This window comes from Oncorhynchus gorbuscha, linkage group LG07 (genome assembly GCF_021184085.1).
Source record: "Oncorhynchus gorbuscha isolate QuinsamMale2020 ecotype Even-year linkage group LG07, OgorEven_v1.0, whole genome shotgun sequence".
Taxonomy (NCBI): domain Eukaryota; kingdom Metazoa; phylum Chordata; class Actinopteri; order Salmoniformes; family Salmonidae; genus Oncorhynchus; species Oncorhynchus gorbuscha.
The window spans coordinates 23,063,380-23,207,558 of record NC_060179.1 but is presented as its reverse complement, the minus strand read 5'-3'; the positions used below and the strand labels follow the sequence as shown (position 1 = coordinate 23,207,558).

At 42.1% G+C, this 144,179-nt stretch overlaps 3 protein-coding genes and 3 pseudogenes across 12 annotated transcripts in view; 1 reads left to right on the top strand and 5 right to left on the bottom strand.

Annotated features, from left to right (window-relative positions):
- Nucleotides 1–42,196, top strand: part of LOC124039665 (microtubule-associated protein 4) — an 87,236-nt gene extending 45,040 nt beyond the window's left edge. For 2 of the 9 annotated variants that reach the window (XM_046355870.1, XM_046355866.1), the window contains 11 exons: nt 24,988–25,928; nt 26,323–26,580; nt 29,156–29,330; nt 29,518–29,580; nt 30,361–30,650; nt 31,908–31,970; nt 33,731–33,823; nt 34,747–34,828; nt 35,090–35,202; nt 37,965–38,142; nt 38,438–42,196. In XM_046355870.1, coding sequence (XP_046211826.1) covers nt 24,988–25,928; nt 26,323–26,580; nt 29,156–29,330; nt 29,518–29,580; nt 30,361–30,650; nt 31,908–31,970; nt 33,731–33,823; nt 34,747–34,828; nt 35,090–35,202; nt 37,965–38,142; nt 38,438–38,445 — 2,264 coding nt within the window. In that variant the 3' untranslated portion in view covers nt 38,446–42,196. Of the gene's footprint in view, nt 1–14,911; nt 16,284–24,987; nt 25,929–26,322; nt 26,581–29,155; nt 29,331–29,517; nt 29,581–30,360; nt 30,651–31,907; nt 31,971–33,730; nt 33,824–34,746; nt 34,829–35,089; nt 35,203–37,964; nt 38,143–38,437 lie in introns of those variants that run through there. The other 7 variants (XM_046355869.1, XM_046355874.1, XM_046355867.1 and 4 more) reach the window with 7 other exon arrangements.
- Nucleotides 42,197–48,261: 6,065 nt separating this feature from the next.
- LOC124038975 (myosin-7-like) lies at nt 48,262–48,951 on the bottom strand. Its single transcript, XM_046354882.1, has 4 exons — nt 48,881–48,951; nt 48,666–48,696; nt 48,441–48,579; nt 48,262–48,347 (listed from the first exon to the last, which is right to left on the bottom strand). The coding sequence occupies exons 1-4, from the start codon at nt 48,949–48,951 to the stop codon at nt 48,262–48,264; spliced, it is 327 nt and encodes a 108-aa protein (XP_046210838.1).
- A 3,659-nt stretch (nt 48,952–52,610) lies between these two features.
- LOC124039662 lies at nt 52,611–73,511 on the bottom strand (annotated as a pseudogene). The gene is made up of 40 exons (XR_006839622.1): nt 73,477–73,511; nt 73,302–73,349; nt 71,440–71,648; nt 70,980–71,123; nt 70,732–70,888; nt 70,622–70,649; nt 70,425–70,530; nt 69,877–69,969; nt 69,417–69,480; nt 69,229–69,326; nt 68,689–68,792; nt 68,464–68,602; nt 68,231–68,349; nt 67,662–67,811; nt 67,393–67,563; nt 66,909–67,218; nt 66,725–66,798; nt 66,357–66,562; nt 66,133–66,256; nt 65,125–65,261; nt 64,775–65,030; nt 64,294–64,536; nt 64,031–64,207; nt 63,774–63,919; nt 63,607–63,697; nt 63,137–63,526; nt 62,931–63,057; nt 62,713–62,831; nt 62,427–62,623; nt 62,079–62,262; nt 55,753–55,918; nt 55,530–55,654; nt 55,136–55,444; nt 54,819–55,022; nt 54,180–54,476; nt 53,946–54,050; nt 53,741–53,836; nt 53,513–53,647; nt 53,177–53,225; nt 52,611–52,740 (listed from the first exon to the last, which is right to left on the bottom strand). The product of XR_006839622.1 is annotated as a myosin-7-like (transcript).
- Nucleotides 73,512–83,520: 10,009 nt separating this feature from the next.
- On the bottom strand, nt 83,521–93,547 carry LOC124038974 (annotated as a pseudogene).
- An 8,759-nt stretch (nt 93,548–102,306) lies between these two features.
- Nucleotides 102,307–115,135, bottom strand: LOC124039664 (myosin-7-like). The gene is made up of 37 exons (XM_046355865.1): nt 114,903–115,135; nt 114,450–114,593; nt 114,202–114,358; nt 114,089–114,116; nt 113,891–113,996; nt 113,652–113,744; nt 113,247–113,310; nt 113,058–113,156; nt 112,525–112,628; nt 112,293–112,431; nt 112,069–112,187; nt 111,786–111,935; nt 111,519–111,689; nt 111,036–111,345; nt 110,852–110,925; nt 110,452–110,657; nt 110,216–110,339; nt 108,329–108,465; nt 107,992–108,247; nt 107,515–107,757; nt 107,251–107,427; nt 106,995–107,140; nt 106,834–106,924; nt 106,352–106,741; nt 106,085–106,211; nt 105,868–105,986; nt 105,583–105,779; nt 105,224–105,407; nt 104,676–104,841; nt 104,410–104,534; nt 104,022–104,330; nt 103,709–103,912; nt 103,313–103,609; nt 103,073–103,177; nt 102,856–102,951; nt 102,625–102,759; nt 102,307–102,342 (listed from the first exon to the last, which is right to left on the bottom strand). The coding sequence occupies exons 1-37, from the start codon at nt 115,101–115,103 to the stop codon at nt 102,322–102,324; spliced, it is 5,814 nt and encodes a 1,937-aa protein (XP_046211821.1). The 5' UTR covers nt 115,104–115,135; the 3' UTR covers nt 102,307–102,321.
- Nucleotides 115,136–126,853: 11,718 nt separating this feature from the next.
- LOC124039663 lies at nt 126,854–140,845 on the bottom strand (annotated as a pseudogene).
- Nucleotides 140,846–144,179: the final 3,334 nt, after the last annotated feature.

The following is a 144,179-nucleotide window of genomic DNA, read 5'->3' as shown; positions in this document are numbered from 1 at the left end:
TGAGACGTTGCTGAACAAAAGTGTCTTGGGGCTGAATCCAAGCAGCTGGGGACACTGGGACAGGAGAGTGGAATATAGAACAGAACTGAGAGAGGGGTTGTGTTAGGAGACGGGCACACTTGTTTGAGAGCTCCAGATGTTGGCTAGCACCCCTTGGGTCTCCCCTGGTGCCCTGTGTGCTCTCTCCGAAGGCCAGGAGGGCTGAGTGAAGGTCAGCCGAACCCCCCGTAGAGTCGCCTACATAAGCTGCCATGTTCAGGCCGAGCGAAACCCCACTGGCACCTTGACTCACTGAGCTGAGAGGGGTGAGCGCCTCAAACCCCCTCTAACCCCTCCCTCCCAGGCAACTCGCCCAGAATGCACTGCAGCCAGAAGAGTATTGTCCAGTAAGAGACCACATTCAGCACACTCTCTACTCTCGCTGCTGTTTCACAGTATTTCTCCCATTTCCGCCTTACATAATAAAGATACTGGGATATACACACCTCTTCCGTTCTAGTGCAGTCATCCGGGGACGACGACTGACTCTTTAACTCCACAGTAGTTGCTCAAAGGAGCAAGTGGTTAACGAGCGTCAGAATCAGTTTTTTTATCACAGCTTTATTTTAAGCCATGTGTACTGAATGTGCCCCTCAAGATACAGCTGCCACAGCCAATTAGATGCCGCCTTCACCATCGGGCAGCTTTAAGTGAGCACACAATGCCCAAACTACACACATTTCTATATATTTATTCACTTTGGCAATCTGGGTTCCTCTGTAATGAAGAGTTATGACAGTCGCCAACTCCCCCGGATTCACTTTGGAGAAATTGTCCGCCGAATAGCGCGTGAAGTATTTGTTTATTTATGAGCGCCCCGGCGAGATGCCAGTATATAAATAGACTATGTTGACACGCAGCGTTAAAGCGCAGCTCAGCAGGCACCACTCTGATTAATTGAAGAAGCGGACGAGTAGATACAGTTTACCGTTTCATCCCGCATCACTTCCTGTCCGTGGCTTCCTCGTCAGCTCGGTGCAGCTAAAGATTCGTTCTAATGAGACGTGAGCCCATTATGCACCTGTGGCGATAGATAGAGAAAGTGAAGTGTATAAAAATAGCTTTATTTGGTCTGGCACCTTGAGTCAGCCATCGCAGCAGGGCCCATTGTTCATCTAAAAGTGTATGGCTTTTAACAGTTGCACTCTGTTCCTTGAGATGAATAGCTTGATGTGTGGGTGGGTTTTGGGAGAGACACAGCTGCCTCTGTTGCCCCTCTGTAATTTGCTCTCTTTGTCAGTGTTCAAGGGGTGGAGCTGTGTCACTGGGGGTGCTATTTAGGCCTCGTAGGAGACAGGAGATAAGGCTGCTGTGTCCCAGCCCATCCTTCACCCAGCATGCTCTTTCCTGGGGATGAAGGACAAGATTAGCCCAACAGCAGTGTGTGTGCGTGTGTGCGTGCGTGCGTGCGCGTGCGCGTGCGTGTGCGTGTGTGTGTGTGTGTGTGTGTGTGTGTGTGTGTGTGTGTGTGTGTGTGTGTGTGTGTGTGTGTGTGTGTGTGTGTGTGTGTGTGTTCTGTTTCTCATGTTTTTTTTCAGTGTGTGAAGTTCAGTAGACCATTCTTGTTGTTACCCATATGAGTGGAAAAGTGCACCGTTAGCTCAGGGCAAAATCCTTTGACAGCTCAGCCACTGCCACTCAGTATCTGTGTGTTTGTGGGACAAGGGGTCATCCATGTGCTTTTCATTTGGACACAGGCCAGAGATTAAGCACCTCTCAGCTTCAGTGAAGATTCTGTTTAAACAGCGTTTTAGTATATCTCCAAGGGCTCAACACAAACTAGTATTTCCTCTACACATATGATAGCATTTCAGAGTGTTATCATGTTGACTTGGTCTTGGTGGGGTGTGTGTGTGTGGTGTTAGATAAAGTTAGTCTGGCCTTGCTCCCCCTCATTAGACCAACCAATACGGGACATATCCTTGCCTTCACTAAGCCTCTCTACCATTCACAACCCCCCTGTGACCCAATGTAATATTGATGGGATTTGTGTGGTTTCGATAAGTCGAGCATTCCTGGCCTTTTGAGGTGAGGCAGTCAGACTGTTAACTTGCCTCTGTGAATGACAACACCCCTTGGCCATTTGGGGGTCAGTGGGAGGAGTACAACGCCTTAACAGAGGTGCCAACGTGCCACCGATGTGCCCCCACAGTGTCCCCATGTCACTGTGACTGCACACAGCAACAAAACGAGTCATTGGTGTTATTTTAGGGCCACGGCCCAGAACAACGAAGCTTCATAAATATTCCAGCCACCTATTTCTATCTATGGCGTTTTTCACTGTTCCTGGGGGGCGGATTTCTTTAATAGGCCGTTGACGGATGGGATCCTAGAAGGGACAAGAGGACAGTATTAGCAGTACTGTGTATTAGCAGTACTGTGAATTGATGGGTTGTGGCGTGAAGGGGTAACCTATGTGATTTCACCATTGTGAAAGGCAGGACTCCCGCGGGTGCTGTTTTAGAAAGGGGTTATTGTCAGGTAGTGGGGACTATCTCTGTAAAGGAGTGTTACAGTCTGAGCCAGTGGGGTTTGTTTTAGAAAGGGGTTATTGTCAGGTAGTGGGGACTATCTCTGTAAAGGAGTGTTACAGTCCGAGCCAGTGGGGTTTGTTTTAGAAAGGGGTTATTGTCAGGTAGTGGGGACTATCTCTGTAAAGGAGTGTTACAGTCCGAGCCAGTGGGGTTTGTTTTAGAAAGGGGTTATTGTCAGGTAGTGGGGACTATCTCTGTAAAGGAGTGTTACAGTCCGAACCAGTGGGGTTTGGATCGAGTTTTGTTCTATCTCAGTCGTATCCCTATGAGAATATGCTGGAAGCCAGACCGCAACATTACACTTCTGTTATCACTGATGGGAAGAACACATTGGATCAGAGGGGCGAGGGCAATACGGAATAACCCCAGGCCCTAGTCGTGTAGCAATACCACGATCTCTATTCCGTAACACACTTTCTGATTCTCAAAAAATATATATATAATACTCCATCCGTTTGGCTTTAAATGCCTTAGTATCTTAATTTCCTTAGTTGTAAAGGCAGCAACAGAGCAGGTTTTCCTTTGAAACCACCCGTTATAACAGTGCCAAGGTCGGGTTGGTGCCATCCACTGCTCTCTGTTGCGTCAGCCACTCTAGAACAGCTGTAATTCCATTGTAAGTGCTATTTGATTTCCAGTTACGCTGCGTCACATCACTGTCAGTCGCTTGCGTATAACCATCCATCAAGAAGCCAGTCATCCGACCTATAAGGCGTGTGGGGTTTCTGTGTCGCTTCCATTCCATTCTTCTCCACCAATAATAGGGAGGGCGTGGCTATTCTTCAAAATACCATGTTTTCATTGGAGAAGATTTTTATCTGAGACCACGGTCTCCTTCACAGATGAGCCCTGATGAGCATTTGAACGTGGAGTCATCCGTGACAGTGTTGTCCCCTTGATGTGGTGAGACAGAAGCACCCAGGTGTGAGCTCCAGAAGTATTGGCACAGTGACAAATGTTTTGGTTCTGTACTCCAGCACTTTGGATTTGAAACGACACATATTCCCCCCATTTTAGGGTAACAAAAATATTGGGACGAATTCACTTGTGTGTATTAAAGTAGTAAAAAGTTGAGTATTTGGTCCCATATTCAATGTCTACATCAAGCTTGTGACTCTACAAACTTGTTGGATGCATTTGCTGTTTGTTTTGGTTGTTTTTTAGATTATTTTGTGCCCAAAAGAAATGAATGGTAAATAATGTATTGTGTCATTTTGGAGTCACTTTTAGTGTAAATAGGAAAAAATGCTAATCTTCCCTGTTATTGTATTGGTGAGAAGGTAGCATGTCTTGGGGGTACGGAGCCAAAACAACACAAAATGTGTCACTGTCCCAATACTTTTGGAGCCTCACTGTAAATACATCTTGTGACACAGCCCCCTTGGAGACAGACAAACCTATCCACAGCAGGGCTGCTCTGCTGTCCACTGGCCCTCAGCAACATTGCAAAGTACAGAGCGGAAAGAGTTAAAGGCTTTGATTCCTCTGCTGTTCCTCTGAGAGTGATTGTGTGTGTGTGGGGTGGGTTGGGGGGGGGGGGGGGGTTCTGTCTGGGTGATGTCTTTTTGATCTAAAGGGAACAGTGTGACAGACAGTTGTTTGTTCATGTGAACGAGACGATGTGTGTGAATAGTGAAAATCCTTGTGGGCTTACATAGCCTTACTAATGCTTCAGAAAGCTACACGAAAAGGTGTTTATGATTTGAAGACTACTAGAGACATTGCAGACTTGAATGAAATGGAGTGTAAAATGTTGTAGAAATGTTGCACAAATGTGAATGTTGTGAAAAGGGTAGGAAAGGTCAGATTGTTGATTTGATTTTTCCAGTGGTAGACAGTTATAGATGTGCCTTTGGGGAGGGTGGGGTCTGGCTAGTTGCCATCGTAACTGAGGAGCAGTTAATGTTGCCATGGGGATGGCAACTGATGCTGAGAACGTAGGCTGAGGCTAAAATATCTTTATCAGTGACGCACACACAGCAACAGTCATGTACACACACACACACACACACACACACACACACACACACACACACACACACACACACACACACACACACACACACACACACACACACACACACACTCACACACAGTAACATGACACTCACAAACAGATCGCATGTACAGTTGAAGTTGGAAGTTTACATACACCTTAGGCAAATACATTTAAACTCAGTTTTTCACAATTCCTGACATTTAATCCTAGTAAAAATCCCCATCTTAGTTCATTTAGGATCACCACTTTATTTTAAGAATGTGAAATGTCAGAATAATAGTAGAGAGAATTATTTATTTCAGATTTAATTTCTTTCATCACATTCCCAGTGGGTCAGAAGTTTACATACACTCAATTAGTATTTGGTAGCATGGCTTTAAATGGTTTAACTTGGGTCAAACGTTTCGGTTAGCCTTCCACAAGCTTCCCACAATAAGTTGGGTGAATTTTGTCCCATTCCTCCTGACAGAGCTGGTGTAACTGAGTTGGCTTTTTCAGTTCTGCCCACAAATTTTCTACAGGATTGAGGTCAGGGCTTTGTGATGGCCACTCCAATATCTTGAATTTGTTGTCCTTAAGCCATTTTGCCACAACTTTGGATGTATGCTTGGGGTCATTGTCCATTTGGAAGACCCATTTGTGACCAAGCTTTAACTTCCTGACTGACGTCTTGAGATGTGTCTTCGATATATCCACATAATTTTCCTCCCTCATGATGCCATCTATTTTGTGAAGTGCACCAGTCCCTCCTGCAGCAAAGTACCCCCACATGATGACGCTGCCACCCTCATGCTCCATGGTTGGGATGGTGTTCTTCAGCATGCAAGCCTCCCCCTTTTTCATCCAAACATGACAATAGTCATTATGGCCAAATAGTTGTATTTTTGTTTCATCAGACCAGAGAACATTTCTCCAATAAGTACGATCTTTGTTCCCATGTGCAGTTTCAAACCGGAGTCTGGCTTTTTTATGGCGGTTTTGGAGCAGTGGCTTCTTCCTTGCTGAGTGGCCTTTCAGGTTATGTCGATATAGGACTCGTTTTACTGTGGATATAGATACTTTTGTACCTGTTTCCATCAAGATCTTCAAAAGGTCTTTTGCCATTGTTCTGGGATTGATTTGCACTTTTCGCACCAAAGTACGTTCATCTCTAGGAGACAGAACGTGTCACCTTCCTGTGCGGTATGACGACTGCTTGGTCCCATGGTGTTTATACTGGCGTACTATTGTTTGTACAGATGAACATGGTACCTTCAGGCATTTGGAAATTGCTCCCAAGGATGAACCAGACTTGTGGAGGTCTACAATTTTTTTCTGAGGTCTTGGCTGATTTATTTTGATTTTCCCATGATATCAAGCAAAGAGGCACTGAGTTTGAAGGTAGGCCTTAAAATACATCCACAGGTACACCTCCAATTGACTCAAATGATGTCAATTTGCCTGTCATTTATGTACACTTCTGACCCACTGGGAATTGTGATACAGTGAGTTATAAGTGAAATAATCTGTCTGTAAACAATGGTTGGAAAAATGAGTTGTCATGCACAAATTAGATGTCCTAACCGATTTGCCAAAACTATAGTTTGTTAACAATACATTTGTGGAGTGGTTAAAAAACTAGTTTTAATGACTCCAACCTAACTGTATGTAAACTTCCGACTTCAACTGTATGTTTAAATACAATTTCCTTTTTTCTCATGCAACCTCATTAGTGTGAAACTGATCATGTACACGGAAACAACAAAGCATTACGCTGGACGGTGCAGTACATCACAGCACCAGCCACTCGATCACGGTCTTAAAGGTGCAATGTGCAGAAATCGCTCTGCCATTTCCTGGTTGCAAAAATTTGAATAGCTCGCCTAATTTCAATTAATGTGACAAAACAAGCAATGTATAGTGTAGATAATCATTGTACCATCTAAACCGCTGTGAAATATTTTCAGTAACCAAAAATATAGTATTTTCAACTGTTTGACGCTAGTGTACAAAACGGAAAGTAAAAGATGCAAAAACAAATTGTAAGAACTGGAAGCTCAAAATAGTGCATATAGAACAGATCTACCGCTTCTTAGACTTGTTTTCAATGCTTATGATAGATCTATAACTCACATTTCTATGTGAATTTGGTTGGGTCGCCCAAAAAGTTTTTAAAAACGCTGCTTTAATTATACAAAACATGTTAATGAAGCAGCCCTGGGCTTGTTTCTGTTTCTATAATGGGCTCTGGAATCGGGTGATTTCTAAAACCGGTGGGCGACTGCCTGCATGTGGAAGGAGGAAGGGAGCAGTCTGCTGTCAAAGAATAATATAATATTCCTGGCAGAGCAGAGCAGCATAGCAGAGGGACTGTTTCACCTCCCCTTCCATTCACTCCCCTGACACAGCTGGCATAATCCATAATCCAAACTTGACATGATGGAATTCAAATGAAATGTCTACATTGTAGCATCCAAACCTGGGGCTGACACTGTTTTATTTACAGCAGACATGCTAGGATTATTTTTAGATTCCATAAACTGTAATAATCCAGCAGTGTTTTACTCTGAGCTGTGCTGGTACCAATTTCTTCTCATTGCAAGAAATTGCTGGTTCTCGCCCTCTCTGTACAAGAATGTTTTCCTTCTCGCCCTTGTTTTTGAAAGTTGATGTAATGCTGGTTAAAGGAGAAGTGAGTGGACTTCCTTCTCTGGATTTCTTCTCGTTGCGATGTTTCACACTTTATATATGCACCTTCTTTCTCGTCCGCTGTATTTGAATGGCGGTGGTCTTACGGTGCTGGATAAAGGAGAAATGACTGAGAAATTTCTTGTCACTTTAGAGTGAAAGGCTTGACAGCCACATGCTGGCAGTACATGTCACACCAAATTGAATTCCAAATCAATCTGCTCAAAAACCTAAGCCCAAAATGCAGCCATCTCTAATATTTCATATCAATTGGACATGTCATGAATACATATATCCACTCTTAAGTCCCCCCCCCCCCCCCCCCCCAAAATCATCCCATTTGATTGAGCGTCCGTCGTTTATACAATTTAGGGAATTTGGGGAGCTGAGCTGATCTGAACTCATTGGGCATTAATCAGGGATCAGTTGTGTCCAGAGTGGGAACGGCTGTGAATCTGGCAGAGCGAATTGGCCACAGGCGCCACATCCATAATCAATAGCAATGGATGAGGGATCCGAGCACATCTGCTATAATAGAACTAAAATGGTGTGGCGGTTTATGGACGTATCGATTTTACCGCACAAGATTGAACAGCTATTTCATGTTGATAGATGGTTACGCGGATCTCAGGCCAATTGTTAGTCGTCTGCAGCACTTTAATAGGGCTCTGTTGTTGTTCCAGGACAATTATAATGGCAATCTGCCCAATACATCAGGCAATAGTCAGCTTCTCATCAGAAGATAGCTATTAGATAGGTGAAAGTAATATGTCACAGGCTAGGTGCAGCTTATGTCAGTGTTCAGAAGTAGACCCAGTTTCAACCTGTAGAATAGATTCCATTGAATACAAGGGAGTAACTACTGAAGCATCAACTCAATAAACCCTTTCAGTCATAGTGAGCAATCAAAGCACATTGTCATGTTATTTTTAACACCGTACTATTTTATGAAATATGACCTAGAATGAATTTCAATATGAGTGCAGCTTTTCTGTGTTGGAATGGGGTGGGTATACCCCAACAACAGAATGGGGTGGGTATACCCCAACAACAGAATGGGGTGGGTATACCCCAACAACAGAACGGGGTGGATATACCCCAACAACAGAATGGGGTGGGTATACCCCAACAACAGAACGGGGTGGGTATACCCCAACAACAGAATGGGGTGGGTATACCCCAACAACAGAACGGGGTGGGTATACCCCAACAACAGAACGGGGTGGGTATACCCCAACAACAGAATGGGGTGGGTATACCCCAACAACAGAATGGGGTGGGTATACCCCAACAACAGAATGGGGTGGGTATACCCCAACAACAGAATGGGGTGGGTATACCCCAACAACGGAATGAGGTGGGTATACCCAAACAACAGAACGGGGTGGGTATACCCCAACAACAGAACGGGGTGGGTATACCCCAACAACAGAACGGGGTGGGTATACCCTAACAACAGAATGGGGTGGGTATACCCCAACAACAGAATGAGGTGGGTATACCCCAACAACAGAATGGGGTGGGTATACCCCAACAACAGAATGGGGTGGGTATACCCCAACAACAGAATGGGGTGGGTATACCCCAACAACAGAATGGGGTGGGTATACCCCAACAACAGAATGAGGTGGGTATACCCCAACAACAGAATGAGGTGGGTATACCCCAACAACAGAATGGGGTGGGTATACCCCAACAACAGAATGGGGTGGGTATACCCCAACAACAGAAAGAGGTGGGTATACCCCAACAACAGAATGGGGTGGGTATACCCCAACAACAGAATGGGGTGGGTATACCCCAACAACAGAATGAGGTGGGTATACCCCAACAACAGAATGGGGTGGGTATACCCCAACAACAGAATGGGGTGGGTATACCCCAACAACAGAATGGGGTGGGTATACCCCAACAACAGCATGGGGTGGGTATACCCCAACAACGGAATGAGGTGGGTATACCCCAACAACGGAATGGGGTGGGTATACCCCAACAACGGAATGGGGTGGGTATACCCCAACAACGGAATGGGGTGGGTATACCCCAACAACGGAATGGGGTGGGTATACCCCAACAACGGAATGGGGTGGGTATACCCCAACAACGGAATGGGGTGGGTATACCCCAATAACGGAATGGGGTGGGTATACCCCAACAACGGAATGGGGTGGGTATACCCCAACAACGGAATGGGGTGGGTATACCCCAACAACGGAATGGTGTGGACGTATACCCCAACAACGGAATGGTGTAGGTGTATATGGTCACAAAATATGCAAGTAGACTGCTGATTGGCCAGATCATCCTCTATGAAGAAATTGCAAGTATTTTAGAAACGGTCTGTTTGAGGTGGGATTTTTGAAGTGTTTTTTTTTCTCCACCAATTTATGCTTTGGCCACAGATAAGAGTATAGGATGAGTCTTTTAAAAGTTAGATTTTCACTGGACAGTTATCTGTCTGGTAATGTGGGCCATCGTGTCTGGAAAAGGAGGATTCTCAAACACAAAGTACACAAAGCCAGGCTCCCTCCCTCTGATTTTGAGGCTGATGTGATGTAGTGCCCTGATCCGAGGGAGGCAAGGAGTTCATCGTGAAAGTAGAAGATCTGTGGCTTGGACGATAACGGCCACAGCATGTGACTTTCACATTTTTATGTTGATCAAACCTAATCTCCCCCCTCCCAAGTTATTTGCAGCTGAAATGATCTGTCTGGAGGCCAGTCTATCAGCATGACACAGACATTGCTGGATTAACAGACTTGCATAGGCATTAGCAGCTGACCGTAGCAGAATGATGACTGTGATTAATTGAAAGATACCATTAACTCAAGAGCAGTGTGAGAGCAGCTCATTGGTTCGTAGATCTGCACATAATAATATACGAAAATGCCCCCAGTTGATTTTGGCCTCTCCCTCTCCTCCTCTCACCTCTCTCTCCCCCTCCTCCTCTCACCTCTCTCCCCTTCCTCCGTTCATATATTCCTCTGGCTCCACTTGGTTGCCGTGGCAAGGATCCTGTTGCCATGGAAATGGGAGGCAGTTGCTTTTGGAGACGTTTGGTAGAGGGGGCTACCAAGGAAACAATGGGTGTGTGACAGCAGGGGGAGGGGGGACTGATTTGAGCTAAAAATAGAACCACTAAAGACTCTGTCTCGCTTTCTCTCTTTTCCGCCCCACTCCTTCTCTCTCTGTGTCTTCTCATCTCTCCATCCACACCGTTCTTCCCTTTCTCGTTCTCTCTCAGAGAAGTGAAGGCACTAATTTGAGCACTGACTTCTTTTTCACTTTTAGATTTAGCCTCACTGTTCAACGCTGCTGTGCCTCTCCTCAATTGTAAAGCTTACATTTGGAGTACTGCACCTCCTGAATAATGTACCTCTGAGTATGTGCTTGTTTAATGGCTTGACTGATTGGCCTATTTACATATTCTGTAGGGCGCCGGGTTAAATAAAGCCCCCTTTACTCTCATCAGTGTTCTTAGTTAATGGCCACCTATCTAACCTATTTGCAGCATACTCTGTAGATAGTTCACCGATGACAGGCTCCAGTGCAAGGATGGAACGTTTTTGGATGGAACGTTGCAGAAATATGTTATTCATTTGATGGATCGGAAAAATAACTCACATTTCTTGCTGCTGTTTTTACCTCCCAGTTGCTTCCATTGTTGCTTCCATTGTTAGAGATGATTTGATTTAACTTGATTTAACTTGATTACTTGATTCCTTTTATCCAAATATCCACAGCTAAATTAAGTTATGGAACGGTTTGCAACTTTCTGCTTCCTTTCTGCGTTCTTATTGTTGTTTGTCTATTAGAAACGGTGCCTTAGTAGCACTGTGGGATTATGTAACAGAGCCTCTGTGTGTGTTTGTGTGTTCGCGTGCATGTGTGTGTGTTTACGTCCAGCCACCCAGCCAGCCGGGCCAGGCAGAGTGAGGTCATCACTGGAGAGGGGGCGCTCTGTGTCCCTGTCCTTGAGGGGCTTGGGTGTCACTCATTTGGGATTGAGAGAGGGCTGTGATGTGACAGTGACAGAGGCCTCCAGCCTGCCTGTGTGTCGGCAGGGTCAGCATGGCCCAAATATACACATTATTATTCCACTGTGTCTGCCTAGCACTACCCTACCCTACACTACCCTACCCTCCACTATCCTACCCTACACTACCCTACCCTTCACTACCCTACTCTACACTACCCTACACTACACTACCCTACTCTACACTACCCTACTTTACACTACCCTACTCTACACTACCCTACCCTCCACTTCCCTAGTCCACACTACCCTACTCTACACTACCCTACACTACACTACCCTACACTACACTACCCTACTCTACACTACCCTACTTTACACTACCCTACTCTACCCTACCCTCCACTTCCCTAGTCCACACTACCCTACTCTACACTACCCTACACTACACTACCCTACTCTACACTACCCTACTCTACACTACACTACCCTACTCTACACTACCCTACTCTACCCTACCCTCCACTTCCCTAGTCCACACTACCCTACCCTACTCTACACTACCCTACTCTACACTACCCTACCCTGCACTACCCTACTCTACATTACCCTACTCTGCACTACCCTACTCTACACTACCCTAGCCTGCACTACCCTACTCTAAACTACCCTTCACTACCCTACCCTGCACTACCCTACTCTACCCTACACTACAATACCCTACTCTGCACTACCCTACACTACAATACCCTACTCTGCACTACACTACCCCACACTACCCTTCTCTACACTACAATACCCTACTCTGCACTACACTACCCCACACTACCCTTCTCTACACGACACTACCAGGTTCGACTCTTACATTTACATTTAAGTCATTTAGCAGACGCTCTTATCCAGAGCGACTTACAAATTGACTCTTGATGTACGCAGGTACAGGACACCACTACAAAATACACTACGCAATTCTGACGTGATCATGAATGGTTGACAATGTTGTCTAAACACATTGAAGAATTCTGCAAAGTACTATTTCTAAAAACAGTCATGTTTTTCCACATTACAAATCTATGGTTTGCTTCATTCACCACACATCCGTGTGTATGCGGCCACCTTTTTATAGTAGCTACTCAGCTTGTGATTAGCATCTGAAGTGATTGTGTCTGATCTGATCTGTCTCATTGTGTTTGTCCTGGCCTGGTGTCTATTGTCAGAGCTTCATACTCTGAGCTGCAGAAGCAGACTCAACTGGAGCTTATGTAATGTGGCCCCAGTGCTGGGGGCCTGGATGACTGGTAAAGGCGTGTGTTTCTGTGTGTCGGTGTGTGTTTCTGTGTGTCGGTGTGTGTTTCTGTGTGTCGGTGTGTGTTTCTGTGTGTCGGTGTGTGTTTCTGTGGACAATACATCTATTTTTGTTTCCGAAGCCACAGAAACTTCACACAGACCAGAGATGTAAATTTGTCAGAGCCTGTTGCCCATCACATTTTTCCCCCCATTACTAAACTGAGCGGAACATGCTTGGGTCAATCTAACTAATGTTACGCAGTGCCTTCTTAAGGGTTATGCTGGGCTTAACATTAAAGAATGTTCTCTGTCTTGTCCTGTCCTGGTTCACATTGACGGTTCACTCTGGCTGAGACGGGTGGTAATTGATTTTGACTACTCAGCTGACACTTAAAGCTTAGAAGGGGATGTTTTGGGGAGGGAATGGCCGGGTCCTGGGGCCTGGTGTTTGACTGTGCTCAGGAAGGAGATGCATTCTGTCTCCTAGAGATGAACGTACTTTGATGCAAAAAAATGCACTTCAATCCCAGAGCAACAGCAAAGGACCTTGTGAAGATGCTGGAGGAAACAGGTACAAAAGTATCTATATCCACAGTAAAATGAGTCCTATATCGACATAACCTGAAAGACCGCTCAGCAAGGAAGAAGCCACTGCTTAGAAACCGCCATAAAAAAAGCCAGACTCCGGTTTGAGGAGGAAAATGATGTGGATATATTGAAGCAACATCTCAAGACATCAGTCAGGAAGTTAAAGCTTGGTCACAAATGGGTCTTCCAAATGGACAATGACCCCAAGCATACTTCCAAAGTTGTGGCAAAATGGCTTAAGGACAACAAAGTCAAGGTATTGGAGTGGCCATCACAAATCCTATAGAAAATGTGTGGGCAGAACTGAAAAAGCATGTGCGAGCAAGGAGGCCTACAAACCTGACTCAGTTACACCAGCTCTGTCAGGAGGAATGGGACAAAATTCACCCAACTTATTGTGGGAAGCTTGTGGAAGGCTAACCGAAAAGTTTGACCCAAGTTAAACAATTTAAAGGCAATGCTACCAAATATTAATTGAGTGTATGTAAACTTCTGACCCACTGGGAATGTGATGAAAGAAATAAAAGCTGAAATAATCTACTATTATTCTGACATTTCACATTCTCAAAATAAATTGGTGATAATAACTGACCTAAGACAGGGACTTTTACTAGGATTAAATTTCAGGAATTGTGAAAAACTGAGTTTAAATGTATTTGGATAAGGTGTATGCAAACTTCCGACTTCAACTGTACACATTCAACCGGGATGTGGACTGAGAATGTTTCCACTGTACTCCAGTTTAAAAATATGCCTTTAGTAATGCAGCAGAGTCTGGGTGAGACTGAAACAGAATGGACCTCATGGTGATTCAGGGTTGAGAGAGTGAAGTCAGGTCAGAGTGTGTGCCTTCTCGTTGCAGTTAAAGTCTTGAGGGCTCGCCCGTGCAGAGTTGAGGCCAGGCAAATGCTTCACACAGACGATGTGTTTGCGTTTGTGTCAGAAGTTAATCTCTTCTTGAGCGTGGTTTTTCTCTCCACTGCTCAGCTCCGTTTTCTTTGCGTGACGAGATCAGGGATGACAGGCATCTACGGTGCTTTTGGGAGGCGGTGGTTTTCATATATCTGACACCCCTCTTTCATTACCGCTCTCCTTCCTAACCCCCCTTCTCTGTTTCTGTGACTGGGCTGACTGTGAGTCTGTGTTATCTTTACACACAAACAATCCCCTTCTCACACACAGACAGATACATCCACCATCTCTCTCTCTCTCTCTCTCTCTCTCTCAAATTCGAAATGTTTCTCTCCCACACACATCCTGCAGAGTAAGGGTAAGCACAGTGTCCACAACAAAGTCATTAACACAATTAACAAAGGGGCCAGGCTCTAGACCTTGGCTCTGCTCGACAGAGGCCTATGCCAGGGTACACTACTGGATGTCTGGCTCAGAGACACACAGTGTGTGAGAGCTTCAGAGAGAGGTACACAGATTGAATGTGTGAAGTGAGGTGAGGTCAAATGGAGATATGTTACCAAGAAATGGATCACTTTGCTGTGAGAGAGAGCGAGAGAGATGCCCTAGCTACAAACATGCTCCCCTAAAGCAGCTGCCCCAAAACCTCCCTCTCATCTCCCTGGGGTTGTGTGTTGCCTGGGGAGAAGGATGAGCGAGAGGGTGGGACTGGGGTAGAAAGAGAAAGCTTGGAGAGAAAGAAAAAAAACTGAGAGGAGGGGGATGTACACTCCACCACAGGGGGAGGGAGTTGTGATTTGGCAGCAGCGAATGAGCAGCCACTCGAGTCACATGACCAAAAGCCATGCAAAAGGCTGTCGGTGAGTGAGAGGGAGGAGAGAGGGAGGGAGAGAGAGAGCGATAGAGAAAGAGGAGCCCAGTTCACAGTGCTTCTTGGTCAATTGAGAGCGAAGAGGCACAGAGAGAGAGACAGGCTACACCACACACACACACACACACGCTCGCCTTCCTCACTGGCCCTACCGCAGCCGTGACAGACCCCACCTGTGCATCCTAACCAGAAGAAACAACATAACACACAGGGGAACGAGAACAACCGGAGGACAGAGAAACGTAGCCTGAGGAGAAAAGAGAGAGTGAGAAAGGAGGGAAAGCATGTCTTCTCTCTCCAACCAGCCGCCTGGCTCTCCGTTCTCAGAGTACAGTGAGCTGTGTAAGGTCCCCTCCATGGCCCCCGCCACAGCCCCCCAGGCTTGGGACTGGCATCATGGAGACATGGGGCCTCCCAGGAGCCTCGGTGGGGCCCCGGGACTCACCGACGAGGACAAGCTGTGCTTCTTCGACCCGTCAGCCGGTGTTGGCTTGGATGCGGATCTCAAGGTACCTGGCAGGGGGGGCTGTCAGGGGTTAGGCAGCGCTGGGGAGAGCCCCGAAAGCCAAGTGTCTTCCTCCCCCTCCCCTCTGAGCTGTGGGAACAATGGGGTCCTACATCCCCCCGTACCTGGTTCCCCAGCTCGACGCATGGAGCTACCCTTACCCTCTAGCCCGCCCATACCAGCCCCAGCCAGCACCGGTGTGTGGAACCCTGGATTCTCAGAGTCCAGCCCCAAGATCCTTCCACCCCAGAATATTGCCAGCCCTAATTACTGTGTCATCGGTGTTGTCAATGACAACTACCTGGAGAGGGGCGACGAGGACAGCGCGTCAGCACTAGGTGGCCTCCAAATGACAGAGGGATCCTCGGAGGAGAGCGAGGACGAGGAGGAGGAAGAGGTGGAGCTTGAGCCGTGTTTCATGGGGCGTGCTAACCAGCAGCGGAAGGCTCTGCGGCGGGCCATGTCCGAATGCTCCCACCTCTCGGTACCCTCTAGCCTGGAGCTGCCCGACCATTACCCTGGAGCTGGGCTGGATGAGCTAACAACGCCCATGGGCGGTCCGCGCCGCTCCTGCCACTCCACCATGAAGCGTTCACTGACTGTTTCGGACGACCAGCTGCCCCCCACTCTGTTTGCTGCAGGCGCCACCCGCTCCGACCTGAGGCAGGACCAGGAGCCCACCCTACACTTCTCACCCTTCCCCCCAATGAGAGACTGTGGGGGCAGCTCTCCGCTCTCACCTCTAGAGGGCATCGTGGAAGGGCCCGGGGCAGACAAGAACGAGGACGTGCTGCTGCCTGTACCCCTCAGCAGCCAGGCCATCAGCGGGATGGGCACTGGCCTGGGCATTGTCACAAACCCAGGAACCGGCATTGGCACGGGTATGGGTACCAACATCTGCACAGGTATGGATACCAACCTTGGCACTGATGTTGGAGCAGACGTGGGTACCAACTCAGACACCAGCTTTGGCGCTGGTATGGGTAGCAACCCAGACAACAGCTTTAGAGCAGGCATGGGCACCGGCTTTGGAGCAGGTATGAGTACCAATCTTGGCACCGGCTTTGGAGCAGGTATGAGTACCAACCTTTGCACCGGCTTTGGTGAAGGCATAGTTACTACCAGTCCTTTCACCAGGGTAGGTAATGGTGATGCTATCTGGCTGCTACTAGCGCTGCTCTCTGGCAATGGCCTCCTCAAATGGCCTGCAGACTGCAGACAGCCCAGATTGTGTGTAGGGGGAAGATGTGGCATCACACTGTATGATTTACAACTGAGCTGCTTCCACCAGTCTGAGGTCCCAGTCAAGTAGTGTGAAGAGAAAGGGAAGGAGGAGGGAGTGAGAGAGAGAGAGAGAGAGAGGGGGAGTTTCTGAAGGATGGTATAGTGATTGATGGCATAGTACAGTATATGCCCAGTGCAGCCTTGTGTGTGTTTTGATTGCTGGTGTATGTGCAGCAGGAGTGTACTTGTCACTTTGCATGTGATTCACTAAGCGTGTTGCATGTGGATGTACTATATCTAGGTGACCGTCAGCGGACCGGGAATGTGGGACTGGGTCATGCTGCCGACACAGCTCATTACCACAGACCAGAGTCCAGAGCTAGACTTGGCCTCTCTCGCTCTCTCTGGCCACCGACACAGTCATTAGTCCCCTGGGAGGAGTGGGGGAGAGGCAGAGCCAAGCTGGCCTTGGTCACATCCGATAACTCTTGCCCCTTAGCCGAACAGGGTCACTGGAGATGTAAACCCAGCAACAAAATCCGTCTGTTTCTTCACTCGTCGCTTTTAATGACCGCCGCTCTCTCTCTCTCTCTCTGTCATTAAAGTGTGCCAGCAATCTGCCTCGTGGACGCTGGAGCATTAAAGGGCCAGCGTCCCGGAGAGCTCAGAATGAGAGTGAGTGAGCTGGTCAGAGGAAGAGTGCGTGTGCGCGACTGTGTGTGAGCATGCACTGGCTTGACAAGGTCATTCAAAGGCAGTTTGCACTTGTAAAAAGTGTTCATGTGGAGCGTGCACATTAATGAATCCACACACACATCGGCCGGCTGGCTCTGTTCAGGCATTCGCCTTGGCTCCCCAATCGGGGTGTGGGAAATATTGATAAACAGATTTGCCATCTCTGGCTCCAGAGGGGAGAGAGAGATAAACAGAGTCATATAGAGAGAGAAAAAATAGTTTGTCCCAGTATAAGAATCTGCCTGAATGTATTTTTACTAACTCACCCAGTTCCATCCAGCCCCCTCTTTTTATTTCTCTCTCTCTCTCTCTCTCTCTCTCTCTCTCTCTCTCTCTCTCTCTCTCTCTCTCTCTCTCTCTCTCTCTCTCTCTCTCTCTCTCTCTCTCTCTCTCTCTCTCTCTCTCTCTCTCCCGTTTGGAGAGAGGGATTAGGAGACGATACTGGAGGAGAGATGCAATGTGGAGAGACAAAGGAACTCGTACTCAAACAGGCTTTGAATCATTTGAGTGTCTTTCTTCGTGGTTTGGAGTCATAGTGGGATGTTTCTCCCTGGAACGAAACAGATAATTGTCACCCAATGTCGCTCTCCTTATCTCCTACTAAGCAGAAGGATGAATGTGGCCCGTAATGAGTGCTCTGTAGTAAAGACTCTGGGCTTTGTTGGTCTGTTTCTGTACACGCTTCTGTTTGTGTTTCTCCTTGTGTGCGCAAATGTGTGGTACTGTGTGTGTGAGTGTTTTTCTTTGCGTCCATTTGTCTCAGATTAATTTAGCCTTACGTCAATACAATGAAAAAAAGAATTACCCATGTTTGTGTTTGACCTCAACATCCATAAAAATACCAGAAAAAAAGTTTGTTTCGATTATTAACACACTTGCAATTTGGGCAAGCTTTTAAAATAGGAGTTAAATGTGTAAAGGTGATTCGTATGCATGAATCATTTTCTATTTATGCCATGATGCTTCAAATATTTTGACACGTTCAAACGTTTGTCTCAGCGTTCCTATGTGGCTCGCACTTTGTGCGCACGCATATGTCTCTGTGAGTAAGTGATCGATGTGGGTACGCTTGTGCGTAAGAAGCCTGTTACCCAGGGGGACAGAGAGCTGTAGAACCCTCCAGATCTCATCAGCACAGCTCAAGTGTCTGTTTTTTTTGTCCTCTCCGCGCTTAAGTCGGATCCACTCTACTGTATATGATCATGCAGTTACCAAGGACACAATGCACTACTGTCTGAAAGGGGGAGTGGAGGAAGGTTCAGGTCTGGATGTGGTGGATACTTTAGGCTCATATATTAGCAACACTTTCCTGACCTCCGTCACATACAGAGTAGATTAGATAAATCCCTCTGCAACGACCTGTCTTGCAGTCAAGGCTGCGGTGCAGTGATAGCGCTGTGTGTGTGTGTGTGTGTGTGTGTGTGTGTGTGTGTGTGTGTGTGTGTGTGTGTGTGTGTGTGTGTGTGTGTGTGTGTGTGTGTGTGTGTGTGTGTGTGTGTGTGTGTGTGTGTGTGTGTGTGTGTGTGTGTGTGTGTGTGTGTGTGTGTGTGTGTGTGTCAGAGAGAGAAATACATCCAATCCAGAGAGGACCCCGTGAGTGTTTCCATGGTCAATGTGGATCATCCTTGAGTGTTTCCATGGTCAATGTGGATCATCCTTGAGTGTTTCCATGGTCAATGTGGATCATCCTTGAGTGTTTCCATGGTCAATGTGGATCATCCTTGTGTGTTCATGTCAGGTGTCACGCCAGTCTACAGTAGGTAATGCCTAAGTCCTTCCAAAAGCTGCCTGTCCAACCTGACACCATATGGAATCACTTTGATTAATAGCCTGGGTTTTGTCGTTTATTTCTGCCTTTTGAAGTTGCCTTGTTGGATACAAGCCGTTGTGGTGACTAGATCCGCTCCTGAGCCACACACCAAGTGAGCAGCTTAACATGAACAAAGAAAGGCTCCGTTTTCTGACAGTTAAATACAGTGAAACGCAATGGCATCCACTTTCACTAAATCACTCCGAACATTCTATAGGCGGCCAGCAGCTTCTTTGACGTGTGGAGAATAGTGACTAAGGGGGATCGTTCCTTTGGAAGGCACAAATACGTTGTCAACGATTCTGCCTCGTAGCGGCTTCTGGGTGAGGCTGGAGGTAATGACTGTCTTTTAATAAGGCTACGTTCGCCTCGAGAATTGATTTTGTCATCTGAGGAACCAGAGGGAAATACCCAAGAAAATGGTCAGGTTATGCCTGTTTTAAAGTAACTGTCCAGTGTTTCCAGATATCTATGAAATATGACTTATAATTAATTGCAATATGAGTGAAATAATTGTCCTTCCAAAAAAATGTTAATTATGTATGTTAAAAAGCAGCTTTGTGTATGTGTTGCTATGGTGTGGGCGTACACCAACAACAGAAAGGTGTGGGCAAATACCAGTCATTCAAAATATTCATGTGACTAGACTGCTGATTGGCCAGCTGGACAGCTCATCCTCTTCTGGAGGATAACATCATCCTCTATGAGGAAATGGCAAGCATTTTTTAAACGTCTGTTTGAGAAACAAGTTTGTGGTGTTTTTGAAGTGTTTTTTTTCCTTCTCCAATTTATGCTTTGGCCACAAATATGAGTATAGGATAAGTCAACAACATTATTTGGTTATGAGTTAACAGAATATTAACTTTTAAAATTAGATTTTCACTGGACAGTTACTTGAAACTTCTTCGGGAGGAGTTTCATTGGTAGTTTTGAGTGTTAGTGTTGGAGTAGTGAGGGTTTTTCCTTATCTGATGCGACTCTGAAAATGTAAGAAGCAATCCGATGGTCTCAACATCCATGTGGAGATGGTGTCTTATCGCTGTCATGTTTTTCTCCCATAAAAAAAAAAACTCTTAATTAAAAAGACCATACAAGTGGTCTAAAGGCTGTTTAGCCACCTTAACAGAGCTTGAATTGTGTCTATGCTAATGTGTGGTCTAATGAACTGACCCAGCATAGAAAAGACAAGAGTTGTCTCCCACTGTGTTAGTTGGCGAACTGAAATGAGAGATGAGGGTGCCAGGCGGCTGTCTGTGAGATTTATTGAGATAGATATAATGGATTCACGGGTGACCGCCACAATGTCATCATATCTCCAGAAAATGTCTTCCCTCCCAATGATATCAGTGTCATAGGCCCTAAGAGTGATGAATGCTTCTAATCAGATGCTCCATTCATGATGCATTAATTCCCTTCTACTGGAGGGTTCAAAATGGCTGCTTGTTTACATTTAGCCCTGCTGCTCAGTGGTGGGGAGTCTGAGACGCAAAGCTGGCTGTTGAGGTTGTTTGAGTATGTTGGCTTCAGCGGCTTTATAGGTCCCAGCGCTCTCGGAGTACTCTGCATATCACCTTTGTTGGTATTTACCGGCTAATCCATAATTACCTTGTGAATGTAGCTTGAAAATCGACCGTGCTAAAGCTTCTCACAGGCTTTCTCAGGCTGGGAAGGAGAGAAGGGTGGGAGTTGATGAGGTTGTTTTGAGGGTGGCTCTTCATACTGCTTCATAAATCAACCAAATACTGGGTTTGGGGTCAGTAGAAGTCTATTGGATCTCCAATGTCTTAGCTAATTAAGATATCCAGTTGATATATGATTGATTAAGACAAGTCTGTTAAAGCTGTGGACTACAGAGACGAAGCCTCGTGTTGTTGTGCCTTGCCTCCTTCCATTCCCTTTGTCTTGTCCTGAAGCCTGACTGGATTTGGGTGAGCACTTTGTTTTGTGCCTTCGTTATATTAGTCCACCTATTGGGTTCTCTGGTTGTCCACTGTTCTCCTCCCTTCTGGAGTTTGTGGAGCACTGTACCCAGTTATGTATGGCATCTACGCCCCCCCCACACACACCCACGATCCCCCACTTCAGGCAGCCCTTTGCCCTCTCCAATCTCTCATTTGGGTGCTTAGACAAAACACTTGATAATGTATTATACAAAGGTAGGGATTTAGGTCTGAAGTAATTGAAGCAGGGTCAGTGGTAAATGGGTATCCTGCTTCCTCTGACTGATTATGCTGATGTGAGGGAGGCGTTGTTAGCTGAATCGCTAACACTGCTAAAGAGCCTTTTCACCATTTGTCATCACAGTGTAGCTAATAGACTTTTAAGCTAATGGGAGGATACAGGATTCCTCAGTTTCTAGATATTAAGGGTTGAATGTGGCCATAGTGATAGCTCTATGGTATTTGTCCTTTCTTTTGAATAGACTCCCACAGGCTGTACAGTCACTACTTTCAGTGGACTTCTCCCAGCAATATTATCCAAAGGTCAAATAATGCAGATGCTTAATAGCGGGGAAATATGAAAGTCTATGATATCTAATCCTCATTTTGGGTTGTTTATACTAGTGGATTAACAGTTTAACTGGGTTGATGCTGACACACTGCAGAGCTGAGATATTTATGCATGGGTGTATAACTCCACAAATCTCTGGAACAATATTGATTTAGTTGGTTATTTAGCCAGGAAGATACCGCTCTATTTAAAAAGGACTGAGCTATTTGCGCTTAGCCAATGAGCATTTTCTATTTTGCAATCTTGTGGTGTAGTGGTTTCATTAGGCCGTCCTCTTCTCCAGCTGTTTAATGTGATAATCCCTGTAGCTCCGTATCATTATATCAATATAGTCCAAATAAATCTAATAATGACTATTGACATTCCTTATAACTGGACTGAAAGCCGGGGGCACTATCAGTCTCGTCATTGTCATGGCTTTACCAATCAATCCATTGACATTTACACTATATATACACAAAAGTATATGGACACCACTTGAAATGACTGGATTCGGCTATTTCAGCCACACCCATTGCTGACAGGTGTATAAAATCGAGCACGCAGCCATGCAATCTCCATAGACAAAACATTGGCAGTAGAATGGCCTTACTGAAGGGCTCAGTGACTTTCAACGTGGCACCGTCATAGGATGCCACCTTTCCAACAAGTCAGTAAGTCAAATTTCTGCCCTGCTAGAGCTGCCCCGGTCAACTGTAAGTGCTGTTATTGGAAACCTCTAGGAGCAACAATGGCTCAACCGCGTACTGGTAGGCCACACAAGCTCACAGAATGGGACCGCCGAGTGCTGAAGCTTATAACGCTTAAAAATTGTCTGTCCCTGGTTGCAACACGCCCTACTGACTTCCAAACTGCCTCTGGAAGCAACGTCAGCACAATAACTGTTCGTCAGGAGCTTAATGAAATGGGTTTCCACGGCCGAGCAGCCGCACACAAGCCTAAGATCCCCATGCGCAATGCCAAGTGTCGGCTGGAGTGGTGTAAAGCTCACCGCCATTGACCAACTAATCTGGGTTTGGTGGATGGCAGGGGAACACTACTTGCCCGAATGCCAACTGTAAAGTTTGGCGGAGGAGTAATAATGGTCTGGGGCGGTTTTTCTGGCTAGGCCCCTTAGTTCGAGTGAAGGGATATCTTAACGCTACAGCATACAAGGACATGCTAGACAATTCTGTGCTTCCAACTTTGTGGCAACAGTTTGGGGAAGCCTTTCCTGTTTCAGCATGATAATGCCCCCATGTACAAAGCGAGGTCCATACAGAAATGGTTTGTCGAGATTGGTGTGGAAGAACTTGATTGGCCTACACATAGCCCTGACCTCAACCCCATCGAACACCTTTGGGATGAATAGGACTGCGAGCCAGGTCTAATCGCCCCACATCAGTGTCCTCACTAATGTTTTTGTGGCTGAATGGAAGCAAGTCCCTGCAGCAATGTTCCAACATCTAGTGGAAATCCTTCCCAGAAGAGTAGTGGCTGTTATAGCAGCAAAGGGGGGACCAACTCCATATTAAAGCCCATTATTTTGGAATGAGATGTTCGACAAGCAGGTGTCCACATACTTTTAGTCCTTTCCATGTCATCTAATGTCAGTTACTACTTTGGGTCTGAGCATCATTCCTACAGTGTGAGCTTGAGGCGTTGTGGGAACATTAGGGTTAAGGGCCCGTGGCCCTCTGGTGTGGAGCGGGCCAGTGCCCCAGATGGCCTGCCCTCTAATGAGGCACCCAGGAGTGAGAGAGGAGGTGAACGATGAGCTGCCTCTGGAGAGGGGGCGGCGCTGCCAGCTAGAGGGATGGGAGGGGGCAGAGCTTCAGGGATATGTCCGGGAGAAAAGAGTGAATTAGGTGGGGTTTTGTGTTTCACATACTGCACTTTGCTAGAACACTGTGTCACTATTGTCCTCTTGATGATGATGATTATTATACTCAGTGAAAGTATCAAGTCCGCAGAGCTTGTGTCTAGGCTAATAGGCTGCCTCTCATCTCTATCTCCGGGTGCCTGTGCTATGGTGAATTAGCTGTGTCCACCCCTCAGGCTGCCATGTCTGTGTGTCCAGCCCACAGCTGCTCAGTGTCTAATGTGGCAGGACAGGCAGGCTGGCCTTCCACACTCTCACGGCCATATTTTACTAGACAACCATACTTTACTAGGCAAGCAAAGCACCATCACACATTTGCGGTGACCAAAGGGTCTTTATAAACTACTGCCACTTTCTGTCTGTGGAGTCTGTTCTGGCCTTACTCAAAACACTTCAAGATACAGTAGGGTTGGTGGAATGAGTTCAAAGCGGCACTGTGTAGTAATGCAATATGTATTCCAAATGAAATTGAAGTGAGTGTGTGTGTTCATCTTGTGTGCCGGTGTATGTGTATCTGCGTAGATATGTTGGTGTATGCATACATGTCTCTGGAATGCAAAGGAGATTGTGTGTGTGTGTGCATTTGTCTGCCTGACTGTCGATATGTCTGCCTGACTGAAATTCAGTCTGTCTGACTGTCGGTCTGCCTGACTGAATGTCGGTCTGCCTGACTGTCGGTCTGTCTGCCTGACTGCCGGTCTGTCTGCCTGACTGCCGGTCTGTCTGCCTGTCTGCCTGACTGTCGGTCTGTGTAGTCCGTATTGAGAGATGGTCATGGTCATTGGTTATGGTTTTTCCTCAGCTCTGCTGGTTGGTTGATTGCCAGGGTCAATGGCCATCTCTAAATCAGGCTTCGCCCACAGGATAATTCCACTCCAGCCTTCCCTGTGTGTCCCAAAATGTAATCAGCCTGAGCTACAGTTGATTCATTCCATTATCAAAGGTGATTCACTTGTTCAAACTTCAGCAGAGATTGATCTTTGCATGCCTTTGAGCATGACTTTGGGACTATAGGATATCGTATGTGTGTGTGTGTATAGTGGTTAATCACTTCAAATGACATGAATGTCATCCGGTTTGTTCGCTGGCCTGTCTGTGGAGGTCCCTGAGGTCAGCAAGGCATTTACATTTACATTTACATTTAAGTCATTTAGCAGACGCTCTTATCCAGAGCGACTTACAAATTGGTGCATTCACCTTATGACATCCAGTGGGACAGTCACTTAACAATAGTGCATCTAAAACTTAGGGGGGGTGGGGTGAGAGGGATTACTTAACCTATCATTTGGTTCTTTGTATTAATGATCATGTCATTCACATGATTGGTGTGGTATTGCTAAAATATGTTCTTTTCTCTCTCTCTCTCTCTCTCTCTCTCTCTCTCTCTCTCTCTCTCTCTCTCTCTCTCTCTCTCTCTCTCTCTCTCTCTCTCTCTCTCTCTCTCTCTCTCTCTCTGTCTCTCTCTCAGTCAAATCAGAGAAGATGGACAAACCAGAGAAAGAGGAGGCGATGGACCACTTTGAGAAGTTGGACCAATTTGACATGTTGGATAAGCTCGATAAAGTGGAGAAGAAGGATTCGACTGGGAAGACTGAGGCGTCAGTGAAGGTGGCGTATGCAGGACCACTGGACAAAGGAGAGAAGATGGGTCAAATGGACAAGGCAGAGAAAACGGAGAAGCTGGAGCCGGCAGAAAAGGTAGACAAAGAAGAAAAACCAGAGAAGGTGGATCAAATGGATAAGGGTGACAACACAGACCAGGTAGAGAAAACTGACAAAGTAGAGAAGATGGACAAGGTTGAAAAGCCTGAGGAGACACAGCCTGGCAAGATGGAAACACAGCCTGGCAAGATGGAAACACAGCCTGGCAAGATGGAAACACAGCCTGGCAAGATGGAAACACAGCCTGGCAAGATGGAAACACAGCCTGGCAAGATGGAAGCACAGCCTGGCAAGATGGAAACACAGCCTGACAAGATGGAAACACAGCCTGACAAGATGGAAACACAGCCTGACAAGATGGAAACACAGCCTGACAAGATGGAAACACAGCCTGACAAGATGGAAACACAGCCTGGCAAGATGGAAACACAGCCTGACAAGGAGAGGACAGATCATGTTGGAAAGGTAACAGTAACAGGTGAGAAAGAAACAGAAAATGTTGAGAAGCCCAAAGACAACGTTGAGAAGGAGGATAAGAAGCCAGAGAAAACAGAGCTGGCTCAGAAATTAAACAAACCGGTTAAGGTGGAGAAATCGGAGAAAAAAGAGCTGAAAAGTCCTGAGAAAAAGACAGACAAGAAATCAGAGACTGCTGATAAGGCCAAAAAACCTGCAAGTAAACCCTCGACCAATGGGAGCAGTGCCGCACCAAGCAAGGACCTGCCCAGTCCAGACAAGAAGACCAAGGTAGGTCACAGTCTAGATTTAAAGAGGAACATTATCAAATCATACATCACTCATGCTGCTAACGCTTTTCCTACTGCTACTTTTAAATCCACGTATAGTTGTGAGATAAGACTATTGAAGTTAACAGAATGAAGTAATATCTGTCATAATCAACAATATGAAGAACAAGGAAAGGATGTTGGTCTTCGTTGTTATAGTGCTGATTTGAACTTGATGTAACTGAATAGAGTTGTTGTTTTTGTTCAGCTGGCAGTTCCATTTGTTGCTATTCTTATGATTAAAGCTGCTTCTGCTGCTTTCTCCTGCTGCTACTATCTTGTGTTTTGTTGTTTTCTTTCTCGCCTTTGTTCTTTGTTTTGCTCTTCATTTGTCTGGTGTGCGTTCCATCTCGCAGCCTGTCGCCGGGGCAACCAAACTGAGCGCCGCTAAGCCGCGGCCGAGCTCGGCAGCATCCGCTGGTGCTGCCGCCCCCAAACGCCCCACCCCTTCCTCCACTTCCACCACCACCTCAGCCACCCTCCTCAACAAAAAAACGCCCGTGCCCAAGGCCCCTACCCCCACTGCTGGCCCCAAGCGGCCTTCGTCCACAGTCAGCCGACCCACATCCGCAGCCACCGCCTCCACCACTGCGCCACGTGAGGTCAAGCCCAAGGTGAGTGGCCCTGTCCTGCTTTAGGGACAGCCGCAGTCCCCTCCACCTCCATAGCCACCCCTGTGTGGTGTCTCTGTGTCGGGAGAAGTACCTACCACTTTCTTCTTCTCCCATGGCATTTCTTTCAACCTCCTATACATCATCTTGCTGATCAGAAGAAGGAGCCGGTTCAGTTCTGTTTAGCATAAGTGTTAGTTCAGCTACTATGTTAATTTCCACAGGAGCTATAGACAAAGGCTCTGTCTGACTGCAGTGGTGTTGCTCGGAGCCTAATCTGCCTGTAATGTATCCACCTTCTAAACATGTCTCCTAGTAAGCCCTAGTGTGTCCCAGGTGCTGAGTGGCAGGATTACTCAGTGCAGGGTTCATAGAGGGTTCAATCATGCCCCAGGGCAGTGATTGGGGACATCGCCCTGTGTAGGGTGCCGTCTTTCGGATGGGACGTTAAACGGCTGTCCTGACTCTCTGAGGTCATTAAAGATCCCAAGGCACTTATCGTAAGAGTAGAGGTGTTAACCCCGGTGTCCTGGCTAAATTCCCACTCTGGCCCTCAAACCATCACGGACACCTAATAATCCCCAGTTTACAATTGGCTCATTCATCCCCCCTCCTCTCCCCTATAACTATTCCCCAGGTCGTTGCTGCAAATAACATTTTTTTTTTTTTATTAATCACAGAGCCTTACCCCATATCTATCTTAGTGCTAAGCAGTGATGGATCAGGTCCCATTTTTACAGTCCCTTGATATGTCTCGGCCCAGGATGGCACTCCCAACCTTCCAATCTCAGGGCTGACATTCTAGCCAATAACTACATATTACACTGCTGTTTAATATTGGAGTACAGTAATACAGTCTAGGTCAAAAGAGCGGGCGACTCGAGAGATCGCAAGACACGTTTGAATGAGAGAGGGAATGAGGAGACGGCGCGGAAATCCAAGCTGTTTTCCATGCAAAGCCTCCCTCGGGCGGTGTATCTATGCATGGGGAAATCAGGCACACAGTGCATTGGCATTCTCCTTATATCCCTGGTTCCTAGTACAATCCTTACATCAGTGCCAAGGCAACACACACCATGTTGAGACCTATCAACAGTGTACCTGCTTGAGGATTCTGGCGCGTGCTCGTTGTTGCCTTCAAGTTCCGACGCAACACATGCTTCCTGGACAAGATTGGCTGGAGCCTTCGTTTGATAATGCAAATCTGAACTCTGAGGTTATATCTGGTGTTGATTCAGAGCCAGATCTTGCCATACACTGTATATAAGTGGGCCTGTGAAGTAACATTAGTTGACTTTGGTTAGTTCAATTAATCAGGTGTGTTACTGGTTGGTTGGAAAAATGTCTGGACTATCACCAGCCCCGTATGTATGATAATGGCCAGCCCTGTTGTACACTGAGTATACAAAAAATTAAGAACACCTGCTCTTTCCATAACATAGACTAACCAGGTGAAGGCTATGATCCCTTATTGATGTCATTTGTTAAATCCACTTCAATCAGTTTAGATGAATGGGAGGTAACGGGTGAAATAAGGATTTTTAAGCCTTGAGCCAATTGAGACATGGGTGATTCAAAAGGGTGAATGGGCAACACAAAATATTGAAGTGCCTTTGACCGGGGTATGGGTAGTAGGTGCCAGGCGCACCGGTTTGTGTCAAGAACTGTAACGCTGCTGGGTTTAGCATGCTCAACAGTTTCCCGTGTGCACCATGAGTGGTCCACCACCCAAAGGGCATCCAACCAACTTGACACAACTATGGGAAGCATTGGTGTCAACATGGGCCGGCATCCCTGTGGAACGCTTTCGGCACTTTCTGGAGTCCAAGCCCCAATGAATGGAGGCATGAATGTTCTGAGGGCAAAATAGGGGATGCAACTCAATATTAGAATGGTGTTCCTAATGTGATCTATACTCAGTGTGTGTGATGGCCCATAGTTGTTAGCGTGAACTTGGAGTTCCATACACACTCCAGGCAGGAATGATCTGCCATTGCCCTCTAGTGGTTGCCTGTTTTACTACAGGCAGTGACATTATCGCTTGTAAATTAAATTACTCCTCTTTTTTTGGCTAAACAACAGACGAGGGGTGAGGCAATCAGGCTAGCCAGATGGCAATGAGAGAGATATGATAGCAGAGGATTCAGTACAGGCTAGCCAGATGGCAATGAGAGAGATATGATAGCAGAGGATTCGGTACAGGCTAGCCAGATGGCAATGAGAGAGATATGATAGCAGAAGATTCAGTACAGGCTAGCCAGATGGCAATGAGAGAGATATGATAGCAATTACTCTGAGGATTTGCTGATGTTTTTGTTGTACATCGAATACTAGATAGGCAAGTGGTTTTATAAATATAACATTATCCAATGTTCCTTTTTAGTAAGGAATGTAACATTACGCAACAAAGAGGTTCTTTGCCACAGCTTCAGTTTATGAGAGCGCTATGGTGTACATTCAACCTTTTATTTGTTATTAAACTTCATTATTTGTAACTGAATAGTGCAGCTCCATCCTTCCCTCCCTTATGTATCTGTTTACCAAACATCTCCCATTCCCTGTCTGTCTCTCCCTCCAGACGACCACAGAGAGGCGTCCTCTAGTGCCAAAGGCCACTGCCGCCTCCACGGCTCGAATTGCTGCCCCCAAAAACGGCACTGCCACCACGGCAACCAGTAAACCAGCCACGGCGACCCGCACGCCTCTCGCATCCCGCACTTCCGTCAGCGCACCTGCAACCAGACGCCCTCAGGGTGAGTCGCTATGCTACACACTTACACATTTTTGAACACGCGTACACACAAACACACACACACCATGACTTATTGTTTTGGGGATTCAAGGTGTCTGACGTCTAGCCAGCAGAGTACCAAACTGTTTCTCAAGACAATAACGGGGAGCAACAGGTTGAACTCTGATCTCTTCTGTTCTGCCTCTCAGCATCAAAGACTGACAGCAAGCCAGGAGAGGACAAGAAGCCCAGCACTCTGAAGTCAACAACAGGTACAGAAACACTCCTCCTCTCTCCTCTTCGCCCCCCTTCCCCCCTCTCTCTTATCTCCTCCAGCGCTAGTCCTTCAGCCAGACAGCCACAGTACTGTAACACCAGTTGAGGGATTGGGGGCAGAGAGAGACAGGAAATGAAGAGTGACAGTGTCATGCAGGAACACACAGATGAAGCATGTAGACCGGGACAAAGAGGTGGTGAAGTTGTCGAGAGAGAAGAAAACAGCAGAGTGTAAAAAGCTCAACACAGCACACTCTGAGGATTACACTCCCCTACTGTTGACATGAGCTGCTGACACTGCCACTACGTCTCAACGTTGCATAACCAGCAACGCAGGCAGAAGCTCGTTACTATACGCATAAAGAGGGGATGATTTTCTGATCCGAGCATGTCTTTCTGCTCAGAAATAAGACTCTTTCAGGACGGATTGGACGGATCTAAGACTTAAGTCCTCGGCAGGGTACATTTAGTTCATCACGTGATGTCCGTTAGACATTTGGGAAGTGGGATAATAAACGTTGCCGTGCATACTGGGGTTTATGTTGCTACAGAGCAGAAAGGATACCTGCCTGATGTATGTTCCCAAAAAGGTTTTTCAAATTGTTGCTAATAGCATATTAACCATCACCTGATCTTAATCACAGAATAGTAAGAGTAGCGAAGAGAGCAGGTCTATATAATTTCTCTGAACTGAGTTGAAGTATTTTAGCATCTAAACGGCTTCATTACCTGGTTGTTGATTGTCCTCTTTTCTCCTCCTCCTCCCTCCGTTCTAGCAGACTCCACCCGGCCCCGGACCAGCACCACCCGCAGCTCTATAGCTAGCACCACCAGCGCCACCCCCCGTGTCCGCCCCTCCACCACCAAACCTGCCCCCTCCTCCACAGTATCAGAGAAGAAGCCGGCTGTGCCCCGCGTCCCCCGTCCCACCCCCACCACCACGGGCAGTGCCAACGCCACGCGTACCACCTCCCGCCCAGGCACAGCCCCCACACCAGACATTCGCAATGTGCGCTCCAAGATCGGCTCCACGGACAACATGAAGTACCAGCCCGGAGGGGGGAAGGTAAGGGGTCGTGCATCAGTGGTAGATGCAGATACCCGTATCATTTATGCGGCTACACGCTTTAATATTTCCAAGGCTTATTGGTCAGGTTGTGTTTTATACATTAGTCATTATATTAGTCAAATATATATTGTTTCACAGATGGGCTTGTTTTACAGACATTGCCAAAACGATTTTGTGTAGGGCTCTGTAGTGTTCACAGTCTAATGCAGGCGTGTCAAACATATGTCCCGGGGGTCCTATCCGGTCCTTGGGTGGTTTGAGTAAAACATCAATTAACAGAACAAATTCTTTTGGGGGGGGGGATGAACTTGAATACTTTAAAATGATTAAATATACTTTAAAATGCAATGGAAACTGTGTAGAAATAAGAATGGACCTACATTCATACAGTTTCTTGACTGTAACTAGCTAATAATCACCCAAATGACTGTCAGGGAGCATCGGAAAATCAAAAACGATGGATAGAGGACTATTTTTTGCAAATTCTGGCGGCAAGGAAATACAACCAATTTTCAGTGCGGGACTCCAGATCTCATTGAAGACTGAATGTTGCCCCCGGGGCAAAATGAGTTTGACACCCCTGGTCTAATAATGGTTTTGCCTCCCTCAGACAGGTTATGTTCAGTAGTTGAAGCCCCAGCTAAGACGGAATTTTCCATAGTGCACTTCTCCTAATGCCACATCCCGTAGCAGAGCTTTCCCTGTTAACAACCCCTCCTAGTTCCTTCTCCCAGACAACTGGTCCCAGCTTGTCTCATATTTTACCCTTTGCGATCCAAAATAGTTCCCAGTTAACTTCAGTTAACTCAGTGACTTCCTCCATAAATCTCCATTTGATTCAATTCACCATCTTGCACTCATGCAGACATCTCACCCCATTCTCTACATCCACCTATACACTACTTTACCTCTCACATCCTTTTCCCTGGCCGAGATCCCTGATACATTAGAAGTCCTCCTAACACGCTTTTTAGCCAGATACACTATGCCTTCACTTCTACTGTCAAGTGTCAACATGGTGGAATAACCAAGTCCAACGTCGGAATGACCTATAACAACGTTGAAAGACATATGGTGCCACATGTTGAGCGATGGACCCCAAACTGCATGTCAAAGAAAATGCAGATTCTCTTTGTTCTCTGAAATAAACGGAGCCCTGCTGCTTTGGATACAGCATCAGAATAGAGGAGGTAGTTCTGCGGACTCCTGTGTCCTGTGTGTTGTATTGACCCAGGGTGGGGCTTGTCTCCCCAGGTCTCTGGCAGGAGCGACGCCCTGGCCAAAGGCTCCTCCTCCAAAGAGGCCAGCGAGGCCAAAGTGAGTTCACCCCCCCCCCCCCCCCCCCCCCCATATCTACCCCTTATCTCTTCAAATATCTCTCTCTTCCTCACCCTCTGTTTACTTACTACTCTCACTTTCTGTCTCTCTCTTTGTATATGTCTCATTGTGTTGTCTCTCACCCGCTCTTTCTCTGTCAACCTCTCTCTTTCGTCTCTTCCCCTTTCTCTCTCATTCTTTGTCTCTCGATCCTCTTGTAATTTTCTTCTTAAGTGAGATACATTTCCTCCAAGCTGTTCATCTCTCCGACCTCTGTTTTGTAGGTTAAAATATTGTGGTTTTTGCAGTTTTTTTTTTTATTGCCATATTTCATTGTTCACTCACTCATCTCTGGTTATCTGGTTATCTGGTTATCTGGTTATCTGGTTATCTGGTTATCCCTCATTCACTGCATGGACTGACTGACGGACAGCTGTCTAAAGCAGATGTTTAGGTGACTGACTCACCGACCAACCGACACCATACTGGTGCGCACCGGTGACTATGTCTTTACAGCCAGACAGTTCTGGAGTTACCAACATCAACGTGAGGTTTTGTGGAGGCGGACCACTCCCGAAGAAGAATCATGCCTTTGAAATACAATCCTTCTGATTCATGTTGCGTCTTCGGTTTCACCTCAAAAACATTTGGTTAGGTTATTGTTTACAGTAGACATGGAAGAACGGTCAATGAGATGCCAGATCAGGTGGCATACCCTCGGAGGGAAGGCACGCGTCCGTGGTAGAGCGCTAAGCATACTAACACACTGCCTTGCTACAATCTCTCTCCTCACAAGACTTCATACAGTAACGCAAGGCTACAATGTTGCTTGACAGCAATACGAATACTGTATATCCCTGGTTTTAAAATGGTCCTGAACCTAAAGCAAAGTATTAAAGTTGGCCTACCCTGTGGCAAAGTAGGGGCTGGAGAGCTGTGATAAGTCATTGTACAGAAGTGTATGTCTGCACTGTAGACGGAGGATCCGGACGGAGAGACTTTCCGAGTTCTGCTCCGTCAAACCCTCCACTAAAGCTCTCCATCCCCCTAATTGCCACAACATAATGATACCCAGAGGACTCCTATGGCTGTCAAGGATCTGAGCTTAAGCCTGCTACAGCCTAGTATCTGTTTATCTGTGTGGTTGTGTGTGGTTCCTTTGCTTAACTGTCAGCAGTGATTTCTAACTAAGATGTCTGTATGAAATGTAGTAATTCTCCTGTCTAAATCTAACTACTGGGTTTATGGGTTCATGGTACCAATGTCATGTTGTCACTGTGCGATTGTCCGTCTATGTGCCAACAAGTATGAATGTGTCAATATGGCAGGATATCACCAAAGTGAATTTTAAACGGAGACAATCACTTCAGCCATTCACTTAAGCCCATTAAAAGGGCATACAGTATGCATAGCAATATCACAATTCAGGCAGTCAGACACAGTTATAGTAATGATCACTGTAACAACACACGTTAGCACCAACATGCAATACATTACAGGTGAAACAATCACCGTGATAATACATTCACATGCCTGTTTCAATAATCTGTTTTAACACCGTAGCAATTGAGCATCTTCAAAGGGCAGGTGTGGATGTGGGACCCCGCATGCGTGTGTCAATAGACGTCTGTGTGTGTGTGGCCTCTAGATGCTTCTGCGCTCCTCTCATCCTTCCTCGTCACAGCTCGCCCCCACCAGACCCTCCCTCTAACCCCCACAGTGAATCTACTCTTCCTCTCTGCCTGCTCTATGCTTTGTAGGTTCAGATAGTCTCCAAAAAGCTGGACTTCAGCCACGTCACCTCACGCTTGGGTTCCAAGGACAATATCAAGCATGTTCCTGGTGGAGGGAAGGTTAGTACCGGACTGCGGCTTAGCTTGAATGGCCCCCAACCCTACACGGCCGACCGCACGTCATGACCACTAAAGAGCTCGTGGCGGGGGGGGGGGTTTATCTTCTGAAGACTCCACTGGAACAGGCTGAACATCACTCATACAAAAAAAAAAAACTTCTGCAGACCTCAAAATGTCTGAGTGACGGTTCTATCATTGACAAATTTGGTTTTAGTCTAGGAAATGCTAGAGTGCTGCCCCCCTTTTGGCACTGGCACAGTCATTGCCTGAAAGCATCGCTCCTGCCGAATGACACCACCGAACGCTTTTAAGACGTCACTCTTAATTCAGCGTTTTTTTTTGGGGGGGGGGGCTTGGCAATAAGAGGCTGTTGAATGATGTTGTTTTTGGACAGCATGGTGTCTCTAGCTAACCCTCCTCCGGAGTACCTGCTACTGTCCATGGCTTAGACCAGTGTTTCCCAACTCCAGTCCCTCCAACATCACACATTTTTGTTGTAGCCCCAGATAATACTCACCTGATTTAACTCATTGAGGGCTTGATGATTAGTTGACAAGCTTTTCCGGGGCTACAGTTGGGAAACACTGGAGTTGTAAAACACTGGCTTCGACTCTACCTGCCGCTGTTTCTAACTCACTCAACACCAATCAAACACCACCCTTACCTGTCTAACCACTGACCTGCCCAGACACTCAACTCTGATTGGCTCTCTATGCAGACTTCCTCCGTTGATTGGTTGTGCTCGTGCTGCTACTGTATGCGGTGGACACATGAGTACATGAGTTTTCCCAAGAACAGATGGCTAATGATAAAGCTGAATAGGTTCAACTGCATGGCGAAGAAGATGGCCGTCATGGATCTTTGACGGGTGGTCATTAATTTCCTCTTCTGTGTGTGTAACTGGGTCTAATGTATATTTGCAGGTACAGATACTCAACAAGAAGGTGGATCTAAGCAAAGTGACATCGAAGTGTGGCTCCAAGGTCAACATCAAACACAAGCCTGGTAAAGGCCCTCTTGGTAGACCTGTTGAGTTGCCATACTGAATGTACACTGTAATGCATGTGTTGTGTATGTTTCTGTGTGTTTTATTGACCAGAGCACGTTACTGTCATTATATGCTCAAGATGTTATTAAGGACCATTCAAATGTGACTACCAAAGATGATTATAATGATTAAGCAGAACAACAACTGATCTCTGTTCTGCGGACCTGTGCAGTGTGTATTGTCTGTGCTGTCCCATTGACTGTGTGTGTGTCCTGTAGGGGGCGGCGATGTGAAGATCGAGTCCCAGAAAGTGAACAACAAGGATCAGGCTAAGTCCAAAGTGGGCTCAATGGACAACCTCTGTCACGAGCCCGGTGGGGGCAACATCAAGGTGAGGTCACTGGACAAAGGACCCTCACACCGAGTGACTGCTTTATACACCTACTTTCACACTGACAGTTTACTGTCAGACACCTGTCCCCAGTATAGTCTATTACATCTGGTGCATCAGATCAGATGTTCAGCCTGTGTCAAATGGTATAGTCCAGAAAACAACTTGGAAATGTGATCTCCACAGTGATAGCATTCGGAAAACATTTTAGTGAAGATAGCCATTGAGCATGGCACAGGTACGGTAAGTTATTACAATACATGGTGGACAATACTGTCTGGAAAGTGTTGCTCCTCACAGGAGGGAGGGAGATACTTTCTTTAATGATACATCCTCATTTCATTAAATCCTCACCACCACCACCACCCCCTTCAAAAAGACAAATATCCCCTGTGCTGCTGACTCACCTTGTCCTTTACCCCACGATACAAAACAACATCACACACCAGAATAGTCTCAAGTCTTTAACTTTGAGTTTCGAGTCCTAAACAAGTCATAATGTGCTCTTCACCAAATGTAATAGAATTTAATATTTTTAACCAGAGTAATAGTTATTAGTATATTACATTTACGCAAATCATGAATGCTTTTAAAAATATCTATATATTTATTACTTTCCATGGAAACAATAGTGATCGACTATCGAGAATCGCTATGGGGCGATGTAGGCTTGTACACAATCGCCCAACCTTGTTTTAGGAACATCAGGCAAGATTTAGGCTACCAACTGCCTAGCCAGTTGTAGCTCAATCTGGGGTGCAATGATCACATTCCTGCACTGACTGGCTGTGTGGAGGCTCATTGGTTTAACGTTACGTTAGCCTACATGATACACGAAGCTTCAAATGTCAAACAGTTGGAAATTGTTGCGCCTCCGTCTGTAATTATCTTCCTGCATGTTTTGCAAGTTACAATCTGTTTTTTTGTTGATACAGCATCGTCTTTATATCCGAAAATAATAATTTGTGGTATCATCTTTCCAAGGGTTCCATCTGAATTCACCCGCCGACGTTCATCTGCACTGCCACGCACAGCTTTTTCTCAGCTGGCACAATTTGATTGGCTGCTGTCCGATTCAAACTGTAATCCGTTAAATGAAAAGTTGATGCGCTGCACACTTTTTTTAATAGCGTCATTTTTAAAATTTGGGCTTGGGGAGGTTATCAAGTCAGGTCGAGTCATAAGGCTCAAGTCCAAGTCAAGTCACGAGTCATTGGTGTTGAAGTCAAAGTCGAGTTGCAAATCATCATATTTGTCCAAGTCATATGACTCGAGTCCACACCTCTGGCGTGTTGTACTGATCTTACAAACTTTACCGGATCACAAAAAAAGCTTCAGCCTTTTTCCCTTCAGTATCATTCAGGAACCTTGACAGTTCCCTAACCTTGTACTTTGACCCCTCTGCCTGACTGACTGTCAGCTCTGGACCCATTGAGTCTGAAAAGAAAGCGACCTCCTCGTCCTTAGACTCACCCTCCGCATCCCCATCTCCCATCCTGACCACCTGCCCTTTCTCTCTAGCTGGCCCTCCCCCCAACACCAGGCAAAGGTACCTTAGTGCCTCTCCCCTCCCACCTCCTTTCTTCTCCCCCCTTTTCATTTTCCGCTTGACACCCTCCTCCACCACCCCTAGTCGCTTGCCCTTCCCCACTATGCTCTCCTCATCCACTAGCATAACCTGAATAGGCCCAGCCTCATCTACACCACCCTCCATTACATGACTAGACCCAGCCTTATCTACACCACCATCCATAGCCTGACTAGACCCAGCCTCATCCACACCACCATCTATAGCCTGACTAGACCCAGCCTCATCTACACCACCATCTATAACCTGAATAGGCCCAGCCTCATCTACACCACCCTCCATTACATGACTAGACCCAGCCTCATCTACACCACCATCTATAACCTGACTAGACCCAGCCTCATCTACACCACCCTCCATAACCTGCCTAGACCCAGCCTCATCTACACCACCATCCATTACATGACTAGACCACATAGAACACATACACATATTGACATGTTCTCAGTTGGTCCTCAATCACATTCTTTGGACACATACTATATGACTATTTCAGAGATGTTATAATATACCTGCACATACAGTACCTTTCAGCTTGCACCAGCAGTATACGCAACACTTACACAATCCATGATAACATGTTTCATTTGGTGCTCTCTGTGGTTTAGGTATGCACATTTCTTTTGAATGAAAATGGTGACAAAACCCAGGGTTTAATGGTGCGGGTGATGTGTAGTGTTGTGTTGAAACACACACGTTTACCAAACCATCTAGCTTCCAATGGATGTTGTTATTTATCCCTTCCCTTGTGGTCTTTTTGTGAAATAGAGACACGTGTTTTATGTACCCAGAGCTACAGGACACATAAGCCCCTGTCTAAAGATAATTATAACTATAATTATAATTATTCTAAAGAAATTTCAGATTAAATATAGCTGAAGAATATATTCCACATCCAAAGCTAGCTCTCATCTAATATGTTTGAGTAAATATAGCTTTTTATTTTCCACAATATTTGATTACCGTCAGACCACTGGACCTGTTTTAGCTTTTATGATTTTCTACCATTTTTACTTCCAGCATTGAAGACATCCTCAGCGCCTACCATGTTTTAATTGAGTACGCTTGTAGTTAATATCTCATCTGTCCTACTGTACACACACTGCAACCCCTTTTTCCATTCCATTGCAACCCCCCCACCCAATTGACACCCTGCTACTGTATGCATTTTTAGGCTGAGGGAGCCGAGGAGACGGCAGAGGAAAATGGGGCTCCCTCCAGTGATGCCTCAGCCAAGGTGCCAGGGCAGGCAAGCAGCCCCGCCCAGGAGAATGGGGTGAAGGAGGGTGCCCCCTGCGGAAGCCAGGGCATCCATGACCCCCAGGGCTTTGACTCGCGCATCCCTGAGACAAGTAAGTGTGCCGTCCAAACCGAACAGTCCCCTGTCTGTCCTCTCTCCACTAGGGCTGCGTCCAACTCCTTCCTCCTCATTGTCTCAGACTCCTATCCTTTGATGTGAGCTAATATGAGGCCTCCCAAATATGCTTTATGCTTGTCTGGTCTGGAGAGGGGCCTTATGAAGGGGCAAGTTGGGATACAAAAGAAGCAGAGATGGTCTCTTATCTAAATGACTTGGAGACTTTCATATTTATTTTGTGATTTACATGTCCCTGACCACCCCATTACCTTTGACTTCTTATTTTACAGGCTTCTAATTCTTCTTTGTGCTATCCATCTACCCTCTTCATCTTAACCCCCTCAACATCTCCTATGTCCCCACTCCTCTCTCCTTCTCTCCTCTTTCCCATTCTTTCTGTCCCATTTACACACTTCCTGCTGCAGATTGAGTCTTTCAAGCTCAACTTCCGCGAGAACGCCCGCTCTCGCACGGACCACGGCGTCGACATCATAACCTGGCCAGCCCCGGGAGACAGCCGCTCACACCCACAACGCAGCGTCTCTCTCAACGACTCCCTGACTTCTGCTGGCTACCCCCGCTGCCCCCTCCCCCCGCTGGGACAGGGGGGCAACGGCACACTAGCAGGACCCAGGTCATGACCCTCAATCCCACATCCAAACACCTCACCCATGTATCATTCTCTTACTACGCCTAAACCTGCGCTTACCTACCTACCGCTGTCCTGTGTTCCCTTTGGATGAGCTGACATTGTACATACAGTAGAGCAAGCTTCAAGCAGGTTGGGATAACATTGGGAGGGGAACGGAGGCTTGCCATGTTAACTGTGAAGTCTAATTCATGTTTCCTTACCTCTCCAAGAGCATAACATGGCAGTTGCAGCGTACAGTAGCAAAAATCAGTCTTATCCAGTATTACAGTACATCCTAGTGCCGTTTTAGTGAGAGTAATCTACCAGGCATCGCCAGCCCTGGACACACCTGTTTGGTTCACATAGACACCCCCAATGGGAAACCTTCCTAGACTCACCTGTGCGTTATGTACGCAGACTAATATGTGTGTAGTGCCCTTTTACTTGTGAGCATGTAGGGCTGTGGTGTGTTCCCAATAACCATTGATTCATTTACTCACTATTCACCAAACATCGACTCATTCACTCACTGCCTCACCTCCCTCCTCTCTCATATCCATGTACCCAGACCCCTCTTTTTCACTGTCCACGGGTTAAATACATTTTGTTTTTAAAGAGCACTCACAAAATATTAGTAAACTAGTAGACTGTACTTGAACAGTAGGCTATTTAACTCTCTTTAAACGGTGTGTTTGTGATGGTGTGTTTGATTGAATAATACTGTAACAATGAGCTGTGGCGTTCTGTTCTGTTTACGTTGACATTAGTTCATTTTCCTCATCAGCTTTAGTTGTAAGGTTTGTTTCATTGTTTTCTTCTCTTTCTCTCGCATATATTTTTCTGGAAACACAGGCATGAAGATGCGACTCCGTTTAGGGCGTTGAGACTGAGAAAAGCATGTCAGGGGTGTGACGAGGGAGACAGCGAACACTGAGGCGTAGTGACGTAAAGACGTGTCCTCTTCAGTGTGTTAAGACAACAATGTGATGTGTCAGAATAGTGCTGTCTCGGAAAACTCCAGAGGGTAATAGAATGTTAAGATGAATTACGTGAAGGAAAGTGTCTTGGAGGTTGGTGGAGCGATGTGTCTTGTACTGTACGTGCCTCCTGTCCTGCTTACCTGAAACTGGGATGGGACTCGGGCTGGAAGCTCAAGCTGATGGACCCTTGTCCCTGGAGTGACACAGACAGACAGAATGTCATAGTTGAAAATGAAACCGCATGGTGGCACTGTAGTTTGGTGCATGGTGGCACTGTAGTTTGATTAGGATTTAGAATAATCGTATTTTGTGACCAGTCCTGCTTGTTGTCCCGTTTCAGCTGTTTTCTGAGGGTTCTGGTAAAGTGTTATTGACAGTTATAAGAGGACTTGCTGAAGGACTTGTTGGAACATTATTAGAGGTTCTGCTGAAGGACTTGTTTTTGTCAGGCTGTTGGCAGTGGAACATTCAATGTGGCTTATTTTACTTGTAGTAATGTATCCAACAATTGCCTCCAATTGCCTTTTTAGTGCATGGCCAGGTAATATCATGCCCAGAGCAGAAAGCCTATGTGCATTATGACTTGCAGTGTTGTGGTTCAGTATATTTGTCCTTGGGGGCAAATAGTCGGTGTTGTATCTTCTTCTTCTTTTACAGTGGGCAGGAAGAAAATTGGGGGCTGTCAATTTGATTGTAAATTCTATTGCAGTTTGGTATATTATATAATTCAGCTATAAGTTCGTCATGTTTTTTAAATGTGTTGAGCTCAAAATAAGGACAGTACACCAGGTAACTCTTTTTGAGGAATGATCCCCCCCCCCCCCCTAATTTGAATCAAGATGTAGACCTACTTTAATATCCTCTTAAATCAGAGATATGGAAACTATTAAAATGACCTTAAATTCTTGAATATATTAAAGAGGGTGTGTGATGGTAATGTGTATTTCATGAAAGGTAAAGCTGTTTCTCCACACACTGATTTACTCCCATATTGTTCCTAGGATATCCATGAAATAGTGTTTAAAAGACATTGTAAAAATGTTTTCAAATGAAATGAATCACAATCTATTGAGATGTGTGGAATAGGCCTAATACCCAGAGCCAAAAAAAAGTCCATTTAAATGTTTTAAGAAAATGGTCAATACATTTTATTGTTATCAACAAGATGTTATTTCAAAATTGGAGAGGTTTGTTGATTTTGTAGTACAGCAGTGATTGTTGTAAGAGGAACGGCTGCTGAGGTGGATCGTAGTATCGCCTCTGGTGACACGATCCTCATCTGATAAGAGACATGTCAATATTCCCCCTGATCCTGACTTACCACACTCACCGGTATGTTCTCTCTGAGATTGCACACGGTTGTATATAAATAGATATTTGACTGTTTTATACACTATCGCCACAGGAAGAAAAAAACAATATGAAAACAACAATGATGGTAATAAGGATGTTACGTACAGCTTTTATGTTAATATGTCTTTAACAGTTTTAATGCTAAGGGGTATCATTATTGTTATTGAGCAAGTCTGCCTTTTTTCCAAGAAAAGGGCTGCTGAAGTGAAAGAATGTTATAGAGATATAATGTTCTATAGATGCAACACTTTTGTATTTATCTTGTGTTCCCATACCGACATGGTGGTTGGGTCAGTGGGGTGTGTTTGAGAGGTTATACGCTTGGGAGGCATAATGAGGTCTGGTCCAGTTTGTGGATTGCTGTCTATTGAACAGTGTTTATTTCACAAATTGTAAGAGTTTTGTTAACTTTCACATAACCTTTGTCCATCCCCACAACCCCAGTCTTAAGAAATGAAAATACTCTTATTTACAGGTAGACCTTCAGATGTGATTTTGACATTGTAGGATACAGTGACCTTCTTACGTTGATTTGAAAACAAGATACGTGCAACATGAAAGGGATTGAAACTGTGTAGAATTGCACTGTATAACATGCCATTGTGGCGCAGGGCTTCCTGTTAAAGCAGGAAGTGGGATTAGAAGTCAGGTCATATCTGTCATTTAGGAATATTGTTGCCCTTGCCCTACACGCACACACACACAGAAACACACACACACACTCTGTCCTGGAGTGTCATGGAGACGTCCGCGCCCTAACACACCCTTATGTAAGGCTAACAGTAGCTGTGTTACTTAGAGCTCTCCAGTAATGCTACAATGAGCTCCATAGATCTGCTTCTTCCGCTAGCGCACACCCAATGTGCAAGTGTACTCATAGAAAACACCTATTTAAGAGCATGCAGAAACAAATGGAATGTGTTCAGTAGACTTATGTCATTCGCAGAATTTGTCATTTGCAGAATTTGTTTTTTTTGTTTTTCATTCATTTTGAATTGACATTTTTGGTTTGAAAGAAGTGTTTATTGTGATTAATTGTTAATTAGTGATGTGATTATTAAACATTAAAAAAACTAAATGTTTAAGATATTGTGCTTGTCTTTTGATCAGTTACGTTATCCTCTCTGTCCTCTTTTAGGCATAATATAAGCCACATGGCCTATAAGCCAGGTCACTGCTAAAACAACTGAAACACTTGAGTAAATGTGGTACACAAAGTATACTGAACAAAAATATAAACACAACATGTAAAGTGTTGGTCCCATGTTTCATGAGCTGAAATAAAAGATCCCAGAAATGTTCCATATGAACAAAAAGCTTATTTCTCTCGTTTTGTGCACAAATGTGTTTACATTCCTGTTAGTGAGCATTTAACACTCTGCCAAGATAATCCATTCACCTGACAGGTGCGGCATATCAAGAAGCTGATTAAACAGCATGATCATTACACAGTTGCACATTGTGCTGGGGACAAAATGTCACTAAAATGTGCGCTTTTGTCACACAACACAATGCCACAGATGTCTCAAGTTTTGAGGGAGTGTGCAATTGGCATGCTGACTATATGAATGTTCACCAGAGCTGTTGCCAGATAATTGAATATTAATTTCTCTACAATAAGCCGCCTCCAATGTCGTTTTAGAGAATTTGGCAGTATGTCCAACCGGCCTCACAACTGCAGACCACGTGTAACTACGCCAGCCCAGAACCTCCACTTCCAGTTGCTTAACCTGCGGGACCGTCTGAGACCAAGCCACCCGGACAGTTAATTATATTTATGTCTGTAATAAAGCCCTTTTGTGGGGAAAACTCATTCTGATTGGCTGGGCCTTGCTCCCCAGTGGGTGGGCCTATGCCCTGCCAGGCCAACCCATGGCTGTGCCCCTGCCCAGTGATGTGAAATCCATAGATTAGGGCATAATTAATGTATTTCAATTAACTGATTTCCTTATACTGTATGAGCTGTAACTCAGTCAAATAATTGAAATTGTTGCATTTTGCATTTAAATTTTTGTTCAGTATATATTGAAAGCAGGTGCTTCCACACATGCGTGGTTCCTGAATAGTGGCGATTTTAGCATGTACATCTTGGTGGGGAAAACTCAACCAATTTTTTTAAATGCATGCCAGCAAAGCCACTACGCAACATTTGATTATTTTATTCGACTTACAGTGCATTCAGAAAGTATTCAGACCCCTTGACTTTTTCCACATTTTGTTACGGTACAGCCTTATTCTAAAATGTATTAAATAATTTTTTCCCCTCATAAATCTACACATTGCTTTTGCAACAGCCAATGGGGATCCTAATAAAATACCAAATACCCCATAATGACAAAGCGAAAACAGGTTTCTAGAATTTTTAAAAATTCAGCTCAGATGCATCCTGTTTCCATTGATCATCCTTGAGATGTTTCTACAACTTGATTGGATTCCACCAGTGTTAAAATTATTTGATTGGACATGATTTGGAAAAGCACACACCTGTCTATATAAGGTCCCAGAGTTGACAGTGCATGTCAGAGCAAAAACCAAGCCATAAAGTCGAAGGAATTGTCCGTAATTTTGGAACTACCAAGACTTACTTGAGCTGGCGGCCCGATCAAACTGGGCAATCGGGGGAGAAGGACCTTGGTCAGGGAGGTGACCAAGGTCACTCTGACAGAGCTCTAGAGTTTCTCTTTGGAGATGGGAGAATCTTCCAGAAGGACAACGGTCTGTGCAGCACTCCACCAATCAGGCCTTTATGGTAGAGTGGCAAGTCGGAAGCCACTCCTCAGTAAAAGGTACATGACAGCCCACTTGGAGTTTGCCAAAAGGCAAGGACTCTTAGACCATGAGAAACAAGATTATCTGGTCTGATGAAACCAAGATTGAACTTTTTGGCCTGAATGCCAAGCGTCATGTCTAGAGGAAACCTGGCACCATCCCTACGGTGAAGCATGGTGGTGGCAGGATCATGCTGTGGGGATGTTTTCCAGCGTCAGGGACTGGGAGACTAATCAGGATCAAGGGAAAGATGAATGGAGCAAAGTACAGAGAGATCCTTAATGAAAACCTGCTACAGAGCGCTCAGGATTTCAGACTGGGGTAAAGGTTCGCCTTCCAACAGGACAATGACTATGCACACAGACAAGACAACGTAGGTGTGGCTTCAGGACAAGTCTCTGAATGTCTTTGAGTGGCCCAGCCAGGGCCCAGACTTGAACCCGATTGCACATCTCTGGAGAGACCTGGAAATAGCTGTGCAGCGACGCTCCCCATCCATCCTGACAGAGCTTGAGAGGATCTGCATAGAAGAATGGGAGAAACTCTGCAAATACAGGTGTACCAAGCTTGTAGTGTCATACCCAAGAAGACTCAAGGCTGTAATCGCTGCCAAAGGTGCTTCAACAAAGTACTGAGTAAAGGGTCTGAATACTCACAGTACCAGTCAAGATTTGGACACACCTACTCATTCAACGGTTTTTCTTTATTTGGACTATTTTCTACATTGTAGAATAATAGTGAATACAAATAACACATATGGAATCATGTAGTAACCAAAAAAAGTGTTTCTTCATAGTAGCCACTCTTTGCTTTGACAGCTTTGCACACTCTTGGTATTCTCTCAACCAGCTCCATAACCTGGAATGCATTTCAATTAACAGGTGTGCCTTGTTCAAAGTTAATTTGTGGAATTTCTGTCCTTAATGCATTTGAGACAATCAGTTGTGTTGTGACAAGGAAGGGGTGGTATACAGACGACAGCTCTATTTGGTAAAAGACCAACTCCATATTATGGCAAGAACAGTTCAAACAGGCAAAGATAAATGACAATCCATCATTACCTTAAGACACGAAGGTCAGTCAATCTGGAACATTTTAAGAACTTTGAAAGTTTCTTCAAGTGCAGTCGCAAAAATCATCATGTGCTATGATGAAACTGGCTCTCATGAGGACCGCCAAAGGAAAGGAAGACCCAGAGTTACTTCTGCTGCAGAGGATAAGTTCATTAGAGTTACAGTACCAGCCTCAGAAATTGCAGCCCAAATAAATGCTTCACAGAGTTCAAGTAACAGACACATCTCAACATCAACTGTTCAGAGGAGACTGCGTGAATCAGGCCTTCATTGCCACAAAAACACTACTTAAAGACACCAATAAGAAGAAGAGATTTGCTTAGGCCAAGAAACACGAGCAATTGACATTAGACCGGTGGAAATCTGTCCTTTGGTCTGACTAGTCCAAATATGAGATTTTTGGTTCCAACCGCCGTCTCTTTGTGAGACGCAGAATAGGTGAACGGATGATCTCTGCATGTGTGCTTCCCACCGTGAAGCATGGAGGAGGTGTGATGGTGTGGGTGTGCTTTGCTGTTGACACTATCTGTGATTTATTTAGAATTCAAGGCACATTTAACCAGCATGGCTACCAAAGCATTCTGCAGGGATACGCCATCCCACCTGGTTTGTGCTTAGTGGGTCTATCATTTGCTTTTCAACAGGACAATGAACCAAAACACACCTCCAGGCTGTGTAAGGGCTATTTGACCAAGAAGGAGAGTGATGGTGCGGCATCAGATGACTTGGCCTCCACAATCACCCAACCTCAACCCAATTGAGATGTAAGGGTCGACGTTTTTACGTCTTCACTATTATTCTACAATGTAGAAAATAAAGAAAAATCCTTGAATGAGTAGGTGTGTCCAAACTTTTGACTGGTACTGTAAATGTGATATTTCAGTTTTATTTTTAGAAATTAGCAAACATTTCTAAAAAACAGTTTTTGCTTTGTCATCTTGGGGTATTGTGTGTAGGTTGATGAGGAAAAAAACGATTTAATGAATTATAGAATAAGGCTATAAGGTCACAAAATGTGGAAAGGTCAAGGGGTCTGAATACTTTCCGATTGCACTGTATGTGGTCTGAAAAGGAAGGAAAATACAATCATGAGGATCCACTTTTATAGACAATGTACCAGCGCACAGAAAGCGCATTTCTCAAACAAACAAAAAATGCGCAATATCAACTGGAATTATATTACAGTATATTACTGAACTTTTTGTTGGCAAAAAATATTTCAATGGGAAGAGACTGTCACTGACAAACATGGTTACAGACCCAACATCATGATAAATAACGGGGGAATATAAGCAGACAATGAAAGCTCTTACAATATTCGATCATGCCATTTGTCTAAAACACCAAAAACAGTAGGCTACATTCTGAGGAGAGGGACCACATTTTTAGTGTGAGACAGGCTACTAACAGGTACACAATATACACTTAGTATTACTTTCTTAGCTACTGTATACTAAACATATCTTCCTGCCATATTATATCATTTATGCAGCAGACATATTGTTGGGACTCACCGTTGTTGTGCTGTACTCACTTGAACGTGGCGTGGCGGTCCTTCTTGTGGGTAAAGTTGTCATCAAATCGTGTCATCAAAGTCTGGCATTCTCTGGATTTATGGTACTTTCAAAACAACTGGGAACTCGGGGAAAAAAACAAGGTGGAATCATGACTTCAGTGATCTTCAGACACAATGATCAAGTGATTCCTCTCATCAACACAAATTCGACAATGGAGTATCTATTAGCTACATGGTGAAATTCAACCACACATGTTTATTTTGTTGTATATATTTTTATTCAAGTTTTACAAAAATGTTCATCAATGTAAGTACAAAGATGTTACCATATCCCAACTGCCCTCCCTCCACACAACACATTCACCAAACTTGCTTGGACTGGATAGCATTATATTGATGACTGTATTATGTACCTATTATGTAATGACTACTGGAAATACCTACTGGGAAACATTAAAGCATCTCATCAGAGGGGAGCCTCTGCAAGCCATTGAAGCATGATATAAATGGTTGCCATTTTTTAACAAATGTATCATTGGAACCCCTAAGAGAATACTTACATCGTTAAGCTATTGAGAAATAGAGTGGGGCTGAACAGACTTCCACTGGAAAATAATTCTATGCCGAGCTGATAGGGATGTAAAAGCAACCATATCGGCGTGTTTTGGGTCCAAGGAGAACAAGCCTTCTGGAATACCAAAAACAGCTATCGGGACATGGCTGCAGGTTCATTTCAAGCACCTCATATACATTTTTAAAATAGAATCCCATTCATTTTGTAGTTTAGAGCATTGAATAAACACGTGACAAAGGTCACATGCTGAGACATGACATTATCACACATCATTTACATATATTTCAGAGAATCTGGATTTGGAAAAATACACTATGTAAAACCTTAAATTGTATGAGACCAAGACAAATCGCCTCATCCCACCACTATAGTGTAAATTCAACACCCATTTCTCGTTCCCAAGCAGATTTAGTTTTGTTGGTGGAGTGTTTGTCATATGACATAATACACAGATAGATCTGAGAAATGACTGCTTTCTGTTGAGGTAATATAGAGTCAATATGCCATCCCAGGGTTGGCAAGGGGGCGGAGAAGGGTAGCCAGAAAATTGGGAGGAGACACAATGCCTGAATCTGAAGGTAACGGAAAAAGTGAGATGGAGGCAAATAGTATTTAGAGGCCAGGTTGGGAAAACTAGAAGAAATTCAATTTACATGTCTTGGAAGGACTTAATAACTTTCCTTGTCCAGTAAGAGAAAACATTATCTATTGGGGAAGCGGGGAATAAGTCATTCTTATCAATAGGACCTATAGTAGATGCAGAGGAGAAAATGCTGTCGAAACTGGTACCAAATCTTAACTGTGGAAAGCACTACAGGATTGCCAGTATAGTGAGAGTGGGGCGCTGGGAGAGAGATGCAGAAATACAAGAATGTGCCTCTAGGTGGCACCATAGGGTATCTGGAGCATGTAACCAGAATGGCAAGTTCTGAAAGTTTGCTGCCCAGTAATAGCATAAAAAGTGCAAGCCCTCGACTAAACTTGCATCTCTGAAGTAAAGAACTACTGACTCTGGGTACCTTTCCCCCCAAGAATATTTGGTAACAGCCTGATTGAAAAACGTTGGTAAAAACAATGGGATAGATTGAAACAGATAAAGGGATTTGGGTAAACTGTTCATTTTTACAGTATAGTATAGTATAGTATAGTATAGTATAGTATAGTATAGTATAGTATAGTATAGTATAGTGGTAAGCTACTGTAACCCATCTCTGAAAATCAGATTTCATTTGTGTAAGGATGACACAGCCCCTTGACCAGGTCAGCAGAGTTCAGACCCATCAGATATGCAGCTTTGTCAATATCTGGAAAGGCAAAGTTTTACGACTGAAAGATTTTTAGATTTTTCAGACACTACTGCATAATGAAGTGAGAGGTTTTAAATCCTCAGCACTCACCCTCAGTGCCATCTGCCTCTGCTTGCTCCTCCCGCTGCTTATTCTTGAACTTCGTGTTGCCGTAGTGCATGATGCCACCAGTCAGCTTATAAATGCCATTAATCTCTTCTTGGGCAAATCCAAGCACATTAAAGGCATCCTACTTCCAAATGAAAGGTCATTGTTTAGCATTGGAGAAGGGGTTGGAATATTATTGCATATACAGAGTATAGATATATTATTCACATCAGTAGCCATTAGCTCATCTGCATCATTGGGGAGGCAGGTTGGACTAGTAACCGAAAGGTTGCAAGATTGAATCCCCGATCTGACAAGGTAAAAATCTGTTGTTCTGCCCCTGAACAAGGCAGTTAACCCACTATTCCTAGGACGTCATTGAAAATAAGAATTTGTTCTTAACTGACTTTTTTTAGTTAAATACGTTTTTTTAAAATTAATTAATCGGAGTTACAGCAGTCTCTCCTTGGGAGATGAAGGCATAGTCATAGGGATTGCTGGTGATGAGTAGCATTTCTTAAAAGAATTGAATAGCTCAGTTTAATTTGTGTTCATGCTGTGGTATAGGTCATAACATAATATACTCAGTATTTGGATAGGTGTGAATTAGAAAATTGCTATTGTGTTATATTATAAATAGATGACAAATTAGCCATAATCAAGTTTCGAAAAACTGCACTACATTTTGGGGGTTTAGAACAGAGCAGAAGACATATGTAAATGATTTGCTGTAACAGACAATAAAGTTGTTTTCTATTCTAACCGACCCAAAACAATGCCCCAAGTGGTCATCTAGTCAGACTTTGGAGGCGCGCCGCCGCAATAAGTGGGGTGTGGCTGTTGCTGTCTCTCAAGTTGTTGGCTTGTGGGGTCTAACCTTAACTCTGTCTTGGTTATGCCACATTGTTTCCCTCCCTTTGTCCTTCAGTACAACTATATCCCAGTGAAATTCCTGCTGAGTGCCAGCCTCTGATTGAGATGGACAGCTTGTGAGGTTCATTGATATCTGAGATTAGCTAGCAGTCTATAAAAATGTCTATTCACGGAAATTCGGTCACACATAAACAAAGCAATTTAAGATCATTACTATAATAATTAGGACAATGATCGTCCTCGTATTCTCGCGGGACAGATATCTCAGAGACCAAGAATGCAAAGGTAACTGAACTAAATGACTATAGCCCCATAGCACTAATTTCTGTCATCATGAAGTGCTTTGAGAGACTAGTCAAGGATCATATCACCTCCACCTTACCTGTCACCCTTGACCCACTTCAATTTGCTTACCACCCCAATAGGTCCACAGACGATGCAATCACTATCACACTGCATACTGTCCTATCCCATCTGGACAAGAGGAATATGTAAGAATGCTGTTCATTGACTACAGCTCAGCATTCAACACCATAGTACCCTCCAAGCTCATCATTAAGCGTAAGGCCCTGGGTCTCAACCCCGCCCTGTGCAATTGGGTCCTGGACTTCCTGACGGGCCGCCCCCAGGTGATGAAGGTAGGAAACAACATCTCCAGTTCGCTGATCCTCAACACTGGGTCCCCACAAGGGTGCGTGCCCAGCCCCCTCCCGTACTCCCTGTTCACTCATGAATGCGTGGTCATGTACGCCTCCAACTCAATCATCAAGTTTGCAGACGACACAACTGTAGTAGATTGATTGATTATCAACAACAACGAGACAGCCTACAGGGAGGAGGTGAGGCCTCTCGGAGTGTGGTGTCAGGAAAATAACCTCTCATTCAACGTAAACAAAACAAAGAAGATGATCGTGGACTTCAAGAAAGAGCAGAGGGAGCACCGTTCTATTCACATCGACGGGACAGCAGTGGAGAAGGTAGAAAGTTTTAGCGTAAATATCACTGACAAACTACAATCGTCCACCCACACAGTTGGTGTGGTAAAGAAAACGCAACAGCGGCTCTTCAACCTCAGGAGGTTGAAGAAATTTGGATGGTCACCTAAAACCCTGACAAACTTTTGCAGATGCACAATTGAGAGCATCCTGTCGGGCTGTATCACCGCCTGGTACAGCAACTGTTAGATATTACCTGTTAAATATTGCTGTCGGAACTAGAAGCACAAGAATTTCGCTACACTTGCAATAACATCTGCTAACCATGTGTAGGTGACCAATAAAATGTTATTTGATTTGAACATGGAACTTTTTTGACTTTGTAACGCTAATGCTTAAAATAATCATAAAAATCTTCTCATGGACTAAAAGTCAGATTCCCTCAGAATGTGGTCTTTGGTCTCATCACAATAGTTTGATTAAATAACATTGATATATTCAAAGATGGCAACAATATACCAGTAGATGAATATATTTCAAAAATCTTCTTCTCATGAACCATAGGACCAATTGACACCAAATGTGGAATAAAGGTCCATGGTACTTGTCTTAAATTAGTTTCAGTGGATATATATTCACTGGAAACCTTAGATGGCTGCACCAGACCAGGTGGTGGCACTACAGATGTCATTGACACCAGTGGCACCATAGGATACTAGAGCAATAACTATTGATCAAGTAGACCATGTCTCGTGTAAATTAATGATAGATTATGCAATGAAAATAATGCTGAACCTTTTTCACAAATCTTAACATGAACTATTAGTCAAATTGACCCCATAATTGGTTTAAAATCAATAAGTGGCCTAGTGGTTAGAGTGTTTGGCCAGTAACAGGAAGGTTGCTGGATCAAATCCCTGAGCTGACAAGGTAAAGATCTGCTGTTCTGCCCCTGAGCAAGGCAGTTAACTCACTATTCCCTGGGTGCTGTGGATGTCGATTAAGGCAGCCCCCTGCACCTCTCCGATTCAGAGGGGTTTGGTTAAATGCGGAAGACACATTACAGTTTAATACATTCAGTTGGACAACTGACTAGCTATCCCCCTTACCTAATGAAGTAAAGAATGGTTACCTGCAGCACTCAAAGATATCCAACTTCCTGCAGTAGACTAAACTTCCCTTTCGTCATCCTTGTGGGATTGACAAATAAACATGGTAATGCTTTCACTGATTGCACATAAAGAAATCTAGTTCCTACATAAGAGTGCTTTCTTGTTATCCAACTAATCTTGTGTCCTTTCTGTTATCCTGTGAACCCGATTCATTGCTGCTCAAAGCTATATGTTATTTGTGTGTTTCCTAGGCTCCTGACTTGATTGTGTAACTGCTTGGTCTTGTAATGCAGGGATCCTTAGAAAAAGTGCATGTGGTCTCAATGGGACCCTCCTGCTTAAGCGGCACTCGTCTCCTTTTCACCTCATTTAAAACCTGATAAATTAAAGAAAAAATATTAACCGAGACTCACATTTTACATATACATGGGGCCCTTCAGGGTGTGTACTTAGTCCCCTCCTGTACTCCCTGTTCACGCATGACTGCACGGCCAAGCAGGACTCCAACACCATCATTAAGTTTGCTGACGACACAACAGTGTCTGATCACCGACAACGATGAGACGGCCTATAAGGGAGGTCAGAGAACTGGCAGTGTGGTGCCAGGACAACGACCTCTCCCTAAATGTGAGCAAGAAAGGAGCTGATCGTAGACTACAGGAAAAGGCAGGCCAAACAGGCCCCTATTAATATCGACGGGGATGTAGTTGAGCGGGTCGAGAGTTTCAAATGCCTTGGTGTCCACGTCACCTACGAACTATCATGGTCCCCCAACACTGTCTGAATTCCAATAATTATTTGGCTTCACATCACACAATAGTCCAGGGTAGGTTTGTTAGCTGATAATAAATAAATTCTACAATAGTTTATTTGCTAATATCACATTTTTGATTGAATATTGTCTTTAATGTTGGTTCACCTGCATATTTGATTTAATAATAATCCATTTCTAATTAAACCACACAAATCCTTAGTTTTATGCCAACAAAATATGATTTGCTCATTGGTATTGGCAGGTGTTTCACTTCGTCTAATTAGTTGTTGTTGTTTTCTTTACAATATTTCTGTTCATTTAGGGGACCCAATTTGTCTCAGAAGCACCCCAGACACAAAAGTGAGAGATGTTTGTCTGTCTTCATGATGCCTTGTGAGGTAAGTTACCAGTATATTATGAAAACCAGTGTTAACTTAATTTTGTTGAATAATAGTGGATTCCATACCTGTTCATAATAGAATCAAGCAATACACAGAGGGGCTGTTTAACTTGACTTTATTCTTTATTCTGCTCATGTTACATGGAGAATAGAGAAACAACTAAAGCACTACAGTCAGGAGATTTTCAGAAAGGTCCATCCGAGAGCTTCACTCTTCATCATGTCCTTTCTGTGACAGAAGATCGATGAAGGTTCAAATGTAATAAACACTAAAAACAGTCTTACAATATTCTGTGCGTTGTCAACTATATATTAAACGATGGGTCTCCTTGTTTGAGTGTATAGAATACAATATAAATATCATGAATTACACCAACTCTGTCTACTAGTAAATGAAAGATTCCAGAAAAATATTTAAATAAGCAAAGATGTCCGGCATTTATCACAATAAATATATCATCACACAATAACTCACCAACTGAAACTAAAATTTGTCATGCTTTTGAAGATGTTTTTTAACCCATGACAGGGCACAATAATATGAATGATAGTATGTTTATTGGAGATCAAATACTTGAAAAGCAATTAAGGTTGGGGCTGTCGTCATACATGATTTGAGTTTGCAAATTATAACCAATATAATTCATCTGATTGAAAGAACTGACCTGGGAGCCAGCATCACAACTCTTGGCCTCACTCCTCATCCTTTCCTTTCTGTGACAGAGAAGATAGATTGATTACCAGAACATTTAAATTTGACTGTGTACCGAAAAACATTTTACTACCAAATATTGTGTACTCTGGTTGAAATTGTACCATGTGGAACTTCAACAGGTATGTATAGTTACTTGGTAACAATGTAACAGATGATCCATGTATTACTTATTTTCTTCAGGAATCAATGAGTTAATATCGAGCATCCAAATGACCATTAAACAGTCCAAGATACCACAAAGTTTAGGCATTCCCATACATTAAATTGAAACAGCAACTTCACGGACCTTGGAACTGGCATCACGACTCTTGGCTCTCATCTTGTTGACCTGAGACTCAGCAATATCAGCCCTCTCTTCTGCCTCATCCAGTTCATGCTGAATCTTACGGAACTTGCCCAAATTGGTATTGGCTTGTTCCTCCTGTGAAAAATGTTAAATATGATCTAAATTTCTAGCAAACAAAACAATTAGAAAATTCCAGATGCATCAGTTGGATGATAGAAGGTTACTTACAGCCTCCTCTGAAGTTCTCTTGTAGGATTTGACCTTCAGCTGCAGTTTGTCCACCAGGTCCTGCAGGCGGCTCAAATTCTTACGGTCTTCCTCAGTCTGCACACAAAAAGAAGGGAAGAAATAGTAATGCAGTAGATATATCTTACATTTCATTCTGAGCATGTTAATGTAATTGTGCATTGTCAAGTTAAAGTATATCATGTACCTGGTATGTGAGCTCCTTGATGCGTCTCTCATATTTACGGACTCCTTTCACAGAATCACTGCTCCTCCTTTGCTCCAGTTCCACTTCAGTCTCCAGCTCTCTCACCTAGAAAGATATGATCGATGTTAACACACCATTTACATTTATTTTCTTAGTTACCACTACTTTCAATATTGGAGCAAGAAACATTTGTGACATTGAATTAATAGAAGAGAATATAGCTTAGACACTTACTCTGGCCTCCAGCTTCTGGATCTGCTTCTTGCCCCCCTTCATGGCGATTTGTTCAGCTTCATCCAGGCGGTGCTGCAGGTCCTTGATGGTCTGCTCCATGTTCTTTTTCATGCGCTCCAGGTGAGCACTGGTGTCCTGCTCCTTCTTCAGCTCTTCTGCCATCATGGCAGCATCAGTAATGGCCTTCTTGGCCTTTTCCTCTGCATTTCTACACTCCTGCACGGCCTCCTCCACTTCATTCTGAAGCTGGGATGTGTCACCCTCTAGCTTCTTCTTCTGGCTCAGTAGGCTGGTGTTCTACACATATATATATGACAAATGATGTTTATATTACCTATACGTACCTCAAGAAGCAGACATTTAAAGATGGAATCCGTACTGGGGGAAACAGTGACACTGTCCTTCCAAACACCATTGTTATTGTTTTGTTTTGTTGACAAAGCAGAGGTGAGGAGCGTTGCACAACATGGTACAGTACATTTTCTGCTGTTTTATTGTGCTTTCAATGACGTCCAAATGGAAAAAACAGTGTTTGTTGTTTGCAGTAACTACTTTGTTGTTGTAATATTGCAAACAGATGTGTCAGTTTCACCATTAATCTTTAAGGAGAATACAAATTGTTATGTATCACCGACTTACCTGTGAGTGGAGCAGCTGAACTCTCTCACTAACATCCAGCAGTTCCTGCTCAGCTAGTTTGCGGCCTCTCTCAGTCTGCTCCACCAGGGCTCTCAGCTCATCCAGTTCAGCCTGCATCAGGTTGTTACGTCTCTCCACAATGGCAATGTTCTCCTTCAGGTCATCATTGCTACGAAGAGCATCATCCAGCTGCAGTTGAGAATCCTGTAGAAAGAATCAATGATTTGACTATATTTATTTGTATTGTTTCACAGTGTGGTTTTTCTTTTTCTGAATGCACACGCAATGTTTTTAATTCAGTGGTGTGGAAGTAATACCTTCAGATGGGAATGGAGACCCTTAAGTTGCTTCTGGGCCTCAGATGCCTGCCTGTTGGCCTGGCTGAGCTGGATCTCCATCTCATTGAGATCTCCCTCCATCTTCTTCTTCAGCCTGAGAGCTTCATTCCTGCTGCGAGTCTCTGACTCCAGGGAGCTTTGCAGGGTATCCACAACTCTCTGCTGGTTCCTCTTATTCATCTCCATTTCCTCATCCTTCTCCACCAGCTTCCGTTCAATGTCAGCTTTCACCTGATTGAACTCCAGCTGAGCTCTCAGGATCTTCCCTTCCTCATGCTCTAGGGAGGCCTATGAGAACACAGCCACCCATTGTTTGTAAAATCTTAATTAAATGTTGGCACTTTCACTATCTGTAAATGTTTTCTATTCTCACCTCAGCTTCCTCTAGAGCAGACTGTATCTCAGCCTTCTCCTGCTCCAGCTGTTTACGGATCTTCTCCAGTTCATGGATGCTCTTTCCTCCTTCACCAAGCTGCTCAGTCAGGTCAGAAATTTCCTCTGTGGAAAAATATAGTTGTACATCAGAATCTTTTCTCTATAACATATCGATATTTTATTGACTAAGTTTTATAGGCTATTCATTCTTATGCTCTGACCTTGGAGGTTCTTGTTCTCCCTCTTCATGGTCTCAAGATGATCCAGAGACTCCTCATAAGAGTTCTTGAGTTTGAAGAGCTCAGTGCTGAGAGATCTGGCCTCTTTCTGGGAGCTCTCCAGCTCAGTCTGAGACTCCTCAAACTTCTGCTTCCACTCAGCTAGGACCTGAAAGTCATACAGGTGTTTTAAGTGGTTTGAATACAGTGTATGATTAAGATAAAATATATGTGGAAGGACCACGAGAGGGCAGGCTCGGCTCACGGATAGTAGCCCAACATGGCATGGGAGACAAGGTAACCAGAGGCAATTAAGCACAGCTGACGGTACTAATGACATATTCTCCTTCCCCTATAAGAGAGTATGTAACCAGCAGAGAGGGGGGATAAACTATCTCTGGAAGGTTGTCAGCCGACGACATAGCCCAATGATTTAATTTGATTGCTTTTCTGATTTTCGTGACCAGGTTGCCTGCTGCTAGCTTGGCATAATGCTATGCTAGGCTATCGATAAACTTACACAAATGCTTGTCTTGCTTTGGCTGTTAAGTATAATTTCAAAATCTGAGATGACAGGGTGATTAACAAAAGGCTAAGCTGTGTTTCACTATATTTCATGATTATGAATATTTTGTAGAACATATTTTTTGTCCGTTGCGTTATGCTAATTACTGTAGTTGATGACAACGCTCCCGGATCCGGGATAGGTAGTTACAAGAATTGAGCTAAGAGCGGCTGCTCACGCCATCTTACCTCGTCTCTCCAAGGAGGATGATATTGAGGCCTTTCTCATGACCTTCGAAAGGACGGCCACCTTGGAAGAGTGGCCGCCCACAGAATGGGCGAGCGCATTAGCCCCTCTTTTTACCAGGGTGGCTCAGGAAGCCTATTTTGACCTGGATTCCCGCGAAGCTGCGGACTATGGGTGACTAAAAACCGAGATCCTGTCCCGGTACCAGTTGACTGCCAGAGGTAGGGCCGTAAAGTTCCATCAATGGACCTATACAGCTGATCAACCCGTCCGTGCCCAGATCTTTGCATTAATACGACTGACGAAACAGTGGCTAGAACCTGGAAAGGGAGGAGGACATTTAATAGAGACCCTCGTAGTGGACAAGATATTGAGGGAATTACCCAGTGACTTAAAAAGGGTTGTGGGGCAAGCCAACCCGTTGTCAGCCGACGACATAGCCCAGGCGGTGGAAACATATCGGTCTACAGGGGAGTTGTTAAAAAGTGACAAGGAAGAATGGAAGGATTCTTCCAATCCCGTACCACGACTCACCCCGGCACGTCCGCCACCGAAACGTCCAAACCCCCTCCGGAGGTGGGAGAAGTCAGCCACCACACAGCTGGGTCGGTGTTATAAATGTCAGTGTCCCGACCATTATGCCCCACAATGTCCTAGCAAGGACGAGACCATGGTCACGGAGTCATCACTGCCTACCCCCACACATCCTGTTTTGAGGGGGTAGGATCAACACGGTTGGTTAGCAGAAATAGCCCCAGAGATTCCGGTTTGAGACGAAGGACAAGATGTGGTAGCCATTTTCGACTCGGGAAGTATAGTTACATTAGTAGAGGAGCGGATGGTGACCTCCGCAACACTGCTACCAGACAAAGTAGCCGTATGTATCCATGGAGACACCCACTATTATCCCACTGTGAATCTGCCTATTCTCACTCCAAAAGGAAGGTGTACAGGGAAAGTGCCCCAGCTGAAGGTGCCATTATTGATCGGGGGAGACTGTCACCTATATAAGGAGCTTCGGCAGATGACATTATGCACGGGAAGAAGGGGGACAGGAAAGAAGAGAAAATCCAAGCCAGAGGTAGTAGTCCTAGAAGGAGACATAGCCGCGTCCTCGACCTCTGCAGCAGAGGACGAAATAGCGACCCAACGTTTACGACAGATATTCCAGGAAACCACCGATGAAGACACCTGTGAAGGGTTATACACAACGCAGGAAGGAAGGAGCAACCAGGCACTAAGGGATATATTTGAAGCTCCATCCGAGGAGGGAACCTGGAAGGGATTCTCCTCGGTCACCCCTGATGGGAATGGGCAACAACCTCCACATCCCTCTACTGAGGTCGACCTGCCCCAGGAATTAAAGGGACAGTTCGGCACCTCGCAGCATAGAAACCCAGACCTAAGGGAGGCCATGAGGAAGGTGAAGGTGATCGACAGGAGGAACGTCGACGGATCAGGTGAGCCCCCTCTTCCTTACTATGCACTCAGGCGGGGTCTCTTATACTGGGTCGTACGATGAAGGGGGGGAAACCAGGAATTACTAATGGTGCCTAGACCATACAGGGATACAGTTCTACAGTTAGCCCATTCCCACGTCCTAGGAGGACACCTGGCACGAGACAAGACTATTGACAGAATCATGCAGAGATTCTATTGGTCCCGGGTCACCCGGGATGTGGCCATGTATTGTAGGACGTGTGATCAATGTCAACGTACAGCTTCCATGGCCACACCTACGTAACCCTTTGATTCCTCTCCCCCTTTGAACACATAGCTATGGACCTCGTAGGACCCCTTCCAAAATCCGGCAGAGGACACGAGTACATCCTAGTGGTTATAGATTACCCTACCAAGTTCCCGGAGGCCATACCCCTGCGTAACATGTCGTCAAAGGGAATTGCCAAGGAGTTATTCATGATGTTCTCTCGTGTGGGCCTCCCCAAGACGATCTTAACCGATCAGGGAACCCCGTTTGATGAAGGACTTGTGTCGGTTATATCAGGTTCAACAGATATGTACAAGCATATTCCACCCTCAAACAGACGGGTTGTGTGAACGCTTGAACAAATCGATTAATTGCATGTTGAGAAGAGTGGTGTCCCGAGACAGGAAAAACTGGGACATGCTTCTCCCACACTTAATGTTTGCCCTGCGAGAAGTACCCCAGGCATCCACTGGATTCTCTCCGTTTGAAATGCTCTATGGCATTCCCTGTCGAGGGATCCTCGACTTAGCCAAGGAGACCTAGGAGACCCAACCATGCCCCTTTCGATCCACAATAGAACACGTTACCCTGATGAGAGACCGCCTGTCAGCAGTGTGGCCCATAGTCCAAGGCCGGGCCTATGATAAGTCCGCGACCCCCCGTGAGTTCACCGTGGGAGAGAAAGTGATGGTGCTCATGCCTACGTCCGAACATCATTTGCTAGCGCAGTGGAGGGGGCCCTACGAGGTAATGAAAAGGGTCTCACCGGTCAATTACCTCATCAAGCAACCTGACAGGAGGAAGAAGGTCCAACTCTATCACATAAACCTGTTGAAGACGTACCATGGACGAGAGGAGGAGGTGGCTTTGATGGCCCTGGCTTCCAGGTTAAGAGAGCAGGTGTTAAGAAGTGTTGTTTGGCGGGTTATGTTTCAGAGGATGCATGACTCTACCATCGCCTCTCCTGAGCCCATTGGGGAGTTGCAGCCATGAGACAAGATCGCAATTGGATAACACAAAATTGGGGAGAAAAAGGGGGTAAAAATATAAATATGCAGTACATCAAATCTGCATCACAACAAAAATGTCCTTATTAATGACCTCCATCTCATCTGATCCATACTACTAATCATCTATTTTCTGTGACAAAGGTTTTTATAGATTAAATAATATTTATTGAATATATTTTCATAGTCCCTTATTCATTATGATTAATTTGCATGTACCCCTTTAAGAGCTTCAAGCGAATCCATACTATAAATATTTTGTTTCTCTCTGTAAATTAGGTATTTAGATTACAATTGGATTGGGTGAGAGTAGAACGGTTTTTCTGCATTGTAAAGGTGCAACCACAGATACAAAACTATACACTGCCTGTTTCTATGGCAGAGGCTATGATACACAGCTAAGCATAATCAAACTTGCCTGTGCTAATGGTTTCTCACAAGGAAAAGTAAAATGATACAAATGACTTTGAAATTCAAATGGATTCAATTGCGATTTTGGGGGGGGGGGGGTTGTAATTGGCCTAAACACAACACCCGTACTGTCAAAGTGGAATTATGTTTCACAAAATTTGTACAAATTCATTAAAAATTAAAAGCTGTCTTGGGTCAATAAGTATTCAACCCTTTGTTATGGAGTAAAAATGTGCATAACAAGTCACATAATAAGTTGCATGTGTGCAATAATAGTGTTTAACAGGATTTTTTATCACTACCTCATCTTTTTACCCCACACATACAATTATATGTAAGGTTCCCTCAGTGCAGCAGTCAATTTCAAACCGATTCAACCACAAAGACTAGGGAAGTTTTCCAATGCCTCGCAAAGAAGGGCACCCATTGGTAGATGGTTACAAATACAAAAAGCAGACATCGAATATCTCTTTGAGCATGATGAAGTTATTCACGTGTATCAATACACCCAGTCACTACAAAGATACAAACATCCTTCCTAACGCAGTTGCCTGAGAGGAAGGAAACCGCCAAGGGATTTCACCGTGAGGCCAATGGTGACTTTAAAACAGTTAGAGTTTAACGCCTGTGATAGGAGAAAACTGACAATGGATCAACAACATTGTACTTACTCCACAATACTAACTCATTTGGCAGAGTGAAAAGAAGGAAGCCTGTACAGAATAACACTCCAAAACATGCATCCTGTTTGCAACAAGTCAGTAAAGTAATACTGTAATAAATGTGGCAAAGCACTTAACTTTTTTTCCTGAAGTGTTATGTTTGGAGCAAATACAATAGAACACATTACTGAGTACCACTCTCCATATCTTCAAGCAAAGTGGTGGCTGCATCATGTTATGGATATGGTTGTAATCATTAAGGACTGGGGGTTTTTGGGGGATAAAAATGAAACGGATTGGAACTAAGCACAGACAAAATCCTAGAGGAAGATGAAATCACCTTTCAGCAGGCCAATAAAACACAAAGCCAAATCTACAGTGGAGTTGCTTACCAAGAAGACAGTGAATGTTCCAGAGTGGCCGAGTTACAGTTTTTACTTAAATCAACTTGAAAATCTATAGCAAGACCTGAAAATGGTTGTCTCACAATGATCAACAACGAATTGACAGCGCTTGAAGAATTTTAAAACACTAATGGGCAAATGTTGCACAATCCAGGTGTGGAAAGCTCTTAGACTTACCCAGAAAGACTCACAGCGGTAATCCCTGCCAAAGGTACTTCCACAAGGTATTGACTCAAGGGTCTAAATACTTATTTGAAGGAGATATTTCTGTATTTCATTTTCAATACATTTGCAAAGATTTCTGGAAACATGTTTTCACTTTGTTATTAGACCGCGTGGTGAAGAAGGCACAAGAACACCTCTTCAACCTTATGACCAATTTTTGTTACAGATGCACAATTGAGAGCATCCTGTCAGTCTGTTTCACTGCCTGGTATGGCAACTGCACCTCTCGCAGGGCTTTCAAGAAGGTGGTGCGGTCTGCCCAACGCATAACCTGGGGCACACTACCTGACCAGGACACCTACAGCACCCGATGTCATAGGAAGGCCAAACAGATAATCCAGGATATCAACCACCCGAGCCACGGCCTGTTCACCCCGCTATCATCCAGAAGGCGAGGTCAGTACAGGTGCATCATAGCTGGGACAGAGAGACTGAAAAGCTGCTTCTATCTCAAGGCCATCAGATTATTAAATAGCCATCACTAACCGGCTACCACCTGGTTACTCAACCCTGCACCTTAGAGGCTGCTGCCCTAAAGTATATACATACACATTGAATCACAGGTCACTTTAATGATGGAACACTAGTCAATTTAATAATGTTTACATACTGCTTTACTCATCTCATATGTATATACTGTATTCTATTCTACTGTATTTTAGTCAATGCCACTCCTACATTGCTCGTCCTAATATTTATATATTTCTTAATTCCATAATTTTACTTTTAGATTTGTATGTATTATTGTGAATTGTTAGATACTTCTGCACTATTGGAGCTAGGAACACGAGGATGTCGCTATACCTGCAATAACATCTGCTAAATATGTGTATGAGACCAATGAAATTTGATTTGATTTGACATTTTCACTTTGTTATTATGGGGTATTGTGTGTAGATGGGTGATTTTTAAAATATGTTTTATTCATTCCTTTTGAATTCAGGCTGTAACACAACTAAATGTGGAATACATCAAGTGGTATGAATACTTTCTGGAAGCACCACCAAGTCAAAATTCCATGTGCATTCCAAAGGACACGTTTATAAGTGAGTGTTCCAAAAATGTACCATTTGAAAACCACTGAACCAGTCTAACTGCCGCCCCTCATGTACTATAATGAAGGCTAATAGGACTTGTGTATTCCGTACGTGTTTTTCTTACCTTGTCAAAGTTCCTTTGCTTCTTGTCCAGAGAGGCAGCAGCTGCATTAGATCTCTCCACATCCACCATGAGATCTTCAATCTCATTCTGGAGTCTGTGTTTAGTCTTCTCTAGGGATGAACATTTAGCATTTACAGCTTCCACAGCTTCCTCTGCATCCTGCAGTCGCTGAGCCAGCTTTTTCCTAGATTGACATAGATGAGAAACACTTTTCTAAACAGCTGTCTATTATATAATGGTTGTGTAACAGGTAATCAATGTATTCTTCATCATGTACATTTGTGTATCGCTCTTTCAGCCAAGGTTCAATAGCCTGAAAAGTAAGAGAAAGTAATAAAACATCCTTACTTTGCGTCCTCAAGCTCCTCAGTCTTCTGGATGGCATCAGTTTCATACTTGGTTCTCCACTGAGCCACCTCAGCATTAGCCTTGGACATGCCACGCTGCAGCTCCGACTTGGCCTCCTGCTCCTCCTCATACTGCTCCCTCAACAGATCGGAGTCATGGCGAGCAGACTGCACTGCATGGGCAAGTGCGTTCTTGGCCTGGTAAGGACATTTTTAAAAAGGATATGTGATTATGCCTGAAGATGAATGTAGTTAGATAAGAGACACTGCATGCTTTGTATCAATACCTTGACTTCCTCCTCTAGTTGTCTCTTGAGGTCTTCAATCTGCTGAACATTGGACTGCTTACCTCTGGTCAGTTGAGAGACCAGAGAGTCCTTCTCCTCCAACTGTCTGGCAAATTCACCTGTTTTCATGCAATTCAAATTATTTTAAATTATATTACTTAATCAGGTTATTTATTGTGGCTGTTAATGTGAATGTTCAGATTTTTTTGTAAATATACCATTCTCAGTTTGAAGCTTTGCTTTCTGCATAGTGAAATCATTGATGGATCGCTGTCCTTCCTCAGCTTTCGTCCTGTATTCACTCATCTGGTCCTCCAGAGTGCGACACATTTTCTCGAAGTTTGTCTAAAACAGATTTGTTTTTGAAATACAGAACAGCGACAAGAAGCATATATTTTATAGATTGATCAATGGTAACACATACTTTGGACTTCACCATCTGCTCCATGTTGGAGACCACATCATCCAGCTCCAGCCTGAGCTCACTCTTCTCTTTCTCCAGCTTCTGCTTCACTCTCTGAAGGTTGTCAATCTGTTCTCCCAGGTCAGCTACACTGTCAGCATTTTTCTTCCTCAGAGTGGCAGCTGTAGCCTCATGCTGCAGGGTAGCCTCTTCAAGGTCTCTGCGCACCTTCTGGAACTCAGCCTCCCTCTTCTTGTTCATCTCAATCTGGGCAGCAGTGGCTCCACCAGCCTCCTCCAGCCTCTCACTGATCTCTTCTAGCTCTCTGGACAAGTCTGCCCTCTGTTTCTCCACCTTGGCACGGGCAGCTCTTTCAGCCTCCAGCTCTTCCTCTAATTCCTCAATGCGGGCCTGAAGTGGTAGGAATTCAAATTATCTAGTAAAAATTTAAATTTAACAAGTGAAGCGTTTCAACAATTTTCTTGAATTACCTGCAGCTCCTTCAGTTTTTTCTGAAGCTGGGCACCCATGGCCTGCTCATCCTCAATCTTGCTGTTGAGTTGGCTCATCTCAAAGTCCTTCCTGTTGAGAAGAATATGATTGTTTTGTTTTTGCTATTGAATAACACTTGTAAGCACTTTTTGACCTGTGATCCTACTTCTTCATTCTCTCCTCCATCTGCTGCTTGTCATTCTCCAGGTCCATTAGGCTCTCCTGGGTCAACTTCAAGTCTCCTTCCAGCTTTCTCTTGACTCTCTCAAGGTCCATTCTCACCTTCTTCTCTTGCTCCAGAGACCCTTCAAGCTGATAAAATATATATTGAACAATATTCAGAGTAACCAATTTACTGTATCATATTTTTTAGGATATAACACATTTTGTTTTAATTTTTATGAATTCCTATTTGACACTCACATCATCAACTTGCTGTTCCAGTTTGGCTTTGGCTTTGGTCAGCATGTTGACTTTGTCCTCCTCACTTTGCAAGTCATCCAGCGTTTGCTGATGAGCTTCCTGCAGAGCCTTCTTCTCCTTGGTCAGCTTGGCAATGATTTCATCCAGAGCTGCCATCTCCTCAGTCAGGTTTTTAACCTAAGGAAACAGAACATTGCCATTACAATTCCTCCAAACGTATTAATTTGAGTTTTAACAACACAAGAATAAAGAAAAGCACTTACCTTGTTCTCTGTGGCATGCTTTTCCTTCTCCACTTTAGCCAGAGTGAGCTCCAGATCATCAATGTCCTTCTTGAGTTCTGAGCACTCATCCTCCAGCTTCCTCTTCTTAGCAGTTAGCTCTGAATTCATCTCCTCCTCATCCTCCAGTCTTTCTGTCAGCTCTTTTGCTTTGGCCTCAAGCTGGATTTTGCTTTTGATCAGACCCTCACATCTCTCTTCAGCATCAACAATAGTGTCTTCTTGCTGTCAAGAAGTATATCAAATTCTTCAATGCTCAGAAGTTTGGAGGCAAAATATTTGGACACTACAAATGATTGACGAATTCTCCACTGATTGTCTGTATAAATTTAGAAAATAATGTCTCTTTCTCTCTGTTTCCCATTTCTCTTGTTAGTTCTTAGCTTAAAGCTAACTAGAAAGGCCATTTTGACCCAATATGTGACTGCAGCAAAGTAACTGTAGTGCAATTAATATTACTCACAGTTTGGACAGCGAGCTGCAGGTCATTCTTCTCTTGGAGAAGGGAGACCATCTTCTCTTCCAGTTCCTTTCTACGAGCTTCAGATTTAGCATAAGCCTCTTTAAGCTTCAGGAATTCTTCCTTCATGTTGGCCATCTCCTTCTCAGTCTCTGCTGACTTCAGCAGAGGTTTGATCTTGAAGTACAGCTTCATCCAGGGCCAATTCTTGACACCCATGAAGGCACGAATGTTCCATTGGATCACAAGCAAGGCATCCCTGCAACATTTTTTAAAAATAAAATATGGTTAATACAACTGTTCCTCACCCCTAACATATCCTCTGCAAAAGTTGAAGCTAATATAATTTCTACCTGCGGTCAACCATTTTCTGGAACTCAATTCTAGCAAGTAGACCACGTGATCTGGCCTGGAATGCAGTGATGATAAGAGCGAGACGATCGTCTCTCATCTCCTCAAGTAGACCCAGGAGACCAGCCTTGAAGAACACCTAAAGACACAAAGGCCGTAATGTGATGCTTAGATCTTCTTGTATTTGGTAGGATTGTATTTTTCTAAATCATCTGAATGTGGTGTACCCCAGATTTACAAAACGTGGCAGTCATGTTTAGATTGCTGATTTCTTGCTTCTGTAAGGAAATGGCACAAGTTGACCACCATTTTTCCTGTTATCAGCGTAAGTTTCTATAACTTCAGACCCAGCATGTTGACCAAGAGTTACTACATTTTAAGGTCTTTAAAAATAGAAAGTCCATCTCAAACGGTTTGGCCACAATTGCTTTCTGTAGATCTGAATCTACTACATTTTGGACCTATACCAAGTATAAATGTGTATTTCTTGACTTGAACCATTTTCCCTACAGACAGATGACATGAGGTAAGCATGAACAGTTATATACTAGCAGTTATTTCAAGAGACATTGTTCAGGTTGGCTGGATGGTGGTGCATTGGTAGTATACTGCTTAGACCCCGTAATTACTGCTACTTTTCCATTTGCAATTTATGCAGCTTTCATTAACAAGTGGGAGGTGTGAATTTACCAGTTGTGAAGTCATAAATACCAGCAGGTGGATGCATTCACGTGATTTGAACTCGATGAGAAACAGCGAGTGGTTAATGCCAACAAGCTGTGTAATCCATAAACTAAAAGTAAAGCTATCATGCTCGTTTAAAAAGAATATAGTTTTCAACATATTAATAGATTTATTTTTATAAATAATGTTTTGTCTGCTAGTGCTGTTTGAGGTCATTTCCCAGTTGGATGGGCATTCAAGTGGACATTTCTGGGTCGTATTTCTGAGTCGTATGTGGTAAATTCCCACTTCCTACTTGGTTACGAACGCACCATTAGATAATTTACCTTTGTGTGTCCTAATCTGTACTGGGTGTGGTCAATGTCCAAAGAGCCCAACAGTTTTTCTGATGCCTTCATGTTGTCCATGAACTGACCCTCAGGGATAGCATTTGGATTGAGGATGCGGTATCTGAATTTAAATCAGAAAGCAATTATCTTTAAAAATGGAACATCTGAATAGGTAAACAGTTGAATTTATTTAGGAAAGGAAATTAATCATTATTTTTTACCTTTGTTTGAAGTCAGCATACAGGATTCTGTTGGGGAAGCCCTTTCTGCAGATCCTGATGCCTTCCAGCACACCGTTACAGCGCAGCTGGTGCATGACCAGAGGATTCTCCATGGCCCCAGGAGTCTTGGTCTCATTGGGGATGATGCAACGCACAAAGTGGGGGTGAGTAGACCTCAAGTTGGTCATGAGTTTACCCAAGTTCTCCTGTCAGTATGACAAATGTAGAATTTTCCATCAGTGAATGAGTCTCCAAGTACCTCACGAGTCACAATGGCATTTAATGCTAACATGCCAATCCATCTCAAGAATAGTGCAAACATAATACATTTGTTAGTTAGAAATATATTGATTTAAGCTCAGATTTACCCTGTGCAATGCAGACACAGTCTGGAAGGAAGAGCCTTTCTTCTTTTTTCCTCCAGCCGCTTTTTCTTCAGGTGCTGTATAACAATGAAATAACTATTCAAATATACTTTTATTACTACTATCATATACTGTGGATTATTTATTTGAGTGTGTTGTAGTCTTTGCAGATATGAACACATAGTACCTCCTTCTGCACCAGCATAGTTTGCAAAGAGGTTGGCCAGGAACTTAAGACTTGACTTCTGGAACAGTCCAACCACAGTCTCATTCAGGGGGTCCTTGTTCTTCACCAGCCAGTTACCAATGTTGTAGTCAACAATGCCAGCATAGTGAACCATGGAGAAATGGGCCTCTGGTTTACCCTTAACAATTCTAGGCTTCTGGAAACATGCATTTTTGCCCAGATGCGTATCATACAGCTTAGCTTTGAATGTAGAATCACTGGCCTTTGGGAACATGCACTCCTCTTCAAGGATGGACATGATACCCATGGGCTAGTGGAAGGAATGAATGAAAATTAATTCATGTTAAGAGCAAAGCATTGTGAATAAATATCAGAATAATTTGTCATTGAAGCACATTTATGAAGACCGTCCTTGTAATATTTGAAATCTCAAAGATTACTTAGGATACATCATATAAACTACTGCACAACTGAAGATACCAACCCTTTCAATGAGGTCAATGCAGGCAGCCAAGTCCATGCCAAAGTCAATGAACTCCCAGACGATGCCCTCTTTCTTATACTCTTCCTGCTCCAGCACAAACATGTGGTGGTTGAAGAACTGCTGCAGCTTCTCATTAGTGAAGTTGATGCACAGCTGCTCAAAGGTGTTGAACTGAAATAGAAGTTCACAGTTAATTTATTTTGTCAGCTGTAATGTTATAGATGAATTGCTTTGTGTCCTTTTTTATCAAATGTACATCAAACACTCACCTCAAAGATCTCAAAGCCAGCAATGTCCAGCACACCAATGTAGTGCTGACGAGCGTTCTTAGTGTCCAGAGTAAGGTTGATTCTTATCACCATCCAAAGGAACATGTTCTCATAAATCTTCTTTGCCAGTGCACCAATAGAGTAGTACACCTACAAAATATTGAGAAAATAAAATACCGAAACATCGCCTCAACATAAACACATAGGGACAGTTTCCTAGACATAGATTAGATTAAATATGATTTTTTTTGTAAAACATTTATTTTCCTTTATTTAACTAGGTAAGTCAGTTAAGAACACATTATTATTTACAATGATGGTCTTCACCGGGAAGACGCTGTGCCAATTGTACGCCTCACTATGGGACTCCCAATCATGGCCGGTTGTGATACAGCCTGGATTTGAACCAGGGTGTCAGTAGTGACACCTCAAGCACTGAGATACAGTGCCTTAGACCGCTGCGCCACTCGGCCTCATTCTGGACTAAAAATCATGCTCAATGGGGAATTACAGGTATGAACATAGACAAGATTTATTTGGAATATTATTTCATTTTTTGGGAGACTCACCTGGTTGACATTCTGACCTTTGGTGACCCACTCATTTCCTACTTTGACCCTTGGGTTACACAGCCCCTTGACCAGGTCAGCAGAGTTCAGACACATCAGATATGCAGCTTTGTCAAGATCTAAAAAGGCAATGTTTTATGATTGGTAGAGGCAATCTAACTGATTTTAGATGTTCAGATTTTTCAGATACTACTGCGTAATGAAGTGAGAGGTTTTAAATCCTCAGCACTCACCCTCAGTGCCATCTGCCTCTGCTTGCTCCTCCCGCTGCTTATTCTTGAACTTCATGTTGCCGTAGTGCATGATTGCACCAACCAGCTTATACATGCCATTCTTCTCCTCTTGGGAGAAGCCCAGCACATCAAAGGCATCCTAGTCCCAAATGAAAGGTAATTGTTTTGCGTTGCAGAAGGGGTTGGAATATTATTGCATATACAGTATATAGATATGTTACTCACATCAGTAGCCATTAGCTCATCTGAATCATTAATGGAAGTTACAGCAATCTCTCCTTGGGAGATGAAGGCATAGTCATAGGGATTGCTGGTGATGAGTAGCATTTCTGAAAAGAATTGAACAGCTCAGTTTAATGTGTGTTCATGCTGTGGTATAGGTCATAACATAATATACTCAGTATTTGGATAGGTGTGAATTAGAAAATTGGCATTGTTTAAAAACAAGTAATATTATAAATAGCCAGGACTACAAATTTGGCGTCATCAAGTTTGGAAAAAATTCAGCTGGAAATTGTTTTGTGTGCATTGAATATTTGTGTTTTGTGCTTAATAAGCATTTAAATAATTGTACCTTTCTCGTTGACAAAGACAATGTTAAAAATCCCATTCTGTTATGAGTTTTGCAGTGGGGAGAAAAGGGGTAACACACTGCCTGAGCTGGCTGTGCTGCGTCATAAGAATTTAATTGGATTTCATCTCGAAATGTTCAGTTTAATCCAGAATTGACCTCAACCCTATTCAGTTTGATGTTTCAATACTCACCCAGAAGTTCTGGTTTCTTTGGGACAGGATCTGGTAGAAGATGTGATAGTCTCTCTCAGCCTTGAGCTGGAAAGTGACACGTGACTTCTCCAGAAGATCTGATCAGTATGGAAAAGTGCTTTTGGTATTAATGTGTCTCCTGTCAAAGAGATCTGTTCAAGCCTGGGCAAATTGAGTGTTGTACTCACAAGTCTCAATGTCAGCAGACGAAAGCTTCCCAGTGACTCCAAAATGAATGCGGATGAATTTACCCTGTAAGTTATTTTCAAAACATAAATTAATCATCACATTAGATCAGAGTTCAAGTAGTATTTGTTTTCTTTTTGAATACCTTCAGTGCACATGATTGAGTTTGCATGGTGTAATGGAACTGATGGAATAGTCCTACAAGTTTAAATTCCACCTATCTGGTTCTCTAGGCAAACTCAATCAAACACTGAAAGTATTTTTAAAAAAAAACAAATACTGTGTCACACATACAGTCCCAAAAGATTAGCTGATGGACCTGAGGAAGTTTAGCTGACGTCATGACATCTACTAATTATATCCTAATAGAATTCAGATTATAATCAAATTCAAACACAGATAAGATGACCATGTATGATAAGATTTTAATGATATTTGACAAACAAACAAGACCAAACTTACGAATCGGGAGGAGTTGTCATTCCTGATGGTCTTGGCATTACCAAAAGCCTCCAGGGCAGGATTGGCCTGGATGATTTGATCCTCCAGGGTCCCCTACAACCCAACAACCACACAGTGTTAAAATGCTGCGATAAAGATCTTTATGAACTAAAACATTTTTTTCATCAACATATGCTCATTCAACCATGAAGAATGTTGCTGGTTTGGAAAATTATGCAGATTTAGAGTTTCAAAGTAAATATTCTGCAATTCTATACATTTTGCCATGACAATCAATGTGGGCCACATGCCATGACAATTTGGGAATTTTAGGTTCTTCCTGACTGTAGTTTTTATTTGAGTGACTGTTAGTTCTCAAAGATGATCATATTGAAAAATATTATGCTCCATTATCTTTTCTCCATACTTTATATCTAGTTTTAGTCATTTAAGTCTACACTGAAAACGATCCCCAATTATTATTATTAAAAATGAATATAAAATAAAAATTGTTTTGTGTGGGACATGATTTAGCAGTAGCGGTATTCCACATTTGCATTCTATTTGACCTTTTTTTCTTCTGATACACTTTTCTTTCCACTAACAGCAGCAATGCTGGCAAAATACTGGATGACTCTCTTGGTGTTAACAGTCTTTCCAGCACCGGATTCTCCACTGGAATTGAAAATACAAATGTTAATGTCTCAGGATTTATCTGAATTTTAAATAGCCTCAAATCAAATCAGCATTGGGTTGATGTACTTACGTGATAAGGACAGACTGATTTTCCCTGTCTGTTGAAAGAAAACAGACAGTACATTTGTCATTTTCCAAATGTAATTTCTCATGTTAATGTAAATGAAAGTTATATTTTACCTGACAACATGTACTGGTAAGCATTGTCAGAAATGGAGAAGATGTGAGGTGGAGCTTCACTCCTCTTCTTGCCTCTATATGCATTGACAACAGACTGATCGTACACTGGCAGCCATTTGTATGGGTTGACAGTGACACAGAATAGCCCTGAGTAGGTCTGTGGAAGACAAGGGGATGCATATTTAGTTTAATTCATTTGAATGAATGATTGATTTAATGGAGATATTAGCAGACAGGTCATTACTTACGTAGATCATCCAGGCTGCATAACGCTCTTTGAGGTTAAACAGCACAGCGGGCTCGTGCAGGAAGGTGAACATCGCCATGTCCTCAATTTTATCAAACTTTGGCGGGTTCTGGGGGTGGACATCATCCTCCTTCACAGTAACAGTCTGAAAGAATAGCAAATTCAACTGTTTTGTTACATTTTAAGGTCTAGAGACAAATCCTAACTTGAGATTGATTACACACAGTGTTGACTTTTTGCAAATTATACATTTACATGTAATGCCTGATTTGCATGAAAGTTAAAGATCTCATGTTAGGATTCGGCTTTTTCATTTTCTCTTGTGAGAAAAAAATGTAATTTTAAAAAGCACATAACTCAATTCAGTTAATAACTAATAGTTCATCAATCATGGAGTTATCGTAGTAGAAAAATGTATTATTTTGTGATTTTCCAGAAATGTTCTTCACCAAAATATTTACCTTTCCAAACTCCGTATCAGCGGTGACTTTAGCCCCATCTCTGCTGGTGATTGTGGCCTTGACGTATTCTACCTCAGGGTCAGGCACATAGCACTCTCTCTTTATGTCAAAGGGTCTAGTCTGGCATTCCATACGCTCCTTGTCTGATTTACGCAGATAGGGCGCTGCGATGCCAAACTCTGCCATCAAACTGTCCCCCATTCTTAAACCTGTGAAGGCAGGAACAGAGCATTGAATACATACAGTATGTACATATTACATACATTACAGTAAAAGGTTTGAGTTAATGAAGTCCCAGACTCTGTCATCAAACTGTCCCCCATTCTTAAACCTGTGAAGGCAGGAACAGAGCATTGAATACATACAGTATGTACATATTACATACATTACAGTAAAAGGTTTGAGTTAATGAAGTCCCAGACTCTGTCATCAAACTGTCCCCCATTCTTAAACCTGTGAAGGCAGGAACAGAGCATTGAATACATACAGTATGTACATATTACATACATTACAGTAAAAGGTTTGAGTTAATGAAGTCCCAGACTCTGTCATCAACGCATCCCCCATTCTTAAATCTATACAGGTATGTGTGTATCTATAATTGTTAAGTTCAATTATCAGTCACATTTATTTATAAAGCCCTTTTACAAAGTGCTATACAGAAACCCAGCCAAAAACCCCAAACAGCAAGCAATGCAGATGTAGAAGCAGATGTAGCATAACTTCCCGATTTACATGTAGCTGTCCTCTCACTGTTGCCCTGTTGTGTTGTATGCCAGGATTCTCATGATAAATGTTTCTCAAACTTAAGAAAGAACAACCATTTAGATCTTCATACTTTACATTATTTTTTACAATATCAACCATATTTTGATAGTTTGACATTTTATTCTGTTAATGACAAAGGGAACCGTGCATATTGTGGTAATAACCTAATATCAGTGTAAAGCACTAATATTAAAGAATATTAAATACATCAACACCTTTAGGGCACCAGGGCTGTATTTCACTTCTCTCTGGTACCATTTTTGGAATGCATAATGTAAATCAAACATTTGATCCCAAACATTTTCCACCAAAGTTAAGTGGAAAATGGTATACTAGTATCACTACTGTATGTATACAGGTGTACTGTTTATGAGTAATATATTGTATCATAGCATAAAGGTCATGGCAGAACAATAGAACTTTAAAATATAAGCCTAAAATAGACACAAGGGTCAAGGCAGAACAGCAGTAGGCTACCAGATTTAGAGTCATAGATTAATAAGAGTTTATCTGAACAATGTCAAGGTTAGCCAACCAATAGCACATTGTAAATAAACAAAATCATGTGACTTTCACAGCAGGCCAAAAGTAGCTACGTCCACTGTAGCTGATATTTACCGCTTGTGTTAGTGTTGAAACCAATTACTTTACAGGAGAGATATATTATACAGTATATACAGATGTAGGATCTTAATTTCACCTCTATTGTCACAGACAGCAAAATAATCCTGTAGCAACAGGAGTTTTAACGGTTAGTCCATAATGTTGCTTGTGCAGTGGTTAGGCTGTTAGCAGGCCAAATGTAGGCTACATGAAAGTACTGTGTATATAACCGTCTGTTAGTGTGAGTTTTCAGTGAAATTATATAAATCACAGAGATCATCTGCATTTTGTGCATTGAAGGAAAACTCATCAACTAAAGTGTGTACATCTGTGAAGGTTGACTAGATTGATGTGTTCAGACACCAACATGTTTGCATTACAAATGTGGCAAGCTGTTGTACTTTTCACGAAACACATTTGAAGACTTCACTCAAACCATTAGGAGGCATCTTGTAGAACCTATTTTTGTTTTACAAGATTATGATTCTTACCTGTTGTTGGTTACCACTTTGGATACGTTTTGATGGAAATAATTTCTACTGAAAAGGAAATAGACATACAAATACAAATATCAGTCAACTGACCAGCTATGTGTGGTTATGACTATTGTTAGGTCCTGTAATGATTATCTTTGCCCTCCTCAGCAGACTGCCTCTATATGCTTACCTTCAGGATGTCCTGTGTCCTTGTGTCTCCCCCTGGTCTGTCTCCCCCTGGTCTCCATCTCTCTTTATAAAGAGTGTTACTCAGCCATATATGGAGATGGGCTATGTCATGACAATAATTAGACGGCTTATTTCAAAAGATCTGTATTTGGGGCTAGAGGTGTATACCTCTTTGACCTATCAGGCTCGTTGTAACAGGCTATTCCAGGGTGGACAGAGGATGCATTGAAAGCATTTTACTTCTGAGTTACTTATTGTGAGGTAGTTTGGATCGACAATAGCAAGCAGCAGGTCTTTACAGTACCATTAGTCCCAAAATGAGGAAAAATAAGATAAGTTAAAATATCCTAATTTAACTTCATAACCTGTATTCAGCTGGTCATTTACATTTTTATGGATTTTAATGGTGTGTAATTGGATGTACAGCATAATGCAGTTAGATGATCATTGACCTACTTAATCACATATTATTTATTCATCAGAGATGTTTGGAATAAGTTTGACTCCTCTAATGTTCACTGAAGGTGAGCATAGAGAATCTCAAGGACATTCGCACAGTCATAGAGACGTGATTACATTTCCTGAGCACTTTCCTCGTGAAAAAGTTATAAGAACCTGTGTAATCTAATGGGTTAAGAGTAGCCTGTGTAGGATACTTAATAAGGAGTTGAGCCAAGGGGCATGCGGGCTTTGATTTGTAGTAACACTCTCTTAAAGGTCGAGATAGCTGTCAATGCATTAGTGTAAAGCTGTCTACAAGCCGTCAACAAGGTGATAATAAGTAGTTGTCATCGCCAGAGAGAGTTCCCCTCCTTAAAGACCTCTGCAGGGGACATAGAGGTGCCTTACAACTTAACACCTTGGGTCTCCTTTCAGCAGTGATGTTAACTAATCAGCTTCCAGAGCTGAAAATATCACATGCTACTCAATGACACTGTTAAGGGTCGAATTCCCAGCTGTCGTGGGTGTGTGTTAATATGTGAGTGGAGGGGAAACATTTGTAGATTTCAATTTTTAAAAACACCTGCATGAACCAACACTTCAGTGAAGCGAAAACTTTTCATTTTTGGATTTGAGATAAAATCATTAAAATGATGCGACAGTACAGAATGTCAACTTTTATTTAAGGGTATTTTCATACATATCTATTTTACCGTTTAGAAATTAAATCACTTCATGTATCTAGTCCCCGCATTGGTCATAAGTATTTGGACAAATTCACTTATATGTTTATTATAGTAGTCAAGATTTTGTATTTGGTCCCATATTCGATCCCATATTCCTAGCACGCAATGACTACATCAAGCTTGTAAATACAAACTTATTGTATGCATTTTCTGTTTGTTTTGGTTGTGTTTCAGATTACAGTGCATTCGGAAAGTATTCAGACCCCTTGAACTTTATACATTTTGTTACGTTACAGCTTTATTCTAAAATTGATTGTTTTCTTCCCCCCTCATTAATCTACATACAATAACTCATTGCAAAAACAGCTTTTTAGACATTTTTGCAAATTAAATTTAATCAGTACTTTGTTGAAGCACCTTTGGCAGCGATTACAGCCTCAAGTCTTCTTGGGTATGACGCTACAAGCTTGGCACACCTCCCATTTGTCCCTTCTCTGCAGATCCTCTCAAGCTCTGTCAGCGTAGCCTATTGGTTAGAGCGTTGGACTAGTAACCGGAAGGTTGTGAGTTCAAAACCCCCGAGCTGACAAGGTACAAATCTGTCATTCTGCCCCTGAACAGGCAGTTAACCCAATGTTCCCAGGCCGTCATTGAAAATAAGAATATGTTCTTAACTGACTTGCCTGGTTAAATAAAGGTTAAAAAAAAAGAAATAAAAAAAAGGTTGGATGGGGAGCGTCGCTGCACAGTTATTTTCAGGTCTCTCCAGAGATGTTCGATTGGGTTCAAGTCCGGGCTCTGGCTGGGGCATTCAAGGACATTCAGAGGCTTGTCTCGAAGCCACTCCTGCGTTGTCTTGGCTGTATGGTTAGGGACATTGTCCTGTTGGAAGGTGAGCAGGTTTTCATCAAGGATCTCTCTGTACTTTGCTCCGTTCATCTTTCCCTCGATCCTGACTAGTCTCCCAGTCCTGCCGCTGAAAAACATCCCCACAGCATGATGCTGCCACCACCATGTTTCACCGTAGGAATGGTGACAGGTTTTCTCCAGACGTGACACTTGGCATTCAGGCCAAATAGTTCAATCTTGGTTTCATCAGGCCAAAGGAGCTTGTTTCTCATGGTCTGAGAGTCCTTTAGATGCCTTTTGGCAAACTCCAAGCGGGCTGTCATGTGCCTTTTACTGAGGATTGACTTCCGCTGGCCACTCTAACATAAAGGCCTGATTGGTGGAGTGCTGCAGAGATGGTTATCCTTCTGGAAGGTTCTCCCATCTCCACAGAGGAACTCTGGAGCTCTGTCAGAGTGACCATAAGGTTCTTTGTCACCTCCCTGATCAAAGCCCTTCTCCCCGATTGCTCAGTTTGGCCGGGCAGCCAGCTCTAGGAAGAGTCCTGGTGTTTCCAAATTTCTTCCATTTAAGAATGATGGAGGCCACTGTGTTCTTGGGGACCTTCAATGCTGCAGAAATGTTTTGGTACCCTTCCCCAAATCTGTGCCTTGACACAATCCTTTCTCAGAGCTCTACGGAGAGCTCCTGGCTTGGTCTTTGCTCTGACATGCACTGTCAACTGTGGGACTTCATATGGAGTGTGCCTTTCCAAATCATGCTCAATCAATTGCATTTACCACAGGTAGACTCCAGTCAAGTTATAGAACCATCTCAAGGATGATCAATGGAAACAGGTGCACCTGAGCTCAATTTCGAGTCTCTTAGCAAAGAGTCGGAAATTTTCCAAATCTAAAAACTTGTTTTCACTTTGTCATTATGGATTATTGTGTGTAGATTGATGAGGAAAACATTTAATTTAATCAATTTAAGAATAAGGCTGTAACATCACAAAATGTGGAAAAAGTCAAGGGGTCTGAATATTTTTCGAATGCACTGTATTTTATGCCCAATAGAAATTAATGGAAAATAATGTATTTTGTAATTTTGAAATCACTTTTATTGTAAATAAGAATATAATATGTTTCTGAACACTTCTACATTAATGTGGATGCTACTATGATTGCAGACAATCATGAATTAATCATGAATAATGATGAGTGAGAAAGTTACACAAGCACAAGACAATAACAGGGGAGGTTAGAATGTTTTGGGGAGGTTATTCTATTTATGTCTCTAACTTTCTCAATCTTCATTATTCAAGATTCATTCACGATTATCCGTGATCATGGTAGCATCAAAGTATTTAAACATATTATAATCTTATTTGCCATAAGTGACTCTAAAATTTCACAATACATGTTTAACCATTAATTTCTGAAACACAAACAAATCAAACTGCAAATGCATCCAACAAGTTTGTAGAGTAAAAGCTTGGTATAGTCATTGCATACCAGGAATACAGGACCAAATACAAGACTTTTGACTACTTTAATACACATATAAGTGTATTTTCCATATACTAATGACACCTTCATATGGGGGGACTAGATACATAAAGTGCTTTCATTTGTAAACGGTAAAATAGATATATATGAAAATACCCTAAAATAAAAGGTGAAATTCTGTCCCCTTTGCCTCATATGAAACATTTGATCTCAAATCTAAAATGTTGGAGTATAGAACCAAAAAGTATAGAAAGCTTCACTTTCCAAATACCTGTTTAGAGGAGGGTATGTAGCTTAGTCTCAGATCAAATTAAGTGTTGAAAGATGACGCATTCATGGCTTTCATATAGAACCAGACTTAGTATAGTATATTTAAGCAATAAGGCACGGGGGTTGTGGTATATGGCTAATATACCCCGGCTAAGGGCTGTTCTTACGCATGGCGTAAAGTGGAGTGCCGGTATACAGCCCTTAGCCGTGGTATATTGGCCATATACCACAAACAACCGAGGTGCCTTATTGCAATTATAAACTGGTTACCGACGGAATTAGAGCAGTAAAAATAAATGTTTTGTCATGCCCGTGATATACCGCGACTGTCAGCCAATCAGCATTCAGGGCTCAAACCACCCAATTTATAATATATCGTATACCACGAGTATAAGAAAACAATTACTTTTACTGCTCTAATTACATTGGTAACCAGTTTATAATACCAATAAGGCACCTCGTGGGTTTGTAGTATATGGCCAATATACAGTACCATGGCTAAGGTCTGTATCCAGGCACTCCGCATTGCGTCGTGCTTAAGAACGTCCCTTAGCCATGGTATATTGTACCAAATACCACACCCCCTCGGGCCTTATTGCTTAATTAGACAGCATTTCATGTTGGTTATTCTGGTAATGAATGTCCATTTTGTTGAGAAGAATGCATGGGTAAATTTACTAACTTAAAAATACTACTGATTGTGTCAAAAAAATAGTGTAGTCATTAGCCTGAAGCAATATCAGTACATGGTTAAAATATTGTCTCTCTTAAAGATGAATTTCAAAAGAATCAACACCCAAGATGTTATTGATTAATTCCTAATTACCAGCATAATACATTTCACACCATTGTTATGAATGTTCTCTTGATATCCGTCTGTCGCCCACCGACTATGCAAACCTACAATCTGTCTAGTGATTTTTCCCTTTTACAGATGCAGTAAAATATACTGGCATACTTGTATGACTACATATTTTTGGTGTTGACATGTTTTGTTTGTTTGATTAATAACTGCACAGGACCAAGTAAAAAATGACCTGTAATAAATTATCTAAAATTAAAATGAATTTGCTTGTAGGCAATGCTTCTCGTTTACTGTGTAATTTCTCACCTGTGGCAAGTAGCAGGTGCCTACAGGGTAAAAATAGCTATTCAACCAGTTTTGAAAAAAACAGAATGTTCTTCTCCATTGCACTCCTTTATACAGGGCAAGGGTGCCAATATATCTGACCGCATCTGTAGCTAGTTAGCTGCTGTTATTCTACATCTAAACGTATGAATACTTCTATTCACTTCTACAACATTCTATTTTAGGCTTGACCTTTGTTTATAGGTCCTCAGTGTGCTTCTGTTATGAGCACTGTCTGTCAGACTGAAGGAATGGCTGGGCACCTTTCCACTGTCCTGCTGTTGAAATGTGTAACCTGACCCTCCGATGTGATTTAAAGACTGAACTATCATTAGAATATCCATGCAACTGTTCTGACTGGAAGGTCATAGAGAACTCAACTCATGTCAGCTGATGACAATTCCGAATTCATAAGCATGACGTGATTAAGGACACAGAGAGCAAGTCATAGTGTCCCCTGCTATTATGCTGACATTTTGTGCTCCTAAGTAAAACATGTAGGAGCACACAAAGACATTTAGGAGCACAATGAAAAGTATTTGAGGTAGTATTTTAATGATAAGAATTGTCAGCAATTACAAAATACAGGGTTAAGCACCAGAAATAAATATTTTAAGATTGAGAATATAGCCTACAGTAGGCCTTTATGAATCCTAGCTACTTTTGAAGCAAAAGTCCCGATGAATGAAGTAGTTTTAGAACTGCCCATGACATTGTGAATGAATGTATGAATGTAAAATGCAGTCCGCCAACAGAAAAAAAATGTTCTGCCTCCTAACTTTGGAACGGTTTGAGCTGCAAACAAGCTGTTTTCTCTGTAGTAATTGTGCAACCACAACTCTCACGAATATGCTCAATTTATTCTCTATACTACTCAAAGGCTGAGGTACAGCCAAGCCTAATCATTATCTGTGTGTGGTTTTTGTCTAGGCGCACTCGTGCTCCCAAATAGAAATTCCAGGTCAGGGAGTAACTATTTAGGAACATACAGTTGACGTCGGAAGTTTACGTACAACTTAGCCAAATTCATTTAAAGTCAGTTTTTCACAATTCCTGACATTTAATCCTCATAAAAATTCCCTGTCTTAGGTCAGTTAGGATCACCACTTTATTTTAAGAATGTGAAATGTCAGAATAATTGTAGAGAGAATTATTTATTTCAGGTTTTACTTCTTTCATCACATTCCCAGTGGGTCAGTAGTTTACATACACTCAATTAATATTTGGTAGCATTGCCTTTAAATTGTTTACCTTGGGTCAAACATTTCAGGTAGCCTTCCACAAGCTTCCCACAATAAGTTGGGTGCATTTTTGCCCATTCCTCCTGCCAGAGCTGGTGTAACTGAGTCAGATCTGCAGGCCTCCTTGCTCGCAAACACTTTTTCAGTTCTGCCCACAAATGTTCTGTAGAATTGAGGTCAGTGCTTTGTGATGGCCACTCCAATAACTTGACTTTGTTGTCCTTAAGCCATTTTGCCACAACTTTAGAAGTATGCTTGGAGTCATTGTCCATTTGGAAAACCCATTTGTGACCGAGCATTAACATTCTGACTGATGTCTTGAAATGTTGCTTCAATATATCCACACAATTTTCCTCCCTCATGATGCCATCTATTTTGTGAAGTGCACCAACCCCTCCTGCAGCAAAGCACCCCCACAACATGATGTTGCCACCCCCATGCTTCACTGTTGGGATGGTGTTCTTCGGCTTGCAAGCCTCCTCCTTTTTCCTCCAAACATAACGATGGTCATTATGGCCAAACAGTTATATTTTTGTTTCATCAGACAAGAGGACATTTCTTCAAAAAGTACAACTTTTGTCCCCATGTGCAGTTGCAACCTGTAGTCTGGCTTTTTTATGATGGTTTTGGAGCAGTGGCTTCTTCCTTGCTGAGCGGCCTTCCAGGTTATGTCGATATAGGACTCGTATTTATATCGTAATATATTTTATTTGGAATGCTAAGCCAGACAAAATTAAACTAAAATATACTGATTAATAAATTAAATAAAACATTCTTTATGGATAATTCTTTTAAAAAATTATATTCATTTTTATATAATTTTCTGTACACCAGGGAGCTAGTTTCTTATGAGAAATGTTTTTAGTTTTTAGGGGTGCAACTGCATCTAGGATATTGCATTGCGCAAGGTTAAATTGAGTTCCTCAGTTAGGTGGTTAACTGATTTTTGTCCTCTGACATCCTTGGGTAGGCAGAAGGAGTCTGGAATGACATCAAGGAATCTTTGTGTTGTCTGTGAATTTATAGCACGACTTTTGATGTTCCTTGGTTGGGGTCTGAGCAGATTATTTGTTGCAATTGCAAACGTAATAAAATGGTGGTCCGATAGTCCAGGATTATGAGGAAAAACATTAAGATCCACAACATTTATTCCATGGCACAAAACTAGGTCCAGAATATGACTGACAGTGAGTAGGTCCAGAGACATATTGGACAAAACCCACTGAGTCGATGATGGCTCCGAAAGCCTTTTGGAATGGGTCTGTGGACTTTTCCATGTGGATATTAAAGTCACCAAAGATTAGAATATTATCTACTATGACTACAAGGTCCGATAGGAATTCAGGGAACTCAAAAGAGGAACGCTGTATATGGCCCAGGAGGCCTGTAAACAGTAACTATAAAAAGTGATTGAGTAGGCTGCATAGATTTCATGACTAGAAGCTCAAAAGACTAAAACGTATTTTTTTTATTTGTAAATTGAAATTTGCTATCGTAAATGTTAGCAACACCTCCGCCTTTACGGGACGCATGGAGGATATGGTCGCTAGTGTAGCCAGGAGGTAAGGGCTCTATTCAATCTGTGTCGCTGAAGTATTACAGATTGAACAGTAGAAATGTAAAGGCAATTTCCGATTGAATCGACATATGCAGCATTAGCCATGAATGCAGTCTCCGCTAACACTGGAACATTGCCTTTAAATTACATTTCAACCATGCAGTAATGCTGAAAGCTTTGAACAGAGCCCCAATTCTTACAATAAAATGTTATGATAAATCATTTACAAAAACAGTTTGCTTGCCATTGCGCAATTAGTGACCTTTGAAATCAAAATATTCCTTTGAAAGAATATTTGTGAACTGTCATGTTCTGACCATAGTTCTTTTGGGTTTTCTTTGTTTTAGTGTTGGTCAGGACGTGAGCTGAGTGGGCATTCTATGTTGTGTGTCTAGTTTTCCCGTTTCTATGTTTGGCCTGATATGGTTCTCAATCAGAGGCAGGTGTTAGTCATTGTCTCTGATTGGGAACCATATTTAGGTAGCCTGTTTTGTGGGTGGGTGTGTCTTCTGTCTTCGTGTGTCTGCACCAGACAGAACTGTTTTGTTTTTTTCACATTTGTTGTTTTGTATTTTGTAGTGTTCACGTTTATCGTCTTTATTAAACATGATGAACACTAACCATGCTGCGCTTTTGTCCTCTCCTTCGTCCACAGAAGAAAACCGTTACAGTGAACAATAATCTAATTCATATTTGACCCTGTCCTATACAGTTGTCATGTCTTTGGCATCATTAAAGTGAAGACTTATTTTATCAAATCAATTCTCTGTAATTATTATTACGTGATTAAACTAATCATGTAAATGTAATTAACTAGGAAGTCAGGGCACCAAGGAAAATCTTCAGATTACAAAGTTATAATTTTCCTAATATAACTTTTCAGATATTTTAATATCTGACCAATTAGTCTTCTAATTAATGAATTATTCTTTACCTCACGTTAGTCTCATTCCAAACTCTGTAAATTGTTGGTTATCTGCATGAACCCAGCCTTCACTATGAATCATCCATACATCAATCGTCTTAATAATTTATTTACTAACTAACTAAATTATCATTGAAATGCATAACAAACAAACAGTAGGTATGGTTACAATGAAATGATAGGGGATGTGCCCTAGTGGGCTAAACTGGTATGGCGGCTTGGTAGACAAAGGGACTGAGAAGGGCGCGAAAGACAAAAGATACTACACAGTTGATAATCATATTGATAGAAATACTAATACTTTGCACATGAAAAAACTCATTCGGGAATATTTGCAATCAATATATATATTTAGGCTCAGTGTGTCTTCATGATCTCTGTTGGAATGGTCCGTCTTTATGTTGGAAAGTTCATCTGAACTTCTCTTTGTGTCCCTGGAGTCTTTCGTGTATGGATACTTCATAGTCCCATTCAGAAATGTTCTTATAGAATAGATGTTCCGGCGGTTGTCGGTCTTCGCATTCAGTCGACAAAATTCTAGCTGCAGAGTAGTAATTAGTATCGAAGATTTTCTCTTATTTTGTCAGTATCGATAGTCTGAGTTTAACCATTTCCACCAGTGTAGCCAATGCGCCACGTGGTTTGGTTAGGAATTCATTAACCGAGGATTGCATGGTCTCTACTCAAACCTTAGCCCTCTCGGTAATCGAGGTACGCTTGGTCTCAAGGGAATTGGGTTTTTTTATTCTGAAATGCAGAAAAGGCTGTCCCATGACGTCAGATCAATATCTGTGCTCATGGGGCGGGCCAATGACTTAGTTAACTTTAAAGGGAATTGGATTCTCTGTCATTAAACAGTTTAAAATCACATTACAAAATTTCACAAATTGTTTAATCTTTACTCATTCATTTTATACAATAATTAGATGCAAATCTCATAACGGAGACTCTTGTGTAAACATAATTATGGTAATGTAGCTGTATTGTCTCTCATGAGGTCACAAACATTAGACAAAATGGACCGGTCGTAGCTGGATTCTCCACCGACCATATAGACATTCTCAACATGGATATTGTTCAGTTCTCAAGTTCTGTGAGGTAGAAGAAGTTCCTTTGTTCTACTGTGAACCCTCTCTCTATACCGCATGGCCGGGGGGGAAGAGAGTCTCCTCAGGAATTTACGACCTGAGATAACAGAGCCTGGGTGTAGGGGGAAGAGAGAGGTGGTGAGAGAGAGTTGGTGCTTGCTATATCCAAAGAGGGCCACGTCATGACACAGTATTCTTAAAAAATATATACAATGTGAATAATAGTATGGCTGTTGGACATCAAATACTTACAAAGCGATTGAGGAAGAAGCTGTCATCATACATGACATGAGGGAATTTGCTAATTATAACCAATATCATTATTTTGATTAAAAGAACTGACCTGGGAGCTGGCATCACAACTCTTGGACTCACTCCTCATCCTTTCCTTTCTGTGACAGAGAAGACGGATGGATTATGAAAAAATTGTAATACTACTGTGTAATGAAAAACATTTTATACTGCCATTTACTGTGTCCTTAAAATATATGATGGGAAACTTCAACAGGTATGTGCATTATGGTATGGAATACACTATGAACTTGATGCTGTCCCCATACAGATACTAAACATGTATCTGATTCTCTTGTGTAATAGCCAACACCAAGAGCAATACGGTCCAATTAAAGAATACAATGAACAATAAATACGTTTTGCCCTTCAACTACAGTATGTATTACAGAAATGAGTTACAACTGTTAAAGCTGTTAGCGACATACATTCAAGAAGTAATCTAAAACAATTCTAGGTTTAGCCACAATTAAAGGGGAAATCTCTCAAAAAACATCATCAAATATGTTAGTCCTCACCTGAGGTATTTTTGATATAATTTGTCTATATTTTAAATACAAAGATTTTTCCCACTTTTTCATGGGTCGTAAATCCACGACGCCATTCTGACCATTAGCAGTTAATCAAAATTTCACTGGATCTTGTCAGTTTTAGAACACAATTGATGGCAGCAAATGAATAAACATGCATTGTTATACATTATAAATAAGCAAATATGGGCAAGTACGAGAGGAGGTCAGCATCAACAAATAAAGTTAGTCATTTCTGAATGAAACCGTTCTCATAATTATCCTTAAGGCATATATGTTGGAGTTAAGGATGTATTTGAAATGTGTCAGTACGAAATTGTATGAATTCTGACCATTACAGAGTAGGTTGCCAAGTCTAAAATAAGGTTATCCAGTCAATAGTATTTCATGGCTTTTAGAAAGAGCTCACAGAAAGAGCTCACAGACAGCTGTCCCCCCAGTGTTCATTATGAAGATGAGATGTTAGGGAAGCAATACAGACCAAATTTAAGTGAGTTCTGCTTCCATCTTCTACAATCTTGTAATGATAGGGGGGTGACTGGGACAGGAAATGTAACATCATAACCTTTTTTAGGAAAACATGCAACTTACATGGGATCATCTTGAGACTTTCTCTGTACAGGTAACTTTCATCAAGGTTTTACATGGTCTATAATTTAAGAGTATATCCAAAACACTATATATCGATTTTCTGAAATATTGGTACATTTGTTTTTATTGTTTTAAGAAATTATGAAAGAAATTAAAAACACAACAATCTAATCATGGCATGACAGATGCATTTGTTTAAAACCTATAACTTTCAGGCAAACAATAATATGCATGTCAATCGATCATGGCTCAAATTGGAGGAGAGATTGATTTCATAACGACTTGTATTTGTGAGAGGTATTGACATGTTGAAAGCAGCGAGCTGTCTGTTTAAACGACTAGCACACAGCTCAGACACCCATGCATAACCCACAAGACATGCCACCAGAAGTCTCCTCACAGTCCCCAAGTCCAGAACAGACTGTGGTAGGCGCACCGTACTACATAGAGCCATGACTACATGGAACTCTATTCCACATTAGGTAACTGATGCAAGCGGTAGAATCAGACTTTAATAAACAGATACAAATAAACCTTATGGAACAGCGGGAACTGTTTACGCAACACAAACATAGGCAAAGACACATGCACACACACACACATAATATAATAATAATAATATAATAATATATATAATAATAATAATAATAATATAATATATAATATAATAATATATAATAATAATAATAATAATATAATAATATAATAATATATGCCATTTAGCAGACGCTTTTATCCAAAGCGACTTACAGTCATGTGTGCATACATTCTACGTATGGGTGGTCCCGGGGATCGAACCCACTACCCTGGCGTTACAAGCGCCATGCTCTACCAACTGAGCTACAGAAGGACCAGTGTGTATGATAACATACACACTGTACACACACGTGCACATGGATTTTGTGTTGTATATATGTGGTAGTGGAGTAGTGGTTCTTGCTAAGTCTGCAAATGATCCTTTAGGACTCTTGAAAGAGTTACTTTACTGACCTTGGAGGCAGAATCAAGACTCCTGGCTCTCATCTTATTGACATGAGACTCAGCAATATCAGCCCTCTCTTCTGGCTCATCCAGTTCTGTAACAGCGTTCGTCTGTTGAAGAAAGAAAGTTGGTCCGAAATGCAGCATGTAGGTTACTCATGACTTTAATGAAAATAAATCGCTGTACATGAAACAACTGAATACTAAATACAAAAACAACAGAACGGAACGTGAAACTAATTACAGCCTATCTGGTGACAACAACACAGAGACAGGAACAAACACCCACGAAATACAAAGCGAAACTGAGGCTGCCTAAATACGGTTCCCAATCGGAGACAACGATAAGCACCTGACTCTAATTGAGAATCGCCTCAGGCAGCCAAACCTATACCACACCCCTAATCAGCCGCAATCCCAAATAATACAAACCCCAATACGAAACACAACATATAAACCCATGTCACACCCTGGCCTACCCAAACATATAACAAAAACACAAAGTACAATGACCAAGGCGTGACAGAACCCCCCCCCCCCTAAGGTGCGGACTCCCGGACGCACCTCAAGAGCATAGGGAGGGTCCGGGTGGGCGTCTGTCCATGGTGGCGGTTCTGGCTCAGGACGTGGACCCCACTCCATTAATGTCCTAGTTCCTCCCCTTCGCGTCCTGGGATAATCCACCCTCTCCGCTGACCATGGCCTAATAGTCCTCACCCAGATCCCCACATAACTGAGGAGCAGCTCGGGACAGAGGAGCAGCTCGGGACAGAGGGGCAGCTCGGGACAGAGGGGCAGCTCGGGACAGAGGGGCATCTCGGGACAGAGGGGCATCTCGGGACAGAGGGGCATCCCGGGACAGAGGGGCATCTCGGGACAGAGGGGCATCTCGGGACAGAGGGGCATCTCGGGACAGAGGGGCAGCTCGGGACAGAAGCAGCCCGGGACTGAGGGGAAGCCCGGGACTGAGGGGAAGCCCGGGACTGAGGGGAAGCCCGGTACTGAGGGGAAGCCCGGTACTGAGAGGAAGCTCAGTACTGAGAGGAAGCCCAGTACTGAGAGGTAGCTCAGGCAGGTAGTAGGCTCCGGTAAATCCTGGCTGGTTGGCGGAACTGGAAGAGACTGGTTGTCTGGCCGATCTAGAAGATCATGGCTGACTGGCACTTCTGGCAGATGCTGGCAGACTGGCGACGCTGGGCAGACTGGCGGCGCTGGGCAGACTGGCGACGCTGGGCAGACTCGCTGTGCTGGCGGCGCTGGGCAGACTGGCGGCGCTGGGCAGACTGGGAGCACTGGGCAGACTGGGAGCACTGGCGGTGTTGGGCAGACTGGGAGCACTGGCGGCGCTGGGCAGACGGGAGACTCCGGCAACGCAGGAGAGGAGAAAAGCTCTGGCTGCGCTAAACAGGCGTGAGACTCCGACAGTGCAGGAGAGGAGAAAAGAGCTGGCTGCGCTGAATAGGCGAGGCGCACTGGAGGCCTGGTGCGTGGTGCTGGATCGAGGACACGCACAGGAAGCCTGGTGCGGGGAGCTGCTACCGGAGGACTGGTGTGTAGAGGTGGCTCTGGATAGACCGGACCGTGCAGGCGCACTGGAGCTCTTGAGCACCGAGCCTGCCCAAGCTTACCTGGCTCGATGCCCACTCTAGCCCGGCCAATAGGAAGGGCTGGTATGTGCCGCACCTGGCTCTGCACCCGCACTGGAAACACTGTGCGCTCCATAGCGTAACACGGTGCCTGCCCGGTCTCTCTAGCCCAACGGTGAGCACAGGGAGTTTGCGCAGGTCTCCTACCTGGCATAACTATTCTCCCTTCTAGCCACCCCCCAATAATTTTTTTGGGCTGCTTTTCCGGCTTCCAACCACGTCGCCGTGCTGCCTCCTCATACCAGTGCCTCTCCGCTTTAGCCGCATCTATTTCTTCCTTGGGACGGCGATATTCTCCCGGCTGCGCCCAGGGTCCTTTTCCGTCTAATATCATCACCCAAGACCAGAAGTCCTTATATTGCTGCTCCTCACAATTAACAGGGAGAGTAGGCTCAGGTCTGACTCCTGACTCAGCCACTCTCTCTCTGCGCTTTCCCCCAATAAATATTTGGGGGTTACTTTCGTTTTTCGCTCTGCGTCGCCGTGTTTTCCTTTTTGACTCCATTCTTCTATAGCCCTCTTCGCACTGCTGAAGCGAATCCCAAGCGGGCTCCTGCACTCTCTCTGGGTCGGCCGCCCACCTGTCGATTTCTTCCCACGTCGTATACTCCATGCTTCTACTGTCCATAACGTCGTTGCCAGTTACACGCTGCTCGGTCCGTGAGGGGTGGGTGTTTCTGTAACGGCGTTCGTCTGTTGAAGAAAGAAAGTCGGACCGAAATGCAGCGTGTAGGTTACTCACTTTAATGAAAATAAATCGCGGTACATGAAACAACTGAATACTAAATACAAAAACAACAGAACGGACCGTGAAACTAATTACAGCCTATCTGGTGACAACAACACAGAGACAGGAACAAACACCCACGAAATACAAAGCGAAACTGAGGCTGCCTAAATACGGTTCCCAATCGGAGACAACGATAAGCACCTGACTCTAATTGAGAATCGCCTCAGGCAGCCAAACCTATACCACACCCCTAATCAGCCGCAATGCCAAATAATACAAACCCCAATACGAAACACAACATATAAACCCATGTCACACCCTGGCCTACCCAAACATATAACAAAAACACAAAATATAATGACCAAGGCGTGACAAGTTCATGCTGAATCTTACGGAACGTGCCCAAATTGGCATTGGCTTGTTCCTCCTGTGAGAAATGTTAAACATGATCTAGGTTTCTATTAAACAAAATAATTTGAGAATTACAGATGCATCAGTTGGATGATAGAAGGTTACTTACAGCCTCCTCTGCAGTTCTCTTGTAGGATATGACCTTCAGCTGCAGTTTGTCCACCAGGTCCTGCAGGCAGCTCAAATTCTTACGGTCTTCCTCAGTCTGCACACAAAAAATAAAGAGAAAAATAGGAAAACATTATATATATGTTACAATTGATTCTGAGCATTAATTGTGCCCTGTCAAATTAAAGTATATAATGTACCTGGTGTGAGCTCCTTGATGCGTCTCTCATATTTACGGACTCCTTTCACAGAATCACTGCCCCTCCTTTACTCCATTTCCACTTTTCTCTAGCTCCCTTACTTAGAACGATATGATCAATGTTAAACACTATTTCCAAGTATGTTGTTACTACTCTTTTCAATATTGAAGCTCGAAATATGATTACAGTACCAGTCATAAATTTGGACACACCTACTCATTCAACGGTATTTCTTTATTTTTACTATTTTCTAACTTCTAGAATAATAGTGAAGACATCAAAACTATGAAATAACACATGTAGTAACCAAAAAAGGGTTAAACAAACCAAAATATATTTTAGATTATTTTAAGTAGCCACCCTTGATGACAGCTTTGCACACTCTTGGCATTCTTTCAACCAGCTTCATGAGGAAACCTTTTCCAACAGTCTTGAAGAAGTTCACACATATGCTGAGCACTTTTTGGCTGGTTTTCCTTCACTCTGCGGTCCAACTCATCCAAAACCATCTCAATTGGGTTGAGGTCAGGTGATTGCATCTTCCGATGCAGCACTCCATCACTCTCCTTCTTGGTCAAATAACCCTTACACAGCCTGGAGGTGTGTTGGGTCATTGTCCTGTTGAAAAACAAATTAATAGTTCCACCCAGCACAAACCAGATGGGATGGCGTATCACTGCAGAATGCTGTGGTTGCCATGCTGGTTACATGTGCCTTGAATTTTAAATAAATCACTGACAGTGTCACCAGCAAAACACCATCACACCTCCTCCTCCATGCTTCACAGTGGGAATCACACATGCAGAGATAATCCGTTCATCTACTCTGCGTCTCACAAAGACACGGCGGTTGGAACCATAAATCTCAGATTTGGACTCATCAGACAAAATTACAGGTTTCCACCGGTCTAATGTCCATTGCTTGTGTTTCTTGGCCCAAGCAAGTCTCTTCTTCTTATTGGTGTCCTTTAGAAGTGGTTTCTTTGCAGCAATTCAACCATGAAGGACTGATTCATGTTGTCTCCTCTGAAAAGTTGAGGTTGAGATGTGTCTGTTACTTGAACTCTTTGTAGAATTTATTTGGGCCGCAATCTGAGGCTGGTAACTCTAATGAACTTATCCAACGCAGCAGAGGTAACTCTGGGTCTTCCTTTCCTGTGGCAGTCCTTATGAGAGCCAGTTTCATCATAGCGCTTGTTGGTTTTTGTGACGTCACTTGAAGAAACTTTCAAAGTTCTTGAAATGTTCTGTATTGACTGACATTCTTGTCTTAAGGTAATGACGGACTGTCAATTCTCTTTGCCTATTTGAACTGTTCTTGCCATAATATGGACTTGGTCTTTTACCAAATATGGCTAACTGCTGTATACCACCCTTACCTTGTCACAACACAACTGATTGGATCAAATGCATTAAGAAGTAAAGAACATCCACAAATGAACTTTTAACAAGGCACACCTGTTCATTTAAATGCATTGCAGGTGACTACCTCATGAAGCTGGTTGAGTGAATGCCAAGAGTGTGCAAAGCTGTCATCGAGGCAAAGGGTGGCTACTTGAAGAATCTCAAATATATTTTGATATGTTTAACACTTTTTTGGTTACTACACGATTCCATATGTGTTATTTCAATGTAGAAAATAGTAGAGAATAAAATAAAACTTGAATGAGTATGTCAACTTTTGACTGGTACTGTATAAAAAGTGACTGAATTAATAGAAGAGAATGCAGCTTAGACACTTACTCTGGCCTCCAGCTTCTGGATCTGCTTCTTGCCCCCCTTCATGGCGATTTGTTCAGCTTCATCCAGGCGGTGCTGCAGGTCCTTGATGGTCTGCTCCATGTTCTTTTTCATGCGCTCCAGGTGAGCACTGGTGTCCTGCTCCTTCTTCAGCTCTTCTGCCATCATGGCAGCATCAGTAATGGCCTTCTTGGCCTTTTCCTCAGCATTTCTACACTCCTGCACAGCCTCCTCCACTTCATTCTGAAGCTGGGATGTGTCGCCCTCTAGCTTTTTCTTCTGGCTTAACAGGCTGGAGTTCCTCACATATATTTGACAAATGACTTTTAATTTAACCTCTGCAGTATATACCTCAGGTAGCAGACATTTAAGGAGAACACTAATTGTTATCTATAGAGCTTGCTAGTTTGTAGTCCTAAAAAATGGAAATGACTTACCTTTGGTTCGTTCATTCATTCCTATGGGTGAAATGGGGCGGCTGGTAGCCTAGTGGTTAGAGCATTGGGCCAGTAACCGAAAAGTTGGTGGATTGAATCCCCGAGCTGACAAAGGTCGTTCTGTACCTGAACAAGGCAGTTAACCTACTGTTCCCCGGTAGGGCATCATTGTAAAAAATCATTTGTTCTTAACTGCCTTGCCTAGTTAAATAAAGGTTAAATAAAACATGAATGGGGAGATATTGGGGTTTTGGGATAAACCCTGAAAATAAGGTCTGAGGTTTAAACAGGCTTAGGAGATCCTATACATTTTGTTCTATGAGATAATATCAGTCAGTTAACATGCCCTTTATGAATTATGAAGCCTTTTTGTGCTTAATGTACTTGTTTTGATCACATAAATGCTTAAAAATTCACAAAAAGTCACGTTATCTGTTGAAGATTATCTCATAGAACAAAAAAGTACTAAATCTCCTAAGCCTGTGTTTACTACAGACCTTATTTTTTCCTGTTTATCCAAAAAAAGCTTAATTTTTCCCATGGGTCTTGGCCAACGAGACATGACTGAGTTAGTGCCTGCAAAAAAGATGCCATTACTATTGCTCCTTTCTATTACTGTCTTACCTGTGAGTGTAGAAGTTGAACTCTCACTAACTCACTAACATCCAGCAGTTCCTGCTCAGCCAGTTTGCGGCCTCTCTCAGTCTGCTCCACCAGGGCTCTCAGCTCATCCAGTTCAGCCTGCATCAGGTTGTTCCGTCTCTCCACAATGGCAATGTTCTCCTTCAGGTCATCACTGCTACGAAGAGCATCATCCAGCGGCAGTTGAGAATCCTGTAGAGAGAATAGATTTTACTATATTTATTGTATTGTTTCACAGTGTGGTTTGGCTTTTTCTGAATGCACACGCAATGTTTTTAATTCAGTGGTGTGGAAGTAATACCTTCAGATGGGAATGGAGACCCTTAAGTTGCTTCTGGGCCTCTGATGCCTGCCTGTTGGCCTGGCTGAGCTGGATCTCCATCTCATTGAGATCTCCCTCCATCTTCTTCTTCAGCCTGAGAGCTTCATTCCTGCTGCGAGTCTCTGACTCCAGGGAGCTTTGCAGGTTATCCACAACTCTCTGCTGGTTCCTCTTATTCATCTCCATTTCCTCATCCTTCTCCACCAGCTTCCTTCCGTTCAATGTCAGCTTTCACCTGATTGAACTCCAGCTGAGCACTCAGGATTTTGCCCTCCTCATGATCCAGGGAGCCCTGTGAGAACATAGCCCCATATAAAATCTCATTATACAGTCAGTTGCTACCAGTAAATAGTGTCTGTTGCTAGAAGTAAATGTTTTCTGTTCTCACCTCAGCTTCCTCTAGAGCAAAGTGTTGCTCAGCCTTCTGCTGCTCCAGCTGGTTATGGACTTTCTCCAGTTCTTGGATGCGATTTCCTCCCTCACCAAGTTGGCTCAGTCTCACACAGTCATCTCCTCTGTGGTTAAAAAAATAAATTTACATGAGAATATTTTTGTGATAATTAATCTCTGATATATATAAATCTTTAATTGACATCAATAATGCTGATGCTGTGTTCTCCGTCTTCATGGTCTGCAGGTGATCCAGAAACTCCTCATGAGGGTTCTTGAGTTTGAAGAGCTCAGTGCTGAGAGATCTGGCCACTTTCTGGGAGCTCTCGAGCTCAGTCTGAGACTCCTCAAACTTCTGCTTCCACTCAGCCAGGACCTGAAAAACATACTGTCATGCAGGTGAAAGAGGACCCAAAAGCGACTTGGCAAAAACAGAGTCTTTAATCCAGTAAAGTAAATACAAACAAAAAACACAACTTTCACTCGAAATGACGAGGACAAACTGGAGACTCGATCTTGAACAGCAGGTGAACAGCAGGTTGCCTCGGGAAGGCACTTGAACCAGACAGACTCAGACACCTGCTCACCACGCAGCATCTGAGGAAAACACGACACGACAGGGCGATACACAAACACAGCACGGTGAATTCTAGACAAGGAACCGACAGGACAGGAACGGAACACAAAGGAAGAAATAGGGACTCTAATCAGGGGAAAGGATCGGGAACAGGTGTGGGAAGACTAAATGATTGATTAGGGGAATAGGAACAGCTGGGAGCAGGAACGGAACGATAGAGAGAAGAGAGAGCGAGAGAGTGAGAGAGGGAGGGGGAGAGAGAGGGATAGAAAGAGGGAAAGAACCTAATAAGACCAGCAGAGGGAAACGAATAGAATGGGAAGCACAGGGACAAGACAAGATAATAAATGACAAAACATGACACATACAAGTTTTACAAGTTGTTTCAATATATTGTATATCGTGTATTATAATGAAGGCTAATATGACTTGCGTATCCGGTAATTGATTTAGTTGCTTCAAGGCAGCAGCTGCATTGGATCTCTCCACATCCACCATGAGATCTTCAATCTCATTCTGGAGTCTGTGTTTAGTCTTCTCCAGGGATGAACATTTAGCATTTACAGCTTCCACAGCTTCCTCTGCATCCTGCAGATGCTGAGCCAGTTTCTTCCTAGATTGATATAGATAAGAAACATATTTCAGAACAGCTGACTCTTTTCTGTCTAAATGGTTGTTATAACAGTTCATCCATGTATTATTCATCATGTACTTTTGTGTATCGCTCTTTCAGCCAAGGTTCAATAGCCTAAAAAGTAAGAGAAAGCAATAAAACATCCTTACTTTGCATCCTCAAGCTCCATAAACCATAAATAATTTGAATGTGGGATTCTCCAGATTTACAAAACGTGCCAGTCATGTGCCTCTGTAGGAAAATGGCACAAATTGACCACAGGGTGGCCCTGTAATGACCAATTGATTTACAACTTCAGACCCAGCATGTTAACCAAGAGTTACAAAATGTGGCAAGGTCTTTAAAAGCATGCACATAACACATTGCCAAAATGCTTTTAATGACTTTTCAGTAGCCAGATTTGGATATATGATATGGTAGTAGCCAGATCTGAATCTGCAACATGGTGGCACTATACCAAGTACACATTTGTATCCTTTTACTTGACCCAAGGGGTATGAGGTCTTGGATTTGTGTCACACTGTTAAAGATCAAGATAGCTGTCTGGTCATCATGTGCACAGTGTGGGGCAGGTACTGGTGACAAAGCTGGAAAGGGTGTTACCTCCTTCAAGACCTGTGCATATGACCCCTGTATGTATAGTGGAGCCCTTTTAACTCTTACAACTTCACAGCTTTCACTTCACTTCAGTTTTGAGGTCCTGTAGCCTTCAGAGCTGAACATACCATCGCCTGCCCTTCAATTCATTTCTAAGGGTCCCATTCCTAGCTGTCACATGTGTGTGTGTGCCTCATTTCACACAGAACATTAGGATTCTGTGTGAAAGGTTCACTTACACTTGAAGGGGTTAGTGAGGTTATATGAGTTGTGCTTGATGTACTTGAACACATGGATTCACCTTAACCTACTCTCCTGTCATCCTTTGTCTCCATAGATTGACAGACTGCCAGGCCATCTCTACTGCTCCCCCAGGCTAAGACCATCTCTTCCCTCACCAAGGCACGTGGGTTCCCTGACAGGGGGTGAAAGAAAGATATAGGTTAGTGATGCAGGAGTAGCCTCCACAAATCTTCCAATAGCAACAGAATCACCACTGACCAAGGTAAGTCATAATGACGACATTATCTTTAACTCCTACCGGACAGTCAGCATGCAGTGTTCAATGTGCAGGTGTAGGGATATTACATTTTAAGAAATTAGTGTGGATATTATTAACATTTACCAAATTAGTGAGTCTCATGGTCTGTATCTGTAAGAATGAGAGAATAGCATTGATTTTACAGGAGCTCTGTTAACTTACCAGAAGTGTCAGGAGAAGCCAGTACAGAGGTGGGTAATGGCACAGCTTGTTTTCTACCTTCCCCAAGTGGACAATGTGGGAAGTACAGGGAGAACATTCTGAGTTAGCAGCCCATGGGGTCATGTAACACTCCCTGTAGTTTCACCCTTGCTGTAGGACGTGTAACACAGATGAAATATTAGCTTGTTGTTTCTTAATGTATTAGTCCATTTATTTAGTTTTTATTAAAAAGGTAAGTTTAACGTTATTATTAAACAAATTAATTGGTCAAGGAAACTTTTGCAGTTCACATTGTTATTGAATACAAGTTATTGAATACAAAAACTGTTTTTATTGAGAACTTAGGGCTGGTCAAAAGCAGAGAAAGCCAGGAAATTCAAACAAGATACACAGCTCTTCACCCATGCACTACCAAGGTTTTCCAGCACACAGCTTTGACACTTGGTACATTAAAAAGTTCTAAGTACTTTAAAAAAACTTATTTTAGTTAACTTGATTTAACTAAGCAAGTCAGTTAACAGCAAATTCTTATTTACAATGACAGCCTACCCCGGCCAAACCCCCCGGACGACGCTGGGCCAATTGTGCGCCGCCCTATGGGATTCCAAATCACGGCTGGTTGTGATACAGCCTGGAATCAAACCATGGTCTGTAGTGACGCCTCTAGCACTGCCTTAGACCGCTGCACCACTCAGGAGCCTGACTGATGCAGTTGATCATTACTAGACAGCCATACCCATAACACGATGCAGCCACCCAAAAAACATACAGTATATAATATTAAGAGTGGTACTGCTCCGGTACAGACACATGCTGGTGTCATGTTGGCCTCTTTGGGTATAGCAAGCCCCATCCCCCTCTCCCTGCCTCCTCCTTGCCTCCTTCAACTAGGCTGCTGTGGTCAGAGAGAGGTCGTAAATTCCTGAGAAGACCCTGCCACATGGCCACATAGTATAACAGGCAGAGTAGATTTTCATGGAGCACAAAGGTGCTCCATGAAATGTCTTCCACCTCACAGAACTTGAGGTACGAACACATTTCATGTTACAGAGAAAGCATAGAAGATCGGTGAAGAATCCAGCTACGAACTGGTCCGTTTGTTACAACTTGGGGAAGCTCATGGGAGACGGTGTGGCCACATTACCATAATGCTGTTTATATAATAGCCTCAGATATGAGGTTTACATACATCTAATTGTTGTATAAGATTAATGAGTGAGTATGATACTTTTTACACAATTTTACAATGTGATTTTGGACTGTTTAATGAAGAAAAACTAAAAAAGGGGATTGGAGTTAACTAAATCAGAGGACCGCTCCTGAGCCAAGTTAGGGTCAGGCGTCCTGGGACAGCCCTTTTCTGCCATTCCGAATAAAACCCAACTTTGAGAATTTATCAACAGACCATGTTTTTCTCCATTATGAGAGGACAAAGGTTGTAGACCATTGCTGAATCTTTTAACCATACCACGTGGTTAAACTCTTAGACTATCGATACCGACAGAATAAGAACAAGTCTTTGATATTAATTACTAGTCTGCAGCTAAGAATCCGGTATCATTGAATGCGAAGAACGACAACCGCCGAAAACATCCATTCTATAACGAAACAAATTAATGTCATTCTGAACTATCCACTATAACCACAACCGAGAGAGAGAGGAAGAGAGACGGACAATTCTACAAAAGAAACAAACTTTTCACTAGTGATCAAGATGACACACTGAGAGTAAATATATATATTGATTGCAATTGTTCCCGAATGAGTGAGCGTTCATGTGTACAGGATTAGCATTTCAATTGTTATAATTATCACTCTGTAGTGATTTCTTAGTCGACTCCCACTTTCTCTTTTGTCTAACAAGCCGCCATGCCGGTTCAGCCCACTAGGGCACATTCTCCTATCATTTCTTGTAACCATATTTACTGTTTGTTTATGCATTTCTGTGAATTACTTAGTTAGTAATAAATAAGTGATTTAAGAAAATTGATGTATGGATGACTCATAGTGAAGACTGGGTTTGTGCAGATAACCAACAATTTACAACGTTTGGAATGAGACGAACGTGAGGTAAAGTAAATAATTCATTAATTCGAAGACTAATTGATCAGATAAAATATCTGAAAAATTATTTTAGGAAATGATAACTTTGTAATCTGAATATTTTTCCTTGGTACCCCGACTTCCTAGTTAATTAGTTACATGATTAATCAGTTGATCGCGTAATACTAATTACAGAGAATCTTTGATAAAAACTATAAGTCTCCAATTTAATGATAGTAAAGACACGACACTGGATATTATTTTATTTACCATTGCATTCAGACCGCAAGGACAGCTCACTTGGGAGGTCTTTAACTCCTAGAATTCGCCAGCCGTGAGTAACCATTGCGAATTAATAAGCTGCCCTGTTCAATGCAATTGATCAAGCATATTATGGAAGTGCAAATGTGCTTATAATTGGAATATTTGATGAACTTGGGAATAGAATTCAAAACACAGCAGTGTGAAAACAATTAAGAAGTTTGAGTTTGGGAAACAATGAGATCCTATGCACAATGTAATCTAATCAAATGTCTAATAGTAGGCCTAACGTGGAAATGCAATGCATCAATGGAATGCAACTAAAGGATCTAAAGATACTGGGTGTTTAAATTTAAATAAAGGGAACTAAAGGAGGTCCAAGGGGGCAGTGCATTTAACAATCAAATCAACAACTATGTCAAGTTCTTTGAGGAACCTGTTGAGTTTGCAGGATTAGGTGCAGTTCCAAAGACCCCATTACAAAGGAGTTTACAACAACAGACAACAAAGCCATCAAAACCCATTCAGAAAACAGTCATAAACCACACCCTTCAGCAGCCAACAGCAAGGTCTAGCAATCAACACGGAATCAACACGGTGGGTATCATCCATAATACCAGCCATGATAACCTCTCTACTGTCATGCAAAGGCAAAATGAAATTGCTGACCACCTTGTACTACAGCACAAACAGGCCACACTCCCTGTTAAGGAGATACCTATGTTTGACAGTGATCCTCTAAACTTTAGACTATTTATGCATGTATTTGAGCATGGCATAGAAGATCGGACAAGCAACCACCAGGATAGGCTCTATTACCTGGAACAGTACAACATGGCCACCAGGACTATTCCATAGAGGAGACCTTTACTCACAAAGGACATGGAAGCAAGTACAAGATATCACTGACCTCTTCTGGAAGAGATGGATAAATGAGTATCTTCCACTTATGCAGGAGCGGAACAAGTGGAATAAAACTAAGAGAAACTTCAGTCCTGGTGACCATGTTGTCATCGTCAATGACACAGCCCCAAGGATCTCTTGGATAATGGGGCGTGTAGTGGACCAACATCTTACAGAGACCTATCAATAAACTCTGTATACTCCTGGAGGCGGCTGAGTGAGACACACACACACACAGAGCTCCATCTTTGAATCAAGTGCACCTCTGATTCTTGGATGTCGTACTCTTACATTTTTTGGACATCTAACTCTTGAATTTCTGAATGTTGAACACTTGAACACTTCAAATCTGGGACTGAGATCACTGTACTCTTGTCCTATATGGGACCTTGCATATTTGTTTATAGCTATGAACCATAATACTGCTTTGGTAAAGTATGTCTTGTGTATTGGCTCTATTTTTGAATATTAAGTAAATGTTATGCATTCAGTGCAGTTAACAATTAGGAGCTGTTATGTTAGAGACGATTTAAACATATTTGTATATTTATACACACACTACTGTTCAAAAGTTTGGGGTCACTTAGAAATGTCCTTGTTTTCCATGAAAACAAACATGAAATTAGTACAAAATTAATAGGAAATATAGTCAAGACATCACAGACCGTCACGTTGCATCTATCATCCTTGACAGATGGCGTTAAGTACTCCTCCAGCATCTTTTCATTTTTTCTGCGTCTCTGATGATGCCATCTATTTTGTGAAGTGCACCAGTGCTGCAAAGCACCCCCACAACATGATGCTGCCACTACCATGCTTCGCGGTTGGGATGGTGTTCTGCGGCTTGCAAGACTGCAGGTTATGTCGATATAGGACTCGTTTTACTGTGGATATAGATACTTTTGTACCTGTTTCCTCCAGCATCTTCACATGGTCCTTTGCTGTTCTGAGATTGATTTGTACTTTTCACAACAAAGTACGTTCATCTCTAGGAGACAGAACGCGAGACAGAACGGCTGCATGGTCCCATGGTGTTTATACTGGCATACTATTGTTTGTACAGATGAACTGCTCCCAAGGATGAACCAGACTTGTTGAGGTCTACAATTGTTTTTCTGGGGTCTTGGCTGATTTCTTTTGATTTTCCCATGATGTCAAGCAAAGGGGCACCGATTTTGAAGGTAGACCTTGAAATACATCCACAGGTACAACTCCGATTTACTCAAATAATGTCAAGTAGCCTATCAGAAGGTTCTAAACGCATTACATAATTTTCTGGAATTTTCCAAGCTGTTTAAAGGCACAGTCAACTTAGTGTATGTAAACTTCTGACCCACTGGAATTGTGGTACAGTGAATTATAAGTGAAATAATCTGTCTGTTAACAATTGTTGGAAAAATTACTTGTGTCATGCGCAAAGTAGATGACCTAAGCGACTGGACAAAACTATAGTTTGTTAATGTTATGCTGGTGAATGAGGACCCAAAAGCGACTTAACGAAAACAGAGTCTTTATTCCAGTATATGACAAAAGTAATAATCCTGGATATATCAAGGAGAAAACAAAACAGGAAAAACTGAAATCCACTCGTAGTAGCGAGGACTGACTGGAGACTCGACCATAGACTGCAGGTTGCTTCGGGAAGGCACCGACCATAGCAGACTAAGACACCTGCTCATACGCAGCATCTGAAGAAGATAAAACACGACAGGGCGAGACAAGGACACAGAACAGCGAACATCATACAAGGATCCGACAAGGACAGAAGCGGAAAACAGCGGGAGAAATAGTGGCTCTAATCAGAGGGCAAAATAGGGGACAGGTGTGAAAAGAGTAAATGAGGAACAGCTGGGAGCAGGAACGGAACGATAAGGAGAGAGAACGAGAGAGGAAGAGAGGGAGGGGAAGAGAGGGATAGAAAGAGGGAAAGAACCTAATAAGACCAGCAGAGGGAAACGAATAGAAGGGAAGCACAGAGACAAGACATGATAACCAATGACAAAACATGACAGTTAACAAGAAATGTGTGGAGTAATTGAAAAACTAGTTTTAATGTGTATTTAAACTTCCGACTTCAACTGTATGTAAGTAAGGTTTTTCTGTTCTTTATTTTTAATAAATTAGCAAAACATTCAAAAAACTTGTCATGAACATTTTGCAGAATCAAGTAAACCACCTATAGGCTGTGATTTAAAAGAATCCAGTATGCCTCTAGGGTCAAAATGGTACCAGTCTGTAGTTTGATGGTTACATTATTCATGAAACCACACAAAGCCTTAATGTTAGTCCAAAGAAATATGATATTGCTCTTGGGTGTGGGTAAGTGTTTCCATTTCTTTAATAAATAATGGTGAATTCCATTCTTCCAAAATCTAGTCTAAACTTCCTGTCTGAATAGAATCAAGCAATACACAGAGGGGCTATTTAACTTGACTTTATTCTTTATTCTGCTCATGTTACATGGAGAATAGAGAAACAACTAAAGCACTACAGTCAGGAGATTTTCAGAAAGGTCCATCCGAGAGCTTCACTCTTCACCATGTCCTTTCTGTAACACAAGATGGATGAAGGTTAAAATGTAATAAACTACTGTAAATACTAAAAACATTCTTACAATATTCTGTGCATCGTCAGACATATATGAACCTTTGGGGCTCATTGTTTGAGTGAATAGAATACACTATAAACATCATGAATAATACTAACTGTGTCTACTAGTAAATTAAAGATTTCACGAAATATTGCAATAAATCCATCACATTGTAAGTGACAATACGTGATTATTGATTTATTTGCAGATTTTGATAACACTGAATAGTGAACCTTTATCTTTTCTGACAGGGCTACATTAATCAGGTCAGTTGGCCGGCTTACTGTGGCATATTGTGCTATATTAATGAAACAATCTCTGAATTGGAAAGAAACGTGGTAGGGAAAGTAATTTCTTATCAATTTCACCAGGAGAGATCATGGGTATAATGTTACGTGGCTAGTTAGCTACTAGCTAGCAACACTTGGGCTCGCTATTGTTTGCTTAATAGTTAGCTAACCTTGTGTTCACAGAATATTTGGCAGAACGGGTCCAGCTATATTGTAGCATTTCACCAGAAATATCATAATTTGATTATTTTCATATGGTAGCAAGCTAGTTATCAACGTTTTGGCTAGTTAGCTGTCTGCAGCATCAATTGATGTCTAGCTAGCTAACTTTCTAGCGAACTAGCTAGTTTACTTCTTGGGGAACGATCATTCTGCTTAGTGCATTAGCTAGCCAACATTCATTATACATGACTTGTGTTATCCATCAATTTCTTATTAACTCAAAAATGTAGCTAGCTAGTTAGCTAACTAGTATAAGTTATTTGAATGACAGCCTCATCACATTTATTGGGAATTTACTGACTGGCTATAGCTAGCTAACTAGCCACATATCTCATTATCTGCAAATGAGTGATCATTATTGACATAAATGTTTAATCCCCATATATATGAGTGTCGTCTCACATCATGTCAGTATAATTTCTTTAATTTCTGATCCAGAAAAGCACTCACAAAGCCACACCTGTAGCATGTGTTGCTTGAAGTAAACATGGTTGTTTTCTTTAAGCTTTGAAATGATGTCTTCCAAGCATTCTATGGCCAGAAAATGACATCTTCAACAAAAAGTAGAAATGACAGCCAAAATGTAATGATAGACAAAAATGCTGTTGTGGATTATTTAATGAAGCCTACATGAGCATTATTATTAAGTGTTGTGTTTTTTTATGGAGACCTTTACCTTTAATCAATTAAATATGCAAAGTACTTCATTTTATATTGATATGTAGATTGTCTGTCACAGGTGTTGCTGCAATCCATATCACTTTCGTTTACAATGTTTTGATTAATTAAAAGTTGTTCTTCAATAACTTTATTTTCGCAGAAGAGTTGCCCCTGTGTAGGCATAACTTGGCATAATAAGTAATTGTCTGCAATTAAATATGATAACAAAATCCTTGTACTACCAGGGCATTCTAGTCTAATCATATTTGTTTAGTTGTTATATGACAATACTCAGTTGAACTTTTTACTATATAGATTTAGTTGTTCTTGATGTTACTTCTTTCGGGCGGGAGTAGTGAACACAGACAATGACCATTTCCGATGTCTAGTATCAAGCTGGCTTGGTGCCGTAACATCATAATATCAGCTAGTCTGACACGGTTATCACAGAGCTCAGTGTAATCTCCCGAGGTATTGTTTTGATGAAACCAGTGCTAACACAGTGGACACCTGAGAAGTTCCGCTTCTTAGTTGCAATCAACCCTTTAAACGTACAAAACAATTGAGGTTGGGTCTGTCATCATACATGGTATAAGGGAGTTTGCAAATTATAACCAATGTAATTATGTTGATTGAAATAACTGACCTGGGAGTCGGCATCACAACTCTTGGCCTCACTCGTCATCCTTTCCTTTCTGTGACAGAGAGGATAGATAAAGAATGAGAACACTGTTTTCTGGTTGATATTTTACACAATGGGGAACTTCAACAAGTATGTATAGTTACTTGGTAACACTTGACGCATTTATTACTTATTTTCTTCAGGAATAAATGAGTGAATATCGAGAATTGAAATGACCATTAAATAGAATCTCAGATACGAGACGTTAAAACTATTTAAGGTTAAGGCTTTTGTCATGGGAAACTGCAAAATTATAACCTATACAACACTGCACATTGACAGCAAATTCACTGACTTTGGATCCAGCATCACGACTCTTGGCTCTCATCTTGTTGACCTGAGACTCAGCAATATCAGCCCTCTCTTCTGCCTCATCCAGTTCATGCTGAATCTTACGGAACTTGCCCAAATTGGCATTGGCTTGTTCCTCCTGTGAAAAAGGTTTATACGATTTAAGTTTCCAGCAAACACAACAATTTGAGACTTAGAGATGCATCAGTTGGACGATGGAAGATTTTCGACTTACAGCCTCCTCTGAAGTTCTCTTGTAGGATTTGACCTTAAGCTGCAGTTTGTCCACCAGGTCCTGCAGGCGGCTCAAATTCTTACGGTCTTCCTCAGTCTGCATCCAAAAAGAATGGATATTTCTTTTGTCATACCGAATAAACATTAAACAGTAAACATTTTACATTTGATTCTGAACATGTTAACAGTGCACTTTCAACTTGAACTTTGTGATGTACCTGGTAGGTGAGTTCTTTGATGCGTCTCTCATATTTACGGACTCCTTTCACAGAATCACTGCTCCTCCTTTGCTCCAGTTCCACTTCAGTCTCTAGCTCTCTCACCTCGAAAGATATTAACGCAACATTTCCAATTACTTTGTTAGTTACCACTACTTTTAATATTGCAGCTAGAAATATTACTGGAGATATGACATGTGACATTGAATTAATAGAAGAGAATGCAGCTTAGACACTCACTCTGGCCTCCAGTTTCTGGATCTGCTTCTTGCCCCCCTTCATGGCGATTTGTTCAGCTTCATCCAGGCGGTGCTGCAGGTCCTTGATGGTCTGCTCCATGTTCTTTTTCATGCGCTCCAGGTGAGCACTTGTATCCTGCTCCTTCTTCAGCTCTTCTGCCATCATGGCAGCATCAGTAATGGCCTTCTTGGCTTTTTCCTCAGCATTTCTACACTCCTGCACAGCCTCCTCCATTTCATTCTGAAGCTGGGATGTGTCGCCCTCTAGCTTCTTCTTCTGGCTCAGTAAGCTGGTGTTCTACGCATATATTTGAAATGTTGTTTGTATATTACCTCTACGTACATCAAATAGCAGATATTTAAGGAGAACGCTAATTGTTCTATATTACTGTCTTACCTGTGAGTGCAGCAGCTGAACTCTCTCACTAACATCCAGCAGTTCCTGCTCAGCGAGTTTGCGGCCTCTCTCAGTCTGCTCCACCAGGGCTCTCAGCTCATCCAGTTCAGCCTGCATCAGGTTGTTCCGTCTCTCCACAATGGCAATGTTCTCCTTCAGGTCATCACTGCTACGAAGAGCATCATCCAGCTGCAGTTGAGAATCCTGTAGAAAGAATCAATGATTTTACTCATTTTATTTTGTTACACAGTGTGGCTTGGTTTTTTCTGAAGGCAAAAGCTATGTTTTTAATTCATTGGTGTGGAAGTAATACCTTCAGATGGGAATGGAGACCCTTAAGTTGCTTCTGGGCCTCTGATGCCTGCCTGTTGGCCTGGCTGAGCTGGATCTCCATCTCATTGAGATCTCCCTCCATCTTCTTCTTCAGCCTCAGAGCTTCATTCCTGCTGCGAGTCTCTGCCTCCAGGGTGCTTTGCAGGGTATCCACAACTCTCTGCTGGTTCCTCTTATTCATCTCCATTTCCTCATCCTTCTCTACCAGCTTCCGTTCAATGTCAGCTTTCACCTGATTGAACTCCAGCTGAGCTCTCAGGATCTTGCCCTCCTCATGCTCTAGGGAGCCCTATGAGAACACAGCCATCCATAGTTTGTCAAATGTAGTTCTGGTACTTTCACTACCAGTAAATATTTTCCAATCTCACCTCAGCTTCCTCTAGAGCAGACTGTATCTCAGCCTTCTCCTGCTCCAGCTGTTTACGGATCTTTTCCAGCTCATGGATGCTCTTTCCTCCTTCACCAAGCTGCTCAGTCAGGTCAGAAATTTCCTCTGTGGAAAATATAATTGTACATCAATTTTTTTTTGTGATCTGATCTCTATAGCATATCTATCTGATCTCTATCTGATCTCTATAGCATATCGATCTTCAATTGACTAAGTTATATAACCCAATGATTCTTATGCTCTGACCTTGGAGGTTCTTGTTCTCCCTCTTCATGGTCTCCAGATGATCCAGAGACTCCTCATAAGAGTTCTTGAGTTTGAAGAGCTCAGTGCTGAGAGATCTGGCCTCTTTCTGGGAGCTCTCCAGCTCAGTCTGAGACTCCTCAAACTTCTGCTTCCACTCAGCCAGGACCTGAAAATCATACATGTATTTTAGGTAGTTTGAATACAGTGTATGATTAAGGTGAGATGTGCTTATTGTCCATTAACTTACAAAGAATAGAAATGTGTCTTTGTGCTCAAAACCCAACCCCCCGAGACACACAGGCGTTGGAAGCTATGGGTCAGCCACAGTGCAGTGCCCCTGGAGCAATTATTGGGGTTTAAGTACCTTGCTCAAGGGCACAACGGCAGGTGGTGTAGGATGTAGGATGACCCTCCAGTTGCCGGCTAACTCCGCACCAGGTTTTCTTGTCTGAGGGTGTTGGCCCACTTCTCAAATATCTAGGCTACCCCTATCATGTATAATAATGAAGCATAATAGGACTTCTGTATTCCATATGTTTATTTCTTACCTTGTCAAAGTTCCTTTGCTTCTTGTCCAAAGAGGCAGCAGCTGCATTAGATCTCTCCACATCCACCATGAGATCTTCAATCTCATTCTGGAGTCTGTGTTTAGTCTTCTCTAGGGATGAACATTTAGCATTTACAGCTTCCACAGCTTCCTCTGCATCCTGCAAACGCTGAGCCAGTTTCTTCCTAGATTGGCATAGTTGAGAAACACATTTCAGCTGCCTTTTTTCTGTCTGGAAGTACAGTATAATGGTTGTTTAACACGTAATCAATGTATTATATATTGATCATGTACAGTAGATTTGTGTATTGCTTTTTCAGCCAAGGTTCAATAGCCTGAAAAGTAAGAAAACATCCTTACTTTGCATCCTCAAGCTCTTCAGTCTTCTGGATGGCATCAGTTTCATACTTGGTTCTCCACTGAGCCACCTCAGCATTAGCCTTGGACATGCCACGCTGCAGCTCAGCCTTAGCCTCCTGTTCCTCCTCATACTGCTCCCTCAACAGATCGGAGTCATGGCGAGCAGACTGCACTGCATGGGCAAGTGCGTTCTTTGCCTGGTAAGGAAATTTATAAAAGGATCTGTAATTATGCCTGATGATGAATGTAGTTAGATAAGAGACACTGCATTCTTTGTATAAATACCTTGACTTCCTCCTCTAGTTGTCTCTTGAGGTCTTCAATCTGCTGAACGTTGGACTGCTTACCTCTGGTCAGTTGAGAGACCAGAGAGTCCTTCTCTTCCAGCTGTCTGGCAAGTTCACCTGTTTTCATGATATTCAAATTATTTAAAATTATATGACTAATTGTGGTAATTCATTTTGTCTGTTTATATGCATGTCCAGGTTTTTAGTTAATATACCATTCTCAGTTTGAAGCTTTGCTTTCTGCATAGTGAAATCATTGATGGATCGCTGTCCTTCCTCAGCTTTCGTCCTGTATTCACTCATCTGGTCCTCCAGAGTGCGGCACATTTTCTCCAGGTTTGTCTGAAAACATTTGTTTTTTAGATAACACAGCACAACCTTCATAGATTGTATATACTAACCTAATGGCATGTGCAGTTCCATTTGTTATATCTATCTGATCTCAGAAAGGTATTGTATTTTGTCATTATGAATCCACTGACCTTAGCCTTGACAATCTGCTCCATGTTGGAGACCACATCATCCAGCTCCAGCCTGAGCTCACTCTTCTCTTTCTCCAGCTTCTGCTTCACTCTCTGAAGGTTGTCAATCTGTTCTCCCAGGTCAGCTACACTGTCAGCATTTTTCTTCCTCAGAGTGGCAGCTGTAGCCTCATGCTGCAGGGTAGCCTCTTCAAGGTCTCTGCGCACCTTCTGGAACTCAGCCTCCCTCTTCTTGTTCATCTCAATCTGGGCAGCAGTGGCTCCACCAGCCTCCTCCAGCCTCTCACTGATCTCTTCTAGCTCTCTGGACAAGTCTGCCCTCTGTTTCTCCACCTTGGCACGGGCAGCTCTTTCAGCCTCCAGCTCTTCCTCTAATTCCTCAATGCGGGCCTGAAATGTTAGGATTTAAAATGTTCTGGTAAGATGAGAACATAAGCATATGTAACAGAAAGATTCCCTTTTCAACGATGCCATTGAAATACCTGCAGCTCCTTCAGTTTCTTCTGGAGCTGGGCACCCAAAGCCTGCTCATCCTCAATCTTGCTGTTGAGTTGGCTCATCTCAAAGTCCTTCCTGATAAGTAAATAACACATTTGAGCACCTTCTGTAAAATAACTATTCATGCTATTTTGTGGGATCTTACTTCTTCATTCTCTCCTCCAGCTGCTGCTTGTCATTCTCCAGGTCCATTAGGCTCTCCTGGGTCAACTTCAAGTCTCCTTCCAGCTTTCTCTTGGCTCTCTCAAGGTCCATTCTCACCTTCTTCTCTTGCTCCAGAGACCCTTCAAGCTGATAAAGGATATATTAAACAATATTCATAGTAAGCAATTTACTGTTGCGTATTTTTAGGATATTACTCATTTTGTTGTACTTTTTGTGAATTACTATTTGATACTCACATCATCAACTTGCTGTTCCAGTTTGGCTTTGGCCTTGGTCAGCGTGTTGACTTTGTCCTCCTCACTCTGCAGGTCATCCAGCGTTTGTTGATGAGCCTCTTGCAGAGCCTTCTTCTCCTTGGTCAGCTTGGCAATGATTTCGTCCAGAGCTGCCATCTCCTCAGTAAGGTTTTTAACCTTCGGAAACAGAACAGTGTCATTACATTTTTATCCAAACCACTTAATTGGAATTTTAACATCACAAGAATAAAGATAAACCATTACCTTGTTCTCTGTGGCATGCTTTTCCTTCTCCACTTTAGCCAGAGTGAGCTCCAGATCATCAATGTCCTTCTTGAGTTCTGAGCACTCATCCTCCAGCTTCCTCTTCTTAGCAGTTAGTTCTGAATTCATCTCCTCCTCATCCTCCAGTCTTTCTGTCAGCTCTTTGGCTTTGGCCTCAAGCTGGATTTTGCTCTTGATCAGACCTTCACATCTCTCTTCAGCATCACCAATAGTGTCTTCTTGCTGTCAATGTGTCAATATATAAGTATTATAAGTATTTGAAGTTTGTTTGGTGGCATAATATTTGGACAGTACAAATAATTGACAAATGCTCCACTGATTGTTTGTATTTACCAAATCATGTGGCTCCTCTCTCTGTTTTTCCATTTCTCTAGTTAGCTAAAAGCTCATTTTGACAAAGGCCATTTTGACAAAGGATGTGAATGCAACAACTGTAGTGCAGTTAAAGTTACTCACAGTTTGGACAGCGAGCTGCAGGTCATTCTTCTCTTGGATAAGGGATACCATCTTCTCTTCCAGCTCCTTTTTACGGGCTTCACTTTTAGCATAAGCCTCTTTAAGCTTCAGGAATTCTTCCTTCATGTTGGCCATCTCCTTCTCAGTCTCTGCTGACTTCAGCAGAGGTTTGATCTTGAAGTACATCTTCATCCAGGGCCAATTCTTGACACCCATGAAGGCACGAATGTTCCATTGGATCACAAGCAAGGCATCCCTGTGAAATTTAATATAATTATACAGCCTTTTCTTCCTCCACCATATTGTCTGCAGAAGTTGTATCTATTCTTATTCCAACCTGCGGTCAACAATTTTCTGGAACTCAATTCTGGCAAGTAGACCACGTGATCTGGCCTGGAAGCCAGTGATGATAAGAGCGAGACGATCGTCTCTCATCTCCTCAAGTAGACCCAGGAGACCAGCCTTGAAGAACACCTAAAGATACACAAGTTCATAATGTAGTGCTTGTATCGTCTTGTATTTGGCAGGATTGTATTTTGATGCCAGTTGAGCATAAATACCTTGAATGTGTTATCCCCAGATTTACAAAACGTGGTAGTTCTATTTAGATTGCTGATTTCATGCCAATTTTTACAAAAATGACACAAATTGACCACAATTTGGGCCTGTAATGAGCTAATTATATTTGGCCAAGGCTTGGATCCATTGGTAACGCCCCGTTTGGCCCCCATCCTGCCTCCCTGGATCCCGCCTGAAAGATCAGTATCATGTTCTGTTTCTTTACCTTCAGGCCTACATTTTTGTTGTCCCTCTCCCTTCACATTTCTCACTGTCAATTGTGAATGATAATTCTTCAAGTTTTACCGGTGAAACGTCTTTGCAAAAACTGCATGCCTTTCATTTGATCTTAATCAGTTTCATGGGAATGTTCATTTAGATCTTCTAGTTGTGTAGATTGAGCGAGTTTTATAGCAGATGGTGTTAACAACCTGTAGCATACCTGTGTTTTGTTTCAACTAAAATACATATTTTGCTTAATGGCGTGCACTGTTGAGTTCTGGCCACATGAGACAAAAATGCAACTATTCGCACAATCCTCCTAAAATCTCATAAGAAATTAAGTGCTGTTTTTTTCTTACAGTAACATTATACAATGCTATTATAGTCTGTTCTGTTATGTACAATACTGTCATTGGGATATTGCAGACATTGATTCAGCTTTGATCTAACTTTATTAAACAAGAAACCAGAGCAGCCTGTTCTCTACGAGTAGAGCAGAGACTGTGTGTGAGTAGAGAATCCCACACATGCGCAGAAGCTTTGGGACCTTTAACCTGGGAAGAGGGGTCCAGAAAAGTCAGATCCCCAGCCACTCTGTGGATTTTAGAACTTCAATCCCAGCATGCTGACCAAGAGTTACACAATTTGGCAAGGTCTTTAAAAACATGTACAAAAACAGTATGGCCACAATGCTTTTAATTGCTTATAAGTAGCTACTTTAGATCTGGATCTACCACATGGTGGCACTACACCAAATATACACTGAGTATAACAAACATTAGGAACACCTTCATAATATTGACTTACTTGCACCCCCCCCCCCCTTTCCATAGGGATGCTGGCCCATGTTGACTGGCAAATTGGCTGGATGTCTTTGGGTGGTGGAACATTCTTAATACACACGGGAAACTGTTAACCATGAAAAACCCAGCAGTGTTGTAGTTCTTGAAACAAACTGGTGCGCCAAGCACCTACTATCATACCCCGTTCAAAGGCACTTCCATTTTTGTTTTTCCCATTCACCCTCTGAATGGCACACGTACACAATCCATGTCTCAATTCTCTTAAAGCTTAAAAATCATCCTTTAACCCGTCTCCTCCCCTTCATCTGCACTGATTAAAGTGGATTTAACAAGTGACATCAATAAGGGATCATAGCTTTCACCGGGATTCACCTGGTCAGTCTGTCAAGGAAAGAGCAGGTCCTCGACTTGACCCATTTGTTCTTAATGTTTTGTATACTCTGTTTTTATCTAGACGAGACACATTTTCCCTAGACACAGATGACATGAGGTAAGCATGACCAGTGGTATATCAGCACTTATTTCAAAGGGCATTGCTCAGGTTACCATGATAGTGATGTTTTGGTAATATTGCTGCTATTTTTCCACCCTCGTACAACAGGTTGCTTTTTTATTGCTTTTCATCTATTTAGAGAACTTACCTTAGTGTGTCCTAATCTGTACTGGGTGTGGTCAATATCCAAAGAGCCCAACAGTTTTTCAGCTGCCTTCATGTTGTCCATGAACTGACCCTCGGGGATAGCATTTGGATTGAGGATGCGGTATCTGAATTTAAATCAGAAAGAAATTATCTTAAAAAAGGGAACATTTTAATAGTTAAACAATTGAATTTTTTTTTTAAGAAAACAATTGAATTTTTTTTTAAAGTTATTTTTACCTTTGTTTGAAGTCGGCATACAGGATTCTGTTGGGGAAGCCCTTTCTGCAGATCCTGATGCCTTCCAGCACACCGTTACAGCGCAGCTGGTGCATGACCAGAGGATTCTCCATGGCCCCAGGAGTCTTGGTCTCATTGGGGATGATGCAACGCACAAAGTGGGGGTGAGTAGACCTCAAGTTGGTCATGAGTTTACCCAAGTTCTCCTGTCAGTATGACAAATGTAGAATTTTCCATCAGTGAATGAGTCTCCAAGTACCTTACAGGTCACAGTGGCATTTAATGCTAACATGCCTAACCCAACATACTGGCATCTCAAATATAGCGCAAATATAATACATCTGTTAATATTCTGACATGTGAAAACATCATACATATATTGATTTAAGCTCAGATTTACCCTGTGCAATGCAGACACAGTCTGGAAGGAAGAGCCTTTCTTCTTTTTTCCTCCAGCCGCTTTTTCTTCAGGTGCTGTATAACAATGAAATAACTATTCAAATATACTTTTATTACTACTATCATATACTGTGGATTATTTATTTGAGTGTGTTGTAGTCTTTACTGATATAAACACATAGTACCTCCTTCTGCACCAGCATAGTTCACAAAGAGGTTGGCCAGGAACTTAAGACTTGACTTCTGGAACAGTCCAACCACAGTCTCATTCAGGGGGTCCTTGTTCTTCACCAGCCAATTACCAATGTTGTAGTCAACAATGCCAGCATAGTGAACCAAGGAGAAATGGGCCTCTGGTCTACCCTTAATAATCCTAGGCTTCTGGAAACATGCATTTTTGCCCAGATGCGTATCATACAGCTTAGCTTTGAATGTAGAATCACTGGCCTTTGGGAACATGCACTCCTCTTCAAGGATGGACATGATACCCATGGGCTAGTGGAAGGAATGAATGAAAATTAATTAATTTTAAGGGAAAGCAGAGTGAATAAATATCAGAATAATTTGTAATGGAAGGACATTTATTGAGATGTACCTTGTAATGTTTGAAATCTCAAAGATGACTTAGGTCATATCATATCAACTACTGCACAACTGAAGATACCAACCCTTTCAATGAGGTCAATGCAGGCAGCCAAGTCCATGCCAAAGTCAATGAACTCCCAGACGATGCCCTCTTTCTTATACTCTTCCTGCTCCAGCACAAACATGTGGTGGTTGAAGAACTGCTGCAGCTTCTCATTAGTGAAGTTGATGCACAGCTGCTCAAAGGTGTTGAACTGAAATAGAAGTTCACAGTTACTTTATTTTGTCAGCTGTAATGTTCTAGATTAATTTTTTCAAGTGTTCTTTTTTAAAATCAATTTGACACTCACATCAAAGATCTCAAAGCCAGCAATGTCCAGCACACCAATGTAGTGCTGGCGAGCATTCTTAGTATCCAGAGAAAGGTTGATTCTTATCACCATCCAGAGGAACATGTTCTCGTAAACTTTCTTTGACAGTGCACCAATAGAGTAGTACACCTACAAAATATTGAGAAAATAAATTACTAAAACATAGCCTCAATATAAATGTGGGAATTACAGGTAGGGAAATATTAGCAACTCTATACCGAAGTGTTAGCTGCTTGAAATGTAAAACTATTTTGAGACTCACCTGGTCGACATTCTGACCTTTGGTGACCCACTCATTTCCTACTTTGACCCTTGGATGACACAGCCCCTTGACTAGGTCAGCAGAGTTCAGGCCCATCAGATATGCAGCTTTGTCAATATCTGGAACGTCAAAGTTGTATGATTAGAAGAGGCACACTAACTGCATTTTGATGTTCAGATACTACTTTATAATGAACTGAGAGGTTTTAAATCCTCAGCACTCACCCTCAGTGCCATCTGCCTCTGCTTGCTCCTCCCGCTGCTTATTCTTGAACTTCATGTTGCCGTAGTGCATGATGGCACCAGTCAGCTTATAAATGCCATTCTTCTCCTCTTGGGAGAAGCCCAGCACATCAAAGGCATCCTAGTTCCAAAAATGCCATTGTTTTGTACTGGAGAAAGAGTTGGATACAAGTGGGAAATGATCGTATGTACAGTATGTACATATTCTACTCACATCAGTAGCCATTAGCTCATCTGCATCATTAATGGAGGTTACAGCAATCTCTCCTTGGGAGATGAAGGCATAGTCATAGGGATTGCTGGTGATGAGTAGCATCTCTGAAAATAATTGAACAGCACAGTTTCATTTGTGTTTGGGCTGTGGTATAGGTCAAAACAAGATACACTCAGTATTAGGATTGGGGTCAATTCTAAAATTGGCATTGTGTTATATTATAAATAGACAGGACGGCAAATTAGTCCTAATCAAGTTTCGAAAAACTGCAGCTGGAGATTGATTTGTGTGCATCCAATTTCAGTGTTGCGTACTTGCATGGAATTTAAATAATTTAAACTTTCTTATGAAAAAAGGAAACGTCACAACATAAATCACGCTACATTGTGCTGAGTGTTTTTCGCTGGGGGATCGGGGGTAGCACACTCTCTGGGCTGGCTGCACCATAATATTTTTATTTGATTTCATCAGAAATTTTCCGTTTAATCCTGAATTGACCTCAACCCTACTCAGTTTGATGATTCAATACTCACCCAGCAGTTCTGGTTTCTTTTGGGACAGGATCTGGTAGAAGATGTGATAGTCTCTCTCAGCCTTGAGCTGGAAAGTGACACGTGACTTCTCCAGAAGATCTGATCAGTATGGAAAAGTGCTTTTGGTATTAATGTGTTTCCTGTCAAATATATCTGTTCATTCCTGAGCAAATTGAGTGTTGTACTCACAAGTCTCAATGTCAGCAGACGAAAGCTTCCCACTGACTCCAAAATGAATGCGGATGAATTTACCCTGTAAATTATTGTAATAGCATAAATGAATGAGCACACGAGAACTGGGTTCAAGTAGTATTTGTTTTCTTTTTGAATACCTTAAGTGCGCATGATTGAGTTTGCATGGTGTAATGGAACTGGTGGAATAGTCCTACAAGTTTAAATCCCACATTTCTGGTTCTCAATCAAACACTGAAAGTATTTGAAATAAAACAAATACTTTTTAACCCAGGTCTGGTGCACAGACAGACCCAAAAGGGAAGATTAACTAACGTCATGACATCAGCTAATGGTTATACAATTCAAATCCAGAGGATAAGATTTTAATGATATTTGACAAACAAACAAGACCAAACTTACGAATCTGGAGGAGTTGTCATTCCTGATGGTCTTGGCATTACCAAAAGCCTCCAGGGCAGGATTGGCCTGGATGATTTGATCCTCCAGGGTCCCCTACAACCCAACAACCACACAGTGTTAAAATGCAGCATTAAAATAAATACTGTACAAACATATATTGGATTTTGTTAACATACTGTATGCCCATCCAGCCATGAAGAATGTTTAATTTAGGATCGATAACAATCAATATTGTTAACCTTTTTTTCTTCCGCGGCACTTTTCTTTCCGCTAACAGCAGCAATGCTGGCGAAATACTGGATGACTCTCTTGGTGTTAACAGTCTTTCCAGCACCGGATTCTCCACTAGGATTTAAAAATACAAATGTTGATGTCTCAGAATTTCTCTTAATTTCTAATAGTCCCAAATGGATATAACCTTTGGTTGATGTACTTACGTGATAAGGACAGACTGATTTTCCCTGTCTGTTGAAAGAGAATTATCAGTAAATGTGACATTATCCAAATATCATTTGATTTCTATATTTGAAAAGGAAAAGTTATATTTGACCTGACAACATGTACTGGTAGGCATTGTCAGAGATGGAGAAGATGTGAGGAGGAGCTTCTGTCCTCTTCTTGCCTCTGTATGCATTGACAACAGACTGATCGTACACTGGCAGCCACTTGTATGGGTTGACAGTGACACAGAACAGCCCTGAGTAGGTCTGTGGAAGACAAGGGGATGCATATTTAGTTTAATTCATTTGAATGAATGATTGATTTAATGGAGATATTAGCAGACAGGTCATTACTTACGTAGATCATCCAGGCTGCATAACGCTCTTTGAGGTTAAACAGCACAGCGGGCTCGTGCAGGAAGGTGAACATCGCCATGTCCTCAATTTTATCAAACTTTGGCGGGTTCTGGGGGTGGACGTCGTCCTCCTTCACAGTAACAGTCTGAAAGAAGAGCAAATGAAATTGTTTTGTTTCATTTTAAGGTGCAGAGGTGTTCTCATCCTAATTTGAGATTACACACAACATTGAATTGTCACAAATCATCCATTTACATGTAATGCCTGATTTACATAAAACATGTTCAAGATCTCAAGTTAGGATTCTTCTTTTTGTTGTCTCTTGTGAGAATAATACTTTTAGTAATCTATAAAGCGAGTTATCCTAGTAGGAAAATTAATTATCTTATGATTTTCTAGGTATCCATTTTCCAGGTCATATTCTTTTAGAAATGCTCTTCAACAGAATATTTACCTTTCCAAACTCCGTTTCAGCGGTGACTTTAGCCCCATCTCTGCTGGTGATTGTGGCCTTGACGTATTCTACCTCAGGGTCAGGCACATAGCACTCTCTCTTTATGTCAAAGGGTCTAGTCTGGCATTCCATACGCTCCTTGTCTGATTTACGCAGAAAGGAAGCTGCGGCGCCAAACTCTGCCATCAAACTGTCCCCCATTCTTAAACCTGTGAAGACAGGAACAGAGCATTGAATACATACAGTATGTACATATTACATACATTACAGTAAAAGGTTTGAGTTAATGAAGTCCCAGACTCTGCCATCAAACTGTCCCCCATTCTTAAACCTGTGAAGGCAGGAACAGAGCATTGAATACATACAGTATGTACATATTACATACATTACAGTAAAAGGTTTGAGTTAATGAAGTCCCAGACTCTGCCATCAAACTGTCCCCCATTCTTAAACCTGTGAAGACAGGAACAGAGCATTGAATACATACAGTATGTACATATTACATACATTACAGTAAAAGGTTTGAGTTAATGAAGTCCCAGACTCTGCCATCAAACTGTCCCCCATTCATAAACCTGTGAAGACAGGAACAGAGCATTGAATACATACAGTATGTACATATTACATACATTACAGTAAAAGGTTTGAGTTAATGAAGTCCCAGACTCTGCCATCAAACTGTCCCCCATTCTTAAACCTGTGAAGGCAGGAACAGAGCATTGAATACATACAGTATGTACATATTACATACATTACAGTAAAAGGTTTGAGTTAATGAAGTCCCAGACTCTGTCATCAAACTGTCCCCCATTCATAAACCTGTGAAGACAGGAACAGAGCATTGAATACATACAGTATGTACATATTACATACATTACAGTAAAAGGTTTGAGTTAATGAAGTCCCAGACTCTGCCATCAAACTGTCCCCCATTCTTAAACCTGTGAAGGCAGGAACAGAGCATTGAATACATACAGTGCCTTCAGAAAGCATTCATATCCCTTGACTTATTCCACATGTTGTTTTTTTCAGCCGGAAATTGTATAATTGTATAATGTGATATTAGTATTACTGTATGTACAGTGGTGTCCGATATTATTGACACCTTTGATAAAGATGAGCAAAAATGACTGTGTTAAATAAAATAATCAGATACTGAGCTATATTGTATGCTCAAAAACATTTGGAAATTATAGATTTTTTATAATACAATTGTAATACAATTGCTCAGGGAAAGAGATTTTATTAAGTAATATTTTTTTATCTAACAGGTACAGGGTAAAAATGATTGACACCCCTGTTTTCTATACCTTTCAATACATGAGGATAATGCCACTGTGGCCCTTGTTAAGGTCAATGGCATCATGACCTTTACCCAGTACAAGGACATTTTAGGCAAAGACCTGGTTGCCTCTAGCAGGAGGCTGAAACTTGATCGCAAGTGGATCTTCCAACAAGACAATAACCCAAGCACACATCAACATCCACAAACAAATGGTTCATTGGCCACAAAATCAACATTTTGCAATAGCCATCTCAGTCTTCAGACTTGAAACCTATTGAAAACCTGTGGTTTGAATTGAAGAGGGCAGTCCATAAGCACAGATGAAGGATATCAAGGATCTGGAAGGATTCTGTATGGAGGAATGGGGGAAGATCCTCCCCAATGTGTCCCAACTCGTGATATATTTGACAAAAAGGCTCAGACCCATTATTCTCACAAGGTGGGGTATTGAAAACAGGGGAGTCAATCATTTCGACTCCTTTTTGAGAAAAGTTGTTTTACTTGTTAAACAAAATATATTTCTCTGAGCAATTGTATTAGCATAAAATATTATAATTTCCCGAATTGATTTAGGATACTAAATAGCTCATTATTTGAATGATTTATTTTATACAGTCATTTTTGCTCATCTTTATCTAGAGAGTCAATCATTTTGTACTGTATATGAGTAGTATACTGTACCAGCCATGGCATAATGGTCATGGCAGACCAATAGAACTTTAGAATATAAGCCTAAAAAAAACATGAAGGTCGAGGCAGGACAGCAGTAAACTACCAGATTTAGAGTCATAGATTATTAAGTGTTTATCTGAACAATGCAAAGGTCAGTAAACCAACAGCACATTGGAAATGAACCAAAACATGTGAGATTCAGAGCAGATCAAAGTGACTAGGTCCACTGCAGCTGAAATCTACAGCTTGTGTAGTGATGACACTGACAACATGTAATTATTATACAGGAAATATGTATTATGCCACATAAACAAGTTGACTGGATTGATGAGTACAGACAAGAAAATTGAATACATCAAATAAATAACATAATTTGTATCTTTATTTTTGCATTAGTATACAAATTTGTCAAGCTGTTATAGTTTTCATGAAACACATTTAAAGACTTCACACAAACCACTAGGAGGCATCTTATAGAACCTTAGAAGATTATGATTCTTACCTGTTGTTGGTCACCCCTTGGATACGTTTGGTGGAAAAGATCTCTACTGAGAATGAAATAGACAAATACAAAGACAAATATCAGTCAACTGACCAGCAATGTGTGGTTATGACTATTGTTAGGTCGTATAATGATTATCTTTGCCCTCCTCAGCAGACTGCCTCTATGTGCTTACCTTCAGGATGTCCGGTGTCTCGTGTCTCCCCCTGGTCTGTCTCCCCCTGGTCTCCATCTCTCTTTATAAAGAGTGTTGCTCAGCCCTATATGGAGATGGTTCATGTCATGACATAAATTAGACTGATTATTTCAAAAGAGCTGTATTTGGGGCTAGAGGTGTATACCTCTTTGACCTATCAGGCTCGTTATAACAACAGGCTATTCCAGGGAGGACAGAGGAGGGGAGAAATTGGCTGCATTGAAAGCCCACTTGATCAGGGGGCGGTTTCAGGCACTGTAGTCATCTAAACATTACAAGCATGTATGTTTGACCAATGAGAATTCATCAAATGATGTATGTAACATGAAATGACAGAAAGTTAGATCCCAAACTTTTGGAAGTAGAGGTGTGCACCTCAGACCTATCAGGCGTGTTGTAACAACAGGCCATCAATAAGGAGGGAGAAGGGGAGCAAAAACCCAAGGTGCATGTAGAGCATCACACTTTGCTATAATTCCTTTTTTTGTGTCACTTTACCAGATGAGGTGGCTACATGACAACGTTATGACATTTCAGAGCCCATTTTAGCACCCTCCTTTATTGGGCAGTTGTTTCAGGCTCCATGGACATCCAACACATACCAATATTGTATGTTTGATCATTGGAAATCCCTTGAATTTAGTAAGGGGGATTGATTTTAATTGAGGTTAGTTTTGAGTTTTATGTTCTAGTACATGTTTGGGAACAAACTAGAACATCTTTGTGTTGTGATTGCTTAATGTAATTGGATGTCATGAGAAAGTCATCATACATGGTGTGAAATCATGGCAAGACAACTGCAACTGTCAGTTGTTCACCAAGGCAAGGTCACTTTCCTTTCCATTGTCATTAAGAGTCCCAGCTACTGTAAACATAACCATAGGCCCCATCTTGTTGACGTGGCATTGTCTCCTTTTTATCCTTGAGGACAAATATAAACCTGTGAAATTGTTATTGGATTCCTTCAACTGACCATGAGGCACTTCAATGTGCTTGAATGTGTGGGCCTCACCATCTGACATTGTAATAGCTGCAGCCTTCTCACATAAATAATTCCAGGCCACAAATGGAAGGGGGGACTCAATTTACCTCATGAAACTTTCACCCAGGCGCGTCATACCTGAGTTGGAAACAGAAGATATAGTTTATTTTACACATAATTCATTCAAAAATATACAATTTACTATCAGTGCTCCTAAAAAAAAGGGTACATGATGTTTATCAGTGTCCAACATGTCAGATAATAAGATACTGGTAATGCTTTCAAAAACAATATGCTATTGAAACCTTGGTGAATAGCCTTTTGTTTTTTCCCCCTGCTATTTATTAGTGTCCTCTGTGTAAAGTTTGCATCAAGTCATTCTTAGTACATTGCATACCCAAAACCATGCGTAGCCCCTGTGTATTTCTCAATTAGACTGAGTGATTATCTGATAAGGTGCTGAGACAAGGGACATGAGGTCTTGGATTTGTAAGTGTCACACTGTTAAAGATCAAGAAGTGTGAAGCTGTTAACAAGGTGATGATGTACTTGTGACATAGCTGGAAATGGTGTTACCTCCTTCAAGACCTGTGCATATGACCCCTGTATAGTATAATGCATGTTGGAGCCCTTTTGACTCTTACAACTTCACACCCTGGCCCTCGCTTCAGCCTTGAGGTTCTGCAATTAGCTTCCACAGCTGAACATACCATCCCCTGCCCTTCAATGACTCTCTAAGGATCCCATTCCCAGCTGCCGTGTGTTGTGCTTGATGTACTTCAACACATGGATTCACCTTAACCTATTCTTCTGTTGTCATTTGTCTCCATATATTGACAGACTGCCAGGCCATCTCTACTGCTCCCCCAGGCTAAGACCATCTCTTCCCTCACCAAGGCACGTGGGCTCCCTGACAGGGGGTGAAAGAAAGATATAGGTTAGTGATGCAGGAGTAGCCTCCACAAATCTTCCAATAGCAACAGAATCACCACTGACCAAGGTAAGTCATAATGACATTATCTTTAACCTACCGGACAGTCAGCATGCAGTACTCAATGTGCAGGTGTAGGGATATTACATTTTAAGAAATTAGTGTGGATAGTATTATCATATAGGAAATTTGTGTCATAGTCAGAATCCGAAAGACTGAGAAAATAGCCTTGATTTGATAAGACCTCGCTTCAATCTCATTTTTGGTGTAGATCATTTGTTGTGAGTTCCCAGCTGGACTTGGTACGAAGTACAGTTTGCAGCCCAAGAGATCACATCACAGTCTTCCCTATAGTTAACACAGATGGACTATTAGCGTGTTGTTTCTTAATGTATAACACTTTAAACTCTTGCATATAAAAAACATGTTACAGTATTTCAGTATTAATGTGGTAACACTTCACAATAAGGGTACATTAAATTAAAATCCCAATTGTGTCAGTTATTGATGTTGAGTGATTCAAAGTTAAGATGCACAAAATGTAAGCAATTAGAAAGACAACAGAGAAGGCTAAAGGTTTTTTTATGCAAATAAAATTGAACTTAATAGTTTTTGTTGCTTTTTCAGCTAGAAAGCCTTATCTAACGACCAGCCTAAATACCCCCCAAATATGAAACAATTCTATTACTCATAGTTACATTTTAATTGGTGTTTTTCCAAAGCCCAATGAAGAAAATGATAGAGAAGAACCAACATTAGCCTATATAATAAGCAGAATACAAGACACAGTTGTGATATTATAACCTAAATATGTGTAGGAGGTGTGAAAATCATACATATGTAGCCTAGTGAATTTAGAATTTAAATCTACATTTTGAGGGTTTAGAACAGAGCAGAAGACATATGTAAATGATTTGCTGTAACAGACAATAAAGTTGTTTTCTATTCTAATAAGTGGGGTGTGGCTGTTGCTGTCTCTCAAGTTGTTGGCTTGTGGGGTCTAACCTTAACTCTGTCTTGTTTATGCCACATTGTTTCCCTCCCTTTGTCCTTCAGTACAACTATAACCCAGTGAAATTCCTGCTGAGTGCCTTTCTCTGATTGAGATGGACAGCTTGTGAGGTTCATTGATTTCTGAGATTAGCTGGTGGTCTATAAAAATGTCTGTTTACTGAAATTTGGTCACACATAAACAAAGCAATTTAAGATCATTACTATAATAATTAGGCCAGTGTTCATCCTTGAACAAAAACATCACTAAAAATAAATGGAGGGAATGTATTAATTACTTTAAGTTTACTGTAACCAATGCATGATTGTCAAGGCCATAGAGAGTAAACATTTCTGAGAAGCATTCACTACGAGAACCAGTTGGTGTGTTTGATTGAAACATAGTTGAGGATAGGAATGTGGATTCTAAACTTGAGGGCAGGAGACTACAACAGCAAGCAAATGGTTAAGTTTTAGGTCAGGGGTTAATTGCTGCAACTCAACCTTCTTCTAACACCATCTCAAGGAGGAACTGCTCCAAAGTACGTTGTTGAAGCCTCTTCACTGAGGATTGTAGTTGTGTTTTATGTTTGTGTTGTTTTGTATATTATTTAGGGGTTTACCGTGAATCTGTGAAACCTGTTGCTATTCTTATATATTTGTTCCTTGACGTGGTCAAATAACTCAAACATAGACCATGTGTGACTTGATCTAAAAGAATGGCACCAATTGGCCTATGGGTGGCGCTGTTACAAGCAGTCTAACTTAAACCTGCATATTTGTCACCCCGTTTGACCTATAAACTTGAAACTTTGTATGTAGGTGAACAAATCTGTCTCAAGGACCCCGTCAGGATAAATTGTCCTCCAATGTTTGAAAACCTTTGAAAAACATCTTCTCATAAACCGTAAATCCAAATATCACCAATTTGGTATGGACGCCCATGGTACATCTCTTAACTTAGTTTGAGAAAATGTAAGCCATTGGTTAAGACATGGCTGATTAATTGATAAATCAGTACATATTTTGTGTCCATTTAAATCCTTTGTAAATCAACTCCACAATGGCCTATCAACTTGAAACATTTTAGGGTAATCAAATGATCCATGTTACGTTTGGCATTGATGTCTTTAAAAAAGAGGAAACTATTCACATTTCACCTTTTTGACTATGTAACGCTAATGCATACAATAATCATAAATCTTCTTCTCATCGACTAAAAGTCAGATTCACTACAAATGTGTTCTTTGGACTCACCACAATAGTCCCTCAAGAGTTTGAGTAAATAACATTGATGCATTCAAATACGTCCACACTACACCAGTAGATGCGTATTAGCACGTACGCTAATATGCTAAAATATGCCACAATTCTTCTCATGAACCATAGGACCAATTGACAGTACATGTGGAATGTAGATCCATGGTACTTGTCTTAAATTAGTTTCAGTGGATATATACTCACTGGAAACCTTAGATGGCTGCACCAGACCAGTTGGTGGCACTACAGATGTCATTGACACCAGTGGCACCATAGGATACTAGAGCAATAACTATTGATCAAGTAGACTATGTCTCAAGTAAATTATGCAGACAAACAATGTGAAATATTATGAAAATAAAGCTGACCATTTTTCACCAATCTTAACATGAACTATTAGTTAAATTGACCCCAGAATTGGTATAAAATCAATACATGAAGTAATGAAGTTAAGAATGATTATCTACAGCATTCAAAATCAAATCAAAATGTATTGGTCGCATACACATATTTAGCAGATGTCAGTGCGGTAGTAGCGAAATGCTTGTGTTCCTAGCTTCAACAGTGCAGTAATATCTGTCAATTCACAACAATACACACCATCTAAAAGTAAAATAATGGAATTAAGAGATATATAAATATTAGGACAAGCAATGTCGGAGTGGCATTGACTAAAATACAATAGAATACAGTATATACATATGAAATGAGTCAAACAGTATGTAAACATTATTAAAGTGACCAGTGTTCCATTATTAAAGTGACCAGTCATTCCATGTCTATGTACATACTTTAGGGCAGCAGCCTCTAAGGTGCAGGGTTGAGTAACGGGGTGGTAGCCGGCTAGTGACAGTGACAAAGTTCAGGTTACTGGGTGGAGGCCGGCTAGGGATGGCTATGTAATAGTCTGATGTCCTAGAGATGAAAACTGTTTCAGTCTGTCTCGGTCCCAGTTTTGATGTACCTCTACTGACCTCGCCTTCTAGATGATAGTGGGGTGAACAGGCCGTGGCTTGGGTGGTTGATGTCCTAGATTATCTTTTTGGCCTTCCTGTGACATTGGGTGCTGTACAGTAGATGTCCTGGAGGGAATGCAGTGTAACCGTGGTGATGCGTTGGGCCAACCGCACCACCCTCTGGAGAGCCCTGCGGTTGCGGGCAGTGAAATTGCCGTGACAGGAGGTGATACAGCCCGACACGATGCTCTCAATGGCGCGTCTGTAAAAGTTTGTGAGGGTTTAGGGGTCAAGCCGAATTGGATGATAGCCGGGTGAACATTCCGTGGCTTGGGTAGTTGATGTCCTTGATGATCTTTTTGGCCTTCCTGTGACATTGAGTGCTGTAGATGTCCTGGAGAGCAAAGCTGTCATCAAGGCAAAGGGTGGCTACTATGAAGAATCTCAAAAATAACATATATTTCGATGTGTTTAACACTCTTTTGGTTACTACATGATTCCATATATGTTATTTCATAGTTTTGATGTCTTCACTATATTCTGTAGAAAATAGTAAAAATAAAGAAAAACCCTTGAATGAGTGGGTGTGTCCAAACTATTGACTGGTACTGTATATGTTAATGTCATTCAAAACTTTAAAAATTCTTGAAGCATGGATTCCGATTGGTCAGACCAGCGTTGACTAGACCTTAGCTAGGGCTGGACAGTATACCGTATTTTATTATATACCTGTATTTATAAAGGGATCGGTTTGGGTTTTTACTTTACCATCTATACCAGTATTTGAATGTTTGTTTTGTTAAATGTGATACACCAAGTGTAACGTCAACTCTGCTCTTTCTCTCCATGCCACTTTCCACACAGACCTAGCCACGCCTCTTGTCACTCAAGAATGTGCATTTGATGTTCCTCAACCAAGCGGCAGGGTAGCCTAGTGTTTAGAGCGTTGGACTAGTAACCGGATGGTTGCAAGTTCAGATCCCTGAGCTGACAAAGTACAAATCTGTCGTTCTACCCCTGAACAGGCAGTTCCACTGTTCCTAGGCTGTCATTGAAAATAAGAATTTGTTCTTAACTGGCTTGCCTAGTTAAATAAAGGTTAAAGAAAAGCAGTGTTGCCAACTTAGCGACTTTGTTGCTATATTTAGCGAGTATTCAGACCCCTCTAGCGACACATTTTCAAAAAAGCGACTAGCGACAAATCGAGGAACTTTTTCTGGTGTTATTGGAGACTTTTGGAGACTGATGTGAAGGCACGTATCGTTCTTACTCTTCTCAACTAGCAGCAGGTGCTGCCATGAGCCCCACCCCCGTCCCAAAGCACTCTCAGACGGCCGAGCCCTCACGCAGCAGTCCCTCCCAGCTGCAGTCAGAGCAGGAGATGTTCACCCCTCCGTGTCCAGACTGCAAATGAATCACGCATGCGGGAAGCCGCCGCTGGCTGATTTTTAAACGATTAACCTGAATTAGAGCCAGACTAGTTACCATAATTTTCTCACATTGCCATTGACAGTTTTTTCTATTGTCTCTTTTTGGTCCATTTAGATTGTTAATGTAGATTGTATACAAAAAAATGTTTTAAAATGTTCATGTTTTACTGTGACTTGTGGACCTTAAGGTTAAAAACCAAACCAAATTAAGAAAACTTAACTAAAAATCAAAAAACAAAAAAATGTAATTAAATAAAAAATCGAATAAAAAACTAAGTAACTCCGCCAGAGTGTATCTTTTGGTCACTTTCGCCGGTCCTACGCCCGGATAAAGGATGAGGGTTGGAATTATGACATTTTAAAAAACAATAATGGCATTTGTAGTTCTAAACATATTTAGGGTGTTTTTTACTCACTTTTTTGTCTCTCCCACAATGTTATTCCTCTCTCCTACAGCGTCCATCACAATTACATGCACTTTGCAAATTATGCAAAGTGGGGGATGACGTCATTTAGCGACTTCTAGCGACTTTTAGGACAGCCAATAGCTACTTTGCTTACTGAGGAGTTGGCAACACTGCAACCAGGAGACACTTGTGTTCAGTCTGCATGGTCAATGCAGCATTTGCACCAATGTTGATCACAACAATGCTGTTTTCACTTTGCTTCTTAATATAAATTCACAAGCGTTCTATAATGGAAGTGGTGTTGGAGGGCCAGTAGGAGGCACTCTTTCCTCTGGTCTAAAAAAATGTCCCAAAGGCCCATGGCAGTGATTGGGGACACTGCCCTGTGTAGTGTGCCATCTTTCGGATGGGACATTAACGGGTGTCTTGACTCTCTGAGGTCATTAAAGATCCCATGGCACTTATCGTTCGAGTAGGGGTGTTAACCCCGGTGTCCTGGCTAAATTCCCAATCTGGCCCTCAAACCATCACAGTCACCTAATAATCCTCAGTTTACAATTGGCTCATTCATCCCCCTCCTCTCCCCTGTAACTATTCCCCAGGTCGTTGCTGCAAATGAGAACGTGGTAAAATAACAGATAATAAAAATAAATAATGACACTATAAGTTTGTGTTTCTTACATCAGCAAACAGCTAGTTTGTCTTTTCTTAGCAAGTTGCCCTAAATCTTGTTAGCTGCTAATATAATAATAGCTAGCTAGCTAATAAATGTAATGAGTAAGTGCAAACGTAGCTAGCTAATACAGCCTGATAGATAACAGTGATGGTGTAGACCTAAATCAGCATGTTGTTTGTGCAACAGTATCTTCTAAATCAAAGAGGAATATGCAAAGAAAGAAAATGTTAGCTACATGAAGTAACTAAGAGAAAACATGCAATGTCGCCAAAGCGTATAGGGTGCCCTAGGAAACACTAATAAACACTTGCTGCAGGAGGGACTGGTGCACTTCACAAAATGGATGGCATCATGAGGGAGGAAAATTATGTGGATATACTGAAACAACATCTTAAGACATCAATCAGAAAGTTAAAGCTTGGTCGCAAATGGGTCTTCCAAATGAACAATAACCCCAAGCATACTTCGAAAGTTGTGGCAAAAATAGCTGAAGGACAACAAAGTCAAGGTGTTGTAGTGGCCATCACAAAGCCCTGACCTCAAGCCTATAGAAAAGGAGGCCTACAAACCTTAATCAGTTACACCAGCACTGTCAGGAGGAATGGACCAAAATTCACCCAATTTATTGTGGGAAGCTTGTGTAAGGCTACCCAAAATGTTTGACCCAAGTTAAACAATTTGAAGGCAATGCTACCAAATACTAAGTGAGTGTATGTAAACTTCTGACCCATTGAGAATGTGATGAAAGAAATAAAAGCTGAAATAAATCATTCTCTCTACTATTATTCTGACATTTCACATTCTTAAAATGAAGTGGTGATCCTAACTGACCTAGACAGGGAATTTTTACAAGGATTAAATGTGAAAAACTGAGTTTAAATGTATTTGGCTAAGGTGTATGTAAACTTCCAACCTCAACTGTAAATCACCCAGAAAATATACCTCTCTGTTGATATCACATACATTATCCAGCATTTCACACATGTTATCCAGATACTGACTGTTAGCACTTAGTGGTCTATAGCCGCTTCCCACGAGAATGGGCTTTATTACTTCAAACGTATTTAACAAGAGATCCTCTCTAGTCTAGTCTTTACAGGAATGTGGTTCTGAATATTAACAGCAACACCTCCACCATTATATTTGTAATTTTTATTTTACCTTTATTTTACTAGGCAAGTCAGTTAAGAACAAATTTTTATTTTCAATGACTGCCTAGGAACAGTGGGTTAACTGCCTGTTCAGGGGCAGAATGACAGGTTTTGTACTTTGGCAGCTCGGTGATTTGATCTTGCAACCTTTCGGTTACTAGTCCAATGCTCTAACCACTAGGCTACCCTGCCGCCCCAATGATCTAAAAATAATCCATTTCTTATTAAACCACACAATCCTTACTTTTGGGCCAACAAAATATGATATTGCTCATGGTTGTGGGTAGGTGTTTCATTCTCTGTCTATATAGGTATTTTCTGAACAATATATCTGTTCATTTAGGGGACCCAATTTGGCTCAGAAGCACCCCCAGATGAACAAGTGAGAGATATTTGTCTATTGTCATGATTCTCTGTGAGGTATTGGTATATTCAATGAAAACCTGTGTTAATTTTGTTAAATAATAGTCGATTTCATACCTGTTCATAATAGAATCAAGCAATACACAGAGGGGCTGTTTAACTTGACTTTATTCTTTATTCTGCTCATGTTACATGGAGAATAGAGAAACAACTAAAGCACTACAGTCAGGAGATTTTCAGAAAGGTCCATCCGAGAGCTTCACTCTTCATCATGTCATTTCTGTGACAGAAGATGGATGAAGGTTAAAATGTAATAAACTATTGTAAACACAAAAAAAAACAATATTTCAATTTATTGTTATATGAATGATAGTATGGTTACTGGACATCAAATGCTTGAGACTGTCATCATACTTGAGATGAGTTTGCAAATTATAACCAATATTATTATTTTGATTAAAAGAACTGACCTGGGAGCCAGCATCACGACTCTTGGACTCACTCCTCATCCTTTCCTTTCTGTGTCAGGGAAGACAGATGGATTGATTGATTATTAGAACATTTTACTGTGTACTGAAAAACATTTTATATTGCCGTATACCTTGTCCTCCTGTTGAAATTTTACAATGAGCAACTTCAACAGGTATGTATAGTTACTTGGTAACAATGTAATATATTATGAATCTATTACTTATTTTCTTCAGGAATCAATGAGTTAATATCGAGATTTGAAATGACCATTAATCAGAGTCCCAGTTCCCAGAAAGTTGAGGCTTTTGAAACAGAAACTTCACTGACCTTGGAACCGGCATCACGACTCTTGGCTCTCATCTTGTTGACCTGAGACTCAGCAATATCAGCCCTCTCTTCTGCCTCATCCAGTTCATGCTGAATCTTACGGAACTTGCCCAAATTGGAATTGGCTTGTTCCTCCTGTGATTTAAAATAATATTATTTAAAGGTTTCTAGCAAACAAAACCATTTGAGAATTAACTATGCAACATATGGATGATAGAAGGTTACTTACAGCCTCCTCTGAAGTTCTCTTGTAGGATTTGACCTTCAGCTGCAGTTTGTCCACCAGGTCCTGCAGGCGGCTCAAATTCTTACGGTCTTCCTCAGTCTGCATCCAAAAAGAAGGGAAGAAATAGTCATATACTGTATATATCTTACATTTGATTCTGAGCATGTTAATGTTAATTGTTAAATGTGCACTGTTAAATTAAAACAATGTACCTGGTATGTGAGCTCCTTGATGCGTCTCTCATATTTACGGACTCCTTTCACAGAATCACTGCTCCTCCTTTGCTCCAGTTCCACTTCAGTCTCCAGCTCTCTCACCTAGAAAGATATGATCGATGTTAACACGCCATTTACATTTATTTTGTTAGTTACCACTACTTTCAATATTGGAGCTAGAAATATGACTAGAAATATGAAATGTGACATTGAATTAATAGAAGAGAATGTAGCTTAGACACTCACTCTGGCCTCCAGCTTCTGGATCTGCTTCTTGCCCCCCTTCATGGCGATTTGTTCAGCTTCATCCAGGCGGTGCTGCAGGTCCTTGATGGTCTGCTCCATGTTCTTTTTCATGCGCTCCAGGTGAGCACTGGTGTCCTGCTCCTTCTTCAGCTCTTCTGCCATCATGGCAGCATCAGTAATGGCCTTCTTGGCCTTTTCCTCAGCATTTCTACACTCCTGCACAGCCTCCTCCACTTCATTCTGAAGCTGGGATGTGTCGCCCTCTAGCTTCTTCTTCTGGCTCAGTAAGCTGGTGTTCTACACATACAGTATATATGACAAATTATTTGTATATTACCTCTACATACCTCAAGTAGCAGATATTAAAGGAGAACCCTAATTGTTCTATATTACTGTCTTACCTGTGAGTGCAACAGCTGAACTCTCTCACTAACATCCAGCAGTTCCTGCTCAGCCAGTTTGCGGCCTCTCTCAGTCTGCTCCACCAGGGCTCTCAGCTCATCCAGTTCAGCCTGAATCAGGTTGTTACGTCTCTCCACAATGGCAATGTTCTCCTTCAGGTCATCATTGCTACGAAGAGCATCATCCAGCTGCATTTGAGAATCCTTTAGAGAGAATAGATTTTACTATATTTATTTTCTTGTTTCACAGTGTGGTTTGGCTTTATCCAAGGGCACAAGCAATGTTTCTAATTCAGTGGTGTGGAAGTAATACCTTCAGATGGGAATGGAGACCCTTAAGTTGCTTCTGGGCCTCTGATGCCTGCCTGTTGGCCTGGCTGAGCTGGATCTCCATCTCATTGAGATCTCCCTCCATCTTCTTCTTCAGCCTCAGAGCTTCATTCCTGCTGCGAGTCTCTGCCTCCAGGGAGCTTTGCAGGGTGTCCACAACTCTCTGCTGGTTCCTCTTATTCATCTCCATTTCCTCATCCTTCTCTACCAGCTTCCGTTCAATGTCAGATTTCACCTGATTGAACTCCAGCTGAGCTCTCATGATCTTGCCTTCCTCATGCTCTAGGGAGGCCTATGAGAACACAGCCACCCATAGTTTGTAAAATCTTAAAATAAAATGTTATCTGGACAATAAACTATCTGTAAATGTTTTCTATTCTCACCTCAGCTTCCTCTAGAGCAGACTGTATCTCAGCCTTCTCCTGCTCCAGCTGTTTACGGATCTTCTCCAGTTCATGGATGCTCTTTCCTCCTTCACCAAGCTGTTCCGTCAGGTCAGAAATTTCCTCTGTGGAAAAATATTATTGTGCATCGGAATCATTTTGTGATAACTATTGTTGATTATGGGTGAGGCAAATGGGGGAAAAATCCCAATATTTAATCTGTTAAAACAATTTTTTTAAATGCATAAAATTCCATGTGAATTCACACTGCAGCTGTGCTGCTGCCAGCAACGGTTTGGGTCTCACGGTGCGTCCCTTTCAGATGGTGAAGCACCTGTACTACCATTACTGTACCTCAATTCTACTCTGCAAAGTTTGCATTTCAACACCATCTCATTTCATTTGTCAAAGTATTGCCATATAGGACTTCACTGCTGTCTCTTGCCTTTGTCATTTTTCCAACTGTTAATGACGATGATTTAGTGGTGGAGAGTCGACTCCAATATAATTGATTCCTCAACTCCTTGCACGTCATGTCCATGTATCGACTCCCATTTGTGAGTGTCAAGATTAGATTCCGCGACTCCTCAACTCCTAAAATTCAGTATTTTTGGAATGGAGGAGACTGATTAGTTGCCGTACTATCGAGAACACTCACGTTTTCTATAGCGAGCTAGAGAGGGACGGAGAAGGAGGGGAGGGGCACAGTATAGGCAGGTCGGCCACCATGCAGACAGAGTCAGAACCGTGCACTTGGCCTATCTATTGGGTACTCAAAAGCCTTATCTCCAAATGGAAGCTGTATCTCGCAATTTCTTGGCTTGCAATAGGCTAGGATATTCTACACGCAACAGACCGGGAAGACTGAACACATATTTGTATCATTAGCAAAGAGCAACAGCAAGCGAGCCAGAGCGAGGGAGAGAGAGGACATGGCCATTGTCATATGTCTTGGTAATCTGTACATTTACCAATGTAGCCTAAAATTTGACTCTTTCCCCTCTGGTTTTATTTAAATTACACAACAAAACCCAGGTCTTTATAGCCTATCGTCTAGTTTGGCTATAACATGGCAAAGAATATGTTTTGTTATAACTGCACTGTGATTTTAATTTTGTGGGGAAAAAACACACAAAAAATGTTTTTTGTTAGTGGATTTATTCTTAACTTCAACGATCCCAATTCCGTTTTAACGTTTAAACATTCACACGCATAATCTCTATTACATATCGATCTTTCATTGACTAAATTATATAAGCTAATAATGCTCATGGTCTGACCTTGGAGGTTCTTGTTCTCCCTCTTCATGGTCTCCAGATGATCCAGAGACTCCTCATAAGAGTTCTTGAGTTTGAAGAGCTCAGTGCTGAGAGATCTGGCCTCTTTCTGGGAGCTCTCCAGCTCAGTCTGAGACTCCTCAAACTTCTGCTTCCAGTCAGCCAGGATCTGGAAATCATACAGGTATTTTAGGTAGTTTGAATACAGTATATAATTAAGATACAATGTACTTTATTGTCCATTAACTTACAGAGAACTCACAATTCAACCCTTCAAGACACACATGGGCTGGAAGCAATGTTTCAGGCGCACTGCAGCTGGAGCAATTATAGGGGGTTAAGTGCCTTGCTCAATTGGACAACAACAAGCGATGGTAGTGTGTAAGATGATGCCAGAAACATTCTGGTTGCTAGCTCACTCAACATCAACCTTCTTGCTGGCCCACTTCTCAAACCACTAGGCTACCTGCCGCCCCTCGTACTGTATTGAAGCCTCCTATGGTTTGCGTATCCAAAATGTTTTCTTTTTTTACCTTGTCAAAGTTCCTTTGCTTCTTGTCCAGAGAGGCAGCAGCTGCATTGGATCTCTCCACATCCACCATGAGATCTTCAATCTCATTCTGGAGTCTGTGTTTAGTCTTCTCTAGGGATGAACATTTAGCATTTACAGCTTCCACAGCTTCCTCTGCATCCTGCAGTCGCTGAGCCAGCTTTTTCCTAGATTGACATAGAAACACATTTCTGAACATCTGACTTTTTTCTTCCTGATATATAGTGATTGTTTAACAGGTATTCAACTTATTATTTATTCGTCATGTACATTTGTGTATCGCTCTTTCAGCCAAAGTTCAATAGCCTGAAAAGTAAGAGAAAGTAATAAAACATCCTTACTTTGCGTCCTCAAGCTCCTCAGTCTTCTGGATGGCATCAGTTTCATACTTGGTTCTCCACTGAGCCACCTCAGCATTAGCCTTGGACATGCCACGCTGCAGCTCAGACTTGGCCTCCTGCTCCTCCTCATACTGCTCCCTCAACAGATCGGAGTCATGGCGAGCAGACTGCACTGCATGGGCAAGTGCATTCTTGGCCTTGTAAGGAAATTTTAAAAAGGATCTGTAATTATGCTGGAGGATAGATAGTAGATGGATAAAGGACACTGCATTTGTTGTATCAATACCTTGACTTCCTCCTCCAGTTGTCTCTTGAGGTCTTCAATCTGCTGAACATTGGACTGCTTACCTCTGGTCAGTTGAGAGACCAGAGAGTCCTTCTCTTCCAACTGTCTGGCAAATTCACCTGTTTTCATTCAATTCAAATTATTTTCAATGATATTACATACTGTGGTTATTCATTTCGGCTGCTCAGGTTTGTTGTTAATATACTGTATGTACCATTCTCAGTTTGAAGCTTTGCTTTCTGCATAGTGAAATCATTGATGGATCGCTGTCCTTCCTCAGCTTTCGTCCTGTATTCACTCATCTGGTCCTCTAGAGTGCGGCACATTTTCTCCAGGTTTGTCTAAAAACAGAGTTTTAAAAAAAATACAGAACAGCATCACTAAATTTCTTCTTTAAAATGTCGAGAAAAAACATACATTTTATAGATTGCTCAATAATACCACGTACTTTGGACTTGACAATCTGCTCCATGTTGGAGACCACATCATCCAGCTCCAGCCTGAGCTCACTCTTCTCTTTCTCCAGCTTCTGCTTCACTCTCTGAAGGTTGTCAATCTGTTCTCCCAGGTCAGCTACACTGTCAGCATTTTTCTTCCTCAGAGTGGCAGCTGTAGCCTCATGCTGCAGGGTAGCCTCTTCAAGGTCTCTGCGCACCTTCTGGAACTCAGCCTCCCTCTTCTTGTTCATCTCAATCTGGGCAGCAGTGGCTCCACCAGCCTCCTCCAGCCTCTCACTGATCTCTTCTAGCTCTCTGGACAAATCTGCCCTCTGTTTCTCCACCTTGGCACGGGCAGCTCTTTCAGCCTCCAGCTCTTCCTCCAGCTCCTCAATGCGGGCCTTATAGGGTAGGAATTCAAATTTTCTGGTATGATCAGAACATTAACAATTGTAACAGAAGGATTCCCTTTTCAACGATGCTATTGAAATACCTGCAGCTCCTTCAGTTTCTTCTGAAGTTGGGCACTCATGGCCTGCTCATCCTCAATCTTGCTGTTGAGTTGGCTCATCTCAAAGTCCTTCCTGATAAGTAAATTAGACATTTTAGCACTTTCTGTAAAATAACTATTCATGAGATGTTATGGGTTGTGATCTTACTTCTTCATTCTCTCCTCCAGCTGCTGCTTGTCATTCTCTAGGTCCATTAGGCTCTCCTGGGTCAACTTCAAGTCTCCTTCCAGCTTTCTCTTGGCTCTCTCAAGGTCCATTCTCACCTTCTTCTCTTGCTCCAGAGACCCTTCAAGCTGATAAAGGATATATTAAACAATATTCATAGTAAGCAATTTACTGTTGCGTATTTTTAGGATATTACTAATTTTGTTGTACTTTTTATGAATTACTATTTGATACTCACATCATCAACTTGCTGTTCCAGTTTGGCTTTGGCCTTGGTCAGCGTGTTGACTTTGTCCTCCTCACTCTGCAGGTCATCCAGCGTTTGCTGATGAGCCTCTTGCAGAGCCTTCTTCTCCTTGGTCAGCTTGGCAATGATTTCATCCAGAGCTGCCATTTCCTCAGTAAGGTTTTTAACCTATGGAAAAGGAACAGTGTCATTACACTTAACTCCAAACCAATTAATTTGAGTTTGGCTCGAACTAAGGGGGCATGTGTTTTAACATCACAAGAATAAAGATAAACCATTACCTTGTTCTCTGTGGCATGCTTTTCCTTCTCCACTTTAGCCAGAGTGAGCTCCAGATCATCAATGTCCTTCTTGAGTTCTGAGCACTCATCCTCCAGCTTCCTCTTCTTAGCAGTTAGCTCTGAATTCATCTCCTCCTCATCTTCCAGTCTTTCTGTCAGCTCTTTGGCTTTGGCCTCAAGCTGGATTTTGCTCTTGATCAGACCCTCACATCTCTCTTCAGCATCACCAATAGTGTCTTCTGACTGTCAATGAGTCAATATGTTGTGAGTATATCAAATTCTCCAATGCTCAAAAGTTTGGTGACAAAATATTTGGACACTACAAATGATCAACAAATGCTGATTGTGCGTATCCATTTATCAAATCATGTCTCTTCTCTCTCTCTTTTTCAATTTCTCTAGAGCTAATAGCTAACTAGGAAATACCATTTTGACAAAGGATGTGAATGCAGCAACTGCAATGCAGTTAATGTTACTCACAGTTTGGACAGCGAGCTGCAGGTCATTCCTCTCTTGGAGAAGGGACACCATCTTTTCTTCCAGCTCCTTTCTACGAGCTTCAGATTTAGCATACGCCTCTTTAAGCTTCAGGAATTCTTCCTTCATGTTGGCCATCTCCTTCTCAGTCTCTGCTGACTTCAGCAGAGGTTTGATCTTGAAGAACATCTTCATCCAGGGCCAATTCTTGACACCCATGAAGGCACGAATGTTCCATTGGATCACAAGCAAGGCATCCCTGTAAAATTAAGTAAATTGGCGTGTTATAAAACCTTTTCCACCTTCGGTATATTGTCTGCAGAAGTTTTGTTTATTCTCATTCCTACCTGCGGTCAACCATTTTCTGGAACTCAATTCTAGCAAGTAGACCACGTGATCTGGCCTGGAAGCCAGTGATGATAAGAGCGAGACGATCGTCTCTCATCTCCTCAAGTAGACCCAGGAGACCAGCCTTGAAGAACACCTAAAGATACACAAAGGCCGTAATGTGATGCTTGGATCGTCTCATATTTGGTAGGATTGTATTTTTCTGCCAGTTGACCATAAATAACTTAAATGAGGTAGCCCCCAGATTTACAAGACTTGGTAGTCATGTTTCGATTGCTGATTTCTTGTCTCTGTACAAAAATGTCACAAATTGAACACAAGTTGGCCCTCTTATGTGCAATTGATTTTACAACTTTAGTCCCAGCATGTTGACCGAGAATTACACATTTTGGCAAGATCTTTAAAAATAAATACATAAAGTCTAACCGTTTTAATTTCTGTTAACAATTACTATGACAAGAAATATTGTCAATTACCTATTTTCCCTGAAGAAAACTAATGACATGATGAGGAGATGCCATGAAAAATTATCCAACTGTAACAAATTGGTATTTATTTTAGTTGATAAAAATGTGATGAGACTTGAATTTCATGTGAGACTAATGAGCATTCCATTTGACATGAAGCTCCTTTTCATCTGTTTTGTCCAATCATAAACATTCATGCCTTTGCAGAAGATTTAAAGCTGCAATGTGTAACTTTTTTGGCATCCTGACCAAATTCACATAGAAATGTTAGTTATAGATCTGTCATTCTCATTGAAGCAAGTCTAAGAAGCAGTAGATCTGTTCTATGTGACCTATTCATATGCTTCCCATTCTTAAGTTTTGTTTTTTACTTTCGGTTTTGTACACCAGCTTCAAACAGCTGAAAATACAATATGTTTGCTTATGGAAAATACATTTCAGTGTTTTAGATAGTACAATGATTCTCTACACTATACGTGCTTGTATTGTGACATAAATTGGAATTAGGCGAACTAATTTTAGCAACCAAGAAATGGCAGAGCGATTTCTGCATATTTCACTTTTTAATGCAATCCTCTCATTGGCAGAATTAACATCTTTCAGTAGCCTTGGCTTTGTAGCCTTGGCTATATGGTAAATAATGGCTGGCATTGGTTACAATCTGCCACAATATCAATATGCCAGCAATATGAGGGAATAGTAGACCTAGTGGGACAAGGTTATCTTAATATCCACATGATGGAAGGTCAATGTTCATTATTTCATGGAAAAATAATACACTGAATAATATGTGATTAAGACGAAAATTGTCCCGATTTTTAGTTAACTGATAACTAAAACTAAGAAGGTTGAAATTATTAAATGGGACTAAGACTAAAGGGTATTTTAGTCATAAAATCTAAGACTAAAACTTAAATCCAAAATAGCTGACAAAATTAACACTGAAGTCTATTTAAAAAATCATGGCCACTATGCTTTCAATTGCTTACTGTAGATCTGGATCTACTAGCTTGTGGCACTCTACCAAGTATAAATGTGTATTTCTTGACATGACCCATTTGCATGATATAAGCATGATCAATGGTATATCAGCAGTTATTTCAAGAATCATTCCTCAGGTTGGCCAGATGGTGGTGCATTGTTAATATACTGCTCGGACCCGATAATTGCTGCTGTTTTTCCATCCTTTTCCAACAGGTCTTATTTCTTTTCATCTATTTAAATAACTTACCTTAGTGTGTCCTAATCTGTACTGGGTATGATCAATGTCCAGAGAGCCCAGGAGTTTTTCAGCTGCCTTCATGTTGTCAATGAACTGACCCTCAGGGATAGCATTTGGATTGAGGATGCGGTATCTGAATTTAAATCAGAAAGAAATGATCTTATATAATGGAAGACCTGAAGAGGTAAACGGTTGATTTTATTTAGAAAATGAAACGCATCATGATGTTTTACCTTTGTTTGAAGTCAGCATACAGGATTCTGTTGGGGAAGCCCTTTCTGCAGATCCTGATGCCTTCCAGCACACCGTTACAGCGCAGCTGGTGCATGACCAGAGGATTCTCCATGGCCCCAGGAGTCTTGGTCTCATTGGGGATGATGCAACGCACAAAGTGGGGGTGAGTAGACCTCAAGTTGGTCATGAGTTTACCCAAGTTCTCCTGTGATTATGACAAATGTAGAATTTTCCATCAATGAATGAGTCTCCAAGTACCTCACGAGTCACAGTGGCATTTAATGCTAACATGCCAATCCACAACATACTGGCATCTCAAATGTTGTGCAAATGTAATACATCTGTTAATATTCTGACATATGAAAACATCAAAAACATATTGATTTAAGCTCAGATTTACCCTGTGCAATGCAGACACAGTCTGGAAGGAAGAGCCTTTCTTCTTTTCCTCCAGCCGCTTTTTCTTCAGGTGCTGTATAACAATGAAATAACTATTCAAATATACTTTTATTACTACTATCATATACTGTGGATTATTTATTTGAGTGTGTTGTAGTCTTTGCAGATATAAACACATAGTACCTCCTTCTGCACCAGCATAGTTTGCAAAGAGGTTGGCCAGGAACTTAAGACTTGACTTCTGGAACAGTCCAACCACAGTCTCATTCAGGGGGGTCCTTGTTCTTCACCAGCCAGTTACCAATGTTGTAGTCAACAATGCCAGCATAGTGAACCAAGGAGAAATGGGCCTCTGGTCTACCCTTAATAATCCTAGGCTTCTGGAAACATGCATTTTTGCCCAGATGGTTTTCATACAGCTTTGCTTTGAATGTAGAATCACTGGCCTTGGGGAACATGCACTCCTCTTCAAGGATGGACATGATACCCATGGGCTAGTGGAAGGAATGAATGAAAATTAATTAATGCTAACGGAAAACCATAGTGATTAAATATCAGCACATTTAAAAAGATTGCCTTTAAAATATCAAATATTACTACGGTCATATCAACTACTGCAAAACTGAAGACACCAACCCTTTCAATGAGGTCAATGCAGGCAGCCAAGTCCATGCCAAAGTCAATGAACTCCCAGACGATGCCCTCTTTCTTATACTCTTCCTGCTCCAGCACAAACATGTGGTGGTTGAAGAACTGCTGCAGCTTCTCATTAGTGAAGTTGATGCACAGCTGCTCAAAGGTGTTGAACTGAAATAGAAGTTCACAGTTACTTTATTTTGTCAGCTGTGATGGTTCAGATAAATCATTTTATGATGATGTCCTTTTTATCAAATACTCACATCAAAGATCTCAAAGCCAGCAATGTCCAGCACACCAATGTAGTGCTGGCGAGCGTTCTTAGTGTCCAGAGTAAGGTTTATTCTTATCACCATCCAAAGGAACATGTTCTCGTAAATTTTCTTTGCCAGTGCACCAACAGCGTAGTACACCTACAAAATATTGAGAAAATAAATGACTGAAACATAGCCTCAACAGAAACACTAAGGGACAGTTTCCCTGACACAGATTAGGCCTAGTCCTGGACTAGAAAGCATGTTCAATGGGGAATTACAGGTATGAACATAGACAAGTTTTATGCTGAATATTATTTTTTAAATGTTGAAGACTCACCTGGTTGACATTCTGACCTTTTGTGACCCACTCATTTCCAACTTTGACCCTTGGGTTACACAGCCCCTTGACCAGGTCAGCAGAGTTCAGACACATCAGATATGCAGCTTTGTCAATATCTGGAAAGGCAAAGTTTTATGATTGGAAGAGGCAATCCAACTGATTTTAGATTTTCACTACTGCATAATGAAGTGAGAGGTTTTAAATCCTCAGCACTCACCCTCAGTGCCATCTGCCTCTGCTTGCTCCTCCCGCTGCTTATTCTTGAACTTCATGTTGCCGTAGTGCATGATGGCACCAGTCAGCTTATAAATGCCATTAATCTCTTCTTGGGCAAATCCAAGCACATTAAAGGCATCCTAAATCCGAAATAAAAGGCCATTGTTTTGTATTGGAGAGAGGGTTGGATACAAGTGAAATGTTATTGTATATACAATATATAGATATATTACTCACATCAGTAGCCATTAGCTCATCTGCATCATTAATGGAGGTTACAGCAATCTCTCCTTGGGAGATGAAGGCATAGTCATAGGGATTGCTGGTGATGAGTAGCATTTCTGAAAAGAATTGAACAGCTCAGTTTATTTTGTGTTCATGCTGTGGTATAGGTCATATCATAATATAGTCAGTATTAGGGTTGAGGTCAATTAGAAAAATTGCTTTCTGCAAAAATAAAACTGTAATATTATAAATAGACAGGATAATTTAAAATAAACTGCTGGAGATTGTTATGTGTTATGTTGTCTGCTTAAATTACATTTTAATAATATACAAAGAAAATGTTACGACATAAATCATATGACATTGTGTTTTACGGTAGGGAATGGGAGTAGCACAAGGCCTGGGCTGGTTGCACCATAATATTTTCATTTGATTTCATCAGAAATGTTCAGTTGAATCCAGAATTGACCTCAACCCTACTCAGTTTGATGATTCAAAACTCACCCAGCAGTTCTGGTTTCTTTTGGGACAGGATCTGGTAGAAGATGTGATAGTCTCTCTCAGCCTTGAGCTGGAAAGTGACACGTGACTTCTCCAGAAGATCTGATCAGTATGGAAAAGTTATTTTGGTATTAATGTGTTTCCTGTCAAATATATCTGTTCATTCCTGAGCAAATTGAGTGTTGTACTCACAAGTCTCAATGTCAGCAGAAGAAAGCTTCCCAGTGACTCCAAAATGAATTCGGATGAATTTACCCTGTAAATTATGGTCAAAGCAGAAATTACAGACCACAACAGATCTGGGTTCAAGTAGTTTTGAATACCTTAGGTGTACTTGAGGTTGCATGGTGTAATGCAGGAATAGGCAGCTTTGATAGGGATGGAGGCCAGTCACTCTCACTCTCACTCAAATATCATATTAAAAACATTTCTCTCCACTCTAGCACAACGTGCCATTGGAACACAGGAGTGATGGTTGCTGATAATGGGCTTCTGTACGCCCATGTAGATATTCCATAAATAAAAAATCTGCCATTTCCAGCTACAATAGTCATTTACAACATTAACAATGTCTACACGGTATTTATGATCAATTTGCTGTTGTTTTAATGGACAAAAAAATGAGCTTTTCTTTCAAAAACAAGGACATTTCTAAGTGACCCCAAACTTTTGAACGGTAGTGTATGTATTAAATTACATATATTTTTGTAGTGGTGGTCCATATAGGGGAAACACTGAACATGTATAATAAGATTTGAATAATATTTCACAAACAAAGACCAAACTTACGAATCGGGAGGAGTTGTCATTCCTGATGGTCTTGGCATTACCAAAAGCCTCCAGGGCAGGATTGGCCTGGATGATTTGATCCTCCAGGGTCCCCTACAACCCAACAACCACACAGTGTTAAAATGATACAATAAAAAACAATACTCTATGAATAAAATTGGGTTTTTTCAACATATACCCATCCAGCCATGAAGAATATTTCATTTGCATTAAATTTGACCTTTTTTTCTTCCGCGGCACTTTTCTTGCCGCCAACAGCAGCAATGCTGGCGAAGTACTGGATGACTCTCTTGGTGTTAACAGTCTTTCCAGCACCGGATTCTCCACTGGAATTGAAAATACAAATGTTGATGTCTCAGAATTTCTCTTAATTTCTAATAGTCTCAAATGGATATAACCTTTGGTTGATGTACTTACGTGATAAGGACAGACTGATTTTCCCTGTCTGTAGAAAGAGACGTATCAGTAAATGTGACATTATCCAAACATCATTCGATTTATATAGATGAAAAGGAAAAGTTATATTTTACCTGACAACATGTATTGGTAGGCATTGTCAGAGATGGAGAAGATGTGAGGAGGAGCTTCTGTCCTCTTCTTGCCTCTGTATGCATTGACAACAGACTGATCGTACACTGGCAGCCACTTGTATGGGTTGACAGTGACACAGAACAGCCCTGAGTAGGTCTGTCAAAGACAAGGGGATGTATATTTAGTTTAATTCATTTGAATGAATGTTTGATTTAATTGAGATATTAGCAGACAGGTCATTACTTACGTAGATCATCCAGGCTGCATAACGCTCTTTGAGGTTAAACAGCACAGCGGGCTCGTGCAGGAAGGTGAACATCGCCATGTCCTCAATTTTATCAAACTTTGGCGGGTTCTGGGGGTGGACGTCGTCCTCCTTCACAGTAACAGTCTAAAAGAATTGCAAATTAAATAGTTCTGTGTCATTTTAAGGTGCAGAGCTATTCCCTTTGAGGCAAACCCTAACTTGATATTACACACAACTTAGAATTTACAGAAATCATCCATTTACATGTAATGCCTGATTTACATGAAAGTCAAAGATTTAAAGGATTCTGCTTTAGTATCTCTTGTAAGATTTTTTAAACTAAACAGTGAAGTGCATAACTCAATTCAGTTTATAAATAATTGTTCATCAGTCATAGAGTTCTTAGTAGAAAAATTTATTATTTTATGATTTTCCAGGTATCCATTTTCCAGGTCAAATTTTTTCAGAAATGCTTTTCAACAAAATATTTACCTTTCCAAACTCTGTTTCAGCGGTGACTTTAGCCCCATCTCTGCTGGTGATTGTGGCCTTGACATACATTACAGTAAAAGGTTTGAGTTAATGAAGTCCCAGACTCTGCCATCAAACTGTCTAAACCTGAAGGCAGGGTCAGGCATTGAATACATAGTACACATACATTACAGTAAAAGGTTTGAGTTAATGAAGTCCCAGACTCTTTAAATGTCAACATAGGGTCTAGTCTGCCATCAAACTGTCCCCCATTTAAACCATGAAGGCAGGAACAGAGCATTGTCAGTATGTACATATTTACATTACAGTAAAAGGTTTGAGTTAATGAAGCTGTCATCAAACTGTCCCCCATTCTTAAACCTGTGAAGGCAGGAACAGAGCATTGAAACTCTGCCATCAACTCTGCCATCCCCATTCTTAAACCTGTGAAGGCAGGAACAGAGCATTGAATACATACAGTATGTACATATTACATACATTACAGTAAAAGGTTTGAGTTAATGAAGTCCCAGACTCTGCCATCAAACTGTCCCCCATTCTTAAACCTGTGAAGGCAGGAACAGAGCATTGAACAGAGCATTGAATACTCTGTCATCAAACTGTCCCCCATTCTTAAACCTGTGAAGGCAGGAACAGAGCATTGAATACATATGTATATTTTACACACAGTACCAGGTTTGAGTTGGAATAATACCATGTATTTGTTGTTGTGGATAGTGTGTATGTACTGTATATTCTATTTATTATTATTATTATTATTATTATTATTATTAGGTTCAATTAGCTCAAATTCAGATTTCCATGTGGCTGGTTTCTCACTGTTGCCATGGTGTATTGTATGCCAGGATTCTCATGACAAACGTTTCTCAAACTTAAGAAACAGCAACCAGTTAGATCTTCATACTTTACAGTATTTTTTACAATATCAACCATATTTTGATAGTTTGACATTTTATTCTGTTAATGACAAAGGGAACCGTGCATATTGTGGTTATGATCTAATATCAGTGTAAAGCACTAATATTATATCATATTAAATACATCGTCAAATTTTGGGCCCCAGGGCTGTATTTCACTGTTCTCTGGAACCAGTTTTGGAATTCAGTGTAAATTAGACCTTTGTCCTGATTGTCCCTTCATACATCAACAACAAAACATTTTTATAAATGTTACCCCAAAGACCTAAATGAATTGGAACATTAGATATGAGTGTGACTGTATGTACAAGTAACTGCCAAAATAAAGGAAACACCAACATTTAGTGTCTTTGCTCCCGAGTGAGGCAGCAGTCTAAGGCACTGCATCTCACTGCAGTCCCTGGTTCTAATCCAGGCTGCATCACATCTGGCTGTGATTGGGTGTTCCATAGAGCGGCGCACAATTGGCCCAGCGTCGTCCGGGTTTGGCCAGGGCAGGCCGTCATTGTAAATAAGATTTTGTTCTTAACTGGCTTGCCTGGTTAAATAAAGGTTAAATAAAAAAATAGGGCTTTGGGCCACCACAAGCCAGAAAAACTCCAATGAACCTTGGTATAGATTCTACAACTGTCTGGAACTCTGGAAGGATATGACAACAATCTTCTATGAGAAATTCAATAATTTGGTTTTTTGTTGATGGTGGTGGAAACGATGTCTCAGGCGCCGCTCCAAGCTCTCCCATAAGTGTTCAATTTAGTTGAGATCTGGTGACTGAGACGGCCATGGCATATGGTTTACATCGTTTTCATGCTCATCAAAGCATTCAGAGACCACTCGTGCCCTTTGAAATGGGGACATTGTCATCCTATGGGGGCATGGCCACGGTAGCCAAAATAATGGCCTGCCCATTATAATTTTACATGACCCTAAGCATGACGAGATGTTAATTACTTAATTAATTCAGGATCCATACCTGTGTGGAAGCACCGGCTTTCAATACACTTTCTATCCCTCATTTACTCAAGTGTTTCCATTATTTTGTCAGGTACATGTATATACTCTATATGAGTAGTATAATGGTCATGGCAGGCCAATAAAACTTCATTATAAGCCTAAAGAAACACGAGGGTTGATGCAGAACAGCAGTAGGCTACCAGATTTAGAGTCATAGATTATTAAGAGTTTATCTGAACAATATGAAGGTCAGTAAACCAAAAGCACATTAAATATTAACCAAAACTTGTGAGGTTCAGAGCAGACAAAAGTGACTAGGTCCACAGTAGCTGAAATCTACAGCTTGTGTAGTGATGACACTGACAACATGTAATTACTATACAGGAAATATGTATTATGCCACATAAACAAGTTGACTGGATTAATGAGTACAGACAACAAAATATATTTTTTTGCATTAGTATACACATTTTATGAAACGCAGTTAAATACTTCACACAAACCACTAGGAGGCTGGTAGAGCCTTTATTTTAGAAGATTGTGAATCTTACCTGTTGTTGGTCACCCCTTGGATACGTTTGGTGGAAAAGATCTCTACTGAGAATGAAATTGACAAATACAAAGACAAATATCAGTCAACTGACCAGCTATGTGTGGTTATGACTATTGTTAGGTCGTATAATGATTATCTTTGCCCTCCTCAGCAGACTGCCTCTATATGCTTACCTTCAGGATGTCCTGTGTCCTTGTGTCTCCCCTGGTCTGACTCCCCCTGGTCTCCATCTCTCTTTATAAAGAGTGTTGCTCAGCCCTATATGGAGATGGTTCATGTCATGACATAAATTAGACTGATTATTTCAAAAGATCTGTATTTGGGGCTAGAGGTGTATACCTCTTTGACCTATCAGGCTCGTTATAACAACAGGCTATTCCAGGGAGGACAGAGGAGGGGAGAAATTGGCTGCATTGAAAGCCCACTTGATCAGGGGGCGGTTTCAGGCACTGTAGTCATCTAAACATTACAAGCATGTATGTTTGACCAATGGGAATTCATCAAATTATGTATTCATGTGCAATGACACGAAGTAAGTTAGCTCCAAAAACAGTTTGTAGTAATATATGTCCCAAAAAAAATTCAAGATTTGCACTCCCCCTGTCCTTCCTCCCCGTCCCCCCATTCGTTGCTCTTTGTGATGACTTGGGGATTTTAGTCTTGCTACTCCTACAACATTGCGTTGAGTAAACGAGATGACATGAGAAAGTGTTGTTGCAGTGTGTAAATTAATTGCATGATAGAGTTCTTATGATGCAGACAAGTGCAGCTGTCCTTTGTTCACCAAGACAAGGTCACTCTCACATCTATTGTCACCAAGAGTAACAGCTATTGTAAGTATAACACTAGACCTCGACTTGTTGACGTGGCATTGTTTCCTTCCCTTTGTCATTGAGGACAAAAATAACCCTGTGAAATTGTTCTTTGGTTGTACAGTATATGAAGTGCACATAAGTAAATTAATTAAAGCCATACA

What these genes read in the sequence shown, in the direction of transcription:
- LOC124039664 (XM_046355865.1), bottom strand. Translation starts at nt 115,103, where the DNA reads ATGGGGGACAGTTTGATGGCAGAGTTTGGCGCCGCAGCTTCCTTTCTG. An exon ending in AAAGAAACCAGAACTGCTGG is followed by an intron (nt 112,629 to 113,057) that starts GTGAGTATTGAA and finishes AATTATTTTCAG; the next exon opens with AGATGCTACTCATCACCAGC. An exon ending in CTGTGTCTGCATTGCACAGG is followed by an intron (nt 110,658 to 110,851) that starts GTAAATCTGAGC and finishes TCATACTGACAG; the next exon opens with GAGAACTTGGGTAAACTCAT.
- LOC124038975 (XM_046354882.1), bottom strand. Translation starts at nt 48,951, where the DNA reads ATGCTACTCATCACCAGCAATCCCTATGACTATGCCTTCATCTCCCAA. An exon ending in GAGACTGCTGTAACTCCGAT is followed by an intron (nt 48,697 to 48,880) that starts TAATTAATTTTA and finishes AACCTGCCTCCC; the next exon opens with CAATGATGCAGATGAGCTAA. An exon ending in AGAGGCAGATGGCACTGAGG is followed by an intron (nt 48,348 to 48,440) that starts GTGAGTGCTGAG and finishes TTGCCTTTCCAG; the next exon opens with ATATTGACAAAGCTGCATAT.